This window comes from Labrus bergylta, chromosome 6, assembly GCF_963930695.1.
Source record: "Labrus bergylta chromosome 6, fLabBer1.1, whole genome shotgun sequence".
In the NCBI taxonomy this organism is placed as follows: Eukaryota; Metazoa; Chordata; class Actinopteri; order Labriformes; family Labridae; genus Labrus; species Labrus bergylta.
The window spans coordinates 3,374,846-3,519,024 of record NC_089200.1 but is presented as its reverse complement, the minus strand read 5'-3'; the positions used below and the strand labels follow the sequence as shown (position 1 = coordinate 3,519,024).

Sequence of the window (144,179 nt, the reverse complement as noted above, 5' to 3'; positions counted from 1 at the left end):
GGTTTACTGAACTCTCCTGATCATAATAATTCATCAAACTGAGTCCCAACGGTTTAAATCCAATAAAAGATTTAATCTAAACACATTAGATCCACATTAGGAGCCAAGTGTACCAATCCAACCCTAAAGGTTGGAGCGAGACAAATCGCAGTCCGTTGATTGGTTAAAAGAGCCGCCACTTTCCGTCTGACAGCAGTAATAAAGGACAAACAGAAAACGCGCCATGTTTAAATATCCCGTAGGTTTCGAGAGTTATTTCAATGCTGTTTTGGATTTTTGGCCCCCATGGCCGACCTTGGAGGTGCAGACCACTGACCGGACCACTAGGTGGAAATGAGGCTTTTGACTTGTGAGCCATTCTGTTGTCAGTGTGCAGAATGTGGGTTGACATTATGCTGCTGCAATAAACAAGGCCTTCCCAGAAAAGAGGTTTTCTATTTGGCAGCATATGTTGCTCCAAAACCTTTATGTATGGTTCAGCATTAATGGAGCCTTGACAGATGTGCAGTTTACCCATGCACCCCCATACCATCACAGGTGCTGTTTTTTTATCGGAGCGCTGATAACAAGCCAGATGGTCCCTCTCCTCTTTAGCCCTGGAGGATGCAGCGTCCATTTTTTCTAAAAAGATTTCAAATTGTGAATTGTCAGAACTCAGAACAGTGTTCCACTTCGACTTAGTCCATTTCAAACGACCTCAGGCCCAAGGAAATCCAGCAATGTTTCTGGATCTGGTTTATATACAGCTTGCTCTCTGTATGGTAGAGTTTCAGCTAACGTTGTGAATCCAGAGATGAGCTGTGTTCACAGACTATGTCTCCTGGAGGTGTTCCTGAGCCCATGCAGTGATGTCCACCAAATAATTTAGTCTGTTTTTTATTTATCTGAGAAGTTTACTTGATTATCTGACTATATAATAGGATAATAAAAGTGATTGACAGTTTAGAAGAGTAGAGGAGACACTGCGAGACGAGACATAACAAATAAGAACACAAGAGTCAAAACTAGCTGCTGATGTGTTTAAATGTTTGTTTTTGTATTCTCCATCAGTGCTGCTCAGAGTCAAACCACACTGGAGTCCCTGCAGTGCCACTTCACCTGGAACCTGGTCCACAGCAGGCCAAAACTTTTACGTCTCACGCACAAGATGGAGGACTTCAGCACAGAGGAGGGAAATAGATGGCTGGGCCACAATTACAACCTGTGGGGGTTCATTCAGTATAAACTGGGGTTAAATGAAGAGGCTAACAGTTTGTTCCAGAAGGCTGCAGAGACCCTCAGCAAGCTGAGAAGCGCAGATGAGGGTCCTTGGTTAGTGGTGAACTACGGGAACCTGGCCTGGCTGCACCACCACCTGGGAGATCAAGCAGAGAGTCAGGCTTACCTGTCAAAGGTTGATGCCCTGATGGAAAAATACCCATCTCAAACCCAGAACGACCTCCATCCAGAGATCTGCGCTGAAAAGGCCTGGACCCTGATGTTCTTAGGAAAGGATAAGAAGCTGGTTGTTGATTACTTTGAGAAAGCTGCCAGGATGCAGCCGGACATGGTGGATTGGAACACCAGCTATGTCATATGGTTAAAGAAGGTCCAAAACTTCAGTGACACAAGGCTGGGCCGTGACCTCTTGGAGAAAATGAGACAAGCCAAGGAACGGGATCCAGAGAACTTGTACCTCGCTGCGCTCTACCTTGACGAACGTGCTGATGAAGGAGAAAACATTCGAGATGAAGTCCGTGAGTTGGCTGGAAATGTGAGCACTCTGTGCTGCAGTGACAGTGGCATGTGGGCCTTACTAAACCTTTACATAAAATACATATCTGCTGATGAGGCCGTTGATTTGGCAGAGAAAGTTCTGAAAGAACATCCAGATGTGCGTTATCTGAAGAAATTAGTTGCGCTCTGCTACAGAAGGAGGATCGTTTATAAAAGCAGTAGTTCCCCAGAACAAAGCATGATGGACAGAGCAATCGCTCTCCACGAGGAGCTGCTCTCTCTTTACCCTCACTCTTCACTCAAAAGGGAAATAGACCTCGCAACTATCTATGCAAAGTCACATCACAGCAAGGCCAAAGCTGAGCAGATGTTTCAGAAACTGCTCAAAAATGAACCTGCAGAACCTGAAGACAAACAGATGCTATACAACAAATATGCAATTCATTTATACTTTAATCGAAATGACTCCTGCGGGTCGATACAGTATCACATGAAGGCAGCAGCAATACCAGAAAAATCCTTCAGCCGTGAGAACAGCATCAGAATCCTAGAGGAGAATAAAGACAGAGGCATAATGTGCAGAGAAATAGAGGAGTTTCTCAGAAATCTGCAAGAGCCAAGGCAGTACAGATGGGGAGGCAAATTTAGGGGGTACAATTTTGTCCAAGCAAAAAAAAAATAATAATAATTTCTACAAAGGCGTTTTGCTTTCACACGTGGTAATAAAGAGCAACAGAATCCTGGAGAAGAATGAAAAACAGGAGGGGGCCAATTCTGCCAGGGCGTCCAAAAAATAAGGATAAAAACTAACTAACTTCAGTTCTAAACTGAAGAAGGATGGCGCTAGAAATTTAAGCCTCGTCGGATCATAAGCGTCCTAATTCTGCTAAAGCCTATCACACTAAACGATTTCATCAATACATTTAAAGAGACACACACACTAAAACAGAGTGTTCTGAGAGAGCTGGTTTATACAGGGTCACAAACATGACATGAATAACAATGTTCACATCCAGCACAAAGATTAAATAGAAAACAAACACTCATTTCTAACATAATATATTCCTTTTAATTATTAGAGTAAGTAATTTGGCAGAAATATTCGAGTTCAACGAACATAAATGGAAGAAATGAGCTCTTTAGACAGATTAACAACTTCACATACGCTTTACTGTCTGGGTTTACAACTAGCACATGCGCCATCTGCTGGTGAACTAAGAGTATTACAAGATGGCGCCTATAAACTGATTCATCATGTTGCAGAGTACGATGAATTTATAATCTGCCGCTCTCCTCTCCGAACACACGCACGCTGGCAAACTGATCATGTATGTATGAGTATTTTATTCAGCCATTATAAATCTACAATCATTTTTAAACAATACAGACAGTTCAAACACAGTCAACAGACTCTAGAATTACCACAGTGTGTGTGATGATGTCAGGAATGTGGTCAGAGCCGTTGACAGCTTGGTCGGAGGAAGGTTAATGATGATTCATGCTGATAAACACATTTTAAAGTATTTTTTTAGTTGTTTAGATGAAATCAAACTGTGGTTTTCAGTTACTGATCATATTCGACTCATCCCGTATCAGGTCTGAGGAGTTTTGAATAATATTCATAAAGTTATTCATTAGTCATGAAAGTTAACGGCTAATGTTCTGACTCTGGGTCTCCTAAATAACACATTTTTTTCATTTATCAGGGGAGATGTTTGATCCCGGCTCACAACACAATTCATCGGTTTCTGTTAATTTGTCTGTAAATACAGAGCCAGAACACACGAGCTGTCTCCTGAGTCCTTTCCACAACCCAGAACACACGGGGTTACATCAGCAATGCACAAACAGACCGTTATATAACGTAACTTTCTACATAGGGTTGCAAACTGGTTATACTACTGCCTAACAAGTCTGTAATACGGCAGAATGAACATCCCTGCAGACATCATTTATTACAGATTGAGCTGTGTCATTACCGGTGATGTCATCATTGTCTCACGTTTAGCAGCTTTACTTTTGTCTCCAAAAAGTTTGTAACCTTACAAACCGATCTATGTAGCCATTTATCCACGACCTATAGTTGTCATGGTAACAGTTGAATAAACAAACTAGACAACGGGCTGCAGACACTCAGGCTCCATCAAAATCTGGTAATATTACTGTACTGCCAAAGTGCACCAAAACTGACAATATATTGAGACTTTGAGTTTTAATTCTTAAGAAAGGAAAGGAAAGTCACATAACATCCTGCTGATAAGGAAAGTGTCACGCCTCTGTCACGGACATTTAAAGCTGCTGCTGCACATCACGTCATCCAGACTAGAGAGCTGAAGCTGGAGCGACTGTAACCAGAGAGCACCATCAAGAGGAAACATCTGCTCGACTAAGTCATCTTAAGAAAACGACTGAGAGGAAGAAACAGTAGAAAGATGAGGTGAGTATCTGACTTGCATACGGATGTTTACATGTTTCTAATTTATTAATTCTAAACCATTTCCTTTTCGTCTTTTTCTTCCCCTTTAGCTTCATTATTTTAGTGTTTCATAAGTTTACTTTTTTCACTTTGAGGCTTTTGTGACTTTTTGTTTGTCTGGGGTAAAATAATAATAATACATTTTATTTAAGACAGAGAAATTGAGGAGTTTCTCAGAAACCTGCAAGAGCCGAGGCAGTACAGATAGGGAGGCAAATTTAGGGGGAACAATTTAGTCCAAGCAAAAGAAAACATCTAATTTCTATGAAGGCGTTTTGCTTTCACGTGGTAATAAAGAGCAACAGAATCCTGAAGAAGAATGAAAAACAGGAGGGGGCCAATTCTGCCAGGGCGTCCAAAAAATAAGGATGAAAACTAACTAAAAACGAATTTCTTGCCATTCAAAACTACTTAAAATAAAATAAAGGAAAGTTTAATTTTATTATTTTATTAGTTATTTTTATTTTTGGGCTTTTATTCATTTATTTAGAGATAGGACAGTGGATAGAGTTAGAGACAGAGAGAGAGTTGGGAACGACTTACTAATTCAGGACGGAGGTCCCTTCATGACATCACAAAGGGCAGTAGCCCCTCCCCCAGGTGGGTGACACTCCCACAGCTGGGTGTTTGTTCTGCCCTCTCAGTCTGCCTTCTCACTGTAAACAATAGGACATGGAGCGAGAAAGACTGGAGTACACCCAAGCCCTTCCAGAGAGGGGGCGTGGTCAGACACAGCTCATTTACATATTTAAAGGTACAGACACAGAAACAGCCTGTTCTAAGCAGGGCTGAAATAGAGGGGTTTATAGGCATGATCAAATACAGGATCAGAGTGGATTTAGAACAAGAAACTTCACACAGATGTTTTGAGAAGCTCTGAGACTTATTTAAACTGTTTGAAGAGGAGGAGGATATGTGACCTTTAATTCTTACACCATAGCTCCTGGTAGGTGTGACATCCTTTGTAAATACAAAGTTGTCATGGTGAATACTTAATGAAGAAATGTGTGAATTTTGATTATTATGTATTTTGCTTCTGTTGTGTTTTTTCAATGCTGTATTTTCAGTTTGTAGAATTAATGGATTTTATAAGAATGTGCTTCGCTTTGGATATTTAAAGTCCTCATTGTTCATGTGAAAATGTATTTGCTGTGTGACCTGAAAATTATATATTAAGATGCTCCTGTTTGCTCAAGCTGTGTTTAAGCTTCATACCAATAAATGAACAGTGTGCACACCAAGAAATCGTCTTGAAGTTGTTTGTTTCAGTGGTTTCATCTTCTTCAGTTCTAAACTATCGGGAGGACGGAGCTAGAAATTTAAGCCTCGTCAGATCATAAGCATCTGACAATTATTAGAGTAAGTTATTTAGCAGAAATATTCGAGTTCAATAAACATAATTGAAAGAAATTAGCTCTTTAGACAGATTAACAACTTCACATACACTTTACTGCCTGGGTTTACAACTAGCACAGGCGCCATCTGCTGGTGAACTAAGAGTACTATAAGATGGCGTCCATAAACTGATTCATCATGTTGCAGAGTGCGATGAATTTATAATCTGCCGCTCTCCTCTCCGAACACACGCACGCTGGCAAACTGATCCTGTATGTATGAGTATTTTGTTCAGCCATTATACATCTACAATCATTTTTAAACAATACAGACAGTTCAAACAGAGTCAACAGTCATGTGTTATGTAGCGACTGAAAAGGAAAAGGCAGAAGCAAAAAGCTTGAGATGCCTACATCATCAACACGCAGGAGGAGCGTGAGCAATTAACAGGAAGGCCACCTACTGTCTGAGCCTTTTATACACTTACTGTGTCAGGAAGAATAAGAACATTTCACATATGCACTCTGGATTATATCTAGTGGTTAGTTTCCCATTCGTCTCCCAGTAAGTATGCAAAATGTGTGTACCTTATTGTAAAGTGTTACCCATGTATATTGTGACCAAGGGGCAACCTCCGGTCTCGAAAAATGAAGCCTATGCGGAAGTACAAAAAACTGCAGTTCCTCGAGGTTCCGCTTGAGGCTGGCTGCAGAAGCGCCGGAAGTGCCATAAGCCCACAGCCAAAAAAGCCCGTTTTTACCACAGGAATCAACATGTTTACAGCCTGGTTCAAAAAACGAGATATATCTGAGAAGTTGACGGCCCCTTCTCCTCACACTGTGGGGGGGGTGAATTTTTTTATAACTCATCGGATTTTATTCTATTAAGGAAAACGACTATGCCCATATTTGGTTGTGTCAGATTTGATTGACAGCTGTGCGCGCTGCATCTGTCTGTCAGGTCAGCAGGTCAGGAGGCTAACAGCTTGATCCGTCTGATTTCTCCTCTTTCTTACTTCGTTTGGAGAGTTTTTTAACACATATCTGACAACATACACGGCTTGCTGTGCGGTTAACAGACCATCCAACAAGTTGATGCTTCAGTTTTCTTCGGTAAGTGATATAGTAGTGTTATATTTACTGCTTACTCATGTGTTTATATTTACGGACCTAGCTTGTTTAGCGTTAGCTTGTAAACCAGTCGGCTAACTGTGTAGCTCATTATTTACATTATTTACATTATTTATATTATTTATATTATTTACATTATTTACATTATTTACGGTCAATGGTTTAGAAATGTTTGTTGTTAAGATGTTGTTGTTGAAAATAATGAGTTTGTGTGATGTTAGAAGCTAAAGGTTCACCTCGGTGGTTATCTGATGTTATGATGAATGTTATACTCCACGTAAATGTGGACATTAAAAAACAAACTTTGTGTAGTAATTATCCGTCAGTAACATAAACTGAACTGAACCTAATGTGCTGTCTTAAGATTTGAGCAAACTGTTAACAACTTTAAAAAACTTCACTTTGTAAGAGCATCTGTAACCATTAAGAACTATATTAATAACCATATTAATTTTCAATGAACTCATACACAGAATATAGCAGTAGAAATATAAAATATAAATAACATGGAATGAAAATAAGATTTAAAGCACATAGATATAAAGTATAAGAAATAGTTTGAAGAATACAGCCATGTACTGAGCTCATGTTAATAATAAATGAGTTACTGTATGTTCTGTACTAAAGCACAGAGAGTTGGGACCTGTTACTGATTTAAATAATTCAGGTAATATTTGTTTCATGTTAAGAGTACACAGTACTATCCACAATAAATTGCTTAATTTTTCCTCACAAAATCTGAGACAATTTAATGTGGAATATCATTGTGTGAGTGAGAGATGATGATTACAATAATGTTTATCTTCTTAACTTTGAATAGATGTTGATTACCTGAATACTGGACCTTTGTTGTCTGGGTAGTACACTGTTGAATTTATAAATGTGTTCTTACACACAGATGAATACAGAAAAATAGATGAGAACAAACAAAATGATTTAATGAATAACTGATATTTTCTCTCTTTCTTTGTCATCCTGAAGACCTCGCACTAAAAGTCCATGTTCTCCTGGATCCATGTCACATGCTCGAGCTTCTTCTGAATGACTTTTCAACAGTCAAAGTTTTGCTGAGAGAAGATGGCCAGCAGATAAGACAGCAGTACATGAAGGAGCTCCACAGGCTTCAGGAGGAAGAGGAGGGTTTGCACCTTGGAAGACTGTATTCATGCTGTTCAAATAAAACTAGATCTCCTCCAAACAACTTGCAATCAAACTATTTTCTTCCCATTTTAAAACCCTTTGTCCAGTTTAGATGGGAGAAGTTGATATTATGTGATATTGATCTGGGAAGACTACATTTCTAAATCATTTTTAACTGTGTTTTTATTCACAAGTTATTGATCTTATTTACTCTCCACGTATCTTGATTTAAGAATGGGGCTGTGTTTAAGGGCAAATTTTTGCAATGACTCTGTTCCATCCCACTTTCAGAAATGAACTGCATTAGTATTTATCAAAAGAGTAAGAAGTTGTGTAAAAGTAGACTTCCTTCCCTAAGCTATTGAGTTGAGCATTAATCTGAAATGTATACTCATAAGTAGACATAAAAGAGTGCATTTATATAGAAATATTTATTTAATCTGAAAAACAACATTAAAAAAAGTCTGTTTTTACAGCAGAGATGAACATGTTTACAGCTTGGTACAAAACAAACAAATAGGTGTGATTAGCTCATGTCTCGATGGACACACACTGTACAGGGGGGGGGGGGGGTGAATGTTTTGATGAAGGATAAGAGTTATTCACAATAAGGCGTGTAGCTGACCAGCTTGACAGGTGGGCGCGGTGTAACGGTTTGTCAAAAGGCTTAAAACACGCCTCAGCTCTCAGCCTGTGGGTGACATCACTCAGGCCATCCGGGGGAGACCTCCCTCACAGCGAGCTGTTGAAGAGAAGCAACTGAAGTCCACCCCAGAAGAACCAACAAATGCAGATGTTGTTGAGGCTCAGGTTTCTTCCTCTGTCTCTGCAGCTCTCTGGGCACCTCGACGGACAAGTCACCAATAATCCACACTGTGTCTATAAGAGAAATACAAAGGTGTTCAATTAATGTCTCAGACAACACAAAATGTACAGTTAACTACATGTGACAGCTCAGGCTGTTTTTTTGTTATGAGCAACATCTGCAGGAATAATATTGAACAAGGTAGCTGCAGCTCATCATAATAGATGCCAGTCTTAAACACTATTTTTTCGAATACTTAAAGTTTTTGGTGTGAAGCTGACACTGTCCACAGACTCCATGACTTCACAGGGTTCAATAGAAAACAAATGTCTTATAATAAATACTAAATAATTATTTTTCAATTGTCATGTTCACCTCATCGCTGTTGACATCAGTAAATATAAGACTCAGACATTCCTCTTTTTGTCAGAACAGTAACATGAACTGTATGCTTTGTAATATTGATTTCTTCTGGATGTCTCATATTTATTTACAGTTTATGGATAAAACTTTGTTAATGTATTTCTCTGTTAACACTGACAAAGTCTAACTTCTCTAACAAATAACTCATAAACATAATTGTATATTTAAAAAAGTGTAGTTTTAAGACTTTAATTAAATATTTGTGTTGAATATAATTCGTTTTAACTGTGTTGTAGAAAAGTTAAATGTTAACTTACTGTTTGTAGAGTTTTCTCAGGACGAGCAGGAATAGGGGATGATAGCAGCCTAGCTGTTAGCTATGCTGTCAAGTGGACTGCTAACGTCGAGCTGAATGGGCGGAGTTAAGTCCCGCCGGTCCCGCCTTACTGCTGTCGCTAGGTTGATCCGAAGTTAGGTTGAGACTGCAAATCCAATATGGATGCGGCCGTCGATTGGACTCATTTTCTGCCTATGTCACAGACGGGTCAGGGTTCGTCCAGTAATATTTACAGTCTATGATTGTGACTTGTTGTATCTCTCCTGTTGATTTTCCATAACACACATTGTCTATATGCTGCATTCCTGTACTGACTCCGTCCCACTCCGGGCTCCGGCTCATCATTGATGGTGAATTGAAGTTTTGGGCTGAATCCTGGAATAAAAGGAAAACCGATGTTGAAAAACAAAAACCTCATACTCTGTCAGTGCAACAGGTTGATATTGACAGCATAAGACTTTCCCCAAAACACTTGTTTTTCGTTGTATATCTTCTTTTGAGTTATACATTATTCTCCTGCCTGTTTATTTTGGAGTCTGTGTGTGTGTGCCCCAACTGCTTGGGGCCCCAGACCAGTAGGGGCCCCTCAGGGCTCACTAATGTAAACCAAAGCAGTGCCCCAAAATGACAGTAGGAAACCTCCCTAAGGGGGCCCCATCTGACAGCACTCACTGTTGTTGCCCTGCTAAGTGTCACAAACATTATTGCTTTGAAAACCAAAATTTGTTTCTGAAAGTCAACAAAGTAAAATGAAGAGGAATAATCCCCAAGAGACTCTAGAATTACCACAGTGTGAGTGATGATGGAGGAATGTGGTCAGAGCCATTGACAGCTTGGTCGGAGGAAGGTTAATGATGATTCACGCTCCGTCGATAAACACATTTTAAAGTATTTTTTTAGTTGTTTAGATGAAATCAAACTGTGGTTTTCAGTTACTGATCATATTCGACTCATCCTGTATCAGTTCTGCTGAGTTTTGAATAATATTCATAAAGTTATTCATTAGTCGTGAATGTTAACGGCTAATGTACTGAATGTTAAGCTAGCGTCTCGCGCAATAGGAAACCCCATAGTCACTCCGAGCTGCATCATTACCAGTGACGTCATCATTGTCTCACGTTTAGCAGCTTTACTTTTGTCTCCAAATTGTTTGTAACTTTACAAACCGATCTATGTAGCCATTTATCCACGACCTATAGTTGTCATGGTAACAGTTGAATAAACAAACTAGACAACGGGCTGCAGACACTCAGGCTCCATCAAAATCTGGTAATATTACTGTACCTTTTGAGTCTGCGTGGTTCCTCATCTTCTCACAGCGTCTCTGCCGGCTTCCTCACCCTTTGTTTGTCAACAAATGCACATGGTGTCAGAGGGGGAGGCGTGACCGTTTTTATGACACTGCAGTTGCACTCAGAGACCTCCTGATGGCGCCAAAGCGCATCAAAACTGACAACATTCAATGCTCTAAATGTCACGCATTGGGAGTGAGAGACACACATTTCAACCTGTTCACACGCTCACACGCCACACCTTGTATTTCTCATGCATAAATTACCAGGATAACGCCCACAAAATTGCGCCGCTATTTTTTTAACAGTGAAACAGATATGAATCAAGTGGGTTTCCCATAGAGATCAGAAGGAGCTTGCCACGCACCAGTTAATCAAAAAAAGAATATATATATAGCTACCCCAACAACCAATCAATAAATAGCATTGCTGTATCCGGGTAAGATTTAGATATTCCCGCTACAACAACGCCACATTCTGGTTACAAAGAAGACGCTCGCACTTTGATTCTGACGCTCGCTGAAGTACAGACTGATCGACGTGGGAGAGGACCGTTATATTTACAGTCTATGGAGAAGAGAACCATATGGTATTAATACAGTAAGTCATCTCATCATTTGATTTCTGTATGTTGGGGAATATTGTGTCCAGTCAGCTGGTAATCAGTAATATTAGCTTACAGTTTGACCAGAGTGTGTGAACTAGACAGCCAGTTGAATTCTTGCTAATTTCAGCAGCTATTCTGACACCTGTTTTTTAGTCCTAGATCAGGAGCCGTATTCACAAAGCTTTTCTCTTACCTCTGTAACCGACCTTTCTGGGTTCGTTGGACCGGATACACTTAATAAGAAAACAATAAACGGCACATAGGCGGGGAGCTTCTTTATCCACGGCTTCCACTTTATTACACACACACCTGTGTACCAGTGTAACAGGATAACAACAATAACAACTGCTTTATGGCAGCTACAGTAACTCTCGCGGGACACCTCACTCTAAAAGCGAGTGAGATATACAGTACATATAACAAACACAACAATCTGTCACAATCTGTGACATACGTCCCCCCCTCAACTTGAAACGTCCCCGTTTCACATAAAACATTGGCACAGGCACCCATGAGACAACAGGAAACCTCTCAAAACAGTCCCCTAGCAGAATTTAACCTGAGCATGAAAAAAACCCCTCTGTATCACAGTTGTCACCCAAATGTACTTGAACAGCAAAAATACATGAAAAAGAGGGAAACAAACACCAAGCATCAAACTCAGAACCTCACAAAATCCTGAAGACGTGAAGGTGGTCGCAGGACACGCCCCCTGCGTTCAGGCCCTGAAAACTCCCCATACAGACTGATGTCCACACCCCCAGCCAATTGTTGCTCAACCATTTGCGGCGACAACGGGAGTGGCGAAACCCCCAAAAGAGGAGATACTTTAAGGGTAGAAGGGGAACAGTCCCTGTAGGCACTGGTAAAGTATAACGTTTCAGCCTGTCATGGTGAACCACCTGAGTCCTCTCCAGAGAGTCCAGAGGGTTGCTGATGCGGTAAGTCAGTGCAGCCTCACCTCCAGACGCCAACGCCTCCATGACCCGGTATGGGCCCTTCCAATGTGGTGCCAGCTTCGTGAAGCTCTCAGTGGGATTATTCAACCACACCATCTCTCCCGCCTCATAGGCACGGTGGCAAACATCAGCGTCATAATACAGTTTTTTTCTCTCATGAGCCTCTGCAGCATTGAGCCTGGCGACTGAGAAAGCAGCCTTCAGTCCATCCACCATGGATGACACATACCATGGCAGAGATCCAGCCCCCCGAGAGTCTGAAACAACACCAGGCACAAGCACATCAGCAGGGACACGCGCCTCCCAACCATGCATACCACGGTCTGTTGTCGCCCCAACAGAGCCAAGGAAACGGGCCTGCGGGAAAGAGCGTCCAGCATTTTTATTGCTAGGGCCGTCCTTGTGCATAATGGTCCAGTTGAAAGGGTCCAACTCCAGCACCCAGCGACCCCTCCGTCCTGTGGGGTTATTATCAATGGCCATGTGCCTGAGCCTCAGCAATGGGCGATGATCAGTCACAATTGTAAAGGCAGACAGTCCCACATAATGTCTAAACTCATGCACAGCCCACACCACGGCCCACAGCTCCCACAGCTTCAAAGGTGGACCAGCGCTTCTGTGCATGCGTGAGAGCCTGGCTGGCATAGACAATCACCCTTTCCAAGCCGTCCACATCCTGTGCCAACACCGCCCCAACAGAGTCCTTAGATGCATCCGTATAGACTTTGAACGGGAGTGCAAAGCTGGGCAATGTGACCACTGGAGAAGATGTGAGCACCCGTTTAAGATATGTGAAAGCCGTCTCACACTCAGCAGTCCATTCAAAAGGCAAATTTTTCCCAGCAAAGCGGTTAAGTGGGGCTGCAAATTGTGACAAATTCTTCACAAATCGCCTGTAATATGAACAGAGACCCACAAAAGCTCTAACCTTAGAAGGAGAGCGGGGAGTTGGTCAGGAGTTCACCTTTTCGGTGTTCCAGGGATCAGGTTGGAGGCCCTGTCTGGAGACCACATGGCCCAGGAACACCACGTGATCCCTGGCAAAGTGGCACTTGCCAGGATTTAGCTTCAGGCCCGCAGACTTTATCCTGGTCAAGACCTCCTCCAGGTTGGCGAGGTGGTCCCTGAATGTGCGACTGTATATCAATATATCATCCAGATACACTATGCAGATGTGCCATGGCAGACCTCTGAGGATCAGCTCCATCATGCGCTGGAAGGTGGCTGGTGAATTAGTCGGACCCATCGGCATGGCCCTCCATTGGTACAAGCCACGGCCAGAGGCGGAGAGGGCGTCGAGGCTGTCATCAACATCACTCAATTACAGGGGGGAACAAGTGGTGTCACATCAGTCTCCTGAACTGGGTAGAATTCACCCAAGTGAAGACCCTGTTTAAGCTCAAAAGCTCTACCAGTGGGCTTGAGGACACGAGCCACAGTCACACCATCTTTCACCCTGGTCACTGTGTGAGCTACCACCAGTCCAGTCATCTCAGGAATGTTGGGCTCCAAATAGCCGTCAAGGCCTGCAGTGGGAACGCTGGCCCCCGTGGGGTAACGGACGTTGCCTGGCACCAAGGCTTCGCTCAAGCGGGGAATGGTCACCACATCAGCTCGGGACACATTACAGCAGCCAGGTACAAGCGTATCCAGCATTTGTTCATTTACTGCACGAGAGTCAATGTAATTCTTCCTCAGGGGCGTGCTCCGCAGGGCAGGGACAGACATGCGAATGCTCTCACTGATCAATGACACAGTGGCCCCAGAGTCCACCAGCACAGCCACTTCAGTTCCTTCAACCACCCCCCTTACATAAGAAGTGGGGCGGTCTAAAGTTTGACTGGCATCCCCACTCACCACAGGTGCAGCTGCAGCGTCCCCTTGAAGGTGAGCGGAACAATTGCTCTCGTCTATCATTTTTCCCAGCTCTCAGTCTTTGATTTTCATCACAAATCTCTTTCATTTCCATCCTCATGAAGCACATCTCATCTGTCAATTTATTTACAGCTCGCTGCAGATTATCCGTCACTGACACAGACTGCACAGTTGAAGTTCCTACAGGTAGCTGGGTGACCAGATAGGTACTCACACATTCTCTCTGGCATTTTCCCAACGCTTCGCAATGGTCAAAGCTTCCTCCAAATCCGTAGCACCCTGCTCAAGACACTTGGCTTTCAGCACCGGATCCAGGCCAGCAAGGAAGCGACGAAACTTCTCCTCTCTCCGTGCAACGGCCCCATAATCCGGGAACGCCTCCGCGACGAGCCGGCTCACATCAGCTGCATACAACTCCAAGGTCTCCCCGGGAGCTCATGCTCGAGCAGATAAGTTAGCTCTGAAGCGGTCCATATACTGTCTCTGCCCAAAAGCTATCCCCAATCTCTCTTTAACAGCAGCATAGTCCGACTTAACTGCTTCAGGAAGGCTGTCCCACAGCAGAAACGCCGATTTGCACAGTCGGGTGGGGAGGATGGCCACCAGCTCATCATTATAGTCGCTGCCGCAGCCCAGGGCCGCTCTGACCGCCACCTCCAACTGTCTCACCCAGCCAAGGAAACTCTGGTTTCCATCGCCGGCAAAAGGAGTAGGCAGGTCAACACAAACTTCTCTGCCGGGCGAACTGCCGGTAATTCTCCCCGTGCCGGGTTTCAAAGGGTCGTCATAACCGCACCACATGTGAGATGAGATGAGATGAGATGAGATTCAACTTTATTGTCATTACACATATACAGGTATAGAGTAACGAAATGAGGTTTGGCATCTCACCAGAAGTGCAAATAAGCAGAAAGTGCAAGAGTCTGTGCTATGTACAGTAATTGAGTGCAAGAGTCTGTGCTATGTACAGTAATTCTGTGCTATGTACAGTGATTCTGTGCTATGTACAGTAATTGCAAAATTTACAGATGTAGCCAAAAAAAAGTGAATTATGAGGTATATCTGGATGGCTGGCTTAATGGGATGCAATAAAAATAAATAAATGCTATAAATAAGTAATGCTACAAAATAAGTGTGTTCTTAGGATTATAATATACAGATTAAGATGCAGTGAGCATCTATACTAATAATATACAGATTAAGATGCAGTGAGCATGCTATACTAATAATGTACAGATTAAGATGCAGTGAGCATGCTATACTAATAATATACAGAATAAGATGCAGTGAGCATGCTATACTAATAATTTACAGATTAAGATGCAGTGAGCATGTTATACAGTTTACAGATAATTTACAGAATATGAACGTACTATAATACAATAATACAGATGGATGAGAGATGTGTGTGTGTGACCAGGAGGAGAGGTGGGGGGATGATGGGTGTGAGGTGATATGGAGGGGAAAGGGGGGTCAGCAGGGTGCGGAGAGAGAGAGGGAGAGAGAGAGAGAGAGAGACAGAATACAGAGTTCGAATACAGGGAGAGAGAGAGACAGAATACAGAGTTCGGGGAGTGAGGTGATATGGAGGGGAAAGGGGGGTCAGCAGGGTGCGGAGAGAGAGAGGGAGAGAGAGAGAGAGACAGAGTTCAGAGTTCGGGGGGTAGAGTTCAGTAGAGAAACAGCTCTTGGGAAAAAGCTGTTTCTCAGTCTGTTGGTTCTGGTCCGGAGGCTTCTGAAGCGCCTGCCGGAGGGCAGGAGGGTAAACAGTCTGTGGGCAGGGTGGGAGGAGTCTTTAAGAATGCCGTGAGCTCGCCGCAGACAGCGTGTTCTTTGGACATCCTCAATGGCCGGAAGTGGACACCTTGTGATGCGCTGGGCGGTTTTTACCACCCGCTGTAGCGCCTTACGGTCTGCGACAGAGCAGTTTCCGTACCAGACTGAGACACTGCGGCATGTCCGTTACTTAGTAACGTTACGCTGCTCAACAGGTTAGCGGGCTAGCTATACTGAGGAAGCTAAGCTAATGAACGGCAGCGTGAACGTAGACGGCACGGCAAAACAAAGATTAACCGGTAACCGACAGAAAGAACCACCGCTGCCACCAATGTAACAGAGCTTTCTGGGTTCGTCGGACCGGATACACTTAATGAGAAAACAATAAACGGCACATAGGCGGAGAGCTTCTTTATCTACGGCTTCCACTTTATTACACACAAACCTATGTACCGCAAACAGGATAACAACAACAACAACTGCTTTACAGCAGCTACGATAACTCTCTAGGGACACTTCTACATGCATTCGTACGCTGACACTTTGCATGAAAGTATTTTCATTTAATTATCGAATAGGCTATGCCTTTTCACATATAGGCTATCTAATTGTTGTTGCTGACGTGGGCTATTGAAACAGAAGCACAATTATTCCCTTGCAATTTGGATGTTTTTGTAAGTCACTCATGTGCCTAAAGATTCTTTGTGAATACGGGCCCTGGCCTAGTCATATTTTGAAATAGGCTGGACCATTTTTGTGCAGATACAGAAAATGAAATGTCAAATGCAAAGTCAATTTTAGTCAGTCGGCCACTTTTAATCATAATATTTCATTATATTTTATATCCTGGCCATGCATAGTATTAATAATAACTTTGTCTGTTTCAAAGATGTCAGGGAAGAGGCAAATGAGCATTCTTTCATGCTTCGCTCTGAAGGGTCAGCTCCCTAAAAAGGCAGCCAGGTCAGAGGAGGAGACTGTGGAGAAGGCAATAGTGGAGGCAGTAGATGAGGCAGTGGAGGAGACTGTGGAGGAGGCAGTGGAAGAAATGAAGGAGGAGGCAGTGGAGGAGACAGCTAGGGTGTCAGTAGGGGAAGAGTCAGTGAAAGAGATGGTGGAGGACACCATAGAGTAGACAGTGGAGAAGCCACTGGAAAAAGGGAAAAAGAGAGGAGTATGTGGAGCGACCACCTATAGGTGTTCCTTGAATGGTCAACCCAATGGCCATTCTTCACAATCGGAACTACCAGCTCCTACTACTGGTGCTCTATCTGCAGGCAAGAGAACTCCTGTGCCCATCAAGGCATGAGGGACGTAGGCAGGCATGTAGAAGGCAAGGGACATCGAACCAAAGAAACGGCTCTAAACTCAACTGCTGAGGGAAAATGGCAGTATTTACATACATGGATGCCCCTGCCATATTATTCACAACACTGCCAAACATGCAGGGCAGAGGTTTTTGGAAGTAAGTTCAAACATTTACACTTAATATTACCAATCTGTTAAGTCCAATGCCAAGTAAAAATGTTTGCTGTATAGTGTTGTAATAAATCTTTGATTTCATGTTTTGCAGATATCCGGATTTGATCCAGAGGATCTGACTGTGGATGTTGGGTACTGGTTCAAGGGCAGCACCAACCGTAAAGGTTACCTGGCAGGTTTGTGATTCAACCAGCTCTAGTGTTATAAAACAAAATGCATTGCAACATTTTTTATTTGTTTGCTATTGATGTTATATATATTTTACAGAATTTTGTGACTTCCATGGGAGCGAGTACATGGAAATGCTGCTGCACATTTCAGTGCGATGGTTAAGCCTGGTGGATGCATTTTCCAACCCCCTGACAGAAGTCTATCTCCTATCCTCCTGTCCTGCTGCCCAGTATGTCTGCCTATTTTTTCATTGGCGGATATGTCCTTTTTCGAGTAATACATGGAAATCTTTTATGAACTACAATTTTGCAGATGACGAAGTTCATCTTGAAACTGTGTGCAAGGTTCATGAAGCCGATAGCGCTACAGGGCCGACAAGTCCATGACATCCTCTACAATGACACTAAACCAACTGCCAGGTAATGCTTTCAAGTCTCATAAGGAGATAAACCTGTATGCTCATTGTCCAAAAATACACTTTTTTTGTGAAGATTGTTGTTATGAGTTGAGTGAGATCTCTGATGTGATGGAAAGGGCATAAAATGTACATGTAGTCTATGGGTAAAACCCATAGATATTGTTTGAACTACTTTTACTTAATGTGCTTTATCTCTTTCTTTTCTCTCTCTGATAGGAGAAAAGCTGAATGTTGGCTTCACCACCAGAGCTACCCTCAACAGGCTCCTTGAGGCTGGAGACATCACACCTCAGGAGGTGCAGCTATTGCAGCAGGCAGCACTGGCGTTTCTGATCTAACACCTACAATAAACAACATTAACCATAATCACACAAACACACACATCGCACACACACACACACACACACACACACACACACACACACAGTCACACTTGAGAGCCCTGCAACATATTGAGGCTTTAACTTTTAATTCTTAAGAAATGAAGAAATGAAAGTCACATAACATCCTGCTGATAAGGAAAGTGCCACGCCTCTATCACGGACATTTAAAGCTGCTGCTGCACATCACGTCTTCCACACTAGAAAGCTGAACCTGGAGCGACTGTAACCAGAGAGCAACATCAAGAGGAAACATCTGCTCGACTAAGTCATCTTCAGAAAACGACTGAGAGGAAGAAACAGTAGAAAGATGAGGTGAGTATCTGACTTGCATACGAATGTTTACATGTTTCTAATTTATTAATTCCAAACCCTTTCCTTTTAGTCTTTTTCTTCCCTTTAGCTTCATTATTTTAGTGTTCATAAGTTTACTTTTCTCACTTTGTTGCTTTTGTGACTTTTTGTTTGTCTGGGGTAAAATAATAAAAATACATTTTATTTATAAGTTTCAATTTCAAGACACTGTACATTTGTTAAAAAGACAGAAGGATCAGAACAGTAAGGACAGACTAACAGACATTACAACATTACACACAAATCCTAAATAAAACAACATAAAGGTGCAGCGACAGATATACAGAACACACATCACAATCATAGATTAAAAGCTTATTTGGAGAGGTGAGTTTTGATTAGTGATTTGAATGTAGAAGGGTCAGTGCAGTGTTGAATGTGTGTAGGGAGTGAGTTTCCAGAGGGAGGGGGCAGCTATGGAGAAGGCTCTGTCCCCCCGGGTTCGTCGCTTGGTTCTAAGTGGGGGAGACAGGAGGTTGGCTTTTAAAGAATGGAGGCTGCGTGCAGGAGTGTGAGGGTGAACTGTGAGATAGGAGGGGACCTGGTGGTTAAGGGCTTTATGTGTAAGGAGCAGGATTTTGAATCGGATACGGTACGAGACAGGGACCCAGTGGAGATATATAGGACAGGGGTGAGGGGTTCACTGGATCGGGTGTGGGTGAGACGGGGTGCAGCACAGTTCTGGATGTATTGGAGTTTATTAAGGACTTTGGATGATCATTTTTAGAAACAGAAGGGTATCACGTGTATCACATTAAGCTAATATTAATAAAAACAAGTTAAAGATGGATTTTGATAAACTGTTGTCTGTCGGTGAGGTAGGATTTTAACCAGGAAAGAGCAGTGCCAGTGAATTTGAGTGAGTGTTCTATGCTGGATAGAAGCACCGCATTCAAGCAAGCTCGGTTCACCCCTCTGCTCAAAAAACCAACACTAAACCCAGCCCAGGTTGAAAACTACAGACCGCTTTCTCTTCTGCCCTTTCTGTCAAAAATACTTGAGCGCACAGTCTTTAAGCAAGTCTCTGAGTTCCTGTCCAGAAACGATCTTTTTGACCCAAATCAGTCACGCTTTAAGCGGGGCCACTCTACTGAAACTGCACTACTGTCAGTAACAGAATCATCAGTCCTCAGTTCTATTACTGCTAGACCTGTCTGCTGCCTTTGACACAGTCAACCATCAAATCCTCCTATCCACGCTCTCTGAACTTGGCATCTCAGGATCTGCCCTCTGCTGGTTCGTGTCCTACCTCTCTGGGCGATCCAATAGAGCAGGGGTGTCCAAACTTTTTTTCTTGCGGGCCAAAATTGTCGTGTTAGAAACGCTCGCGGGCCACAGGTTTTTTTTTTTAAATATAGTTGAAAAAATAGTAAGGCTTTGTAGATCAGAATCAAAAGTAACCCTTTCATAAAAGGGAATCAAATATTTTGATTTCTTCGTTCTACTTTATTAGTTTTTTTCTCAGAGCCTGTAACATGGTTCATTTAGCTCAGGTCATTAAATGGTTAAACAACAGTCCGCTTGTTTGCAAAAACTTTGCATATGTTTTTTTTTCAAAGTTTGGACCCTTCAATGGATGAATGAACAGCACCTTCAACTCAATCTTTCAGAGACTGAGCTCCTTATCATCCCAGCCAGTCCCTCTATGCAACCACAGATCAATATCCAGCTTGGAACAACCAAACTCATGCCCACAAAGTCTGCCCGGAACCTGGGTTTCATGATCGATGACCAGCTAACTTTTAAGGTTCATGTAGCTTCGATTGCCCGGTCATGTCGATTTGCCCTGTACAACATCAGGAAGATCAGACCTTACCTGTCAGAACACGCTACACAGCTCCTGGTACAGGCTCTTGTGATATCACGCATCGATTATTGCAACTCTCTACTGGCAGGTCTTCCTACATGCACTATCAAACCTCTGCAAATGATACAAAATGCAGCAGCACGACTGGTCTTCAACCTTCCCAAAAGAGCACATGTCACTCCGCTGTTCATCTCCTTACACTGGCTCCCAGTTACTGCTCGCATCAAATTTAAAACTCTGCTGCTCGCTTACAAAACAGACACAAAAACGTCTCCTCCTTACTTTAACTCTCTGATCCAGGTCTACACTCCCTCCCGCCCACTACACTCTGCCAATGAAAGACGTCTGATCCAACCTTCACAACAGGGTCCTAAGTCTCTGACTAGACTCTTCTCCTCTGTCGCCCCCCGGTGGTGGAATGAACTTCCAAACTCCATTTGATCTGCAGAGTCCCTCTGCACCTTTAAGAAAAAGCTAAAGACCCAGCTCTTTCATGAATACCTACTAACTTAATGATGATGGTTTCGATATCATTGATGATGACGGTTGTGACGATTGTTTTTGTTTGATAACGATGACTTATAAGATGGTTTCTATACTGATTAGAGCTCTCAAGAACTGCCGTCAATGTTGTGCTTTGCCTCTGGTCACTTCCTGTCAGCACCTGTGTGTCCAATCAGACTCAAAGCTGATCGTTTGCTCTTACTGACATTGTTCCCTTTTTTCTAGATCCTTGCTTATGTTGTACTTACTCTCTGATGTACGTCGCTTTGGATAAAAGCGTCTGTTAAGTGAATTGTAGAATTTTAGAATTGTAGAATACTGTGGCTGATGGTGTCAGGGGCTGCAGTGAAGAGGTGGATTGTGTAATGGAAAATGTATTTTGCTGATGTGTTAAAATAAAACTGTGACAGTTGCTGAAATATCGCTGTTCAGATTGCACCATGCCCATATCCTGTTTACCCTCTGAGTCCTCTGCGTAAACCTGCAGCCATGCTTTGAAGGAGGGGGATTGTGAAGATTTCCATGAGAGAAGGATCTTCCTGCGGGCAATCAAAGAGGCAAAAGCAATAACATTGTCCTGAGTGGTCGAGGTGACAAGGTCGTCAGGAGACCTCCCGAAAATAGCTATATGCAGGGATGGATTGATGTTTAGACCTAAAATGTCGGAGATGGGTTTAAAGAAGGATTGCCAATAATTAACTAATTTAGAACAGGACCAAAACATGTGAGTCAGGTTGCAAGGAGCCTGGGAGCATCTACCACAAGTTTCATCGATTGTATCTGGAAATATTCTGGAGAGTTTATATTTGCTGTGATGAAGTCTGTGGAGCACTTTAAACTGGACGAGAGACAGCCTAGCGCAGCTAGAAGATGAATTAACAGCCCCAAGAGCCTTTTTCCAGAAATCCTTAGAAAGGTTGATTTGTAGTTCGATTTCCCAAACTTCCTTGATCTTATTTACCGCGGACTCGTTAGTTGTGAACAGGAGGTCATAAAGGTAGGAAACCTGACTTTTGGGCAAGACTCTTGCCTTGAGTGCCAGATCAATGCCACTGGGGTTTGGGACTTGAGGGAATGCTGATGAGTGGGTCCTAGCAAAATTACGGAGCTGAAAATACCGAAAAAGGTCGGAGCTATTTAAATTGAATGCAGAACGTAATTGTTCGAAACTGGCAAAAACATCATTAACGTATAAGTCACCCAGACAGCGCAGGCCATTCCAATCCTAGCTGGTATAAAAAGATGATTATTACAGATGGGCGTTGCTTTAGGGAGGGAAGGAGAGCAGGAGTCAGCCTCTAATCAGCACCAGCTGCACTGGGGTGAGATAAACCAAAGTATAATTTTGTGAACATTGGCTGCCAAATAGTAGCTGATAAAATTGGGTAGCCCAAGCCCTCCCACTGACCTGCTCCTCTGGAGTAAAGTTTTACCTGTTCTCGCAAATAAAAGAAGAAATAATGTTGTTTATAGATTTAATAAAGGATATATTCCTTATAATTATATCTCCCCCCCCCCCCCCTTTTGATCCCTTTGAACCCTCAGACCAACTTTAAAGCAACTGATAACGGCTCAATGCGAACAACAGTGAGGAGAGCGGACAGCCTTGCCTAGTGCTGCGAAAAAGAGGAAATGGTTCTGAACACTGTGTGTTTGTACACACAGATGCGTAGGGGGAGGAGCAGAGTAGCTTAATCCAGGAGATGAAGCTGGCACTAAAACCGAACTGTTGCAAAGTGAAAAAGAGATAAGCCCACTCCACCCTGTTAAAGGCCTTCTCTGCTTCGAGAGATATTACAGCTTCAGGTTCCGTAGAAGAGGACGGGGTGTGAATGATACCGAGAAGCCTTCTGACATTAGAAAAAGAGTGCCTCCCCTTTATGAATCCTGTCTGATCTTCTGAGATTACTGTGGGCATAATAGACTCCAGGCGACGGGCTAGGACCTTAGCTAGAATTTTAACGTCAACAGAAAGGAGTGAAATTGGGCGATAGGATGCACAGCTTGCTGTGTCCTTGTCTTTCTTGTGAATGAGAGATATAGAAGCTTGCATGAGTGTGGGTGGCAAGGTGGCATGATTGGTTAAACATTTCAAGTAGGAGTGGAGCAAGCAGGTCAGAAAACCGTTTGAAAAACTCTACAGGATACCCGTCTGGGCCCGTTGAATTGCCGATGTGCATTGAGCAAATGGCCTCTTTGATTTCAGGAAGTGTGTCTGACTGTCATTAGGCAAAACTTTCGGTAACATTAATTTATCAAAGAAATTACATAATAGACTTTCATCGTTAGGGGACTTGGAGGTATACAGTTTAGAATAAAATGACCTAAATAAGTCGTTTATCTTATCTGGGTCAGAGGTTAGACAGCCTGACTCGTCTCGTGTCTGGGTGATCTGGTTGGAAGCCAATCTGGCCTTTAGTTGGTGGGCCAGAAGGCGACCCGCCTTGTCAGCATGTTCGTACATAGACCCACGAGAGCGGAGGAGGAGACATTCAGCTTCTGTAGTGAGAAGAAGGTCAAGCTCTGTATGGAGTCCTAGCCTTTCTTTGTACAAGTCAGGTGTTTGGGAAGTCGACAGTAAAACATCAAGGTTAGCTATAGATTTTTCTAATTCCCTCTGATCGTTGGAATAACAATTTATTCTATGATGATTTATCTAATTGTTTCTCTAACTTAGGCAAAACAATGGACACCCACCTCTCCCACAGGGAATCGTACAAAGGGGCAGAGGGGAGGCGGAAAAACGGATACATAATACGAACCAAAGAAGAAGAAAACACAGGAAGAAGGGGCTGCAGACTAAAAAATAAGACAAAACAGACAATTGCCAGTTACTTTTGGGTAATTATAAAAACATAAACGGTCATCCACCAGCATATTTGACCCTGTTACTCAGACGGCCCAGTGTGTGCAGGTCAGACCACCACAGCAGTCACAATCTACCCACCTGTCAGACCACTGACAAACAAACAACGTCTTTTAACCGTTTAAAGGTTTACTGAACTCTCCTGATCATAATAATTCATCAAACTGAGTCCCAACGGTTTAAATCCAATAAAAGATTTAATCCAAACACATTAGATCCACATTAGAACATTTACAACCTGTGGGGGTTCATTCAGTATAAGCTGGGGTTAAATGAAGAGGCGAGGAGCTTGTTCCAGAAGGCTGCAGAGACCCTCAACAAGCTGAGAGACGCAGATGAGGGTGCTTGGTTAGTGGTGAACTACGGGAACCTGGCCTGGCTGCACCACCACCTGGGAGATCTAGAGGAGAGTCAGGCTTACCTGTCAAAGGTTGATGCCCTGATGGAAAAATACTCATCTCCATCCCAGGACGACCTCCATCCAGAGATATACGCTGAAAAGGCCTGGACCCTGATGTTCTTCGGAGAGGATAAGAAGCTGGTTGTTGATTACTACGAGAAAGCTGCCAGGATGCAGCCGGACATGGTGGATTGGAACACCAGCTATGTCATATGGTTAAAGAACGCCCAAAACTTCAGTGACCCAATGCTGGACCCTGACCTCTTGGAGAAAATGAGACAAGCCAAGGAACGGGATCCAGAGAACTTGTACCTCGCTGCACTCTACCTTGACCAACGTGCTGATGAAGGAGAAAACATTCGAGATGAAGTCCGTGAGTTGGCTGGAAATGTGAGCACTCTGTGCTGCAGTGGCAGTGGCATGTGGGCCTTACTAAACCTTTACATAAAATACATATCAGTTGATGAGGCCGTTGATTTGGCAGAGGAAGTTCTGAAAGAACATCCAGATGTGCGTTATCTGAAGAGATGTGTTGCGTTCTGCTACAGATGGAGGATCGTTTATAAAAGGAGAGATTACCCTGATCCAGAACAAAGCATGATGGACAGAGCAATCGCTCTCCACGAGGAGCTGCTCTCTCTTTACCCTCACACTCCACTCAAAAAGGAAATTGACCTCGCAATTATCTATGCAATGTCATGTCACAGCAAGGCCAAAGCTGAGCAGATATTTCAGAAACTGCTCGAAAATGAACCTGCAGAACCTTCAGACAAACAGATGCTTTACAACAGATATGCACATAATTTATTCTTTCATCAAAATGACTCCCACAGGTCGATACAGTATCACATGAAGGCAGCAGCAATACCAGAAAAATCTTCCTTCCGTGAGAACAGCATCAGAATCTTGGAGAGGAATAAACAAAGACGCATAATGTGCAGAGAAATTGAGGAGTTTTTCGGAAACCTGCAAGAGCCAAGGCAGTAAAGATAGGGAGGCAAATTTAGGGGGTACAATTTTGTCCAAGCAAAAGAAAACAACAACTAATTTAAAAGAATCCTGGAGAAGAATGAAAAACAGGAGGGGGCCAATTCTGCCAGGGCGTCCAAAAAATAAGGATAAAAACTAACTAAAAACTAATTTCTTGTCATTCAAAACTATTTGAATTAAACTAAAGGAAGGTTTATTTTTATTATTGTAACAGCCGACCTGCGGGGGTACTCAGACTTTGGAAGGTCCCCTCACAGGGGTCAAATAAATGACCAGTTAAAAATGAAACACAGAAACACATTTAAAGAGAAAAGGTGCCCAGGTTTATTAAATTAACTAACATAAAATTCATGAGTCACCATAAGATAATTGGCGCATATTTCAATGTCTTACAGGCGGAAGTATGGCTTTGAGTATTTTGATGCTTTACTGAGGAGGAATTCAGTGTCACACTTCTACAGCAAGGGAGTAAAAAGACTCCTTGTCACACAATATCACTGCAACTTAATCACACTATGTATAAGCATGCAATATCACTGCAACTTCAACTATAATCACACTATGTATGAGCATGCAATATCACTGCAACTTCAGCTATAATCACACTATGTATGAGCATGAAATATCACTGCAACTTCAACTATAATCACACTATGTATGAGCATGCAATATCACTGCAACTTCAACTATAATCACACTATGTATGAGCATGCAATATCACTGCAACTTCAACTATAATCACATTATGTATGAGCATGCAATATCACTGCAACTTCAACTATAATCACACTATGTATAAGCATGCAATATCACTGCAACTGCCCTCGCAACCAAAATTACCTTGACCCTCCCTGATGGTCCGCCCTGACGCTGTGCTGGGGAAATGGTGATAATTAAAACAAACAAGACGAAAAACAAAAAATAAACTAGTCAGCCTACTGAGGCAACCCCATAGATCTGTTGCCTCAAATACTGGCTCATAATGCCAGGCGGACTAGAAACAAAATACCGAAACAAAAATCAACACCGAAGAAAACAAACAAAACCCACACAGTAAGAGCAGCAGAGGAAATCTGCCAGGCTCCCTGAAACAAAGAAAATAGAAGCATTAGTTGGTCACATTAATACATTTCCCTAATCCCAAAATAAACATAATACAAAAACATATCCTCAACATCAATTACACAGTGGCCATAGCTTTATTAGACAAAAAAATACATATCGCTGTGCGTACCTGGTGTGCTGGGCCCAAACCTTCCCAGCAACCCCCTGCCAAGTACAACGCCCGGCAACTTTGCTAAAAATGGAGGACAGGGCATAAGTACACGACTTTAGAACCATTTAAGTAAAACTAAATTAAAACCACATTCAAAACTTGTCTCACCGATCGCCAGCTCCGCTACACACCAGAGACACTCACTTGGCGATCAGCCCCTGAAGTCACACCTGATGTGTCCGAACGTTCTGACCAAATGACAACTGGAAACATTATAGTTCTGGTATTAATACCTTCTCTTTATAAAACTTGAAACACAAAACAAAACAAAGCATGTTTCCTTACCAGTTTTCCCAGACGCAAACAAACAAAACAGCCGGCATGGATGAGGGTGTACACCGTCCCTCTCCTTCCGGGTGGGAACAAAAACACTGCCTCTCTGTTCCTACCCCCCCTTTATACCCTCATGGAGAATAGCAGCGTCTCAGGTGCCACCAGTTACAATCATTTTCTTAATTATTAGTATTTTTGGGCTTTTATGCATTTATTTAGAGATAGGACAGTGGATAGAGTTAGAAACAGGGGATAGAAAGAGAGAGAATTGGGAACGACTTACTAATCAGTGTTTCCCCTAGGTTTACAGCGTTGGGGGGGTGAGGACAAGCAGAAATGCCGACACGGCGACACAACGACACAAACACTTGAAGGAATCTTGGTGTTCATGTGTTACTTTTAATGACAGCTGTCCTTTTCTGTCGGAAAGGTATCCTTAAATGACTTCTTTCCCTGATTTCCAACTCTATCCACTATCCTATCCCTACAATAAAGGCCCAAAAAGCCCAAAAATAAATCTTAAAAAAAAATTATATATATATATATATATATATATATATATATTTTTTTTTTTTTACTTGACCTTCAGGGGGGGCGGGAGGGGCCGTAATATAATGGTAGGGTAAACACTGCTAATTCAGGACGGAGTTCCCTTCATGACATCACAAAGGGCAGTAACTCCTCCCCCAGGTGGGTGACACTCCCACAGCTAGGTGTTTGTTCTGCCCTCTGAGTCTGCCTTCTCACTGTAAACAATAGGACATGGAGCGAGAAAGACCGCTTCCCCAAAGAGTCAACAATAAAGAGCCTATAATCTTTATTCTAGGAGTACACCCAAGCCCTTCCAGAGAGGGGGCGTGGTCAGACACAGCTCATTTACATATTTAAAGGTACAGACACAGAAACAGCCTGTTCTGAGCAGGGCTGAAATAGAGGGGTTTATAGGCATGATCAAATACAGGATCAGAGTGGATTTAGAACAAGAAACTTCACACACATGTTTTGAGGAGCTCTGAGAATTATTTAAACTGGTTGAAGAGGAGGAGGATATGTGACCTTTAATTCTTACACCCTAGCTCCTGGTAGGTGTGACGTCCTTTGTAAATACACAGTTGTCATGGTGAATACTTAATGAAGAAATGTGTGAATTGTGATTATCATGTATTTTGCTTCTGTTGTGTTTTTTCAATGCTGTATTTTCAGTTTTTAGAATTAATGGATTTTATAAGAATGTGCTTCGCTTTGTATATTTAAAGTCCTCATTGTTCATGTGAAAATGTATTTGCTGTGTGACCTGAAAATTATATATTAAGATGCTCCTGTTTGCTCAAGCTGTGTTTAAGCTTTATACCAATAAATGAACAGTGTGGACACCAAGAAATTGTCTTGAAGTTGTTTGTTTCAGTGGTTTCACCTTCTTCAGTTCTAAACTATCGGGAGGATGGAGCTAGAAATGTAAGCCTCATCAGATCATAAGCGTCCTAATTCTGCTAAAGCCTATCACACTAAACGATTTTATCATTACATTTAAAGAGACACACACACCAAAACGGAGCATTCTGAGAGAGCTGGTTTATACAGGATCACAAACATGACATGAATAACAATGTTCACATCCAGCACAAAGATTACATAGAAAACAAACACTAATTTCTAACATCAAATTCAAAGTCAAAGTCAACTTTATTGTCAATTTCAAAATATGCCAGACATACAGTGGAATCGAAACTTCGTTTGTCTCCGTCCCGCGGTGCAATACAACCAAAATAAGGTAAAATAGATAAAATAAAATGAGGTAATCTTAAGATAAATAATATTTACAGTAATACATTCTAAATTGTGCAAAAGGTACAAAATGGTAAATAAAATAAATAAAAGAAAAGAAAATTGAAAGAAAAAGTAAACTTGTGCAATATGTGCAATGTGCAGTAAACTGAGTGTACTTTTGAATAGTTAGCTTCAGAGTTATTAGTCCAGAGTTCTTGGTGGCAAACGGGAGGGGGTTTCAACGTCCAGTGTTCGTGGGGGCAGAGGGGAGAGAAGGAAGAGAAGGGAGAGAGTTAAGCTTCCTGACAGCTTGGTGGAAGAAGCTGTTTCTCAGTCTGGTGGAGCCGGCCCGCAGGCTGCGGTACCGTCTCCCCGATGGCAGGAGGCTGAAGAGGCTGTGTGAGGGGTGGGTGGGGTCACGCACAATGCTGGTTGCTTTGTGGGTGAGGCGGGTACCGTAGAGGTCCAGAAGAGAGGGGAGTGGGACACCGATAATCCGTTCAGCAGCCTTCACTGTGCGCTGCAGGGTCTTGCGGTTGGCAGCAGTGCAGCTCCCAAGCCACACAGTGATGCAGCTGGTCAGGATGCTCTCGATGGTGCCTCTGTAGAAGGAGCACATGATGGATGGGGGGGCTCGTGCTCTCTTCAGCTTGCGGAGGAAGTAGAGGCGCTGCTGGGACTTCTTGGCCAGTTATGTGGTGTTGGTTGTCCAGGAGAGATCCTCACTGATGTGAACCCCCAGGAACTTGGTGCTGCTCACTCTCTCCACAGCAGCACCGTCGATGGTCAGTGGGGGTTTAGGAGTGGGGACTCTCCGGAAGTCGACAACAACCTCCTTGGTCTTGTTGACGTTCAGGAAGAGGTTGTTGTCTCTGCACCACGTGGCCAGTTGGCTGACCTCCATCCAGTAGTGTGTCTCATTGTTGTTGAAGATGAGACCAACCACTGTTGTGTCAACGGCGAACTTCACAATGTGGTTTCTGCTGAAGGATGGAGCGCAGTCGTGGGTCAGCAGCGTGAAGAGCAGGGGGCTGAGCACACAACCCTGGGGGGCCCCAGTGCTCATGACGGTGGTTTTTGATGTGTTGCCGCCGACCCGCACTGTCTGAGGCCTCTCGCTGAGGAAGTCCAGCAGCCAGTCGCACAGGGAAGTGCTGAGCCCCAGCTGGTCCAGTTTGCTGATCAGCTGCTGAGGGATGATGGTGTTGAATGCTGAACTGAAGTCTATGAACAGCATTCTGACGTATAAGTTTTTGGTGTCCAGGTGGGTGAGGGCTGGGTGAAGAGCAGAACAGATGGCATCCTCGGTGGATCTGTTACCTTGGTATGCAGACTGGCTAACTTTTCAATGACTAACCTTTCAAAGCACTTCATGACGATAGGGGTCAGTGCAACATAATATAATATAATCCTTTTAATTATTAGAGTAAGTAATTTGGCAGAAATATTTGAGTTCAACAAACATAACTGGAAGAAATTAGCTCTTTAGACAGATTAACAACTTCACATACACTTTACTGCCTGGCTTTACAAGTAGCACAGGCGCCATCTGCGGGTAAACTAAGAGTATTACAAGATGGCGTCCATAAACTGATTCATCATCATGTTGCAGAGTACGGTGAATTTATAATCTGCCGCTCTCCTCTCCGAACACACGCACGCTGGCAAACTGATCATGTATGTATGAGTATTTTATTCAGCCATTATACATCTACAATCATTTTTAAACAATACAGACAGTTCAAACAGAGTCAACAGTCATGTGTTATGTAGCGACTGAAAAGGAAAAGGCAGAAGCAAAAAGCTTGAGATGCTTACGTCATCAACACGCAGGAGGAGCGTGAGCAATTAACAGGAAGGCCACCTACTGTCTGAGCCTTTTATTCACTTACTGTGTCAGGAAGAACATTTCACAGCAGCACATGTTCTGATCATGTGTGTCTTGGCACAGTGAAAGACTAACCATCAATCATGGCATGGATGAACCACTTGTTGCTCCAAACGAGCAACAGCAGAAGAGCAGTTCAAGTTATGTTGGTAGGAAATTTGTGTAATGTAGCACCAAACCCAAACTTTTATTTTGTATGCTCATGCTGAAATGCAAAAATAACGTGATTAAAGTTTCAAGTAACCATTAGAAAACCACTCAGTACTGGGTAGATATTGAGTACTTCTTCATCACATGTTGTAGAGTAGTGAATTATTATTTAACGGATAATGAAAGCTGGATAAACCACACAAATCTACCTGTTAACTAATGGTTACCTAGAGCCCTTTTCACATATACACTCTGGATTATATCTAGTGGTTAGTTTCCCATTCGTCTCCCAGTAAGTATGCAAAATGTGTGTACCTTATTGTAAAGTGTTACCCATGTATATTGTGACTTGTTGTATCTCTCCTGTTGATTCTCCATAACACACATTGTCTATATGCTGCATTCCTGTACTGACTCCGTCCCACTCCGGGCTCCGGCTCATCATTGATGGTGAATTGAAGTTTTGGGCTGAATCCTGGAATAAAAGGAAAACCGATGTTGAAAAACAAAAACCTCATACTCTGTCAGTGTAACAGGTTGATATTGACAGCATAAGACTTTCCCCAAAACACTTGTTTTTAATTTGATATCTTCTTTTGAGTTATACATTATTCTCCTGCCTGTTTATTTTGGAGTCTGTGTGTGTGTGCCCCAACTGCTTGGGGCCCCAGACCAGTAGGGGCCCCTCAGGGCTCACAAATGTAAACCAAAGCAGTGCCCCAAAATGACAGTAGGAAACCTCCCTAAGGGGGCCCCATCTGACAGCACTCACTGTTGTTGCCCTGCTAAGTGTCACATCCACTATTGCTTTGAAAACCAAAATTTGTTTCTGAAAGTCAACAAAGTAAAATGAAGAGGAATAATCCCCAAGAGACTCTAGAATTACCACAGTGTGTGTGATGATGGAGGAATGTGGTCAGAGCCGTTGACAGCTTGGTCGGAGGAAGGTTAATGATGATTCACACTCCGTCGATAAACACATTTTAAAGTATTTTTTTAGTTGTTTAGATGTAATCAAACTGTGGTTTTCAGTTACTGATCATATTCGATTCATCCCGTATCAGTTCTGCGGAGTTTTGAATAATATTCATAAAGTTATTCATTAGTCGTGAATGTTAACGTCTAATGTACTGAATGTTAAGCTAGCATCTCGCGCAATAGGAAACCCCATAGTCACTCCGAGCTGCATCATTACCGGTGACGTCATCATTGTCTCACGTTTAGCAGCTTTACTTTTGTCTCCAAATTGTTTGTAACCTTACAAACCGATCTATGTAGCCATTTATCCACGACCTATAGTTGTCATGGTAACAGTTGAATAAACAAACTAGACAACGGGCTGCAGACACTCAGGCTCCATCAAAATCTGGTAATATTACTGTACCTTTTGAGTCTGCGCGGTTCCTCATCTTCTCACAGCGTCTCTGCCGGCTTCCTCACCCTTTGTTTGTCAACAAATGCACGTGGTGTCAGAGGGGGAGGCGTGACCGTTTTTATGACACTGCAGTTGCACTCAGAGACCTCCTGATGGCGCCAAAGCGCATCAAAACTGACAACATTCAATGCTCTAAATGTCACGCATTGGGAGTGAGAGACACACATTTCAACCTGTTCACACGCTCACACGCCACACCTTGTATTTCTCATGCATAAATTACCAGGATAACGCCCACAAAATTGCGCCGCTATTTTTTTAACAGTGAAACAGATATGAATCAAGTGGGTTTCCCATAGAGATCAGAAGGAGCTTGCCACGCACCAGTTAATCAAATAAAGAATATATATATAGCTACCCCAACAACCAATCAATAAATAGCATTGCTGTATCCGGGTAAGATTTAGATATTCCCGCTACAACAACGCTACATTCTGGTTACAAAGAAGACGCTCGCACTTTGATTCAGACGCTCGCTGAAGTACAGACTGATCGACGTGGGAGAGGACCGTTATATTTACAGTCTATGGAGAAGAGGACCATATGGTATTAATACAGTAAGTCATCTCATCATTTGATTTCTGTATGTTGGGGAATATTGTGTCCAGTCAGCTGGTAATCAGTAATATTAGCTTACAGTTTGACCAGAGTGTGTGAACTAGACAGCCAGTTGAATTCTTGCTAATTTCAGCAGCTATTCTGACACCTGTTTTTTAGTCCTAGATCAGGACCCGTATTCACAAAGCTTTTCTCTTACCTCTGTAACCAAGCTTTCTGGGTTCGTTGGACCGGATACACTTAATAAGAAAACAATAAACGGCACATAGGCGGGGAGCTTCTTTATCCACGGCTTCCACTTTATTACACACACACCTGTGTACCAGTGTAACAGGATAACAACAATAACAACTGCTTTATGGCAGCTACGTTAACTCTCTCGGGACACCTCACCTCATATACAGTACATATAACAAACACAACAATCTGTCACAATCTGTGACATACGTCCCCCCCTAAACTTGAAATGTCCCCGTTTCACATAAAACATTGGCACAGGCACCCATGAGACAACAGGAAACCTCTCAAAACAGTCCCCTAGCAGAATTTAACCTGAGCATGAAAAAAAAACCTCTGTATCACAGTTGTCACCCAAATGTACTTGAACAGCAAAAATACATTAAAAAAAAAAGATCCCAGAAAGAGGGAAACAAACACCAAGCATCAAACTCGGAACCTCACAAAATCCTGAAGACGTGAAGGTGGTCGCAGGACACGCCCCCTGCGTTCAGGCCCTGAAAACTCCCCATACAGACTGATGTCCACACCCCCAGCCAATTGTTGCTCAACCATTTGTGGCGACAACGGGAGTGGCGAAACCCCCAAAAGAGGAGATACTTTAAGGGTAGGAGGGGAACAGTCCCTGTAGGCACTGGTAAAGTATAACGTTTCAGCCTGTCATGGTGAACCACCTGAGTCCTCTCCAGAGAGTCCAGAGGGTTGCTGATGTGGTAAGTCAGTGCAGCCTCACCTCCAGACGCCAACGCCTCCATGACCCGGTATGGGCCCTTCCAATGTGGTGCCAGCTTCGTGAAGCTCTCAGTGGGATTATTCAACCACACCATCTCTCCCGCCTCATAGGCACGGTGGCAAACATCAGCGTCATAATACAGTTTTTTTCTCTCATGAGCCTCTGCAGCATTGAGCCTGGCGACTGAGAAAGCAGCCTTCAGTCCATCCACCATGGATGACACATACCATGGCAGAGATCCAGCCCCCCGAGAGTCTGAAACAACAACAGGCACAAGCACATCAGCAGGGACACGCGCCTCCCAACCATGCATACCATGTATGCAAAAGCGACCTGTTTTACATAACTGTCCCATTTGCCCCCACGAGAGAGCAACATCTTAGCAAGCTGGTCAATCAGAGTACGATTATGGCGTTCCACCATTCCGTCCGACTTCGGATTGTATGCCATGGTGCATGTTTTCTTGATCCCCAACATCTGACAGAGACCCTGAATCACGTCCGCCTCAAACTGGCGGCCGTGGTTGATGTGCAGGACCTCAGGGACTCCATGCACCAAAACATAATCCTCAAAAAGACAGTGAGCAACCGTGTGAGCAGTCTGGTTTGGAAGGGCGTACACATTAACAAACTTAGTAAAATAATCCTCCACAACCAGCACGTACCTATTCCCCCGAGATGTCACAGACAGTTCCAGAATATCTGCTGCCACCCGTTGCAGAGGGCGGTCAACCAGAGATCCCCCCCATGGGATGTCTTGACATGAACCTGCAGTTCGGAGTTAGTGCAGCAGAGAGAATAAGCAGTCTGTAGGTCAGATCATGTTCCTGGTGAGACCGGAGAGCAGTCCACTGAGCCCACAACGTGGTCTGTTGTCGCCCCAACAGAGCCAGGGGAAACGGGCCTGCGGGAAAGAGCGTCCGCATTTTTATGGCTAGGGCCGTTCTTGTGCATAATGGTCCAGTTGAAAGGGTCCAACTCCAGCACCCAGCGACCCCTCCGTCCTGTGGGGTTATTATCAATGGCCATGTGCCTGAGCCCCAGCAATGGGCGATGATCAGTCACAATTGTAAAGGCAGACAGTCCCACATAATGTCTAAACTCATGCCCACACCACACACACACACACACACACACACACACACACACACACACACACACACACACACACACACACACACACACACACACACACACACACACACACACACACACACACACACACTTGAGAGCCCTGCAACTTGAGGCTTTCAGTTTCAATTCTTAAGAAATTAAACTCACATAACATCATGCTGGTAAGGAAAGTGCCACGCCTCTATCACAGACATTTAAAGCTGCTGCTGCACATCATCACGCCATCCACACTAGAGAGCTGAAGCTGGAGCGACTGTAACCACAGAGCAACATCAAGACATCTGCTCGACTAAGTCATCTTCAGAAAACGACTGAGAGGAAGAAACAGCAGAAAGATGAGGTGAGTATCTGACTTGCATACGAATGTTTAGACTTTGCTTTTCTAACAACTTGTCTATTCCAGATTTCTGACAATGAAAGCTGCTGAGCGCCGATTATTTTACTGGCTGTATTGACAATACTGGAAAGACGATTTTTGTTCTGAACAGAAAGGTTACCGTACCATGAGATAAAACAAAAGGTTAAAATTGACTCTATAAAAGATCAGTAGAATAAAACCATCAGTGTCTTGTCCACATTAAAAGTGTTCATTCTGCGCAGAAAGTAGAGTCTCTGGAGGCCCTTTTTGCAGATTGCAGGGCTTTTCCTAATGTTACATTTTTTAAACATGGATCTGACAGAATGAACACTTATACTAGCGTTAGAAGGGGCAGTGAAGGATGCACTGCACAGGAAACATGACACGTTTCTGCATGGTGGGGTTGTTGAGATAGCAGAAGCGAAGAAAGAGGCCAGACATGAAATCAAGAGGGCTAAGCTCCAATATAAGAATAGGGTGGAGGATAGATTTTATAGTAATGACCTAAAGGCAGTGTGGGATGGCATGAAAACCATGACTGGCCAGGACAACAAGAAAAATGGGTGGATTAACATGGACGGTTTTAAATCACAAACAGAGCTTGCATATGCACTGAATGATTTTTATCTACGTTTTAATGATGAATAGCACTTTCAGTCCACAGCTCCACTGTCCTTGTGACTACTTTACTCTTTTAAGGAGAGGTTTGTAGATGGGGGTAAGAAGGATGGTGTTGTGATCAGAAGAGCCAAGAGAGGGCAGGGAAACCGACTTATATGCACCTTTGACTAAACCATAACACAGGTCAATAGTTTTGTTCAGTCTGGTGGGGCAAGAAATATACTGGTGAAAGTTGCTCATTGATTTCAAGTTACAGTGATTGAAATAACCTGTGACGTTAACGTTTCTGTCAAGCCTCACCGATGTCCCAAAACCGCAGAGCGTTAGATCCGTGTCCAAGTCCGAAGAAGTAAGCCAGGTCTCGGTGAAAGCCATGATGCACGAGTCTCTGAATTTCTCCAGATGAATGACGTTGGCCTGGATCTCGTCGATCTTGTTTCTGATGGATTGGGCATTACAGAGCAGCATCGAGGAGAGGGGTATACGGTGGAGATTCAGACGCTTGAGCCTCTCTTGGACACCACCCCGTCTCCCTCGTTTCCGTACTTTCCCTTTGTTGTTCTTTTTGTTAAAATCATCACGATGACCGGAGATATCCACTGTTAAACAGTCTTCGGTAATTAGGTGCAACAGTGGCTGCTGTCGATACTTTAGATCCAGTAAAAATCCCAGAGAATACTGAATCCGGCCCGTGTGCGAGTGGCAGGGATCAAACAAACACTGAGCCACAGTCAACAAAGTCCATGTGATGATTAAGAATAAAAACTCCATACCCAGAAGTGTGCGACGAGCAGTGAGCTATAAATCAGGTTGTTTCTGGTCGATTATACACTGACGACATTAGAAAACAGACGAATAAAGACAGACCACTACTGCTAGTCGCAACTCGCCATAGACTAAATGATCAGTCTGCTGGTTCTGGTCCGGAGGCTTTTGAAGCGCCTACCGGAGGGCAGGAGGGTAAACAGTCTGTGGGCAGGGTGGGAGGAGTCTTTAAGGATGCTGTGAGCTCGCCGCAGACAGCGTTTTCTTTGGACGTCCTCAATGGCAGGAAGTGGACACCTTGTGATACGCTGGGCGGTTTTTACCACCCGCTGTGGCGCCTTACGGTCTGTGACAGAGCAGTTTCCGTACCAGACTGAGACACTGCTGGTCAGGATGCTCTCGATCACACAGCGGTAGAAGTTCACCAGCACAGCTGAAGACAGGTGGTGTCTCTTCAGTGTCCTCAGGAAAAAGAGGCATTGATGAGCCTTCTTAACCAGACTGGAGGTGTTAGTGTTAGATGAATTAACAGCCCCAAGAGTCTTTTTCCAGAAATCCTCAGAAAGGTTGGTTTGTAATTCGATTTCCCAATCAGCCTTGATCTTATTTACCGCAGACTCGTTAGTTGTGAACAGGAGGTCATAAGGTTGGAAACCTGACCTTTGGGCAAGACTCTTGCCTTGAGTGCCAGATCAATGCCACTGGAGTTTGGAACTTGAGGGAATGCCGGTGAGTGGGTCCTAGCAAAATCACGAAGCTGAAAGTATCGAAAAAGGTCGGAGCTATTTAAATTGAATGCAGAACGTAATTGTTCGAAACTGGCAAAAACATCATTAATGTATAAGTCACCCAGACAGCGCAGGCCATTCCTCTCCAAAGATGTAAATCGTGGGTCAATCCTAGCTGGTATAAAAAGATGATTATTACAGATGGGCGTTGCTTTAGGGAGGGAAGGAGAGCAGGAGTCAGCCTCTAATCAGCACCAGCTGCACTGGGGTGAGATAAACCAAAGTATAATTTTGTGAACATTGGCTGCCAAATAGTAGCTGATAAAATTGGGTAGCCCAAGCCCTCCCACTGACCTGCTCCTCTGGAGTAAAGTTTTACCTGTTCTCGCAAATAAAAGAAGAAATAATGTTGTTTATAGATTTAATAAAGGATATATTCCTTATAATTATATCTCCCCCCCCCCCCCCTTTTGATCCCTTTGAACCCTCAGACCAACTTTAAAGCAACTGATAACGGCTCAATGCGAACAACAGTGAGGAGAGCGGACAGCCTTGCCTAGTGCTGCGAAAAAGAGGAAATGGTTCTGAACGCTGTGTGTTTGTACACACAGATGCGTAGGGGGAGGAGCAGAGTAGCTTAATCCAGGAGATGAAGCTGGCACTAAAACCGAACTGTTGCAAAGTGAAAAAGAGATAAGCCCACTCCACCCTGTTAAAGGCCTTCTCTGCTTCGAGAGATATTACAGCTTCAGGTTCCGTAGAAGAGGACGGGGTGTGAATGATACCGAGAAGCCTTCTGACATTAGAAAAAGAGTGCCTCCCCTTTATGAATCCTGTCTGATCTTCTGAGATTACTGTGGGCATAATAGACTCCAGGCGACGGGCTAGGACCTTAGCTAGAATTTTAACGTCAACAGAAAGGAGTGAAATTGGGCGATAGGATGCACAGCTTGCTGTGTCCTTGTCTTTCTTGTGAATGAGAGATATAGAAGCTTGCATGAGTGTGGGTGGCAAGGTGGCATGATTGGTTAAACATTTCAAGTAGGAGTGGAGCAAGCAGGTCAGAAAACCGTTTGAAAAACTCGACAGGATACCCGTCTGGGCCCGTTGAATTGCCAATGCGCATTGAGCAAATGGCCTCTTTGATTTCAGGAAGTGTGTCTGACTGTCATTAGGCAAAACTTTCGGTAACATTAATTTATCAAAGAAATTACATAATAGACTTTCATCGTTAGGGGACTTGGAGGTATACAGTTTAGAATAAAATGACCTAAATAAGTCGTTTATCTTATCTGGGTCAGAGGTTAGACAGCCTGACTCGTCTCGTGTCTGGGTGATCTAGTTGGAAGCCAATCTGGCCTTTAGTTGGTGGGCCAGAAGGCGACCCGCCTTGTCAGCATGTTCGTACATAGACCCACGAGAGCGGAGGAGGAGACATTCAGCTTCTGTAGTGAGAAGAAGGTCAAGCTCTGTATGGAGTCCTAGCCTTTCTTTGTACAAGTCAGGTGTTTGGGAAGTCGACAGTAAAACATCAAGGTTAGCTATAGATTTTTCTAATTCCCTCTGATCGTTGGAATAACAATTTATTCTATGATGATTTATCTAATTGTTTCTCTAACTTAGGCAAAACAATGGACACCCACCTCTCCCACAGGGAATCGTACAAAGGGGCAGAGGGGAGGCGGAAAAACGGATACATAATACTAACCAAAGAAGAAGAAAACACAGGAAGAAGGGGCTGCAGACTACAAAATAAGACAAAACAGACAATTGCCAGTTACTTTTGGGTAATTATAAAAACATAAACGGTCATCCACCAGCATATTTGACCCTGTTACTCAGACGGCCCAGTGTGTGCAGGTCAGACCACCACAGCAGTCACAATCTACCCATCTGTCAGACCACCGACAAACAAACAACATCTTTTAACCGTTTAAAGGTTTACTGAACTCTCCTGATCATAATAATTCATCAAACTGAGTCCCAACGGTTTAAATCCAATAAAAGATTTAATCTAAACACATTAGATCCACATTAGGAGCCAAGTGTACCAATCCAACCCTAAAGGTTGGAGCGAGACAAACCGCAGTCCGTTGATTGGTTAAAAGAGCCGCCACTTTCCGTCTGACAGCAGTAATAAAGGACAAACAGAAAACGCGCCATGTTTAAATATCCCGTAGGTTTCGAGAGTTATTTCAATGCTGTTTTGGATTTTTGGCCCCCATGGCCGACCTTGGAGGTGCAGACCACTGACCGGACCGCGAGGTGGAAATGAGGCTTTTGACTTGTGAGCCATTCTGTTGTCACTGCGCAGAATGTGGTTTGACATTATGCTGCTGCAATAAACAAGGCCTTCCCAGAAAAGAGGTTTTCTATTTGGCAGCATATGTTGCTCCAAAACCTTTATGTATGGTTCAGCATTCATGGAGCCTTGACAGATGTGCAGTTTACCCATGCACCCCCATACCATCACAGGTGCTGTTTTTTTATCTGAGCGCTGATAACAAGCCAGATGGTCCCTCTCCTCTTTAGCCCTGGAGGATGCAGCGTCCATTTTTTCTAAAAAGATTTCAAATTGTGAATTGTCAGAACTCAGGACAGTGTTCCAATTCGACTTAGTCCATTTTAAACGACCTCAGGCCCAAGGAAAGCCAGCAATGTTTATATACAGCTTGCTCTCTGTATGGTAGAGTTTCAGCTAATGTTGTGAATCTAGAGATGAGCTGTGTTCACAGACTATGTCTCCTGGAAGTGTTCCTGAGCCCATGCAGTGATGTCCACCAAATTTAGTCTGTTTTTTATTTATCTGAGAAATTTACTTAATTATCTGACTATATAATAGGGTAATAAAAGTGATTGGCAGCTCAGGTTTAGAAGAGTAGAGGAGAAATTGCGAGACAAGACATAACAAACAAGAACACAAGAGTCAAAAACTAGCTGCTGATGTGTTCAAATGCTGTTTTTTTTATTCTCCACCAGTGCTGCTCAGAGTCAAACCACACTGGAGTCCCTGCAGTGCCACTTCACCTGGGACCTGGACCGCAGCAGGCCGAAACTTTTACTTCTGAAAGACAAAATGGAGGACTTCAGCACAGAGAAGGGAAATAGATGGCTGGGCCACATTTACAACCTGTGGGGGTTCATTCAGTATAAGCTGGGGTTAAATGAAGAGGCTAACAGTTTGTTCCAGAAGGCTGCAGAGACCCTCAACAAGCTGAGAGACGCAGATGAGGGTCCTTGGTTAGTGGTGAACTACGGGAACCTGGCCTGGCTGCACCACCACCTGGGAGATCTAGAGGAGAGTCAGGCTTACCTGTCAAAGGTTGATGCCCTGATGGAAAAATACTCATCTCCATCCCAGGACGACCTCCATCCAGAGATCTACGCTGAAAAGGCCTGGACCCTGATGTTCTTCGGAGAGGATAGGAAGCTGTTTGTTGATTACTACGAGAAAGCTGCCAGGATGCAGCCGGACATGGTGGATTGGAACACCAGCTATGTCATATGGTTAAAGAACGCCCAAAACTTCAGTGACCCAATGCTGGACCCTGACCTCTTGGAGAAAATGAGACAAGCCAAGGAACGGGATCCAGAGAACTTGTACCTCGCTGCACTCTACCTTGACCAACGTGCTGATGAAGGAGAAAACATTCGAGATGAAGTCCGTGAGTTGGCTGGAAATGTGAGCACTCTGTACTGCAGTAACAGTGGCATGTGGGCCTTACTAAACCTTTACATAAAATACATATCAGTTGATGAGGCCGTTGATTTGGCAGAGGAAGTTCTGAAAGAACATCCAGATGTGCGTTATCTGAAGAGATGTGTTGCGTTCTGCTACAGATGGAGGATCGTTTATAAAAGGAGAGATTACCCTGATCCAGAACAAAGCATGATGGACAGAGCAATCGCTCTCCACGAGGAGCTGCTCTCTCTTTACCCTCACACTCCACTCAAAAAGGAAATTGACCTCGCAATTATCTATGCAAAGTCACGTCACAGCAAGGCCAAAGCTGAGCAGATATTTCAGAAACTGCTCGAAAATGAACCTGCAGAACCTTCAGACAAACAGATGCTTTACAACAAATATGCAAATTACTTAGCCTGTGATCGAAAAGCCTTCCACAGGTCGACACAGTATCACATGAAGGCAGCAGCAATACCAGAAAAATCTTCCTTCCGTGAGAACAGCATCAGAATCCTGGAGAGGAATAAACAAAGACGCAGAGAAATTGAGGAGTTTTTCGGAAACCTGCAAGAGCCAAGGCAGTAAAGATAGGGAGGCAAATTTAGGGGGAACAATTTTGTCCAAGCAAAAGAAAACAACAACTAATTTAAAAGAATCCTGGAGAAGAATGAAAAACAGGAGGGGGCCAATTCTGCCAGGGCGTCCAAAAAATAAGGATAAAAACTAACTAAAAACTAATTTCTTGTCATTCAAAACTATTTGAAATAAATTAAAGGAAGGTTTATTTTTATTATTGTAACAGCCGACCTGCGCGGGTACTCAGACTTTGGAAGGTCCCCTCACAGGGGTCAAATAAATGACCAGTTAAAAATGAAACACAGAAACACATTTAAAGAGAAAAGGTGCCAAGGTTTATTAAATTAACTAACATAAAATTCATGAGTCACCATAAGATAATTGGCGCATATTTCAATGTCTTACAGGCGGAAGTATGGCTTTGAGTATTTTGATGCTTTACTGAGGAGGAATTCAGTGTCACACTTCTACAGCAAGGGAGTAAAAAGACTCCTTGTCACACAATATCACTGCAACTTAATCACACTATGTATAAGCATGCAATATCACTGCAACTTCAACTATAATCACACTATGTATGAGCATGCAATATCACTGCAACTTCAACTATAATCACACTATGTATGAGCATGCAATATCACTGCAACTTCAACTATAATCACACTATGTATAAGCATGCAATATCACTGCAACTGCCCTCGCAACCAAAATTACCTTGACCCTCCCTGATGGTCCGCCCTGACGCTGTGCTGGGGAAATGGTGATAATTAAAACAAACAAGACGAAAAACAAAAAATAAACTAGTCAGCCTACTGAGGCAACCCCATAGATCTGTTGCCTCAAATACTGGCTCATAATGCCAGGCGGACTAGAAACAAAATACCGAAACAAAAATCAACACAGAAGAAAACAAACAAAACCCACACAGTAAGAGCAGCAGAGGAAATCTGCCAGGCTCCCTAAAACAAAGAAAATAGAAGCATTAGTTGGTCACATTAATACATTTCCCTAATCCCAAAATAAACATAATACAAAAACATATCCTCAACATCAATTACACAGTGGCCATAGCTTTATTAGACAAAAAAATACATAACGCTGTGCGTACCTGGTGTGCTGGGCCCAAACCTTCCCAGCAACCCCCTGCCAAGTACAACGCCCGGCAACTTTGCTAAAAATGGAAGACAGGGCATAAGTACACGACTTTATAACCATTTAAGTAAAACTAAATTAAAACAACATTCAAAACTTGCCTCACCGATCGCCAGCTCCGCTACACACCAGAGACACTCACTTGGCGATCAGCCCCTGAAGTCACACCTGATGTGTCCGAACGTTCTGACCAAATGACAACTGGAAACATTATAGTTCTGGTATTAATACCTTCTCTTTATAAAACTTGAAACACAAAACAAAACAAAACATGTTTCCTTACCAGTTTTCCCAGACGCAAACAAACAAAACAGCCGGCATGGATGAGGGTGTACACCGTCCCTCTCCTTCCGGGTGGGAACAAAAACACCGCCTCTCTGTTCCTACCCCCCCCTTTATACCCTCATGGAGAATAGCAGCGTCTCAGGTGCCACCAGTTACAATCATTTTCTTAATTATTAGTATTTTTGGGCTTTTATGCATTTATTTAGAGATAGGACAGTGGATAGAGTTAGAAACAGGGGATAGAAAGAGAGAGAATTGGGAACGACTTACTAATCAGTGTTTCCCCTAGGTTTACAGCGTTGGGGGGGTGAGGACAAGCAGAAATGCCGACACGGCGACACAACGACACAAACGCTTGAAGGAATCTTGGTGTTCATGTGTTACTTTTAATGACAGCTGTCCTTTTCTGTCGGAAAGGTATCCTTAAATGACTTCTTTCCCTGATTTCCAACTCTATCCACTATCCTATGCCTACAATAAAGGCCCAAAAAGCCCAAAAATAAATCTTAAAAAAAAAAAAAAAAAAAAAAAAAATATATATATATATATATATATATATATATATATATATTTTTTTTTACTTGACCTTCAGGGGGGGCGGGAGGGGCCGTAATATAATGGTAGGGTAAACACTGCTAATTCAGGACGGAGTTCCCTTCATGACATCACAAAGGGCAGTAACTCCTCCCCCAGGTGGGTGACACTCCCACAGCTAGGTGTTTGTTCTGCCCTCTGAGTCTGCCTTCTCACTGTAAACAATAGGACATGGAGCGAGAAAGACCGCTTCCCCAAAGAGTCAAACAATAAAGAGCCTATAATCTTTATTCTAGGAGTACACCCAAGCCCTTTCAGAGAGGGGGCGTGGTCAGACACAGCTCATTTACATATTTAAAGGTACAGACACAGAAACAGCCTGTTCTGAGCAGGGCTGAAATAGAGGGGTTTATAGGCATGATCAAATACAGGATCAGAGTGGATTTAGAACAAGAAACTTCACACATGTTTTGAGGAGCTCTGAGACTTATTTAAACTGGTTGAAGAGGAGGAGGATATGTGACCTTTAATTCTTACACCCTAGCTCCTGGTAGGTGTGACGTCCTTTGTAAATACACAGTTGTCATGGTGAATACTTAATGAAGAAATGTGTGAATTGTGATTATCATGTATTTTGCTTCTGTTGTGTTTTTTCAATGCTGTATTTTCAGTTTTTAGAATTAATGGATTTCATAAGAATGTGCTTCGCTTTGGATATTTAAAGTCCTCATTGTTCATATGAAAATGTATTTGCTGTGTGACCTGAAAATTATATATTAAGATGCTCCTGTTTGCTCAAGCTGTGTTTCAGCTTTATACCAATAAATGAACAGTGTGCACACCAAGAAATTGTCTTGAAGTTGTTTGTTTCAGTGGTTTCACCTTCTTCAGTTCTAAACTATCGGGAGGACGGCGCTAGAAATGTAAGCCTCGTCAGATCATAAGCGTCCTAATTCTGCTAAAGCCTATCACACTAAACGATTTTATCATTACATTTAAAGAGACACACACACCAAAACGGAGCATTCTGAGAGAGCTGGTTTATACAGGATCACAAACATGACATGAATAACAATGTTCACATCCAGCACAAAGATTACATAGAAAACAAACACTAATTTCTAACATCAAATTCAAAGTCAAAGTCAACTTTATTGTCAATTTCAAAATATGCCAGACATACAGTGGAATCGAAACTTTGTTTGTCTCCGTCCCGCGGTGCAATACAACCAAAATAAGGTAAAATAGATCAAATAAAATGAGGTAATCTTAAGATAAATAATATTTACAGTAATAAATTCTAAATTGTGCAAAAGGTACAAAATGGTAAATAAAATAAAATAAAATTGAAAGAAAAAGTAAACTTGAGCAATATGTGCAATGTGCAGTAAACTGAGTGTACTTTTGAATAGTTAGCTTCAGAGTTATTAGTCCAGAGTTCTTGGTGGCAAACGGGAGGGGGTTTCAACGTCCAGTGTTCGTGGGGGCAGAGGGGAGAGAAGGAAGAGAAGGGAGAGAGTTAAGCTTCCTGACAGCTTGGTGGAAGAAGCTGTTTCTCAGTCTGGTGGAGCCGGCCCGCAGGCTGCGGTACCGTCTCCCCGATGGCAGGAGGCTGAAGAGGCTGTGTGAGGGGTGGGTGGGGTCACGCACAATGCTGGTTGCTTTGTGGGTGAGGCGGGTACCGTAGAGGTCCAGAAGAGAGGGGAGTGGGACACCGATAATCCGTTCAGCAGCCTTCACTGTGCACTGCAGGGTCTTGCGGTTGGCAGCAGTGCAGCTCCCAAGCCACACAGTGATGCAGCTGGTCAGGATGCTCTCGATGGTGCCTCTGTAGAAGGAGCACATGATGGATGGGGGGGCTCGTGCTCTCTTCAGCTTGCGGAGGAAGTAGAGGCGCTGCTGGGACTTCTTGGCCAGTGATGTGGTGTTGGTTGTCCAGGAGAGATCCTCACTGATGTGAACCCCCAGGAACTTGGTGCTGCTCACTCTCTCCACAGCAGCACCGTCGATGGTCAGTGGGGGTTTAGGAGTGGGGACTCTCCGGAAGTCGACAACAACCTCCTTGGTCTTGTCGACGTTCAGGAAGAGGTTGTTGACTCTGCACTACGTGGCCAGTTGGCTGACCTCCATCCAGTAGTGTGTCTCATTGTTGTTGGAGATGAGACCAACCACTGTTGTGTCAACGGCGAACTTCACAATGTGGTTTCTGCTGAAGGATGGAGCGCAGTCGTGGGTCAGCAGTGTGAAGAGCAGGGGGCTGAGCACACAACCCTGGGGGGCCCCAGTGCTCATCACGGTGGTTTTTGATGTGTTGCCGCCGACCCGCACTGTCTAAGGCCTCTCGCTGAGGAAGTCCAGCAGCCAGTCGCACAGGGAAGTGCTGAGCCCCAGCTGGTCCAGTTTGCTGATCAGCTGCTGAGGAATGATGGTGTTGAATGCTGAACTGAATGAGGTGAGGGCTGGGTGAAGAGCAGAACAGATGGCATCCTCGGTGGATCTGTTACCTTGGTATGCAGATTGGCCATGACTAACCTTTCAAAGCACTTCATGACGATAGGGGTCAGTGCAACATAATATAATATATTCCTTTTAATTATTAGAGTAAGTAATTTGGCAGAAATATTTGAGTTCAACAAACATAACTGGAAGAAATTAGCTCTTTAGACAGATTAACAACTTCACATACACTTTACTGCCTGGCTTTACAAGTAGCACAGGCGCCATCTGCGGGTAAACTAAGAGTATTACAAGATGGCGTCCATAAACTGATTCATCATCATGTTGCAGAGTACGGTGAATTTATAATCTGCCGCTCTCCTCTCCGAACACACGCACGCTGGCAAACTGATCATGTATGTATGAGTATTTTATTCAGCCATTATACACATACAATCATTTTGAAACAATACAGACAGTTCAAACAGAGTCAACAGTCATGTGTTATGTAGCGACTGAAAAGGAAAAGGCAGAAGCAAAAAGCTTGAGATGCTTACGTCATCAACACGCAGGAGGAGCGTGAGCAATTAACAGGAAGGCCACCTACTGTCTGAGCCTTTTATACACTTATTGTGTCAGGAAGAATAAGAACATTTCACAGCAGCACATGTTCTGATCATGTGTGTCTTGGCACAGTGAAAGACTAACCATCAATCATGGCATGGATGAACCACTTGTCGCTCCAAACGAGCAACAGCAGAAGAGCAGTTCAAGTTATGTTGGTAGAAAATTTGTGTAATGTAGCACCAAACCCAAACTTTTTTTTGTATGCTCATGCTGAAATGCAAAAATAACGTGATTAAAGTTTCAAGTAACCATTAGAAAACCACTCAGTACTGGGTAGATATTGAGTACTTCTTCATCACATGTTGTAGAGTAGTGAATTATTATTTAACGGATAATGAAAGCTGGATAAACCACACAAATCTACCTATTAACTAATGGTTACCTAGAGCCCTTTTCACATATACACTCTGGATTATATCTAGTGGTTAGTTTCCCATTCGTCTCCCAGTAAGTATGCAAAATGTGTGTACCTTATTGTAAAGTGTTACCCATGTATATTGTGACTTGTTGTATCTCTCCTGTTGATTTTCCATAACACACATTGTCTATATGCTGCATTCCTGTACTGACTCCGCCCCACTCCGGGCTCCGGCTCATCATTGATGGTGAATTGAAGTTTTGGGCTGAAACTTGGAATAAAAGGAAAACCGATGTTGAAAAACAAAAACCTCATACTCTGTCAGTGTAACAGGTTGATATTGACAGCATAAGACTTTCCCCAAAACACTTGTTTTTCGTTGTATATCTTCTTTTGAGTTATACATTATTCTCCTGCCTGTTTATTTTGGAGTCTGTGTGTGTGTGCCCCAACTGCTTGGGGCCCCAGACCAGTAGGGGCCCCTCAGGGCTCACAAATGTAAACCAAAGCAGTGCCCCAAAATGACAGTAGGAAACCTCCCTAAGGGGGCCCCATCTGACAGCACTCACTGTTGTTGCCCTGCTAAGTGTCACATACATTATTGCTTTGAAAACCAAAATTTGTTTCTGAAAGTCAACAAAGTAAAATGAAGAGGAATAATCCCCAAGAGACTCTAGAATTACCACAGTGTGAGTGATGACGTCAGGAATGTGGTCAGAGCCGTTGACAGCTTGGTCGGAGGTAAGTTAATGATGATTCACACTCCGTCGATAAACACATTTTAAAGTATTTTTTTAGTTGTTTAGATGAAATCAAACTGTGGTTTTCAGTTACTGATCATATTCGATTCATCCCGTATCAGTTCTGAGGAGTTTTGAATAATATTCATAAAGTTATTCATTAGTCATGAAAGTTAACGGCTAATGTTCTGACTCTGGCTCTCCTAAATAACACGTTTTTTTTATTTATCAGGGGAGATGTTTGATCCCGGCTCACAACACAATTCATCGGTTTCTGTTAATTTGTCTGTAAATACAGAGCCAGAACACACGAGCTGTCTCCTGAGTCCTTTCCACAACCCAGAACACACGGGGTTACATCAGCAATGCACAAACAGACCGTTATATAACGTAACTTTCTACATAGGGTTGCAAACTGGTTATACTACTGCCTAACAAGTCTGTAATACGGCAGAATGAACATCCCTGCAGACATCATTTATTACAGATTGAGCTGTGTCATTACCAGTGATGTCATCATTGTCTCACGTTTAGCAGCTTTACTTTTGTCTCCAAAAAGTTTGTAACCTTACAAACTGATCTATGTAGCCATTTATCCACGACCTATAGTTGTCATGGTAACAGTTGAATAAACAAACTAGACAACGGGCTGCAGACACTCAGGCTCCATCAAAATCTGGTAATATTACAGTACCTTTTGAGTCTGCGTGGTTCCTCATCTTCTCACAGTGTCTCTGCCGGCTTCCTCACCCTTTGTTTGTCAACAAATGCACGTGGTGTCAGAGGGGGAGGCGTGACCGTTTTTATGACACTGCAGTTGCACTCAGTGACCTCCTGATGGCGCCAAAGTGCACCAAAACTGACAACATATTGAGGCTTTGAGTTTTAATTTTTAAGAAAGGAAAGGAAAGTCACATAACATCCTGCTGATAAGGAAAGTGCCACGCCTCTATCACGGACATTTAAAGCTGCTGCTACTGCATCGTCACGTCATCCAGACTAGAGAGCTGAAGCTGGAGCGACTGTAACCAGAGAGCAACATCAAGAGGAAACATCTGCTCGACTAAGTCATCTTCAGAAAACGACTCAGAGGAAGAAACAGTAGAAAGATGAGGTGAGTATCTGACTTGCATACGAATGTTTACATGTTTTTAATTTATTAATTCCAAACCCTTTCCTTTTAGTCTTTTTCTTCCCCTTTAGCTTCATTATTTTAGTGTTTCATAAATTTACTTTTCTCACTTTGTTGCTTTTGTGACTTTTTGTTTGTCTGGGGTAAAATAATAATAATACATTTTATTTATAAGTTTCAATTTCAAGACACTGTACATTTGTTAAAAAGACAGAAGGATCAGAACAGTAAGGACAGACTAACAGACACTGCAACATTACACACAAATCATAAATAAAACAACATGAAGGTGCAGCGACAGATTAACAGATCACACATCACAATCATAGATTAAAAGCTTATTTGGAGAGGTGAGTTTTGATTAGTGATTTGACAGGGGTGAGGGGTTCACTGGATCGGGTGTGGGTGAGACGGGGTGCAGCACAGTTCTGGATGTATTGGAGTTTATTAAGGACTTTGGATGATCATTTTTAGAAACAGAAGGGTATCAAGTGTATCACATTAAGCTAATATTAATAAAAACAAGTTAAAGATGGATTTTGATAAACTGTTGTCTGTCGGTGAGGTAGGATTTTAACCAGGAAAGAGCAGTGCCAGTGAATTTGAGTGAGTGTTCTATGCTGGATAGAAGCACCGCATTCAAGCAAGCTCAGTTCACCCCTCTGCTCAAAAAACCCACACTAAACCCAGCCCAGGTTGAAAACTACAGACCGCTTTCTCTTCTGCCCTTTCTGTCAAAAATACTTGAGCGCACAGTCTTTAAGCAAGTCTCTGAGTTCCTGTCCAGAAACGATCTTTTTGACCCAAATCAGTCACGCTTTAAGCGGGACCACTCTACTGAAACTGCACTACTGTCAGTAACAGAATCGTCAGTCCTCAGTTCTATTACTGCTAGACCTGTCTGCTGCCTTTGACACAGTCAACCATCAAATCCTCCTATCCACGCTCTCTGAACTTGGCATCTCAGGATCTGCCCTCTGCTGGTTCGTGTCCTACCTCTCTGGGCGATCCTATAGAGCAGGGGTGTCCAAACTTTTTTTCTTGCAGGCCAAAATTGTCGTGTTAGAAACGCTCACGGGCCACAGGTTTTTTTTTTTAAATATAGTTGAAAAAATAGTAAGGCTTTGTAGATCAGAATCAAAAGAAACCCTTTCATAAAAGGGAATCAAATATTTTGATTTCTTCGTTCTACTTTATTAGTTTTTTTCTCAGAGCCTGTAACATGGTTCATTTAGCTCAGGTCATTAAATGGTTAAACAACAGTCCGCTTGTTTGCAAAAACTTTGCATATGTTTTTTTTTCATAGTTTACAAAAAAATGTGGAAAATAGTAAAATCTGTAGATTTAAAACAACAACATACATGTTACTGAACATTTTCTGTTTTAGGAATATTGTTCAGCGCTTGTTAACATGAAAAATAAGATAACGTGCCAATCTTAATCAATAAAATCTTCTGATTCTTCATTTGAAGTCACGGGTCAAATGGCCCTCGGGCCGCACTTTGGACACCCCTGCTATAGAGTGTCGTGGAAGGGAGAAGTGTCCAAAGCGCACAGCTTATCCACAGGGGTACCTCAAGGGTCAGTGCTTGGTCCCCTTCTCTTCTCCATATACACAAGCTCAATTGGTTCAATAATCCGCTCTCATGGCTTCTCATACCACTGCTATGCTGACGATACCCAGCTCTTCCTGTCATTCCCACCAGACGATGTTACAGTCTCTGCAAGAATCTCATCATGCCTTGCTGATATCTCTAAATGGATGAATGAACAGCACCTTCAACTCAATCTTTCAGAGACTGAGCTCCTTATCATCCCAGCCAGTCCCTCTATGCAACCACAGATCAATATCCAGCTTGGAACCACCAAACTCATGCCCACAAAGTCTGCCCGGAACCTGGGTTTCATGATCGATGACCAGCTAACTTTTAAGGTTCATGTAGCTTCGATTGCCCGGTCATGTCGATTTGCCCTGTACAACATCAGGAAGATCAGACCTTACCTGTCAGAACACGCTACACAGCTCCTGGTACAGGTTCTTGTGATATCACGCATCGATTATTGCAACTCTCTACGGGCAGGTCTTCCTACATGCACTATCAAACCTCTGCAAATGATACAAAATGCAGCAGCACGACTGGTCTTCAACCTTCCCAAAAGAGCACATGTCACTCCGCTGTTCATCTCCTTACACTGGCTCCCAGTTACTGCTCGCATCAAATTTAAAACTCTGCTGCTCGCTTACAAAACAGTGACAAAAACGGCTCCTCCTTACTTTAACTCTCTCATCCAGGTCTACACTCCCTCCCCCCCACTACACTCTGCCAATAAAAGGCGTCTGATCCAACCTTCACAACAGGGTCCTAAGTCTCTGACTAGACTCTTCTCCTCTGTCGCCCCCCGGTGGTGGAATAAACTTCCAAACTCCATTTGATCTGCAGAGTCCCTCTGCACCTTTAAGAAAAAGCTAAAGACCCAGCTCTTTCATGAATACCTACTAACTTAATGATGATGGTTTCGATATCATTGATGATGACGGTTGTGACGATTGTTTTTGTTTGATAACGATGACTTATAAGATGGTTTCTATACTGATTAGAGCTCCCAAGAACTGCCGTCAATGTTGTGCTTTGCCTCTGGTCACTTCCTGTCAGCACCTGTGTGTCCAATCAGACTCAAAGCTGATCGTTTGCTCTTACTGACATTGTTCCCTTTTTTCTAGATCCTTGCTTATGTTGTACTTACTCTCTGATGTACGTCGCTTTGGATAAAAGCGTCTGTTAAGTGAATTGTAGAATTTTAGAATTGTAGAATACTGTGGCTGATGGTGTCAGGGGCTGCAGTGAAGAGGTGGATTGTGTAATGGAAAATGGATTTTGCTGATGTGTTAAAATAAAACTGTGACAGTTGCTGAAATATCGCTGCTCAGATTGCACCATGCCCATATCCTGTTTACCCTCTGAGGCCTCTGCGTAAACCTGCAGCCATGCTTTGAAGGAGGGGGATTGTGAAGATTTCCATGAGAGAAGGATCTTCCTGCGGGCAATCAAAGAGGCAAAAGCAATAACATTGTCCTGAGTGGTCGAGGTGACAAGGTCGTCAGGAGACCTCCCGAAAATAGTTATATGCAGGGATGGATTGATGTTTAGACCTAAAATGTCGGAGATGGGTTTAAGGAAGGATTGCCAATAATTAACTAATTTAGAACAGGACCAAAACATGTGAGTCAGGTTGCAAGGAGCCTGGGAGCATCTACCACAAGTTTCATCGATTGTATCTGGAAATATTCTGGAGAGTTTATATTTGCTGTAATGAAGTCTGTGGAGCACTTTAAACTGGATGAGAGACAGCCTAGCGCAGCTAGAAGATGAATTAACATTAAGAGCCTTTTTCCAGAAATCCTTAGAAAGGTTGATTTGTAGTTTGTTTTCCCAATCAGCCTTGATCTTATTTACCGCGGACTCGTTAGTTGTGAACAGGAGGTCATAAAGGTAGGAAACCTGACTTTTGGGCAAGACTCTTGCCTTGAGTGCCAGATCAATGCCACTGGGGTTTGGGACTTGAGGGAATGCCGGTGAGTGGGTCCTAGCAAAATTACGGAGCTGAAAATACCGAAAAAGGTCGGAGCTATTTAAATTGAATGCAAATTGTTCGAAACTGGCAAAAACATCATTAACGTATAAGTCACCCAGACAGCGCAGGCCATTCCAATCCTAGCTGGTATAAAAAGATGATTATTACAGATGGGCGTTGCTTTAGGGAGGGAAGGAGAGCAGGAGTCAGCCTCTAATCAGCACCAGCTGCACTGGGGTGAGATAAACCAAAGTATAATTTTGTGAACATTGGCTGCCAAATAGTAGCTGATAAAATTGGGTAGCCCAAGCCCTCCCACTGACCTGCTCCTCTGGAGTAAAGTTTTACCTGTTCTCGCAAATAAAAGAAGAAATAATGTTGTTTATAGATTTAATAAAGGATATATTCCTTATAATTATATCCCCCCCCCCCCCCTTTTGATCCCTTTGAACCCTCAGACCAACTTTAAAGCAACTGATAACGGCTCAATGCGAACAACAGTGAGGAGAGCGGACAGCCTTGCCTAGTGCTGCGAAAAAGAGGAAATGGTTCTGAACGCTGTGTGTTTGTACACACAGATGCATAGGGGGAGGAGCAGAGTAGCTTAATCCAGGAGATGAAGCTGGCACTAAAACCGAACTGTTGCAAAGTGAAAAAGAGATAAGCCCACTCCACCCTGTTAAAGGCCTTCTCTGCTTCGAGAGATATTACAGCTTCAGGTTCCATAGAAGAGGACGGGGTGTGAATGATACCGAGAAGCCTTCTGACATTAGAAAAAGAGTGCCTCCCCTTTATGAATCCTGTCTGATCTTCTGAGATTACTGTGGGCATAATAGACTCCAGGCGACGGGCTAGGACCTTAGCTAGAATTTTAACGTCAACAGAAAGGAGTGAAATTGGGCGATAGGATGCACAGCTTGCTGTGTCCTTGTCTTTCTTGTGAATGAGAGATATAGAAGCTTGCATGAGTGTGGGTGGCAAGGTGGCATGATTGGTTAAACATTTCAAGTAGGAGTGGAGCAAGCAGGTCAGAAAACCGTTTGAAAAACTCTACAGGATACCCGTCTGGGCCCGTTGAATTGCCAATGCGCATTGAGCAAATGGCCTCTTTGATTTCAGGAAGTGACTGTCATTAGGCAAAACTTTCGGTAACATTAATTTATCAAAGAAATTACATAATAGACTTTCATCGTTAGGGGACTTGGAGGTATACAGTTTAGAATAAAATGACCTAAATAAGTCGTTTATCTTATCTGGGTCAGAGGTTAGACAGCCTGACTCGTCTCGTGTCTGGGTGATCTGGTTGGAAGCCAATCTGGCCTTTAGTTGGTGGGCCAGAAGGCGACCCGCCTTGTCAGCATGTTCGTACATAGACCCACGAGAGCGGAGGAGGAGACATTCAGCTTCTGTAGTGAGAAGAAGGTCAAGCTCTGTATGGAGTCCTAGCCTTTCTTTGTACAAGTCAGGTGTTTGGGAAGTCGACAGTAAAACATCAAGGTTAGCTATAGATTTTTCTAATTCGCTCTGATCGTTGGAATAACAATTTATTCTATGATGATTTATCTAATTGTTTCTCTAACTTAGGCAAAACAATGGACACCCAACTCTCCCACAGGGAATCGTACAAAGGGGCAGAGGGGAGGCGGAAAAACGGATACATAATACTAACCAAAGAAGAAGAAAACACAGGAAGAAGGGGCTGCAGACTAAAAAATAAGACAAAACAGACAATTGCCAGTTACTTTTGAGTAATTATAAAAACATAAACGGTCATCCACCAGCATATTTGACCCTGTTACTCAGACGGCCCAGTGTGTGCAGGTCAGACCACCACAGCAGTCACAATCTACCCACCTGTCAGACCACCGACAAACAAACAACGTCTTTTAACCGTTTAAAGGTTTACTGAACTCTCCTGATCATAATAATTCATCAAACTGAGTCCCAACGGTTTAAATCCAATAAAAGATTTAATCCAAACACATTAGATCCACATTAGGAGCCAAGTGTACCAATCCAACCCTAAAGGTTGGAGCGAGACAAATCGCAGTCCGTTGATTGGTTAAAAGAACCGCCACTTTCCGTCTGACAGCAGTAATAAAGGACAAACAGAAAACGCGCCATGTTTAAATATCCCGTAGATTTCGAGAGTAATTTCAATGCTGTTTTGGATTTTTGGCCCCCATGGGCGACCTTGGAGGTGCAGACCACTGACCGGACCGCTAGGTGGAAATGAGGCTTTTGACTTGTGAGCCATTCTGTTGTCAGTGTCAGGATGTGGTTTGACATTATGCTGCTGCAATAAACAAGGCCTTCCCAGAAAAGAGGTTTTCTATTTGGCAGCATATGTTGCTCCAAAACCTTTATGTATGGTTCAGCATTCATGGAGCCTTGACAGATGTGCAGTTTACCCATGCACCCCCATACCATCACAGGTGCTGTTTTTTTTATCTGAGCGCTGATAACAAGCCAGATGGTCCCTCTCCTCTTTAGCCCCGGAGGATGCAGCGTCCATTTTTTCTAAAAAGATTTCAAATTGTGAATTGTCAGACCTCAGGACAGTGTTCCACTTCGACTTAGTCCATTTTAAACGACCTCAGGCCCAAGGAAATCCAGCAATGTTTCTGGATCTGGTTTATATACAGCTTGCTCTCTGTATGGTAGAGTTTCAGCTAACGTTGTGAATCCAGAGATGAGCTGTGTTCACAGACTATGTCTCCTGGAAGTGTTCCTGAGCCCATGCAGTGATGTCCACCAAATAATTTAGTCTGTTTTTTATTTATCTGAGAAGTTTACTTGATTGTCTGACTATATAATAGGGTAATAAAAGCGATTGACAGTTTAGAAGAGTAGAGGAGACACTGCGAGACGAGACATAACAAATAAGAACACAAGAGTCAAAACTAGCTGCTGATGTGTTTAAATGTTTGTTTTTGTATTCTCCATCAGTGCTGCTCAGAGTCAAACCACACTGGAGTCCCTGCAGTGCCACTTCACCTGGGACCTGGACCGCAGCAGGCCGAAACTTTTACTTCTGAAAGACAAAATGGAGGACTTCAGCACAGAGAAGGGAAATAGATGGCTGGGCCACAGTTACAACCTGTGGGGGTTCATTCAGTATAAGCTGGGGTTAAATGAAGAGGCGAGGAGCTTGTTCCAGAAGGCTGCAGAGACCCTCAACAAGCTGAGAGATGCAGATGAGGGTCCTTGGTTAGTGGTGAACTACGGGAACCTGGCCTGGCTGCACCACCACCTGGGAGATCTAGAGGAGAGTCAGGCTTACCTGTCAAAGGTTGATGCCCTGATGGAAAAATACCCATTTCCAACCCAGGACGACCTCCATCCAGAGATATACGCTGAAAAGGCCTGGACCCTGATGTTCTTTGGAGAGCATAAGAAGCTGGTTGTTGATTACTTTGAGAAAGCTGCCAGGATGCAGCCGGACATGGTGGATTGGAACACCAGCTATGTCATATGGTTAAAGAACGCCCAAAACTTCAGTGACCCAATGCTGGACCCTGACCTCTTGGAGAAAATGAGAAAAGCCAAGGAACGGGATCCAGAGAACTTGTACCTTGCTGTGCTCTACCTTGAACAACGTGCTGATGAAGGAGAAAACATTCAAGATGAAGTCCGTGAGTTGGCTGGAAATGTGAGCACTCTGTGCTGCAGTGACAGTGGCATGTGGGCCTTACTAAACCTTTACATAAAATACATATCTGCTGATGAGGCCGTTGATTTGGCAGAGGAAGTTCTGAAAGAACATCCAGATGTGCGTTATCTGAAGAGATGTGTTGCGTTCTGCTACAGATGGAGGATCGTTTATAAAAGGAGAGATTACCCTGATCCAGAACAAAGCATGATGGACAGAGCAATCGCTCTCCACGAGGAGCTGCTCTCTCTTTACCCTCACACTCCACTCAAAAAGGAAATTGACCTCGCAATTATCTATGCAATGTCACATCACAGCAAGGCCAAAGCTGAGCAGATATTTCAGAAACTGCTCGAAAATGAACCTGCAGAACCTGAAGACAAACAGATGCTTTACAACAGATATGCACATCATTTATTCTTTCATCAAAATGACTCCCACAGGTCGATACAGTATCACATGAAGGCAGCAGCAATATCAGAAAAATCTTCCTTCCGTGAGAACAGCATCAGAATCCTGGAGAGGAATAAAGACAGAGGCATAATGTGCAGAGAAATTGAGGAGTTTTTCGGAAACCTGCAAGAGCCAAGGCAGTAAAGATAGGGAGGCAAATTTAGGGGGAACAATTTTGTCCAAGCAAAAGAAAACAACAACTAATTTAAAAGAATCCTGGAGAAGAATGAAAAACAGGAGGGGGCCAATTCTGCCAGGGCGTCCAAAAAATAAGGATAAAAACTAACTAAAAACTAATTTCTTGTCATTCAAAACTATTTGAAATAAATTAAAGGAAGGTTTATTTTTATTATTGTAACACCCGACCTGCGGGGGTACTCAGACTTTGGAAGGTCCCCTCACAGGGGTCAAATAAATGACCAGTTAAAAATGAAACACAGAAACACATTTAAAGAGAAAAGGTGCCAAGGTTTATTAAATGAACTAACATAAAATTCATGAGTCACCATAAGATAATTGGCGCATATTTCAATGTCTTACAGGCGGAAGTATGGCTTTGAGTATTTTGATGCTTTACTGAGGAGGAATTCAGTGTCACACTTCTACAGCAAGGGAGTAAAAAGACTCCTTGTCACACAATATCACTGCAACTTAATCACACTATGTATAAGCATGCAATATCACTGCAACTTCAACTATAATCACACTATGTATAAGCATGCAATATCACTGCAACTGCCCTCGCAACCAAAATTACCTTGACCCTCCCTGATGGTCCGCCCTGACGCTGTGCTGGGGAAATGGTGATAATTAAAACAAACAAGACGAAAAACAAAAAATAAACTAGTCAGCCTACTGAGGCAACCCCATAGATCTGTTGCCTCAAATACTGGCTCATAATGCCAGGCGGACTAGAAACAAAATACCGAAACAAAAATCAACACCGAAGAAAACAAACAAAACCCACACAGTAAGAGCAGCAGAGGAAATCTGCCAGGCTCCCTAAAACAAAGAAAATAGAAGCATTAGTTGGTCACATTAATACATTTCCCTAATCCCAAAATAAACATAATACAAAAACATATCCTCAACATCAATTACACAGTGGCCATAGCTTTATTAGACAAAATAATACATATCGCTGTGCGTACCTGGTGTGCTGGGCCCAAACCTTCCCAGCAACCCCCTGCCAAGTACAACGCCCGGCGACTTTGCTAAAAATGGAGGACAGGGCATAAGTACACGACTTTATAACCATTTAAGTAAAACTAAATTAAAACCACATTCAAAACTTGTCTCACCGATCGCCAGCTCCGCTACACACCAGAGACACTCACTTGGCGATCAGCCCCTGAAGTCACACCTGATGTGTCCGAACGTTCTGACCAAATGACAACTGGAAACATTATAGTTCTGGTATTAATACCTTCTCTTTATAAAACTTGAAACACAAAACAAAACAAAGCATGTTTCCTTACCAGTTTTCCCAGACGCAAACAAATAAAACAGCCAGCATGGATGAGGGTGTACACCGTCCCTCTCCTTCCGGGTGGGAACAAAAACACTGCCTCTCTGTTCCTACCCCCCCTTTATACCCTCATGGAGAATAGCAGCGTCTCAGGTGCCACCAGTTACAATCATTTTCTTAATTATTAGTATTTTGGGGCTTTTATGCATTTATTTAGAGATAGGACAGTGGATAGAGTTAGAAACAGGGGATAGAAAGAGAGAGAATTGGGAACGACTTACTAATCAGTGTTTCCCCTAGGTTTACAGCGTTGGGGGGGTGAGGACAAGCAGAAATGCCGACACGGCGACACAACGACACAACGACACAAACACTTGAAGGAATCTTGGTGTTCATGTGTTACTTTTAATGACAGCTGTCCTTTTCTGTCGGAAAGGTATCCTTAAATGACTTCTTTCCCTGATTTCCAACTCTATCCACTATCCTATGCCTACAATAAAGGCCCAAAAAGCCCAAAAATAAATCTTAAAAAAAATTAAAAAAAATAAAATATATATATATATATATATATTTTTTTTTTTTTTACTTGACCTTCAGGGGGGGCGGGAGGGGCCGTAATATAATGGTAGGGTAAACACTGCTAATTCAGGACGGAGTTCCCTTCATGACATCACAAAGGGCAGTAACTCCTCCCCCAGGTGGGTGACACTCCCACAGCTAGGTGTTTGTTCTGCCCTCTGAGTCTGCCTTCTCACTGTAAACAATAGGACATGGAGCGAGAAAGACCGCTTCCCCAAAGAGTCAAACAATAAAGAGCCTATAATCTTTATTCTAGGAGTACACCCAAGCCCTTCCAGAGAGGGGGCGTGGTCAGACACAGCTCATTTACATATTTAAAGGTACAGACACAGAAACAGCCTGTTCTGAGCAGGGCTGAAATAGAGGGGTTTATAGGCATGATCAAATACAGGATCAGAGTGGATTTAGAACAAGAAACTTCACACATGTTTTGAGGAGCTCTGAGACTTATTTAAACTGGTTGAAGAGGAGGAGGATATGTGACCTTTAATTCTTACACCCTAGCTCCTGGTAGGTGTGACGTCCTTTGTAAATACACAGTTGTCATGGTGAATACTTAATGAAGAAATGTGTGAATTGTGATTATCATGTATTTTGCTTCTGTTGTGTTTTTTCAATGCTGTATTTTCAGTTTTTAGAATTAATGGATTTTATAAGAATGTGCTTCGCTTTGGATATTTAAAGTCCTCATTGTTCATATGAAAATGTATTTGCTGTGTGACCTGAAAATTATATATTAAGATGCTCCTGTTTGCTCAAGCTGTGTTTCAGCTTTATACCAATAAATGAACAGTGTGCACACCAAGAAATCGTCTTGAAGTTGTTTGTTTCAGTGGTTTCACCTTCTTCAGTTCTAAACTATCGGGAGGACGGAGCTAGAAATGTAAGCCTCGTCAGATCATAAGCGTCCTAATTCTGCTAAAGCCTATCACACTAAACGATTTTATCATTACATTTAAAGAGACACACACACCAAAACGGAGCATTCTGAGAGAGCTGGTTTATACAGGATCACAAACATGACATGAATAACAATGTTCACATCCAGCACAAAGATTACATAGAAAACAAACACTAATTTCTAACATCAAATTCAAAGTCAAAGTCAACTTTATTGTCAATTTCAAAATATGCCAGACATACAGTGGAATCGAAACTTCGTTTGTCTCCGTCCCGCGGTGCAATACAACCAAAATAAGGTAAAATAGATCAAATAAAATGAGGTAATCTTAAGATAAATAATATTTACAGTAATAAATTCTAAATTGTGCAAAAGGTACAAAATGGTAAATAAAATAAAATAAAATTGAAAGAAAAAGTAAACTTGTGCAATATGTGCAATGTGCAGTAAACTGAGTGTACTTTTGAATAGTTAGCTTCAGAGTTATTAGTCCAGAGTTCTTGGTGGCAAACGGGAGGGGGTTTCAACGTCCAGTGTTCGTGGGGACAGAGGGGAGAGAAGGAAGAGAAGGGAGAGAGTTAAGCTTCCTGACAGCTTGGTGGAAGAAGCTGTTTCTCAGTCTGGTGGAGCCGGCCCGCAGGCTGCGGTACCGTCTCCCCGATGGCAGGAGGCTGAAGAGGCTGTGTGAGGGGTGGGTGGGGTCACGCACAATGCTGGTTGCTTTGTGGGTGAGGCGGGTACCGTAGAGGTCCAGAAGAGAGGGGAGTGGGACACCGATAATCCGTTCAGCAGCCTTCACTGTGCGCTGCAGGGTCTTGCGGTTGGCAGCAGTGCAGCTCCCAAGCCACACAGTGATGCAGCTGGTCAGGATGCTCTCGATGGTGCCTCTGTAGAAGGAGCACATGATGGATGGGGGGGGCTCGTGCTCTCTTCAGCTTGCGGAGGAAGTAGAGGCGCTGCTGGGACTTCTTGGCCAGTTATGTGGTGTTGGTTGTCCAGGAGAGATCCTCACTGATGTGAACCCCCAGGAACTTGGTGCTGCTCACTCTCTCCACAGCAGCACCGTCGATGGTCAGTGGGGGTTTAGGAGTGGGGACTCTCCGGAAGTCGACAACAACCTCCTTGGTCTTGTTGACGTTCAGGAAGAGGTTGTTGTCTCTGCACCACGTGGCCAGTTGGCTGACCTCCATCCAGTAGTGTGTCTCATTGTTGTTGAAGATGAGACCAACCACTGTTGTGTCAACGGCGAACTTCACAATGTGGTTTCTGCTGAAGGATGGAGCGCAGTCGTGGGTCAGCAGCGTGAAGAGCAGGGGGCTGAGCACACAACCCTGGGGGGCCCCAGTGCTCATGACGGTGGTTTTTGATGTGTTGCCGCCGACCCGCACTGTCTGAGGCCTCTCGCTGAGGAAGTCCAGCAGCCAGTCGCACAGGGAAGTGCTGAGCCCCAGCTGGTCCAGTTTGCTGATCAGCTGCTGAGGGATGATGGTGTTGAATGCTGAACTGAAGTCTATGAACAGCATTCTGACGTATAAGTTTTTGGTGTCCAGGTGGGTGAGGGCTGGGTGAAGAGCAGAACAGATGGCATCCTCGGTGGATCTGTTACCTTGGTTACCTTTCAAAGCACTTCATGACGATAGGGGTCAGTGCAACATAATATAATATATTCCTTTTAATTATTAGAGTAAGTAATTTGGCAGAAATATTTGAGTTCAACAAACATAACTGGAAGAAATTAGCTCTTTAGAGAGATTAACAACTTCACATACACTTTACTGCCTGGCTTTACAAGTAGCACAGGCGCCATCTGCGGGTAAACTAAGAGTATTACAAGATGGCGTCCATAAACTGATTCATCATCATGATCGAGGGTGTGGTTAAAACGATGAGTAGGTTTGTTTACACCCTGGGTGAAACCAATAGAGTCTAATAATGACATGAAAGCTGTGTTAAGGCTATCATTTTCAACATCCACATGGATATTGAAGTCACCTACAACAATTATTCCATCACTGCTAAGGAGTAAATTTGATAAAAATTCTGCAAATTCAGATAGAAACTCAGAATATGGGCCAGGAGGGCGGTAAACTACAACAACTAGAACTGGCTGAAAAGTTCTTGAGACTGGATGTGAAAGACTAAGAACAAGGCTTTCAAAAGAAGAAAAATTCAGCTTTGGTTGAGGGTGAACTAGAAGACTAGAATTAAAAATAGCTGCTCCTCCACCACCTCGTCCGGTGTCTCGAGGTATATGAGTATTAAAATGACTGGGAGGAGTGGATTCATTTAAACTAACATATTCATCTCGACACAGCCAGGTTTCAGTCAAACAAAGTAAATCAATATGCTGATCTGATATAATTATGAAAACATAAACGGTGCACCAGTATATTTGACCCTGTTACTCAGACGGCCCAATGTGTGCAGGTCAGACCACCACAGCAGTCACAATCTACCCACCTGTCAGACCACCGACAAACAAACAACGTCTTTTAACCGTTTAAAGGTTTACTGAACTCTCCTTATCATAATAATTCATCAAACTGAGTCCCAACGGTTTAAATCCAATAAAAGATTTAATCCAAACACATTAGATCCACATTATGTGTCAAGTGTACCAATCCAACCCTAAAGGTTGGAGCGAGACAAACCGCAGTCCGTTGACTGGTTAAAAGAACCGCCACTTTCCGTCTGACAGCAGTAATAAAGGACAAACAGAAAACACGCCAAGTTTAAATATCCCGTAGGTTTTGAGAGTTATTTCAATGCTGTTTTGGATTTTTGGCCCCCATGGGCGACCTTGGAGGTGCAGACCACTGACCAGACCGCTAGGTGGAAATGAGGCTTTTGACTTGTGAGCCATTCTGTTGTCAGTGTGCAGGATGTGGTTTGACATTATGCTGCTGCAATAAACAAGGCCTTCCCAGAAAAGAGGTTTTCTATTTGGCAGCATATGTTGCTCCAAAACCTTTATGTATGGTTCAGCATTAACGGAGCCTTGACAGATGTGCAGTTTACCCATGCACCCCCATACCATCACAGGTGCTGTTTTTTTATCGGAGCGCTGATAACAAGCCAGATGGTCCCTCTCCTATTTAGCTCCGGAGGATGCAGCGTCCATTTTTTCTAAAAAGATTTCAAATTGTGAATTGTCAGACCTCAGGACAGTGTTCCACTTCGACTTAGTCCATTTTAATTGACCTCAGGCCCAAGGAAAGCCAGCAATGTTTCTGGATCTGGTTTATATACAGCTTGCTCTTTGCATGGTGTCACAATTGGAAAACAAGGAGGTGTGGACCCAAGTGCAGAATTAACTAAACTATTTATTTTAACAAAAAGCCAAACAAAAACTTACTTCAACAAGTTCAACAAAAACACAGGGCTCAAAAACAGGGAGCCACCGGGACACTGACATAACATACGCACCGACAAACACATACAATGAACTGCCACAGAAGGGACGAAACACAGAGACTAAATAGACATGGGGTAATCAGACACAGGTGAGACTAACGACACAGGTGAAGACAATCAGGGCAAACACACTGGGAAACACACAGAGGCAGGAATACAAGAAATACTGAGGACAACTACAAACTAAATCATGAAACACTAAAGACACACAGAACTCAAGAATCTAACAAAACACACTAGAACACAGAGATACACGAGGATAATAAATGACAAAATAAAACAGAAAACACTGAAGACAAAACTAGGAAACACACAAGGGAAACAAGCAACACTGGGATAAAACAGGGAAACTCAAATACAAAACCAAATCATGACACATGGTTAGGTTTGCCACCCGTCCCGTAAAATACGGAATCGTCCCGTATTTTACACTTTGATATTGCGTCCCGTTTTGAATCAATACGGGACGCGGTTTGTCCCGTATTTCCAAGATGCTTTGAACTCAGCATCATTCAGCCGGCTAGTTCCCGCCTCCTCGGAGTGTCCGTTGGTTTGTTTGGTTCTTTTTTGGCATGAGCAATGAGAGCTTGTCAGTGATTGGGTGAGAGAAAGTCATAGGAGTCAGAAGGAAACATGTCTGCAGGTGTCTCTGATTCCCGCACCGTGCACCATTGAAACGTAAACGGATGCAGAAATACAGACGTGAGTAGAAAGTAATGCCTGGCTTGACAGTGTCAGTGAAAATGAATATAATGTAAAGGAAACTATTGTAGGCCTACTTAATATATTTTCTCCCATGTTTATAAATAGGTTATTCCAGTATAGTTTGGATAGTGTGAATATTTTTCGGTACGTATTTATTTTAGCCAAATCTGTATTCACAGTTTGTCCTGGGTGAGATATCATCAATACAACATCGATATATCGACAGTAGACACTTAATTAATACAATAAGAAAATAGTTCAAAACCATATTAATAGTATCATTCATGATTTCATAAGAAAACAACAAAAACGAAAGACAGGAGGACAGAATAAATGAATGAAAATACTATTAAATTCGTACTGTTTATTTAATAAAACATTTGTTATCTTACTGCTCCCCTCTATGTTACAGCAGTGTCAAAAGCACTTCAATAATACTCTGTTAATGAATTAATGTTAAGTTAATAACTTTATTTGAAGTTTAAGTTAAGTTGTAAATTAGATAGCTAATAGTAATCATCTGCTGAAGTCGTGTTAGGTGCATTTCATTGTGCATACATTACTGTATCTGCCTTTACACTGAAGTTTTGCATTTTTGTAAATTATTTCAGAAAAAAATGTGTTCATAAAGCACTTAAAACTTTAAGTATGACTCTTATTAGTTCATTAAAACCTTGTTTTAAATCATGATTCACCACAACTGGTGCCCCACCCCACCGTTGGGCCAGTGAGGCCCCTACTGAGTTGCAACCCGCTGCGGGGTGTCCCTTGTTTTTCTGCTTGGAAGGTGGCAACCCTACACATGGTAGAGTTTCAGCTAACGTGTTCACAGACTATGTCTCCTGGAAGTGTTCCTGAGCCCATGCAGTGATGTCCACCAAATAATTTAGTCTGTTTTTTATTTATCTGAAAAGTTTACTTGATTGTCTGACTATATAATAGGGTAATAAAAGTGATTGACAGTTTAGAAGAGTAAAGGAGACACTGCAAGACGAGACATAACAAATAAGAACACAAGAGTCAAAACTAGCTGCTGATGTGTTTAAATGTTTGTTTTTGTATTCTCCATCAGTGCTGCTCAGAGTCAAACCACACTGGAGTCCCTGCAGTGCCACTTCACCTGGGACCTGGACCGCAGCAGGCCGAAACTTTTACGTCTCACGCACAAGATGGAGGACTTCAGCAAAGAGAAGGGAAATAGATGGCTGGGCCACATTTACAACCTGTGGGGGTTCATTCAGTATAAACTGGGGTTAAATGAAGAGGCTAACAGTTTGTTCCAGAAGGCTACGGAGGCACTCAACAAGCTGAGAGTAGCAGATGAGGGTCCTTGGTTAGTGGTGAACTACGGGAACCTGGCCTGGCTGCACCACCACCTGGGAGATCAAGCAGAGAGTCAGGCTTACCTGTCAAAGGTTGATGCCCTGATGGAAAAAGACCCATCTCCATCCCAGGACGACCTCCATCCAGAGATCTGCGCTGAAAAGGCCTGGACCCTGATGTTCTTCGGAGAGGATAAGAAGCTGGTTGTTGATTACTACGAGAAAGCTGCCAGGATGCAGCCGAAAATGGTGGATTGGAACACCAGCTATGTCATATGGTTAAAGAAGGTCAAAAACTTCAGTGACACAAGGCTGGACCCTGACCTCTTGGAGAAAATGAGACAAGCCAAGGAACGGGATCCAGAGAACTTGTACCTCGCTGCGCTCTACCTTGAACAACTTGCTGATAAAGGAGAAAACATTCGAGATGAAGTCCGTGAGTTGGCTAAAAATGTGAGCAGTAACTGCAGTAACAGTTGCATGTGGGCCTTACTAAACCTTTACATAGAACACATATCTGTTGATGAGGCCGTTGATTTGGCAGAGAAAGTTCTGAAAAAACATCCAGATGTGCGTTATCTGAAGAAATTTGTTGCAGTCTGCTACAGATGGAGGATCATTTATAAAAGCAATAGTTCCCCAGAACAAAGCATGATGGACAGAGCAATCGCTCTCCACGAGGAGCTGATCTCTCTTTACCCTCACTCTTCACTCAAAAGGGAAATAGAGCTCGCAACTATCTATGCAAAGTCACATCACAGCAAGGCCAAAGCTGAGCAGATATTTCAGAAACTGCTCAAAAATGAACCTGCAGAACCTGAAGACAAACAGATGCTTTACAACATATATGCAAATCATTTATACTTTCATCAAAATGACTCCCACAGGTCGATACAGTATCACATGAACGCAGCAGCAATACCAGAAATATCCTTCAGCCGTGAGAACAGCATCAGAATCCTGGAGAAGACTAAATACCGAGGCATAATGTGCAGAGAAATTTCTCAGAAATCTGCAAGAGCCAAGGCAGTAAAGATAGGGAGGCAAATTTAGGGGGGACAATTTTGTCCAAGCAAAAAATAATAATATAATAATAATAATTTCTACAAAGGCGTATTGCTTTCACACGTGGTAATAAAGAGCAACAGAATCCTGGAGAAGAATGAATAACAGGAGGGGGCCAATTCTGCCAGGGCGTCCAAAAAATAAGGATAAAAACTAACTAAAAACAAATTTCTTGCCATACAAAACTATTTGAAATAAATTAAAGGAAGGTTTACTTTTATTATTTTCTCTTCTAAGTCTCACATTCAACAACAGGTTAAAAAAAACTCAAGTTAAAATTAGGATTTTATTTTAGAATTAAGTCTTGCTTTTCATTTAAGGCCAAAAAAACACTTGTTGCTGCCACTTTTATGTCAGTGCTAGACTATGGCGATGCTCTTTACGTGCACGCATCCTGGCAAAGCCTACATGCGTTGGATACTGTCTACCATGGGGCACTGAGGGTTATCACCAATCTAAAAGCCCTTACTCACCACTGCTCCTTGTATGCTCGGGTTGGTTGGACTGCCTTGTCTGCACGTAGACTAAATCACTGGCATATTTTTATTTATAAGGGTATTCTCGGTCTGCTTCCATCCTACCTACAGAGCTACATATAAAGTAATGGAAGTTACCATCTTCACCTTCTTACCATCCCTAAAGCCCGTACGGAATTAGGAAAAAGGGCGTTCAAGTATGCTGCTCCCTCTTGGAATCGGTTGCAAGATACTTTAAGTCTTCGGGAGCTGGTTTCCTTGAATGTTTTTAAAGGTCTACTTAATGATCTGGAGGCAGAAATATCTGACTGTAGATTTTTTAGCTAACTCGTATTGTCCTTTTTGATCGCTTTGTTGCTCATGACTTATGACAGATTCTGGTGAACTGGTTCTTTTTGTGATTCCTGTATTTATGTTCATTGTTGTTAAGTGTTTTATGTCTGAAACCCTGTAATTGTGCTGCTGCCTGTCTTGGTCAGGATGCTCTTGTAAAAGAGATTTTTAATCTCAATGAGACTTTTTCCTGGTTAAAAAAAAAATATATATATATTTTCTTAATTATTTTTATTTTTGGGCTTTTATGCGTTTATTTAGAGATAGGACAGTAAATAGAGTTAGAAACAGGGGAGAGAGAGAGCGCGAGAGAGTTGGGAACGACTTACTAATTCAGGACGGAGTTCCCTTCTTGACATCACAAAGGGCAGTAGCCCCTCCCCCAGGTGGGTGACACTCCCACAGCTAGGTGTTTGTTCTGCCCTCTGAGTCTGCCTTCTCACCGTAAACAATAGGACATGGAGCGAGAAAGACCAAGTACACCCAAGCCCTTCCAGAGACAGGGCGTGGTCAGACACAGCTCATTTACATATTTAAAGGTACAGACACAGAAACAGTCTGTTCTGAGCAGGGCTGAAATAGAGGGGTTTATAGGCATGATCAAATACAGGATCAGAGTGGATTTAGAACAAGAAACTTCACACATGTTTTTGGAAGTTCTGAGAATTTTTTAAACTGGTTGAAGAGGAGGAGACTATGTGACCTTTAAATCTTACACCCTAGCTCCTGGTAGGTGTGACGTCCTCTGTAAAACACGGTCGTCATGGTGAATACTTAATGAAGAAATGTGTGAATTGTGATTATCATGTATTTTGCTTCTGTTGTGTTTTTTCAATGCTGTATTTTCAGTTTTTAGAATTAATGGATTTTATAAGAATGTGCTTCACTTTGGAAATTTAAAGTCCTCATTGTTCATGTGAAAATGTATTTTCTGTGACCTGAAAATTATATATTAAGATGCTCCTGTTTGCTCAAGCTGTGTTTAAGCTTCATACCAATAAATGAACAGTGTGCACACCAAGAAATCGTCTTGAAGTTTTTTGTTTCAGTAGTTTCACCTTCTTCAGTTCTAAACTATCGGGAGGACGGAGCTAGAAATTTAAGCCTCGTCAGATCATAAGCGTCTGACAATTATTAGAGTAAGTTATTTGGCAGAAATATTTGAGTTCAATGAACATAAATGAAAGAAATTAGCTCTTTAGACAGATTAACAACTTCACATACACTTTACTGCCTGGGTTTACAACTAGCACAGGCGGCATCTGCTGGTGAACTAAGAGTATTACAAGATGGCGTCCATAAACTGATTCATCATCATGTTGCAGAGTACGGTGAATTTATAATCTGCCGCTCTCCTCTCCGAACACACGCACGCTGGCAAACTGATCATGTATGTATGAGTATTTTATTCAGCCATTATACACATACAATCATTTTGAAACAATACAGACAGTTCAAACAGAGTCAACAGTCATGTGTTATGTAGCGACTGAAAAGGAAAAGGCAGAAGCAAAAAGCTAGAGATGCTTACGTCATCAACACGCAGGAGGAGCGTGAGCAATTAACAGGAAGGCCACCTACTGTCTGAGCCTTTTATACACTTATTGTGTCAGGAAGAATAAGAACATTTCACAGCAGCACATGTTCTGATCATGTGTGTCTTGGCACAGTGAAAGACTAACCATCAATCATGGCATGGATGAACCACTTGTTGCTCCAAACGAGCAACAGCAGAAGAGCAGTTCAAGTTATGTTGGTAGGAAATTTGTGTAATGTAGCACCAAACCCAAACTTTTATTTTGTATGCTCATGCTGAAATGCAAAAATAACGTGATTAAAGTTTCAAGTAACCATTAGAAAACCACTCAGTACTGGGTAGATATTGAGTACTTCTTCATCACATGTTGTAGAGTAGTGAATTATTATTTAACGGATAATGAAAGCTGGATAAACCACACAAATCTACCTGTTAACTAATGGTTACCTAGAGCCTTTTTCACATATACACTCTGGATTATATCTAGTGGTTAGTTTCCCATTCGTCTCCCAGTAAGTATGCAAAATGTGTGTACCTTATTGTAAAGTGTTACCCATGTATATTGTGATTTGTTGTATCTCTCCTGTTGATTTTCCATAACACACATTGTCTATATGCTGCATTCCTGTACTGACTCCATCCCACTCCGGGCTCCGGCTCATCATTGATGGTGAATTGAAGTTTTGGGCTGAATCCTGGAATAAAAGGAAAACCGATGTTGAAAAACAAAAACCTCATACTCTGTCAGTGTAACAGGTTGATATTGACAGCATAAGACTTTCCCCAAAACACTTGTTTTTCATTGTATATCTTCTTTTGAGTTATACATTATTCTCCTGCCTGTTTATTTTGGAGTCTGTGTGTGTGTGCCCCAACTGCTTGGGGCCCCAGACCAGTAGGGGCCCCTCAGGGCTCACAAATGTAAACCAAAGCAGTGCCCCAAAATGACAGTAGGAAACCTCCCTAAGGGGGCCCCATCTGACAGCACTCACTGTTGTTGCCCTGCTAAGTGTCACATTATTGCTTTGAAAACCAAAATTTGTTTCTGAAAGTCAACAAAGTAAAATGAAGAGGAATAATCCCCAAGAGACTCTAGAATTACCACAGTGTGAGTGATGATGGAGGAATGTGGTCAGAGCCGTTGACAGCTTGGTCGGAGGTAAGTTAATGATGATTCACACTCCGTCGATAAACACATTTTAAAGTATTTTTTTAGTTGTTTAGTTGTAATCAAACCGTGGTTTTTAGTTACTGATCATATTCGATTCATCCCGTATCAGTTCTGTGGAGTTTTGAATAATATTCATAAAGTTATTCATTAGTCGTGAATGTTAACGGCTAATGTACTGAATGTTAAGCTAGCGTCTCGCGCAATAGGAAACCCCATAGTCACTCCGAGCTGCATCATTACCAGTGACGTCATCATTGTCTCACGTTTAGCAGCTTTACTTTTGTCTCCAAATTGTTTGTAACCTTACAAACCGATCTATGTAGCCATTTATCCACGACCTATAGTTGTCATGGTAACAGTTGAATAAACAAACTAGACAACGGGCTGCAGACACTCAGGCTCCATCAAAATCTGGTAATATTACTGTACCTTTTGAGTCTGCGTGGTTCCTCATCTTCTCACAGCGTCTCTGCCGGCTTCCTCACCCTTTGTTTGTCAACAAATGCACGTGGTGTCAGAGGGGGAGGCGTGACCGTTTTTATGACACTGCAGTTGCACTCAGAGACCTCCTGATGGCGCCAAAGCGCATCAAAACTGACAACATTCAATGCTCTAAATCTCACGCATTGGGAGTGAGAGACACACATTTCAACCTGTTCACACGCTCACACGCCACACCTTGTATTTCTCACGCATAAATTACCAGGATAACGCCCACAAAATTGCGCCGCTATTTTTTTAACAGTGAAACAGATATGAATCAAGTGGGTTTCCCATAGAGATCAGAAGGAGCTTGCCACGCACCAGTTAATAAAAAAAAATATATATATATATAGCTACCCCAACAACCAATCAATAAATAGAATTGCTGTATCCGGGTAAGATTTAGATATTCCCGCTACAACAACGCTACATTCTGGTTACAAAGAAGACGCTCGCACTTTGATTCAGACGCTGAAGTACAGACTGATAGACGTGGGAGAGGACCGTTATATTTACAGTCTATGGAGAAGAGGACCATATGGTATTAATACAGTAAGTCATCTCATCATTTGATTTCTGTATGTTGGGGAATATTGTGTCCAGTCAGCTGGTAATCAGTAATATTAGCTAACAGTTTGACCAGAGTGTGTGAACTAGACAGCCAGTTGAATTCTTGCTAATTTCAGCAGCTATTCTGACACCTGTTTTTTAGTCCTAGATCAGGACCCGTATTCACAAAGCTTTTCTCTTACCTCTGTAACCGAGCTTTCTGGGTTCGTTGGACCGGATACACTTAATAAGAAAACAATAAACGGCACATAGGCGGGGAGCTTCTTTATCCACGGCTTCCACTTTATTACACACACACCTGTGTACCAGTGTAACAGGATAACAACAATAACAACTGCTTTATGGCAGCTACAGTAACTCTCTCGGGACACCTCACTCTAAAAGCGAGTGAGATATACAGTACATATAACAAACACAACAATCTGTCACAATCTGTGACATACGTCCCCCCCTAAACTTGAAACGTCCCCGTTTCACATAAAACATTGGCACAGGCACCCATGAGACAACAGGAAACCTCTCAATACAGTCCCCTAGCAGAATTTAACCTGAGCATGAAAAAACCCCCTCTGTATCACAGTTGTCACCCAAATGTACTTGAACAGCAAAAATACATGAAAAAAAAAAGATCCCAGAAAGAGGGAAACAAACACCAAGCATCAAACTCGGAACCTCACAAAATCCTGAAGACGTGAAGGTGGTCGCAGGACACGCCCCCTGCGTTCAGGCCCTGAAAACTCCCCATACAGACTGATGTCCACACCCCCAGCCAATTGTTGCTCAACCATTTGTGGCGACAACGGGAGTGGCGAAACCCCCAAAAGAGGAGATACTTTAAGGGTAGGAGGGGAACAGTCCCTGTAGGCACTGGTAAAGTATAATGTTTCAGCCTGTCATGGTGAACCACCTGAGTCCTCTCCAGAGAGTCCAGAGGGTTGCTGATGCGGTAAGTCAGTGCAGCCTCACCTCCAGACGCCAACGCCTCCATGACCCGGTATGGGCCCTTCCAATGTGGTGCCAGCTTCGTGAACTTCTCAGTGGGATTATTCAACCACACCATCTCGCCCGCCTCATAGGCACGGTGGCAAACATCAGCGTCATAATACAGTTTTTTTCTCTCATGAGCCTCTGCAGCATTGAGCCTGGCGACTGAGAAAGCAGCCTTCAGTCCATCCACCATGGATGACACATACCATGGCAGAGATCCAGCCCCCCGAGAGTCTGAAACAACACCAGGCACAAGCACATCAGCAGGGACACGCGCCTCCCAACCATGCATACCACGTATGCAAAAGCGACCTGTTTTACATAACTGTCCCATTTGCCCCCACGAGAGAGCAACATCTTAGCATGCTGGTCAATCAGAGCACAAATTATGGCGTTCCACCATTCCTTCCGACTTCGGATTGTATGCCATGGTGCATGTTTTCTTGATCCCCAACATCTGACAGAGACCCTGAATCACGTCCGCCTCAAACTGGCGGCCTTGGTTGGTGTGCAGGACCTCAGGGACTCCATGCACCAAAACATAATCCTCAAAAAGACAGTGAGCAACCGTGTGAGCAGTCTGGTTTGGAAGGGCGTACACATTAACAAATTTAGTAAAATAATCCTCCACAACCAGCACGTACCTATTCCCCCGAGATGTCACAGGCAGTTCCAGAATATCTGCTGCCACCCGTTGCAGAGGGCAGTCAACCAGAGATCCCCCCATGGGATGTCTTGACATGAACCTGCAGTTCGGAGTTAGTGCAGCAGAGAGAATAAGCAGTCTGTAGGTCAGATTATGTTCCTGGTGAGACCGGAGAGCAGTCCACTGAGCCCACAACGTGGTCTGTTGTCGCCCCAACAGAGCCAGAGGAAACGGGCCTGCGAGAAAGAGCGTCCGCATTTTTATGGCTAGGGCCGTTCTTGTGCATAATGGTCCAGTTGAAAGGGTCCAACTCCAGCACCCAGCGACCCCTCCGTCCTGTGGGGTTATTATCAATGGCCATGTGCCTGAGCCCCAGCAATGGGCGATGATCAGTCACAATTGTAAAGGCAGACAGTCCCACATAATGTCTAAACTCATGCACAGCCCACACCACGGCCCACAGCTCCCACAGCTTCAAAGGTGGACCAGCGCTTCTGTGCATGCGTGAGAGCCTGGCTGGCATAGACAATGACCCTTTCCAAGCCGTCCACATCCTGTGCCAACACCGCCCCCAACAGAGTCCTTAGATGCATCCGTATAGACTTTGAACGGGAGTGCAAAGCTGGGCAATGTGACCACTGGAGAAGAATTTTTCCCAGCGAAGCGGTTAAGTGGGGCTGCAAATTGTGAAAAATTCTTCACAAATTGCCTGTAATATAAACAGAGACCCACAAAAGCTCTAACCTCAGAAGGAGAGCGGCTTTAACACCACGTGATCCCTGGCAAAGTGGCACTTGCCAGGATTTAGCTTCAGGCCCGCGGACTTTATCCTGGTCAAGACCTCCTCCAGGTTGGCGAGGTGGTCCCTGAATGTGCGACTGTATATCAATATATCATCCAGATACACTATGCAGATGTGCCATGGCAGACCTCTGAGGATCAGCTCCATCATGCGCTGGAAGGTGGCTGGTGAATTAGTCGGACCCATTGGCATGGCCCTCCATTGGTACAAGCCACGGCCAGTTGTGAAGGCGGTCTTTTCACGGTCCTCAACCACCTCCACCTGCCAGTAGCCGTTAGAGAAGTCGAGGGTGCTGAACCAGGAAGAGCCGGAGAGGGCATCAAGGCTGTCATCAACATCACTCAGTTACAGGGGGGAACAAGTGGTGTCACGTCAGTCTCCTGAACTGGGTAGAATTCACCCAAGTGAAGACCCTGTTTAAGCTCAAAAGCTCTACCAGTGGGCTTGAGGACACGAGCCACAGTCACACCATCTTTCACCCTGGTCACTGTGTGAGCTACCACCAGTCCAGTCATCTCAGGAATGTTGGGCTCCAAATAGCCGTCAAGGCCTGCAGTGGGAACGCTGGCCCCCGTGGGGTAACGGACGTTGCCTGGCACCAAGGCTTCGCTCAAGCGGGGAATGGTCACCACATCAGCTCGGGACACATTACAGCAGCCAGGTACAAGCGTATCCAGCATTTGTTCATTTACTGCACGAGAGTCAATGTAATTCTTCCTCAGGGGCGTGCTCCGCAGGGCAGGGACAGACATGCGAATGCTCTCACTGATCAATGACACAGTGGCCCCAGGGTCCACCAGCACAGCCACTTCAGTTCCTTCAACCACCCCCCTTACATAAGAAGTGGGGCGGTCTAAAGTTTGACTGGCATCCCCACTCACCACAGGTGCAGCTGCAGCGTCCCCTTGAAGGTGAGCGGAACAATTGCTCTCGTCTATCATTTTTCCCAGCTCTCAGTCTTTGATTTTCATCACAAATCTCTTTCATTTCCATCCTCATGAAGCACATCTCATCTGTCAATTTATTTACAGCTCGCTGCAGATTATCCGTCACTGACACAGACTGCACAGTTGAAGTTCCTACAGGTAGCTGGGTGACCAGATAGGTACTCACACATTCTCTCTGGCATTTTCCCAACACTTCGCAATGGTCAAAGCTTCCTCCAAATCCGTAGCACCCTGCTCAAGACACTTGGCTTTCAGCACCGGATCCAGGCCAGCAAGGAAGCGACGAAACTTCTCCTCTCTCCGTGCAACGGCCCCATAATCCGGGAACGCCTCCGCGACGAGCCGGCTCACATCAGCTGCATACAACTCCAAGGTCTCCCCGGGAGCTCATGCTCGAGCAGATAAGTTAGCTCTGAAGCGGTCCATATACTGTCTCTGCCCAAAAGCTATCCCCAATCTCTCTTTAACAGCAGCATAGTCCGACTTAACTGCTTCAGGAAGGCTGTCCCACAGCAGAAACGCCGATTTGCACAGTCGGGTGGGGAGGATGGCCACCAGCTCATCATTATAGTCGCTGCCGCAGCCCAGGGCCGCTCTGACCGCCACCTCCAACTGTCTCACCCAGCCAAGGAAACTCTGGTTTCCATCGTCGGCAAAAGGAGTAGGCAGGTCAACACAAACATCTCTGCCGGGCGAACTGCCGGTAATTCTCCACGTGCCGGGTTTCAAAGGGTCGTCATAACCGCACCACATGTCCGTTACTTAGTAACGTTACGCTGCTCAACAGGTTAGCGGGCTAGCTATACTGAGGAAGCTAAGCTAATGAACGGCAGCGTGAACGTAGACGGCACGGCAAAACAAAGATTAACCGGTAACCGACAGAAAGAACCACCGCTGCCACCAATGTAACAGAGCTTTCTGGGTTCGTCGGACCGGATACACTTAATGAGAAAACAATAAACGGCACATAGGCGGAGAGCTTCTTTATCTACGGCTTCCACTTTATTACACACAAACCTGTGTACCGCAAACAGGATAACAACAACAACAACTGCTTTACAGCAGCTACGATAACTCTCTAGGGACACTTCTACATGCATTCGTACGCTGACACTTTGCATGAAAGTATTTTCATTTAATTATCGAATAGGCTATGCCTTTTCACATATAGGCTATCTAATTGTTGTTGCTGACGTGGGCTATTGAAACAGAAGCACAATTATTCCCTTGCAATTTGGATGTTTTTTTTAAGTCACTCATGTGCCTAAAGATTCTTTGTGAATACGGGCCCTGGCCTAGTCATATTTTGAAATAGGCTGGACCATTTTTGTGCAGATACAGAAAATGAAATGTCAAATGCAAAGTCAATTTTAGTCAGTCGGCCACTTTTAATCATAATATTTCATTATATTTTATATCCTGGCCATGCATAGTATTAATAATAACTTTGTCTGTTTCAAAGATGTCAGGGAAGAGGCAAATGAGCATTCTTTCATGCTTCGCTCTGAAGGGTCAGCTCCCTAAAAAGGCAGCCAGGTCAGAGGAGGAGACTGTGGAGAAGGCAATAGTGGAGGCAGTAGATGAGGCAGTGGAGGAGACTGTGGAGGAGGCAGTGGAAGAAATGAAGGAGGAGGCAGTGGAGGAGACAGCTAGGGTGTCAGTAGGGGAAGAGTCAGTGAAAGAGATGGTGGAGGACACCATAGAGTAGACAGTGGAGAAGCCACTGGAAAAAGGGAAAAAGAGAGGAGTATGTGGAGCGGCCACCTATAGGTGTTCCTTGAATGGTCAACCCAATGGCCATTCTTCACAATCGGAACTACCAGCTCCTACTACTGGTGCTCTATCTGCAGGCAAGAGAACTCCTGTGCCCATCAAGGCATGAGGGACGTAGGCAGGCATGTAGAAGGCAAGGGACATCGAACCAAAGAAACGGCTCTAAACTCAACTGCTGAGGGAAAATGGCAGTATTTACATACATGGATGCCCCTGCCATATTATTCACAACACTGCCAAACATGCAGGGCAGAGGTTTTTGGAAGTAAGTTCAAACATTTACACTTAATATTACCAATCTGTTAAGTCCAATGCCAAGTAAAAATGTTTGCTGTATAGTGTTGTAATAAATCTTTGATTTCATGTTTTGCAGATATCCGGATTTGATCCAGAGGATCTGACTGTGGATGTTGGGTACTGGTTTAAGGGCAGCACCAACCGTAAAGGTTACCTGGCAGGTTTGTGATTCAACCAGCTCTAGTGTTATAAAACAAAATGCATTGCAACATTTTTTATTTGTTTGCTATTGATGTTATATATATTTTACAGAATTTTGTGACTTCCATGGGAGCGAGTACATGGAAATGCTGCTGCACATTTCAGTGCGATGGTTAAGCCTGGTGGATGCATTTTCCAACCCCCTGACAGAAGTCTATCTCCTCTTCTTTCAAGCAACGCTGCCAATTTTCTCCACACTGAACCTTCTACTCCAGAGAGAAAAGTCCTCCATCTTCCTGCTCCATGGAGAGGTAAAATGGAAAGGTTGGGCTATCCTGCTGCCCAGTATGTCTGCCTATTTTTTCATTGGCTGATATGTCCTTTTTCGAGTAATACATGGAAATCTTTTATGAACTACAATTTTGCAGATGACGAAGTTCATCTTGAAACTGTGTGCAAGGTTCATGAAGCCGATAGCACTACAGGGCCGACAAGTCCATGACATCCTCTACAATGACACTAAACCAACTGCCAGGTAATGCTTTCAAGTCTCATAAGGAGATAAACCTGTATGCTCATTGTCCAAAAATACACTTTTTTTGTGAAGATTGTTGTTATGAGTTGAGTGAGATCTCTGATGTGATGGAAAGGGCATAAAATGTACATGTAGTCTATGGGTAAAACCCATAGATATTGTTTGAACTACTTTTACTTTTACTTTTTACTTTCTTTTCTCTCTCTGATAGGAGAAAAGCTGAATGTTGGCTTCACCACCAGAGCTACCCTCAACAGGCTCCTTGAGGCTGGAGACATCACACCTCAGGAGGTGCAGCTATTGCAGCAGGCAGCACTGGCGTTTCTGATCAAACACCTACAATAAACAACACTAACCATAATCACACACACACCGCACACACACACACACACACACACACACACACACACACACACACACACACACACACACACACACACACACACACACACACACACACACACACACACACACACACACACACACACACACACACACACACACAGTCACACTTGAGAGCCCTGCAACATATTGAGGCTTTAACTTTTAATTCTTAAGAAATGAAGAAATGAAAGTCACATAACATCCTGCTGATAAGGAAAGTGTCACGCCTCTATCACGGACATTTAAAGCTGCTGCTACTGCATCATCACATCATCCACACTAGAGAGCTAAACCTGGAGTGACTGTAACCAGAGAGCAACATCAAGAGGAAACATCTGCTCGACTAAGTCATCTTCAGAAAACGACTGAGAGGAAGAAACAGTAGAAAGATGAGGTGAGTATCTGACTTGCATACGAATGTTTACATGTTTTTAATTTATTAATTCCAAACCCTTTCCTTTTAGTCTTTTTCTTCCCCTTTAGCTTCATTATTTTAGTGTTTCATACGTTTACTTTTCTCACTTTGTTGCTTTTGTGACATTTTGTTTGTCTGGGGTAAAATAATAATAATACATTTTATTTATAAGTTTCAATTTCAAGACACTGTACATTTGTTAAAAAGACAGAAGGATCAGAACAGTAAGGACAGACTAACAGACATTACAACATTACACACAAATCATAAATAAAACAACATGAAGGTGCAGCGACAGATAAACAGATCACACATCACAATCATAGATTAAAAGCTTATTTGGAGAGGTGAGTTTTGATTAGTGATTTGAATGTAGAAGGGTCAGTGCAGTGTTGAATGTGTGTAGGGAGTGAGTTTCCAGAGGGAGGGGGCAGCTATGGAGAAGGCTCTGTCCCCCCAGGTTCGTTGCTTGGTTCTAAGTGGGGGAGACAGGAGGTCGGCTTTTAAAGAATGGAGGCTGCGTGCAGGAGTGTGAGGGTGAACTGTGAGATAGGAGGGGACCTGGTGGTTAAGGGCTTTATGTGTAAGGAGCAGGATTTTGAATTGGATACGGTACGAGACAGGTACCCAGTGGAGATATGTAGGACAGGGGTGAGGGGTTCACTGGATCGGGTGTGGGTGAGACGGGGTGCAGCACAGTTCTGGATGTATTGGAGTTTATTAAGGACTTTGGATGATCATTTTTAGAAACAGAAGGGTATCAAGTGTATCACATTAAGCTAATATTAATAAAAACAAGTTAAAGATGGATTTTGATAAACTGTTGTCTGTCGGTGAGGTAGGATTTTAACCAGGAAAGAGCAGTGCCAGTGAAGTTGAGTGAGTGTTCTAAGCTGGATAGAAGAATACTGTGGCTGATGGTGTCAGGGGCTGCAGTGAAGAGGTGCATTGTGTAATGGAAAATGTATTTTGCTGATGTGTTAAAATAAAACTGTGACAGTTGCTGAAATATCGCTGTTCAGATTGCACCAAGCCCATATCCTGTTAATCCTCTGAGGCCTTTGCGTAAACCTCTGCACAGGAAGTACATGTTAAGAACAAACAACCCCACTGGTTCAATAGAAATCAGGACGTTGTGTAAAATGAAAAGATAAAGCACGAGAGGGAAGGATCGGTATCGGCAGGCGATGGTGTACTACTATAATACCTCGTCAGGTGAAAGTTTCTCTAAATTTTGAAGCAGAGGTCTCCAGTGAGTGTAAAACCTATCAGAGCACCCTCTAAGAGTGAATTTAATTTTCTCTAACTTAAGGAGAAATAAGACATCGTGCAGCCATGCTTTGAAGGAGGGGGGTTGTGAAGATTTCCATGAGAGAAGGATCTTCCTGCGGGCAATCAAAGAGGCAAAAGCAATAACATTGTCCTGAGTGGTCGAGGTGACAAGGTCGTCAGGAGACCTCCCGAAAATAGCTATATGCAGGGATGGATTGATGTTTAGACCTAAAATGTCGGAGATGGGCTTAAAGAAGGATTGCCAATAATTAACTAATTTAGAACAGGACCAAAACATGTGAGTCAGGTTGCAAGGAGCCTGGGAGCATCTACCACAAGTTTCATCGATTGTATCTGGAAATATTCTGGAGAGTTTATATTTGCTGTAATGAAGTCTGTGGAGCACTTTAAACTGGATGAGAGACAGCCTAGCACAGCTAGAAGATGAGATGATGAGATGAGATCCAACTTTATTGTCATTACACATATACAAGTATAGAGTAACGAAATGAGGTTTGGCATCTCACCAGAAGTGCAACAAGCAGAAAGTGCAAGAATCTGTGTTATGTACAGTAATTACAAAATTTACAGAAAAAGTGAATTATTGGGTATATATGGCTGGATTAATGGGATGCTATGAATATAAATAAATACTATAAATATAAGGATATTTTTAGGATTATAATATACAGATTAAGGTGCAGTGAGCATGCTATACTAGATTACAGATAATATACAGAATATGGACATATTGTACAGGTCGATAACTTATTGAGGTGATATGAACATACTATATAATAATACAGGTGGATGAGAGATGTGTGTGTATGACCAGGAGGAGTGGTGGGGGGACGATGGGTGTGAGGTGATGTGCAGGGGAAAGGGGGGCGGAGTTCAGTAGAGAGACAGCTCTGGGGAAAAAGCTGTTCTTCAGTTCAGTTCAGATCTTTATTGTCCCTGGAAGGGAAATTTGATTTGCAACAGTGGACACAAAAACACGACAGATAAACAGACATAAGTTGAGCAACACAACGTGATGAAATACAACCAAGAAATATAAAATATAAAAACTCACTGTTCGTTGAGAAGTTTCACTCAAATGGTATAAATAAATACATGTGCTTGCTCTGCTTGAAAGTGCAGTCAAGGATTTAAAGAAGATTAAGAGCATTAATTGCAAGAGGAACATATGAAAATTTAGATCTGTTTGCCTTAGCCCTGGGCAGCCTGTACCTCCGACCTGAGGGGAGAAGAACAAATTCCTCTAAGAGAGGATGGTCAGAGCTGGACAAGATAGACTTTGCTTTTCTAACAACTTATCTGTTCCAGATTTCTGACAATGAAAGCTGCTGAGCGCCGATTATTTTACTGGCTGTATTGACAATATTGGAAAGACGATTTTTGTTCTGAACAGAAAGGTTACCATACCATGAGATAAAACAAAAGGTTAAAATTGACTCTATAAAAGAGCGGTAGAATAAAACCATCAGTGTCTTGTCCACATTAAAAGTGTTCATTCTGCGCAGAAAGTAGAGTCTCTGAAAGCCCTTTTTGCAGATTGCATCTGTGTTCTTGTCAATCACAGTGCCCAGGTACTTGTAACACTCAACATTCTCCACAGGTGTACCTTTGATCATAGGCGGGAAGGTTGAGTGGGAGATTTTCCGAAAATCAATGACCATCTCTTTTGTTTTTTTGACATTGATCTTTAAGAAGTGGCGGTCGCACCACTCCACAAAGTCCTTCACAACAGGCCCGTGATCGACGTCTCCATCCTGGAGCAGACTGATTAGAACAGTATCGTCTGCAAACTTCAGGAGATGCCTGTTGTCATAGGTGCTCCTACAGTCATTTGTATATAAAATATACAATAAAGGGGACAGGACACACCCCTGTGGTGAGCCTGTGGATGACAGCCACTTCTCGGATAGGGCACCATTTGCCCTGACTGCCTGAGGCCTGCAAGTTAAAAAGTTCAAGATCCATTTCACCAACCCAGCATCAAGGTTAAAATGGGACAGCAGTTTCTTTTCTAAAATGTGGGGTTGGATTGTATTAAAAGCTGAGGAGAAATCTACAAATAAAAGCCTTGCATGTGTTTTTATACCCTCGAGATGTTTATATGAATAGTTAAATAGAGTAATAGTGGCATCAGCCACACCTCTGTTTGACTGATATGCAAAGTGCATCGGGTCAAGCAGGCCCTGAACATGATTGGTCAGAACTCTTTTGACCAATTGTTCAAAAGTCTACATTACTACTGAAGTCAGAGCCACATCCCTCAGGTCATTTAGCTCTTTGGGAGATTTGTTCTTAGCCACAGGTACAACAATAGAATCCTTCCACAGCTTGGGGACCTTGTGCACAGTAAATGACAAGTTGAAAAGATCTGTAAAAACATCACATAACTGATCTGCACATACTTTAAGAAATTTGCCAGTGATCATATCTGGTCCGGGACGAGCAGTGAGCTATAAATCAGGTTGTTTCTGGTCGATTATACACTGACGACATTAGAAAACAGACGAATAAAGACAGACCACTACTGCTAGTCGCAACTCGCGCAGCGCCATAGACTAAATGATCAGTCTGCTGGTTCTGGTCCGGAGGCTTCTGAAGCGCCTACCGGAGGGCAGGAGGGTAAACAGTCTGTGGGCAGGGTGTCCGCGGCGACCTCACAGCATCCTGTGAGGTCGCCGCGGACAGCGTTTTTTTTGGACGTCCTCAATGACAGGAAGTGGACACCTTGTGATACGCTGGGCGGTTTTTACCACCCGCTGTAGCGCCTTACGGTCTGTGACAGAGCAGTTTCCGTACCAGACTGTGACACTGCTGGTCAGGATGCTCTCGATCACACAGCGGTAGAAGTTCATCGGTACAGCTGAAGACTGGTGGTGTCTATTCAGTGTCCTCAGGAAAAAGAGGCGTTGAAGAGCCTTCTTAACCAGACTGGAGGTGTTAGTGTTAGATGAATTAACAGACCCAAGAGATTTTTCCAGAAATCCTCAGAAAGGTTGGTTTGTAATTCGATTTCCCAATCAGCCTTGATCTTATTTACCGCAGACTCGTTAGTTGTGAACAGGAGGTCATAAAGGTAGGAAACCTGACCTTTGGGCAAGACTCTTGCCTTGAGTGCCAGATCAATGCCACTGGAGTTTGGAACTTGAGGGAATGCCGGTGAGTGGGTCCTAGCAACATCACGGAGCTGAAAATATAAAAAAAAAAGTCGGAGCTATTTAAATTGAATGCAGAACGTAATTGTTCGAAACTGGCAAAAACATCATTAATGTATAAGTCACCCAGACAGCGCAGGCCATTCCTCTCCAAAGATGTAAATCGTGGGTCAATCCTAGCTGGTATAAAAAGGTGATTATTACGTATGGGCGTTGCTTTAGGGAGGGAAAGCCACCCAAAGTGTCGTCTAATTTGTGACCATACAATGTTTAGAATTTTAACTGCAGTACTCATTTAAATACTAGGTGTCTGAGTTACATATTGCTCCTTTAAAACATCTTATTTTCTTCATGGGAGATGAACAGTAAACATCCAAACATAGCACACTTCAAAGCAAAAAACTAGCTGCTGATGTGTTTAAATGTTTGTTTTTGTATTCTCCATCAGTGCTGCTCAGAGTCAAACCACACTGGAGTCCCTGCAGTGCCATTTCACCTGGGACCTGGACCGCAGCAGGCCGAAACTTTTACGTCTCACAGACAAGATGGAGGACTTCAGCACAGAGGAGGGAAATAGATGGCTGGGCCACATTTACAACCTGTGGGGGTTCATTCAGTATAAGATGGGGTTAAATGAAGAGGCTAACAGTTTGTTCCATAAAGCTGCAGAGACCCTCAACAAGCTGAGAGATGCAGATGAGGGTGCTTGGTTAGTGGTGAACTACGGGAACCTGGCCTGGCTGCACCACCACCTGGGAGATCAAGCAGAGAGTCAGGCTTACCTGTCAAAGGTTGATGCCCTGATGGAAAAATACCCATCTCCATCACAGGACGACCTCCATCCAGAGATCTGCGCTGAAAAGGCCTGGACCCTGACGTTCTTCGGAGAGGATAAGAAGCTGGTTGTTGATTACTACGAGAAAGCTGCCAGGATGCAGCCGGACATGGTGGATTGGAACACCAGCTATGTCATATGGTTAAAGAACGCCCAAAACTTCAGTGACCCAAGGCTGGACCCTGACCTCTTGGAGAAAATGAGACAAGCCAAGGAACGGGATCCAGAGAACTTGTACCTCGCTGCGCTCTACCTTGACCAACGTGCTGATGAAGGAGAAAACATTCGAGATGAAGTCCGTGAGTTGGCTGGAAATGTGAGCACTCTGTGCTGCAGTGGCAGTGGCATGTGGGCCTTACTAAACCTTTACATAAAATACATATCAGTTGATGAGGCCGTTGATTTGGCAGAGAAAGTTCTGAAAGAACATCCAGATGTGTGTTATCTGAAGAAATTAGTTGCGCTCTGCTACAGATGGAGGATCATTTATAAAAGCAGTAGTTCCCCAGAACAAAGCATGATGGACAGAGCAATCACTCTCCACGAGGAGCTGCTCTCTCTTTACCCTCACTCTTCACTCAGAAACGAAACAGACCTCGCAACTATCTATGCAAAGTCACATCACAGCAAGGCCAAAGCTGAGCAGATATTTCAGAAACTGCTCAAAAATGAACCTGCAGAACCTGAAGACAAACAGATGCTATACAACAAATATGCAAATCATTTATACTTTAATCTAAATGACTCCCACAGATCGACACAGTATCACATGAAGGCAGCAGCAATACCAGAAATATCCTTCAGCCGTGAGAACAGCATCAGAATCCTGGAGGAGACTAAAGACAGAGGCATAATGTGCAGAGAAATAGAGGAGTTTCTCAGAAATCTGCAAGAGCCAAGGAAGTCCAGATGGGGAGGCAAATTTAGGGGGGACAATTTTGTCCAAGCAAAAAAAAAAAAATAATAATTCTACAAAGGCGTATTGCTTTCACACGTGGTAATAAAGAGCAACAGAATCCTGGAGAAGAATGAAAAACAGGAGGGGGCCAATTCTGCCAGGGCGTCCAAAAAATAAGGATAAAAACTAACTAAAAACAAATGTCTTGCCATACAAAACTATTTGAAATAAATTAAAGGAAGGTTTACTTTTATTATTTTCTCTTTTAAGTCTCACATTTAACAATAGGTTAAAAAAAACTCAAGTTAAAATTAGGATTTTATTTTAGAATTAAGTCTTGCTTTTCATTTAAGGCCAAAAAAACACTTGTTGCTGCCACTTTTATGTCAGTGCTAAACTATGGCGATGCTCTTTACGTGCACGCATCCTGGCAAAGCCTACATGCGTTGGATACTGTCTACCATGGGGCACTGAGGTTTATCACCAATCTAAAAGCCCTTACTCACCACTGCTCCTTGTATGCTCGGGTTGGTTGGACTGCCTTGTCTGCACGTAGACTAAATCACTGGCATTTTTATTTATAAGGGTATTCTCGGTCTGCTTCCATCCTACCTACAGAGCTACATATAAAGTAATGGAAGTTACCATCTTCACCTTCTTACCATCCCTAAAGCCCGTACGGAATTAGGAAAAAGGGCGTTCAAGTATGCTGCTCCCTCTTCTTGGAATCGGTTGCAAGATACTCTAAGTCTTCGGGAGCTGGTTTCCTTGAATGTTTTTAAAGGTGGTCTTAATGATCTGGAGGCAGAAATATCTAACTGTAGATTTTTTAGCTAACTCGTATTGTCCTTTTTGATCGCTTTGTTGCTCATGACTTATGACAGATTCTGGTGAACTGGTTCTTTTTGTGATTCCTGTATTTATGTCCATTGTTGTTAAGTGTTTTATGTCTGAAACCCTGTAATTGTGCTGCTGCCTGTCTTGGCCAGGATGCTCTTGTAAAAGAGATTTTTAATCTCAATGAGACTTTTTCCTGGTTAAAAAAAATATATATATATATTTTCTTAATTATTTTTATTTTTGGGCTTTATGCGTTTATTTAGAGATAGGACAGTAAATAGAGTTAGAAACAGGGGAGAGAGAGAGAGCGAGAGAGTTGGGAATGTCTTACTAATTCAGGACGGAGTTCCCTTCATGACATCACAAAGGGCAGTAGCCCCTCCCCCAGGTGGGTGACACTCCCACAGCTAGGTGTTTGTTCTGCCCTCTGAGTCTGCCTTCTTACCGTAAACAATAGGACATGGAGCGAGAAAGACCAAGTACACCCAAGCCCTTCCAGAGACAGGGCGTGGTCAGACACAGCTCATTTACATATTTAAAGGTACAGACACAGAAACAGCCTGTTCTGAGCAGGGCTGAAATAGAGGGGTTTATAGGCATGATCAAATACAGGATCAGAGTGGATTTAGAACAAGAAACTTCACACATGTTTTTGGAAGTTCTGAGAATTTTTTTAACTGGTTGAAGAGGAGGAGACTATGTGACCTTTAAATCTTACACCCTAGCTCCTGGTAGGTGTGACGTCCTTTGTAAAACACGGTCGTCATGGTGAATATTTAATGAAGAAATGTGTGAATTGTGATTATCATGTATTTTGCTTCTGTTGTGTTTTTTCAATGCTGTATTTTCAGATTTTAGAATTAATGGATTTTATATGAATGTGCTTCGCTTCAGAAATTTAAAGTCCTCATTGTTCATGTGAAAATGTATTTTCTGTTACCTGAAAATTATATATTAAGATGCTCCTGTTTGCTCAAGCTGTGTTTAAGCTTTATACCAATAAATGAACAGTGTGCACACCAAGAAATCGTCTTGAAGTTTTTTGTTTCAGTGGTTTCACCTTCTTCAGTTCTAAACTATCGGGAGGACGGAGCTAGAAATTTAAGCCTCGTCAGATCATAAGCGTCTGACAATTATTAGAGTAAGTTATTTGGCAGAAATATTCGAGTTCAATGAACATAAATGAAAGAAATTAGCTCTTTAGACAGATTAACAACTTCACATACACTTTACTGCCTGGGTTTACAACTAGCACAGGCGGCATCTGCTGGTGAACTAAGAGTATTACAAGATGGCGTCCATAAACTGATTCATCATCATGTTGCAGAGTACGGTGAATTTATAATCTGCCGCTCTCCTCTCCGAACACACGCACGCTGGCAAACTGATCATGTATGTGTGAGTATTTTATTCAGCCATTATACATATACAATCATTTTTAAACAATACAGACAGTTCAAACAGAGTCAACAGTCATGTGTTATGTAGCGACTGAAAAGGAAAAGGCAGAAGCAAAAAGCTTGAGATGCTTACGTCATCAACATGCAGGAGGAGCGTGAGCAATTAACAGGAAGGCCACCTACTGTCTGAGCCTTTTATACACTTATTGTGTCAGGAAGAATAAGAACATTTCACAGCAGCACATGTTCTGATCATGTGTGTCTTGGCACAGTGAAAGACTAACCATCAATCATGGCATGGATGAACCACTTGTCGCTCCAAACGAGCAACAGCAGAAGAGCAGTTCAAGTTATGTTGGTAGAAAATTTGTGTAATGTAGAACCAAACCCAAACTTTATTTTGTATGCTCATGCTGGAATGCAAAAATAACGTGATTAAAGTTTCAAGTAACCATTAGAAAACCACTCAGTACTGGGTAGATATTGAGTACTTCTTCATCACATGTTGTAGAGTAGTGAATTATTATTTAACGGATAATGAAAGCTGGATAAACCACATAAATCTACCTGTTAACTAATGGTTACCTAGAGCCCTTTTCACATATGCACTCTGGATTATATCTAGTGGTTAGTTTCCCATTCGTCTCCCAGTAAGTATGCAAAATGTATGTACCTTATTGTAAAGTGTTACCCATGTATATTGTGACTTGTTGTATCTCTCCTGTTGATTTTCCATAACACACATTGTCTATATGCTGCATTCCTGTACTGACTCCGTCCCACTCCGGGCTCCGGCTCATCATTGATGGTGAATTGAAGTTTTGGGCTGAATCCTGGAATAAAAGGAAAACCGATGTTGAAAAACAAAAACCTCATACTCTGTCAGTGTAACAGGTTGATATTGACAGCATAAGACTTTCCCCAAAACACTTGTTTTTCATTTTATATCTTCTTTTGAGTTTTACATTATTCTCCTGCCTGTTTATTTTGGAGTCTGTGTGTGTGTGCCCCAACTGCTTGGGGCCCCAGACCAGTAGGGGCCCCTCAGGGCTCACAAATGTAAACCAAAGCAGTGCCCCAAAATGACAGTAGGAAACCTCCCTAAGGGGGCCCCATCTGACAGCACTCACTGTTGTTGCCCTGCTAAGTGTCACATACATTATTGCTTTGAAAACCAAAATTTGTTTCTGAAAGTCAACAAAGTAAAATGAAGAGGAATAATCCCCAACAGACTCTAGAATTACCACAGTGTGAGTGATGACGTCAGGAATGTGGTCAGAGCCGTTGACAGCTTGGTCGGAGGTAAGTTAATGATGATTCACACTCCGTCGATAAACACATTTTATAGTATTTTTTTAGTTGTTTAGATGTAATCAAACTGTGGTTTTCAGTTACTGATCATATTCGATTCATCCCGTATCAGTTCTGTGGAGTTTTGAATAATATTCATAAAGTTATTCATTAGTCGTGAATGTTAACGGCTAATGTACTGAATGTTAAGCTAGCGTCTCGCGCAATAGGAAACCCCATAGTCACTCCGAGCTGCATCATTACCGGTGACGTCATCATTGTCTTACGTTTAGCAGCTTTACTTTTGTCTCCAAAAAGTTTGTAACCTTACAAACCGATCTATGTAGCCATTTATCCACGACCTATAGTTGTCATGGTAACAGTTGAATAAACAAACTAGACAACGGGCTGCAGACACTCAGGCTCCATCAAAATCTGGTAATATTACTGTACCTTTTGAGTCTGCGTGGTTCCTCATCTTCTCACAGCGTCTCTGCCGGCTTCCTCACCCTTTGTTTGTCAACAAATGCACATGGTGTCAGAGGGGGAGGCGTGACCGTTTTTATGACACTGCAGTTGCACTCAGAGACCTCCTGATGGCGCCAAAGTGCACCAAAACTGACAACATATTGAGACTTTAAGTTTTAATTCTTAAGAAAGGAAAGGAAAGTCACATAACATCCTGCTGATAAGGAAAGTGTCACGCCTCTATCACAGACAATTAAAGCTGCTGCTGCACATCACGTCATCCAGACTAGAGAGCTGAAGCTGGAGCGACTGTAACCAGAGAGCACCATCAAGAGGAAACATCTGCTCGACTAAGTCATCTTCAGAAAACGACTGAGAGGAAGAAACAGTAGAAAGATGAGGTGAGTATCTGACTTGCATACGAATGTTTACATGTTTTTAATTTATTAATTCCAAACCCTTTCCTTTTAGTCTTTTTCTTCCCCTTTAGCTTCATTATTTTAGTGTTTCATAAATTTACTTTTCTCACTTTGTTGCTTTTGTGACTTTTTGTTTGTCTGGGGTAAAATAATAATAATACATTTTATTTATAAGTTTCAATTTCAAGACACTGTACATTTGTTAAAAAGACAGAAGGATCAGAACAGTAAGGACAGACTAACAGACACTGCAACATTACACACAAATCATAAATAAAACAACATAAAGGTGCAGCGACAGATATACAGAACACACATCACAATCATAGATTAAAAGATTATTTGGAGAGGTGAATTTTGATTAGTGATTTGAATGTAGAAGGGTCAGTGCAGTGTTGAATGTGTGTAGGGAGTGAGTTTCCAGAGGGAGGGGGCAGCTATGGAGAAGGCTCTGTCCCCCCGGGTTCGTCGCTTGGTTCCAAGTGGGGGAGACAGGAGGTTGGCTTTTAAAGAATGGAGGCTGCGTGCAGGAGTGTGAGGGTGAACTGTGAGATAGGAGGGGACCTGGTGGTTAAGGGCTTTATGTGTAAGGAGCAGGATTTTGAATCGGATACGGTACGAGACAGGGACCCAGTGGAGATATATAGGACAGGGGTGAGGGGTTCACTGGATCGGGTGTGGGTGAGACGGGGTGCAGCACAGTTCTGGATGTATTGGAGTTTATTAAGGACTTTGGATGATCATTTTTAGAAACAGAAGGGTATCAAGTGTATCACTTTAAGCTAATATTAATAAAAACAAGTTAAAGATGGATTTTGATAAACTGTTGTCTGTCGGTGAGGTAGGATTTTAACCAGGAAAGAGCAGTGCCAGTGAAGTTGAGTGAGTGTTCTATGCTGGATAGAAGCACCGCATTCAAGCAAGGTCAGTTCACCCCTCTGCTCAAAAAACCCACACTAAACCCAGCCCAGGTTGAAAACTACAGACCGGTTTCTCTTCTGCCCTTTCTGTCAAAAATACTTGAGCGCACAGTCTTTAAGCAAGTCTCTGAGTTCCTGTCCAGAAACGATCTTTTTGACCCAAATCAGTCACGCTTTAAGCGGGGCCACTCTACTGAAACTGCACTACTGTCAGTAACAGAATCGTCAGTCCTCAGTTCTATTACTGCTAGACCTGTCTGCTGCCTTTGACACAGTCAACCATCAAATCCTCCTATCCACGCTCTCTGAACTTGGCATCTCAGGATCTGCCCTCTGCTGGTTCGTGTCCTACCTCTCTGGGCGATCCTATAGAGCAGGGGTGTCCAAACTTTTTTTCTTGCAGGCCAAAATTGTCGTGTTAGAAACGCTCGCGGGCCACAGGTTTTTTTCTTACCCTTTTAAATATAGTTGAAAAAATAGTAAGGCTTTGTAGATCAGAATCAAAAGAAACCCTTTCATAAAAGGGAATCAAATATTTTGATTTCTTCGTTCTACTTTATTAGTTTTTTTCTCAGAGCCTGTAACATGGTTCATTTAGCTCAGGTCATTAAATGGTTAAACAACAGTCCGCTTGTTTGCAAAAACTTTGCATATGTTTTTTTTTCATAGTTTACAAAAAAATGTGGAAAATAGTCAAATCTGTAGATTTAAAACAACAACATACATGTTACTGAACATTTTCTGTTTTAGGAATATTGTTCAGCACTTGTTAACATGAAAAATAAGATAACGTGCCAATCTTAATCAATAAAATCTTCTGATTCTTCATTTGAAGTCACGGGTCAAATGGCCCTCGGGCCGCACTTTGGACACCCCTGCTATAGAGTGTCGTGGAAGGGAGAAGTGTCCAAAGCGCACAGCTTATCCACAGGGGTACCTCAAGGGTCAGTGCTTGGTCCCCTTCTCTTCTCCATATACACAAGCTCAATTGGTTCAATAATCCGCTCTCATGGCTTCTCATACCACTGCTATGCTGACGATACCCAGCTCTTCCTGTCATTCCCACCAGACGATGTTACAGTCTCTGCAAGAATCTCATCATGCCTTGCTGATATCTCTAAATGGATGAATGAACAGCACCTTCAACTCAATCTTTCAGAGACTGAGCTCCTTATCATCCCAGCCAGTCCCTCTATGCAACCACAGATCAATATCCAGCTTGGAACAACCAAACTCATGCCCACAAAGTCTGCCCGGAACCTGGGTTTCATGATCGATGACCAGCTAACTTTTAAGGTTCATGTAGCTTCGATTGCCCGGTCATGTCGATTTGCCCTGTACAACATCAGGAAGATCAGACCTTACCTGTCAGAACACGCTACACAGCTCCTGGTACAGGTTCTTGTGATATCACACATCGATTATTGCAACTCTCTACTGGCAGGTCTTCCTACATGCACTATCAAACCTCTGCAAATGATACAAAATGCAGCAGCACGACTGGTCTTCAACCTTCCCAAAAGAGCACATGTCACTCCGCTGTTCATCTCCTTACACTGGCTCCCAGTTACTGCTCGCATCAAATTTAAAACTCTGCTGCTCGCTTACAAAACAGCCACAAAAACGTCTCCTCCTTACTTTAACTCTCTCATCCAGGTCTACGCTCCCTCCCGCCCACTACGCTCTGCCAATAAAAGGCGTCTGATCCAACCTTCACAACAGGGTCCTAAGTCTCTGACTAGACTCTTCTCCTCTGTCGCCCCCCGGTGGTGGAATAAACTTCCAAACTCCATTTGATCTGCAGAGTCCCTCTGCACCTTTAAGAAAAAGCTAAAGACCCAGCTCTTTCATGAATACCTACTAACTTAATGATGATGGTTTCGATATCATTGATGATGACGGTTGTGACGATTGTTTTTGTTTGATAACGATGACTTATAAGATGGTTTCTATACTGATTAGAGCTCCCAAGAACTGCCGTCAATGTTGTGCTTTGCCTCTGGTCACTTCCTGTCAGCACCTGTGTGTCCAATCAGACTCAAAGCTGATTGTTTGCTCTTACTGACATTGTTCCCTTTTTTCTAGATCCTTGCTTATGTTGTACTTACTCTCTGATGTACGTCGCTTTGGATAAAAGCGTCTGTTAAGTGAATTGTAGAATTTTAGAATTGTAGAATACTGTGGCTGATGGTGTCAGGGGCTGCAGTGAAGAGGTGGATTGTGTAATGGAAAATGGATTTTGCTGATGTGTTAAAATAAAACTGTGACAGTTGCTGAAATATCGCTGTTCAGATTGCACCATGCCCATATCTGAAGGAGGGGGGTTGTGAAGATTTCCATGAGAGAAGGATCTTCCTGCGGGCAATCAAAGAGGCAAAAGCAATAACATTGTCCTGAGTGGTCGAGGTGACAAGGTCGTCAGGAGACCTCCCGAAAATAGCTATATGCAGGGATGGATTGATGTTTAGACCTAAAATGTCGGAGATGGGTTTAAAGAAGGATTGCCAATAATTAACTAATTTATTATTCCTTTTTCCAGAAATCCTTAGAAAGGTTGATTTGTAGTTCGTTTTCCCAATCAGCCTTGATCTTATTTACCGCGGACTCGTTAGTTGTGAACAGGAGGTCATAAAGGTAGGAAACCTGACTTTTGGGCAAGACTCTTGCCTTGAGTGCCAGATCAATGCCACTGGGGTTTGGGACTTGAGGGAATGCCGGTGAGTGGGTCCTAGCAAAATTACGGAGCTGAAAATACCGAAAAAGGTCGGAGCTATTTAAATTGAATGCAGAACGTAATTGTTCGAAACTGGCAAAAACATCATTAACGTATAAGTCACCCAGACAGCGCAGGCCATTCCAATCCTAGCTGGTATAAAAAGATGATTATTACAGATGGGCGTTGCTTTAGGGAGGGAAGGAGAGCAGGAGTCAGCCTCTAATCAGCACCAGCTGCACTGGGGTGAGATAAACCAAAGTATAATTTTGTGAACATTGGCTGCCAAATAGTAGCTGATAAAATTGGGTAGCCCAAGCCCTCCCACTGACCTGCTCCTCTGGAGTAAAGTTTTACCTGTTCTCGCAAATAAAAGAAGAAATAATGTTGTTTATAGATTTAATAAAGGATATATTCCTTATAATTATATCCCCCCCCCCCCCCCCCCTTTGATCCCTTTGAACCCTCAGACCAACTTTAAAACTGATAACGGCTCAATGCGAACAACAGTGAGGAGAGCGGACAGCCTTGCCTAGTGCTGCGAAAAAGAGGAAATGGTTCTGAACACTGTGTGTTTGTACACACAGATGCGTAGGGGGAGGAGCAGAGTAGCTTAATCCAGGAGATGAAGCTGGCACTAAAACCGAACTGTTGCAAAGTGAAAAAGAGATAAGCCCACTCCACCCTGTTAAAGGCCTTCTCTGCTTCGAGAGATATTACAGCTTCAGGTTCCGTAGAAGAGGACGGGGTGTGAATGATACCGAGAAGCCTTCTGACATTAGAAAAAGAGTGCCTCCCCTTTATGAATCCTGTCTGATCTTCTGAGATTACTGTGGGCATAATAGACTCCAGGCGACGGGCTAGGACCTTAGCTAGAATTTTAACGTCAACAGAAAGGAGTGAAATTGGGCGATAGGATGCACAGCTTGCTGTGTCCTTGTCTTTCTTGTGAATGAGAGATATAGAAGCTTGCATGAGTGTGGGTGGCAAGGTGGCATGATTGGTTAAACATTTCAAGTAGGAGTGGAGCAAGCAGGTCAGAAAACCGTTTGAAAAACTCTACAGGATACCCGTCTGGGCCCGTTGAATTGCCAATGGGCATTGAGCAAATGGCCTCTTTGATTTCAGGAAGTGTGTCTGACTGTCATTAGGCAAAACTTTCGGTAACATTAATTTATCAAAGGAATTACATAATAGACTTTCATCGTTAGGGGACTTGGAGGTATACAGTTTAGAATAAAATGACCTAATTAAGTCGTTTATCTTATCTGGGTCAGAGGTTAGACAGCCTGACTCGTCTCGTGTCTGGGTGATCTGGTTGGAAGCCAATCTGGCCTTTAGTTGGTGGGCCAGAAGGCGACCCGCCTTGTCAGCATGTTCGTACATAGACCCACGAGAGCGGAGGAGGAGACATTCAGCTTCTGTAGTGAGAAGAAGGTCAAGCTCTGTATGGAGTCCTAGCCTTTCTTTGTACAAGTCAGGTGTTTGGGAAGTCGACAGTAAAACATCAAGGTTAGCTATAGATTTTTCTAATTCCCTCTGATCGTTGGAATAACAATTTATTCTATGATGATTTATCTAATTGTTTCTCTAACTTAGGCAAAACAATGGACACCCAACTCTCCCACAGGGAATCGTACAAAGGGGCAGAGGGGAGGCGGAAAAACGGATACATAATACTAACCAAAGAAGAAGAAAACACAGGAAGAAGGGGCTGCAGACTACAAAATAAGACAAAACAGACAATTGCCAGTTACTTTTGGGTAATTATAAAAACATAAACGGTCATCCACCAGCATATTTGACCCTGTTACTCAGACGGCCCAGTGTGTGCAGGTCAGACCACCACAGCAGTCACAATCTACCCATCTGTCAGACCACCGACAAACAAACAACATCTTTTAACCGTTTAAAGGTTTACTGAACTCTCCTGATCATAATAATTCATCAAACTGAGTCCCAACAGTTTAAATCCAATAAAAGATTTAATCCAAACACATTAGATCCATATTAGGAGCCAAGTGTACCAATCCAACCCTAAAGGTTGGAGCGAGACAAATCGCAGTCCGTTGATTGGTTAAAAGAACCGCCACTTTCCGTCTGACAGCAGTAATAAAGGACAAACAGAAAACGTGCCATGTTTAAATATCCTTGGAGGTGCAGACCACTGACCGGACCGCTAGGTGGAAATGAGGTTTTTGACTTGTGAGCCATTCTGTTGTCACTGTGCAGAATGTGGTTTGACATTATGCTGCTGCAATAAACAAGGCCTTCCCAGAAAAGAGGTTTTCTATTTGGCAGCATATGTTGCTCCAAAACCTTTATGTATGGTTCAGCATTCATGGAGCCTTGACAGATGTGCAGTTTACCCATGCACCCCTATACCATCACAGGTGCTGTTTTTTTTATCTGAGCGCTGATAACAAGCCAGATGGTCCCTCTCCTCTAGCCCCGGAGGATGCAGCGTCCATTTTTTCTAAAAAGATTTCAAATTGTGAATTGTCAGAACTCAGGACAGTGTTCCACTTCGACTTAGTCCATTTTAAATGACCTCAGGCCCAAGGAAAGCCAGCAATGTTTCTGGATCTGGTTTATATACAGCTTGCTCTCTGTATGGTAGAGTTTCAGCTAACGTTGTGAATCCAGAGATGAGCTGTGTTCACAGACTATGTCTCCTGGAGGTGTTCCTGAGCCCATGCAGTGATGTCCACCAAATAATTTAGTCTGTTTTTTATTTATCTGAGAAGTTTACTTAATTATCTGACTATATAATAGGGTAATAAAAGTGATTGACAGCTCAGGTTTAGAAGAGTAGAGGAGAAATTGCGAGACAAGACATAACAAACAAGAACACAAGAGTCAAAACTAGCTGCTGATGTGTTTAAATGTTTGTTTTTTTATTCTCCATCAGTGCTGCTCAGAGTCAAACCACACTGGAGTCCCTGCAGTGCCACTTCACCTGGGACCTGGACCGCAGCAGGCCGAAACTTTTACTTCTGAAAGACAAAATGGAGGACTTCAGCACAGAGAAGGGAAATAGATGGCTGGGCCACATTTACAACCTGTGGGGGTTCATTCAGTATAAACTGGGGTTAAATGAAGAGGCTAACAGTTTGTTCCAGAAGGCTGCAGAGACCCTCAACAAGCTGAGAGACGCAGATGAGGGTCCTTGGTTAGTGGTGAACTACGGGAACCTGGCCTGGCTGCACCACCACCTGGGAGATCTAGAGGAGAGTCAGGCTTGCCTGTCAAAGGTTGATGCCCTGATGGAAAAATACCCATCTCCATCCCAGGACGACCTCCATCCAGAGATCTGCGCTGAAAAGGCCTGGACCCTGATGTTCTTCGGAGAGGACATGATTCTGGTTGTTGATTACTACGAGAAAGCTGCCAGGATGCAGGCGGACATGGTGGATTGGAACACCAGCTATGTCATATGGTTAAAGAACGCCCAAAACTTCAGTGACACAAGGCTGGACCCTGACCTCTTGGAGAAAATGAGACAAGCCAAGGAACGGGATCCAGAGAACTTGTACCTCGCTGCACTCTACCTTGACCAACGTGCTGATGAAGGAGAAAACATTCGAGATGAAGTCCGTGAGTTGGCTGGAAATGTGAGCACTCTGTGCTGCAGTAGCAGTGGCATGTGGGCCTTACTAAACCTTTACATAAAATACATATCAGTTGATGAGGCCGTTGATTTGGCAGAGGAAGTTCTGAAAGAACATCCAGATGTGCATTATCTGAAGAGATTAGTTGCGTTCTGCTACAGATGGAGGATCGTTTATAAAAGGAGAGATTACCCTGATCCAGAACAAAGCATGATGGACAGAGCAATCGCTCTCCACGAGGAGCTGCTCTCTCTTTACCCTCACACTCCACTCAAAAAGGAAATTGACCTCGCAATTATCTATGCAATGTCACGTCACAGCAAGGCCAAAGCTGAGCAGATATTTCAGAAACTGCTCGAAAATGAACCTGCAGAACCTGAAGACAAACAGATGCTTTACAACAAATATGCACATCATTTATTCTTTCATCAAAATGACTCCCACAGGTCGATACAGTATCACATGAAGGCAGCAGCAATACCAGAAAAATCTTCCTTCCGTGAGAACAGCATCAGAATCTTGGAGAGGAATAAACAAAGACGCATAATGTGCAGAGAAATTGAGGAGTTTTTCGGAAACCTGCAAGAGCCAAGGCAGTAAAGATAGGGAGGCAAATTTGGGGGGAACAATTTTGTCCAAGCAAAAGAAAACAACAACTAATTTAAAAGAATCCTGGAGAAGAATGAAAAACAGGAGGGGGCCAATTCTGCCAGGGCGTCCAAAAAATAAGGATAAAAACTAACTAAAAACTAATTTCTTGTCATTCAAAACTATTTGAAATAAATTAAAGGAAGGTTTATTTTTATTATTGTAACAGCCGACCTGCGGGGGTACTCAGACTTTGGAAGGTCCCCTCACAGGGGTCAAATAAATGACCAGTTAAAAATGAAACACAGAAACACATTTAAAGAGAAAAGGTGCCAAGGTTTATTAAATTAACTAACATAAAATTCATGAGTCACCATAAGATAATTGGCGCATATTTCAATGTCTTACAGGCGGAAGTATGGCTTTGAGTATTTTGATGCTTTACTGAGGAGGAATTCAGTGTCACACTTCTACAGCAAGGGAGTAAAAAGACTCCTAGTCACACAATATCACTGCAACTTAATCACACTATGTATAAGCATGCAATATCACTGCAACTTCAACTATAATCACACTATGTATGAGCATGCAATATCACTGCAACTTCAACTATAATCACACTATGTATGAGCATGCAATATCACTGCAACTTCAACTATAATCACATTATGTATGAGCATGCAATATCACTGCAACTTCAACTATAATCACATTATGTATGAGCATGCAATATCACTGCAACTTCAACTATAATCACACTATGTGTAAGCATGCAATATCACTGCAACTGCCCTCGCAACCAAAATTACCTTGACCCTCCCTGATGGTCCGCCCTGACGCTGTGCTGGGGAAATGGTGATAATTAAAACAAACAAGACGAAAAAAAAAAATAAACTAGTCAGCCTACTGAGGCAACCCCATAGATCTGTTGCCTCAAATACTGGCTCATAATGCCAGGCGGACTAGAAACAAAATACCGAAACAAAAATCAACACCGAAGAAAACAAACAAAACCCACACAGTAAGAGCAGCAGAGGAAATCTGCAGGGCTCCCTGAAACAAAGAAAATAGAAGCATTAGTTGGTCACATTAATACATTTCCCTAATCCCAAAATAAACATAATACAAAAACATATCCTCAACATCAATTACACAGTGGCCATAGCTTTATTAGACAAAAAAATACATATCGCTGTGCGTACCTGGTGTGCTGGGCCCAAACCTTCCCAGCAACCCCCTGCCAAGTACAACGCCCGGCAACTTTGCTAAAAATGGAGGACAGGGCATAAGTACACGACTTTATAACCATTTAAGTAAAACTAAATTAAAACCACATTCAAAACTTGTCTCACCGATCGCCAGCTCCGCTACACACCAGAGACACTCACTTGGCGATCAGCCCCTGAAGTCACACCTGATGTGTCCGAACGTTCTGACCAAATGACAACTGGAAACATTATAGTTCTGGTATTAATACCTTCTCTTTATAAAACTTGAAACACAAAACAAAACAAAGCATGTTTCCTTACCAGTTTTCCCAGACGCAAACAAACAAAACAGGCGGCATGGATGAGGGTGTACACCGTCCCTCTCCTTCCGGGTGGGAACAAAAACACTGCCTCTCTGTTCCTACCCCCCCTTTATACCCTCATGGAGAATAGCAGCGTCTCAGGTGCCACCAGTTACAATCATTTTCTTAATTATTAGTATTTTTGGGATTTTATGCATTTATTTAGAGATAGGACAGTGGATAGAGTTAGAAACAGGGGATAGAAAGAGAGAGAATTGGGAACGACTTACTAATCAGTGTTTCCCCTAGGTTTACAGCGTTGGGGGGGTGAGGACAAGCAGAAATGCCGACACGGCGACACAACGACACAAACACTTGAAGGAATCTTGGTGTTCATGTGTTACTTTTAATGACAGCTGTCCTTTTCTGTCGGAAAGGTATCCTTAAATGACTTCTTTCCCTGATTTCCAACTCTATCCACTATCCTATCCCTACAATAAAGGCCCAAAAAGCCCAAAAATAAATCTTAAAAAAATAATATATATATATATATATTTTTTTTTACTTGACCTTCAGGGGGGGCGGGAGGGGCCGTAATATAAACACTGCTAATTCAGGACGGAGTTCCCTTCATGACATCACAAAGGGCAGTAACTCCTCCCCCAGGTGGGTGACACTCCCACAGCTAGGTGTTTGTTCTGCCCTCTGAGTCTGCCTTCTCACTGTAAACAATAGGACATGGAGCGAGAAAGACCGCTTCCCCAAAGAGTCAACAATAAAGAGCCTATAATCTTTATTCTAGGAGTACACCCAAGCCCTTCCAGAGAGGGGGCGTGGTCAGACACAGCTCATTTACATATTTAAAGGTACAGACACAGAAACAGCCTATTCTGAGCAGGGCTGAAATAGAGGGGTTTATAGGCATGATCAAATACAGGATCAGAGTGGATTTAGAACAAGAAACTTCACACACATGTTTTGAGGAGCTCTGAGAATTATTTAAACTGGTTGAAGAGGAGGAGGATATGTGACCTTTAATTCTTACACCCTAGCTCCTGGTAGGTGTGACGTCCTTTGTAAATACACAGTTGTCATGGTGAATACTTAATGAAGAAATGTGTGAGTTGTGATTATCATGTATTTTGCTTCTGTTGTGTTTTTTCAATGCTGTATTTTCAGTTTTTAGAATTAATGGATTTTATAAGAATGTGCTTCGCTTTGGATATTTAAAGTCCTCATTGTTCATGTGAAAATGTATTTGCTGTGTGACCTGAAAATTATATATTAAGATGCTCCTGTTTGCTCAAGCTGTGTTTAAGCTTTATACCAATAAATGAACAGTGTGCACACCAAGAAATTGTCTTGAAGTTGTTTGTTTCAGTGGTTTCACCTTCTTCAGTTCTAAACTATCGGGAGGACGGAGCTAGAAATGTAAGCCTCGTCAGATCATAAGCGTCCTAATTCTGCTAAAGCCTATCACACTAAACGATTTTATCATTACATTTAAAGAGACACACACACCAAAACGGAGCATTCTGAGAGAGTTGGTTTATACAGGATCACAAACATGACATGAATAACAATGTTCACATCCAGCACAAAGATTACATAGAAAACAAACACTAATTTCTAACATCAAATTCAAAGTCAAAGTCAACTTTATTGTCAATTTCAAAATATGCCAGACATACAGTGGAATCGAAACTTTGTTTGTCTCCGTCCCGCGGTGCAATACAACCAAAATAAGGTAAAATAGATAAAATAAAATGAGGTAATCTTAAGATAAATAATATTTACAGTAATACATTCTAAATTGTGCAAAAGGTACAAAATGGTAAATAAAATAAATAAAATAAAATAAAATTGAAAGAAAAAGTAAACTTGTGCAATATGTGCAATGTGCAGTAAACTGAGTGTACTTTTGAATAGTTAGCTTCAGAGTTATTAGTCCAGAGTTCTTGGTGGCAAACGGGAGGGGGTTTCAACGTCTAGTGTTCGTGGGGGCAGAGGGGAGAGAAGGAAGAGAAGGGAGAGAGTTAAGCTTCCTGACAGCTTGGTGGAAGAAGCTGTTTCTCAGTCTGGTGGAGCCGGCCCGCAGGCTGCGGTACCGTCTCCCCGATGGCAGGAGGCTGAAGAGGCTGTGTGAGGGGTGGGTGGGGTCACGCACAATGCTGGTTGCTTTGTGGGTGAGGCGGGTACCGTAGAGGTCCAGAAGAGAGGGGAGTGGGACACCGATAATCCGTTCAGCAGCCTTCACTGTGCGCTGCAGGGTCTTGCGGTTGGCAGCAGTGCAGCTCCCAAGCCACACAGTGATGCAGCTGGTCAGGATGCTCTCGATGGTGCCTCTGTAGAAGGAGCACATGATGGATGGGGGGGCTCGTGCTCTCTTCAGCTTGCGGAGGAAGTAGAGGCGCTGCTGGGACTTCTTGGCCAGTTATGTGGTGTTGGTTGTCCAGGAGAGATCCTCACTGATGTGAACCCCCAGGAACTTGGTGCTGCTCACTCTCTCCACAGCAGCACCGTCGATGGTCAGTGGGGGTTTAGGAGTGGGGACTCTCCGGAAGTCGACAACAACCTCCTTGGTCTTGTTGACGTTCAGGAAGAGGTTGTTGTCTCTGCACCACGTGGCCAGTTGGCTGACCTCCATCCAGTAGTGTGTCTCATTGTTGTTGAAGATGAGACCAACCACTGTTGTGTCAACGGCGAACTTCACAATGTGGTTTCTGCTGAAGGATGGAGCGCAGTCGTGGGTCAGCAGCGTGAAGAGCAGGGGGCTGAGCACACAACCCTGGGGGGCCCCAGTGCTCATGACGGTGGTTTTTGATGTGTTGCCGCCGACCCGCACTGTCTGAGGCCTCTCGCTGAGGAAGTCCAGCAGCCAGTCGCACAGGGAAGTGCTGAGCCCCAGCTGGTCCAGTTTGCTGATCAGCTGCTGAGGGATGATGGTGTTGAATGCTGAACTGAAGTCTATGAACAGCATTCTGACATATAAGTTTTTGGTGTCCAGGTGGGTGAGGGCTGGGTGAAGAGCAGAACAGATGGCATCCTCGGTGGATCTGTTACCTTGGTATGCAGACTGGCTAACTTTTCAATGACTAACCTTTCAAAGCACTTCATGACGATAGGGGTCAGTGCAACATAATATAATATAATCCTTTTAATTATTAGAGTAAGTAATTTGGCAGAAATATTTGAGTTCAACAAACATAACTGGAAGAAATTAGCTCTTTAGACAGATTAACAACTTCACATACACTTTACTGCCTGGCTTTACAAGTAGCACAGGCGCCATCTGCGGGTAAACTAAGAGTATTACAAGATGGCGTCCATAAACTGATTCATCATCATGTTGCAGAGTACGGTGAATTTATAATCTGCCGCTCTCCTCTCCGAACACACGCACGCTGGCAAACTGATCATGTATGTATGAGTATTTTATTCAGCCATTATACATCTACAATCATTTTTAAACAATACAGACAGTTCAAACAGAGTCAACAGTCATGTGTTATGTAGCGACTGAAAAGGAAAAGGCAGAAGCAAAAAGCTTGAGATGCTTACGTCATCAACACGCAGGAGGAGCGTGAGCAATTAACAGGAAGGCCACCTACTGTCTGAGCCTTTTATTCACTTACTGTGTCAGGAAGAACATTTCACAGCAGCACATGTTCTGATCATGTGTGTCTTGGCACAGTGAAAGACTAACCATCAATCATGGCATGGATGAACCACTTGTTGCTCCAAACGAGCAACAGCAGAAGAGCAGTTCAAGTTATGTTGGTAGGAAATTTGTGTAATGTAGCACCAAACCCAAACTTTTATTTTGTATGCTCATGCTGAAATGCAAAAATAACGTGATTAAAGTTTCAAGTAACCATTAGAAAACCACTCAGTACTGGGTAGATATTGAGTACTTCTTCATCACATGTTGTAGAGTAGTGAATTATTATTTAACGGATAATGAAAGCTGGATAAACCACGCAAATCTACCTGTTAACTAATGGTTACCTAGAGCCCTTTTCACATATGCACTCTGGATTATATCTAGTGGTTAGTTTCCCATTCGTCTCCCAGTAAGTATGCAAAATGTATGTACCTTATTGTAAAGTGTTACCCATGTATATTGTGACTTGTTGTATCTCTCCTGTTGATTCTCCATAACACACATTGTCTATATGCTGCATTCCTGTACTGACTCCATCCCACTCCGGGCTCCGGCTCATCATTGATGGTGAATTGAAGTTTTGGGCTGAATCCTGGAATAAAAGGAAAACCGATGTTGAAAAATAAAAACCTCATACTCTGTCAGTGTAACAGGTTGATATTGACAGCATAAGACTTTCCCCAAAACACTTGTTTTTAATTTTATATCTTCTTTTGAGTTATACATTATTCTCCTGCCTGTTTATTTTGGAGTCTGTGTGTGTGTGCCCCAACTGCTTGGGGCCCCAGACCAGTAGGGGCCCCTCAGGGCTCACAAATGTAAACCAAAGCAGTGCCCCAAAATGACAGTAGGAAACCTCCCTAAGGGGGCCCCATCTGACAGCACTCACTGTTGTTGCCCTGCTAAGTGTCACATACATTATTGCTTTGAAAACCAAAATTTGTTTCTGAAAGTCAACAAAGTAAAATGAAGAGGAATAATCCCCAAGAGACTCTAGAATTACCACAGTGTGAGTGATGACGTCAGGAATGTGGTCAGAGCCGTTGACAGAATGGTCAGAGGAAGGTTAATGATGATTCACGCTCCGTCGATAAACACATTTTAAAGTATTTTTTTAGTTGTTTAGATGAAATCAAACTGTGGTTTTCAGTTACTGATCATATTCGATTCATCCCGTATCAGTTCTGTGGAGTTTTGAATAATATTCATAAAGTTATTCATTAGTCGTGAATGTTAACGGCTAATGTACTGAATGTTAAGCTAGCGTCTCGCGCAATAGGAAACCCCATAGTCACTCCGAGCTGCATCATTACCGGTGACGTCATCATTGTCTCACGTTTAGCAGCTTCACTTTTGTCTCCAAATTGTTTGTAACTTTACAAACCGATCTATGTAGCCATTTATCCACGACCTATAGTTGTCATGGCAACAGTTGAATAAACAAACTAGACAACGGGCTGCAGACACTCAGGCTCCATCAAAATCTGGTAATATTACTGTACCTTTTGAGTCTGCGTGGTTCCTCATCTTCTCACAGCGTCTCTGCCGGCTTCCTCACCCTTTGTTTGTCAACAAATGCACGTGGTGTCAGAGGGGGAGGCGTGACCGTTTTTATGACACTGCAGTTGCACTCAGAGACCTCCTGATGGCGCCAAAGCGCATCAAAACTGACAACATTCAATGCTCTAAATCTCACGCATTGGGAGTGAGAGACACACATTTCAACCTGTTCACACGCTCACACGCTCACACGCCACACCTTGTATTTCTCACGCATAAATTACCAGGATAACGCCCACAAAATTGCGCCGCTATTTTTTTAACAGTGAAACAGATATGAATCAAGTGGGTTTCCCATAGAGATCAGAAGGAGCTTGCCACGCACCAGTTAATAAAAAAAAATATATATATATATAGCTACCCCAACAACCAATCAATAAATAGCATTGCTGTATCCGGGTAAGATTTAGATATTCCCGCTACAACAACGCTACATTCTGGTTACAAAGAAGACGCTCGCACTTTGATTCAGACGCTCGCTGAAGTACAGACTGATCGACGTGGGAGAGGACCGTTATATTTACAGTCTATGGAGAAGAGGACCATATGGTATTAATACAGTAAGTCATCTCATCATTTGATTTCTGTATGTTGGGGAATATTGTGTCCAGTCAGCTGGTAATCAGTAATATTAGCTAACAGTTTGACCAGAGTGTGTGAACTAGACAGCCAGTTGAATTCTTGCTAATTTCAGCAGCTATTCTGACACCTGTTTTTTAGTCCTAGATCAGGACCCGTATTCACAAAGCTTTTCTCTTACCTCTGTAACCGAGCTTTCTGGGTTCGTTGGACCGGATACACTTAATAAGAAAACAATAAACGGCACATAGGCGGGGAGCTTCTTTATCCACGGCTTCCACTTTATTACACACACACCTGTGTACCAGTGTAACAGGATAACAACAATAACAACTGCTTTATGGCAGCTACAGTAACTCTCTCGGGACACCTCACTCTAAAAGCGAGTGAGATATACAGTACATATAACAAACACAACAATCTGTCACAATCTGTGACATACGTCCCCCCCTAAACTTGAAACGTCCCCGTTTCACATAAAACATTGGCACAGGCACCCATGAGACAACAGGAAACCTCTCAATACAGTCCCCTAGCAGAATTTAACCTGAGCATGAAAAAACCCCCTCTGTATCACAGTTGTCACCCAAATGTACTTGAACAGCAAAAATACATGAAAAAAAAAAGATCCCAGAAAGAGGGAAACAAACACCAAGCATCAAACTCGGAACCTCACAAAATCCTGAAGACGTGAAGGTGGTCGCAGGACACGCCCCCTGCGTTCAGGCCCTGAAAACTCCCCATACAGACTGATGTCCACACCCCCAGCCAATTGTTGCTCAACCATTTGTGGCGACAACGGGAGTGGCGAAACCCCCAAAAGAGGAGATACTTTAAGGGTAGGAGGGGAACAGTCCCTGTAGGCACTGGTAAAGTATAATGTTTCAGCCTGTCATGGTGAACCACCTGAGTCCTCTCCAGAGAGTCCAGAGGGTTGCTGATGCGGTAAGTCAGTGCAGCCTCACCTCCAGACGCCAACGCCTCCATGACCCGGTATGGGCCCTTCCAATGTGGTGCCAGCTTCGTGAACTTCTCAGTGGGATTATTCAACCACACCATCTCGCCCGCCTCATAGGCACGGTGGCAAACATCAGCGTCATAATACAGTTTTTTTCTCTCATGAGCCTCTGCAGCATTGAGCCTGGCGACTGAGAAAGCAGCCTTCAGTCCATCCACCATGGATGACACATACCATGGCAGAGATCCAGCCCCCCGAGAGTCTGAAACAACACCAGGCACAAGCACATCAGCAGGGACACGCGCCTCCCAACCATGCATACCACGTATGCAAAAGCGACCTGTTTTACATAACTGTCCCATTTGCCCCCACGAGAGAGCAACATCTTAGCATGCTGGTCAATCAGAGCACAAATTATGGCGTTCCACCATTCCGTCCGACTTCGGATTGTATGCCATGGTGCATGTTTTCTTGATCCCCAACATCTGACAGAGACCCTGAATCACGTCCGCCTCAAACTGGCGGCCTTGGTTGGTGTGCAGGACCTCAGGGACTCCATGCACCAAAACATAATCCTTAAAAAGACAGTGAGCAACCGTGTGAGCAGTCTGGTTTGGAAGGGCGTACACATTAACAAATTTAGTAAAATAATCCTCCACAACCAGCACGTACCTATTCCCCCGAGATGTCACAGGCAGTTCCAGAATATCTGCTGCCACCCGTTGCAGAGGGCAGTCAACCAGAGATCCCCCCATGGGATGTCTTGACATGAACCTGCAGTTCGGAGTTAGTGCAGCAGAGAGAATAAGCAGTCTGTAGGTCAGATTATGTTCCTGGTGAGACCGGAGAGCAGTCCACTGAGCCCACAACGTGGTCTGTTGTCGCCCCAACAGAGCCAGGGGAAACGGGCCTGCGAGAAAGAGCGTCCGCATTTTTATGGCTAGGGCCGTTCTTGTGCATAATGGTCCAGTTGAAAGGGTCCAACTCCAGCACCCAGCGACCCCTCCGTCCTGTGGGGTTATTATCAATGGCCATGTGCCTGAGCCCCAGCAATGGGCGATGATCAGTCACAATTGTAAAGGCAGACAGTCCCACATAATGTCTAAACTCATGCACAGCCCACACCACGGCCCACAGCTCCCACAGCTTCAAAGGTGGACCAGCGCTTCTGTGCATGCGTGAGAGCCTGGCTGGCATAGACAATGACCCTTTCCAAGCCGTCCACATCCTGTGCCAACACCGCCCCCAACAGAGTCCTTAGATGCATCCGTATAGACTTTGAACGGGAGTGCAAAGCTGGGCAATGTGACCACTGGAGAAGAATTTTTCCCAGCGAAGCGGTTAAGTGGGGCTGCAAATTGTGAAAAATTCTTCACAAATTGCCTGTAATATAAACAGAGACCCACAAAAGCTCTAACCTCAGAAGGAGAGCGGCTTTAACACCACGTGATCCCTGGCAAAGTGGCACTTGCCAGGATTTAGCTTCAGGCCCGCGGACTTTATCCTGGTCAAGACCTCCTCCAGGTTGGCGAGGTGGTCCCTGAATGTGCGACTGTATATCAATATATCATCCAGATACACTATGCAGATGTGCCATGGCAGACCTCTGAGGATCAGCTCCATCATGCGCTGGAAGGTGGCTGGTGAATTAGTCGGACCCATCGGCATGGCCCTCCATTGGTACAAGCCACGGCCAGTTGTGAAGGCGGTCTTTTCACGGTCCTCAACCACCTCCACCTGCCAGTAGCCGTTAGAGAAGTCGAGGGTGCTGAACCAGGAAGAGCCGGAGAGGGCATCAAGGCTGTCATCAACATCACTCAGTTACAGGGGGGAACAAGTGGTGTCACGTCAGTCTCCTGAACTGGGTAGAATTCACCCAAGTGAAGACCCTGTTTAAGCTCAAAAGCTCTACCAGTGGGCTTGAGGACACGAGCCACAGTCACACCATCTTTCACCCTGGTCACTGTGTGAGCTACCACCAGTCCAGTCATCTCAGGAATGTTGGGCTCCAAATAGCCGTCAAGGCCTGCAGTGGGAACGCTGGCCCCCGTGGGGTAACGGACGTTGCCTGGCACCAAGGCTTCGCTCAAGCGGGGAATGGTCACCACATCAGCTCGGGACACATTACAGCAGCCAGGTACAAGCGTATCCAGCATTTGTTCATTTACTGCACGAGAGTCAATGTAATTCTTCCTCAGGGGCGTGCTCCGCAGGGCAGGGACAGACATGCGAATGCTCTCACTGATCAATGACACAGTGGCCCCAGGGTCCACCAGCACAGCCACTTCAGTTCCTTCAACCACCCCCCTTACATAAGAAGTGGGGCGGTCTAAAGTTTGACTGGCATCCCCACTCACCACAGGTGCAGCTGCAGCGTCCCCTTGAAGGTGAGCGGAACAATTGCTCTCGTCTATCATTTTTCCCAGCTCTCAGTCTTTGATTTTCATCACAAATCTCTTTCATTTCCATCCTCATGAAGCACATCTCATCTGTCAATTTATTTACAGCTCGCTGCAGATTATCCGTCACTGACACAGACTGCACAGTTGAAGTTCCTACAGGTAGCTGGGTGACCAGATAGGTACTCACACATTCTCTCTGGCATTTTCCCAACACTTCGCAATGGTCAAAGCTTCCTCCAAATCCGTAGCACCCTGCTCAAGACACTTGGCTTTCAGCACCGGATCCAGGCCAGCAAGGAAGCGACGAAACTTCTCCTCTCTCCGTGCAACGGCCCCATAATCCGGGAACGCCTCCGCGACGAGCCGGCTCACATCAGCTGCATACAACTCCAAGGTCTCCCCGGGAGCTCATGCTCGAGCAGATAAGTTAGCTCTGAAGCGGTCCATATACTGTCTCTGCCCAAAAGCTATCCCCAATCTCTCTTTAACAGCAGCATAGTCCGACTTAACTGCTTCAGGAAGGCTGTCCCACAGCAGAAACGCCGATTTGCACAGTCGGGTGGGGAGGATGGCCACCAGCTCATCATTATAGTCGCTGCCGCAGCCCAGGGCCGCTCTGACCGCCACCTCCAACTGTCTCACCCAGCCAAGGAAACTCTGGTTTCCATCGTCGGCAAAAGGAGTAGGCAGGTCAACACAAACATCTCTGCCGGGCGAACTGCCGGTAATTCTCCACGTGCCGGGTTTCAAAGGGTCGTCATAACCGCACCACATGTCCGTTACTTAGTAACGTTACGCTGCTCAACAGGTTAGCGGGCTAGCTATACTGAGGAAGCTAAGCTAATGAACGGCAGCGTGAACGTAGACGGCACGGCAAAACAAAGATTAACCGGTAACCGACAGAAAGAACCACCGCTGCCACCAATGTAACAGAGCTTTCTGGGTTCGTCGGACCGGATACACTTAATGAGAAAACAATAAACGGCACATAGGCGGAGAGCTTCTTTATCTACGGCTTCCACTTTATTACACACAAACCTGTGTACCGCAAACAGGATAACAACAACAACAACTGCTTTACAGCAGCTACGATAACTCTCTAGGGACACTTCTACATGCATTCGTACGCTGACACTTTGCATGAAAGTATTTTCATTTAATTATCGAATAGGCTATGCCTTTTCACATATAGGCTATCTAATTGTTGTTGCTGACGTGGGCTATTGAAACAGAAGCACAATTATTCCCTTGCAATTTGGATGTTTTTTTTAAGTCACTCATGTGCCTAAAGATTCTTTGTGAATACGGGCCCTGGCCTAGTCATATTTTGAAATAGGCTGGACCATTTTTGTGCAGATACAGAAAATGAAATGTCAAATGCAAAGTCAATTTTAGTCAGTCGGCCACTTTTAATCATAATATTTCATTATATTTTATATCCTGGCCATGCATAGTATTAATAATAACTTTGTCTGTTTCAAAGATGTCAGGGAAGAGGCAAATGAGCATTCTTTCATGCTTCGCTCTGAAGGGTCAGCTCCCTAAAAAGGCAGCCAGGTCAGAGGAGGAGACTGTGGAGAAGGCAATAGTGGAGGCAGTAGATGAGGCAGTGGAGGAGACTGTGGAGGAGGCAGTGGAAGAAATGAAGGAGGAGGCAGTGGAGGAGACAGCTAGGGTGTCAGTAGGGGAAGAGTCAGTGAAAGAGATGGTGGAGGACAACATAGAGTAGACAGTGGAGAAGCCACTGGAAAAAGGGAAAAAGAGAGGAGTATGTGGAGCGGCCACCTATAGGTGTTCCTTGAATGGTCAACCCAATGGCCATTCTTCACAATCGGAACTACCAGCTCCTACTACTGGTGCTCTATCTGCAGGCAAGAGAACTCCTGTGCCCATCAAGGCATGAGGGACGTAGGCAGGCATGTAGAAGGCAAGGGACATCGAACCAAAGAAACGGCTCTAAACTCAACTGCTGAGGGAAAATGGTTGTAATAAATCTTTGATTTCATGTTTTGCAGATATCCGGATTTGATCCAGAGGATCTGACTGTGGATGTTGGGTACTGGTTTAAGGGCAGCACCAACCGTAAAGGTTACCTGGCAGGTTTGTGATTCAACCAGCTCTAGTGTTATACAACAAAATGCAGACATTTTCTATTTGTTTGCTATTGATGTTATATATATTTTACAGAATTTTGTGACTTCCATGGGAGCGAGTACATGGAAATGCTGCTGCACATTTCAGTGCGATGGTTAAGCCTGGTGGATGCATTTTCCAACCCCCTGACAGAAGTCTATCTCCTCTTCTTTCAAGCAACGCTGCCAATGTTCTCCACACTGAACCTTCTACTCCAGAGAGAAAAGTCCTCCATCTTCCTGCTCCATGGAGAGGTAAAATGGAAAGGTTGGGCTATCCTGCTGCCCAGTATGTCTGCCTATTTTTTCATTGGCTGATATGTCCTTTTTCGAGTAATACATGGAAATCTTTTATGAACTACAATTTTGCAGATGACGAAGTTCATCTTGAAACTGTGTGCAAGGTTCATGAAGCCGATAGCACTACAGGGCCGACAAGTCCATGACATCCTCTACAATGACACTAAACCAACTGCCAGGTAATGCTTTCAAGTCTCATAAGGAGATAAACCTGTATGCTCATTGTCCAAAAATACACTTTTTTTGTGAAGATTGTTGTTATGAGTTGAGTGAGATCTCTGATGTGATGGAAAGGGCATAAAATGTACATGTAGTCTATGGGTAAAACCCATAGATATTGTTTGAACTACTTTTACTTTTACTTTTTACTTTCTTTTCTCTCTCTGATAGGAGAAAAGCTGAATGTTGGCTTCACCACCAGAGCTACCCTCAACAGGCTCCTTGAGGCTGGAGACATCACACCTCAGGAGGTGCAGCTATTGCAGCAGGCAGCACTGGCGTTTCTGATCAAACACCTACAATAAACAACACTAACCATAATCACACACACACCGCACACACACACACACACACACACACACACACACACACACACACACACACACACACACACACACACACACAGTCACACTTGAGAGCCCTGCAACATATTGAGGCTTTAACTTTTAATTCTTAAGAAATGAAGAAATGAAAGTCACATAACATCCTGCTGATAAGGAAAGTGTCACGCCTCTATCACAGACATTTAAAGCTGCTGCTACTGCATCATCACATCATCCACACTAGAGAGCTAAACCTGGAGTGACTGTAACCAGAGAGCAACATCAAGAGGAAACATCTGCTCGACTAAGTCATCTTCAGAAAACGACTGAGAGGAAGAAACAGTAGAAAGATGAGGTGAGTATCTGACTTGCATACGAATGTTTACATGTTTTTAATTTATTAATTCCAAACCCTTTCCTTTTAGTCTTTTTCTTCCCCTTTAGCTTCATTATTTTAGTGTTTCATACGTTTACTTTTCTCACTTTGTTGCTTTTGTGACATTTTGTTTGTCTGGGGTAAAATAATAATAATACATTTTATTTATAAGTTTCAATTTCAAGACACTGTACATTTGTTAAAAAGACAGAAGGATCAGAACAGTAAGGACAGACTAACAGACATTACAACATTACACACAAATCATAAATAAAACAACATGAAGGTGCAGCGACAGATAAACAGATCACACATCACAATCATAGATTAAAAGCTTATTTGGAGAGGTGAGTTTTGATTAGTGATTTGAATGTAGAAGGGTCAGTGCAGTGTTGAATGTGTGTAGGGAGTGAGTTTCCAGAGGGAGGGGGCAGCTATGGAGAAGGTTCTGTCCCCCCAGGTTCGTTGCTTGGTTCTAAGTGGGGGAGACAGGAGGTCGGCTTTTAAAGAATGGAGGCTGCGTGCAGGAGTGTGAGGGTGAACTGTGAGATAGGAGGGGACCTGGTGGTTAAGGGCTTTATGTGTAAGGAGCAGGATTTTGAATTGGATACGGTACGAGACAGGTACCCAGTGGAGATATGTAGGACAGGGGTGAGGGGTTCACTGGATCGGGTGTGGGTGAGACGGGGTGCAGCACAGTTCTGGATGTATTGGAGTTTATTAAGGACTTTGGATGATCATTTTTAGAAACAGAAGGGTATCAAGTGTATCACATTAAGCTAATATTAATAAAAACAAGTTAAAGATGGATTTTGATAAACTGTTGTCTGTCGGTGAGGTAGGATTTTAACCAGGAAAGAGCAGTGCCAGTGAAGTTGAGTGAGTGTTCTAAGCTGGATAGAAGAATACTGTGGCTGATGGTGTCAGGGGCTGCAGTGAAGAGGTGCATTGTGTAATGGAAAATGTATTTTGCTGATGTGTTAAAATAAAACTGTGACAGTTGCTGAAATATCGCTGTTCAGATTGCACCAAGCCCATATCCTGTTAATCCTCTGAGGCCTTTGCGTAAACCTCTGCACAGGAAGTACATGTTAAGAACAAACAACCCCACTGGTTCAATAGAAATCAGGACGTTGTGTAAAATGAAAAGATAAAGCACGAGAGGGAAGGATCGGTATCGGCAGGCGATGGTGTACTACTATAATACCTCGTCAGGTGAAAGTTTCTCTAAATTTTGAAGCAGAGGTCTCCAGTGAGTGTAAAACCTATCAGAGCACCCTCTAAGAGTGAATTTAATTTTCTCTAACTTAAGGAGAAATAAGACATCGTGCAGCCATGCTTTGAAGGAGGGGGGTTGTGAAGATTTCCATGAGAGAAGGATCTTCCTGCGGGCAATCAAAGAGGCAAAAGCAATAACATTGTCCTGAGTGGTCGAGGTGACAAGATTGTCAGGAGACCTCCCGAAAATAGCTATATGCAGGGATGGATTGATGTTTAGACCTAAAATGTCGGAGATGGGCTTAAAGAAGGATTGCCAATAATTAACTAATTTAGAACAGGACCAAAACATGTGAGTCAGGTTGCAAGGAGCCTGGGAGCATCTACCACAAGTTTCATCGATTGTATCTGGAAATATTCTGGAGAGTTTATATTTGCTGTAATGAAGTCTGTGGAGCACTTTAAACTGGATGAGAGACAGCCTAGCACAGCTAGAAGATGAGATGATGAGATGAGATTCAACTTTATTGTCATTACACATATACAAGTATAGAGTAACGAAATGAGGTTTGGCATCTCACCAGAAGTGCAACAAGCAGAAAGTGCAAGAATCTGTGTTATGTACAGTAATTACAAAATTTACAGAAAAAGTGAATTATTGGGTATATATGGCTGGATTAATGGGATGCTATGAATATAAATAAATACTATAAATATAAGGATATTTTTAGGATTATAATATACAGATTAAGGTGCAGTGAGCATGCTATACTAGATTACAGATAATATACAGAATATGGACATATTGTACAGGTCGATAACTTATTGAGGTGATATGAACATACTATATAATAATACAGGTGGATGAGAGATGTGTGTGTATGACCAGGAGGAGTGGTGGGGGGACGATGGGTGTGAGGTGATGTGCAGGGGAAAGGGGGCGGAGTTCGGAAGGTGAGATAAAGTTCAGAGTTTGGGGGGCAGAGTTCAGTAGAGAGACAGCTCTGGGGAAAAAGCTGTTCTTCAGTTCAGTTCAGATCTTTATTGTCCCTGGAAGGGAAATTTGATTTGCAACAGTGGACACAAAAACACGACAGATAAACAGACATAAGTTGAGCAACACAACGTGATGAAATACAACCAAGAAATATAAAATATAAAAACTCACTGTTCGTTGAGAAGTTTCACTCAAATGGTATAAATAAATACATGTGCTTGCTCTGCTTGAAAGTGCAGTCAAGGATTTAAAGAAGATTAAGAGCATTAATTGCAAGAGGAACATATGAAAATTTAGATCTGTTTGCCTTAGCCCTGGGCAGCCTGTACCTCCGACCTGAGGGGAGAAGAACAAATTCCTCTAAGAGAGGATGGTCAGAGCTGGACAAGATAGACTTTGCTTTTCTAACAACTTATCTGTTCCAGATTTCTGACAATGAAAGCTGCTGAGCTTTGCTGATTATTTTACTGGCTGTATTGACAATATTGGAAAGACGATTTTTGTTCTGAACAGAAAGGTTACCATACCATGAGATAAAACAAAAGGTTAAAATTGACTCTATAAAAGAGCGGTAGAATAAAACCATCAGTGTCTTGTCCACATTAAAAGTGTTCATTCTGCGCAGAAAGTAGAGTCTCTGAAAGCCCTTTTTGCAGATTGCATCTGTGTTCTTGTCAATCACAGTGCCCAGGTACTTGTAACACTCAACATTCTCCACAGGTGTACCTTTGATCATAGGCGGGAAGGTTGAGTGGGAGATTTTCCGAAAATCAATGACCATCTCTTTTGTTTTTTTGACATTGATCTTTAAGAAGTGGCGGTCGCACCACTCCACAAAGTCCTTCACAACAGGCCCGTGATCGACGTCTCCATCCTGGAGCAGACTGATTAGAACAGTATCGTCTGCAAACTTCAGGAGATGCCTGTTGTCATAGGTGCTCCTACAGTCATTTGTATATAAAATATACAATAAAGGGGACAGGACACACCCCTGTGGTGAGCCTGTGGATGACAGCCACTTCTCGGATAGGGCACCATTTGCCCTGACTGCCTGAGGCCTGCAAGTTAAAAAGTTCAAGATCCATTTCACCAACCCAGCATCAAGGTTAAAATGGGACAGCAGTTTCTTTTCTAAAATGTGGGGTTGGATTGTATTAAAAGCTGAGGAGAAATCTACAAATAAAAGCCTTGCATGTGTTTTTATACCCTCGAGATGTTTATATGAATAGTTAAATAGAGTAATAGTGGCATCAGCCACACCTCTGTTTGACTGATATGCAAAGTGCATCGGGTCAAGCAGGCCCTGAACATGATTGGTCAGAACTCTTTTGACCAATTGTTCAAAAGTCTACATTACTACTGAAGTCAGAGCCACATCCCTCAGGTCATTTAGCTCTTTGGGAGATTTGTTCTTAGCCACAGGTACAACAATAGAATCCTTCCACAGCTTGGGGACCTTGTGCACAGTAAATGACAAGTTGAAAAGATCTGTAAAAACATCACATAACTGATCTGCACATACTTTAAGAAATTTGCCAGTGATCATATCTGGTCCGGGACGAGCAGTGAGCTATAAATCAGGTTGTTTCTGGTCGATTATACACTGACGACATTAGAAAACAGACGAATAAAGACAGACCACTACTGCTAGTCGCAACTCGCGCAGCGCCATAGACTAAATGATCAGTCTGCTGGTTCTGGTCCGGAGGCTTCTGAAGCGCCTACCGGAGGGCAGGAGGGTAAACAGTCTGTGGGCAGGGTGGGAGGAGTCTTTAAGGATGCTGTGAGGTCGCCGCGGACAGCGTTTTTTTTGGACGTCCTCAATGACAGGAAGTGGACACCTTGTGATACGCTGGGCGGTTTTTACCACCCGCTGTAGCGCCTTACGGTCTGTGACAGAGCAGTTTCCGTACCAGACTGTGACACTGCTGGTCAGGATGCTCTCGATCACACAGCGGTAGAAGTTCATCGGTACAGCTGAAGACTGGTGGTGTCTCTTCAGTGTCCTCAGGAAAAAGAGGCGTTGAAGAGCCTTCTTAACCAGACTGGAGGTGTTAGTGTTAGATGAATTAACAGACCCAAGAGATTTTTCCAGAAATCCTCAGAAAGGTTGGTTTGTAATTCGATTTCCCAATCAGCCTTGATCTTATTTACCGCAGACTCGTTAGTTGTGAACAGGAGGTCATAAAGGTAGGAAACCTGACCTTTGGGCAAGACTCTTGCCTTGAGTGCCAGATCAATGCCACTGGAGTTTGGAACTTGAGGGAATGCCGGTGAGTGGGTCCTAGCAACATCACGGAGCTGAAAATATAAAAAAAAAAGTCGGAGCTATTTAAATTGAATGCAGAACGTAATTGTTCGAAACTGGCAAAAACATCATTAATGTATAAGTCACCCAGACAGCGCAGGCCATTCCTCTCCAAAGATGTAAATCGTGGGTCAATCCTAGCTGGTATAAAAAGGTGATTATTACGTATGGGCGTTGCTTTAGGGAGGGAAAGCCACCCAAAGTGTCGTCTAATTTGTGACCATACAATGTTTAGAATTTTAACTGCAGTACTCATTTAAATACTAGGTGTCTGAGTTACATATTGCTCCTTTAAAACATCTTATTTTCTTCATGGGAGATGAACAGTAAACATCCAAACATAGCACACTTCAAAGCAAAAAACTAGCTGCTGATGTGTTTAAATGTTTGTTTTTGTATTCTCCATCAGTGCTGCTCAGAGTCAAACCACACTGGAGTCCCTGCAGTGCCATTTCACCTGGGACCTGGACCGCAGCAGGCCGAAACTTTTACGTCTCACAGACAAGATGGAGGACTTCAGCACAGAGGAGGGAAATAGATGGCTGGGCCACATTTACAACCTGTGGGGGTTCATTCAGTATAAGATGGGGTTAAATGAAGAGGCTAACAGTTTGTTCCATAAAGCTGCAGAGACCCTCAACAAGCTGAGAGATGCAGATGAGGGTGCTTGGTTAGTGGTGAACTACGGGAACCTGGCCTGGCTGCACCACCACCTGGGAGATCAAGCAGAGAGTCAGGCTTACCTGTCAAAGGTTGATGCCCTGATGGAAAAATACCCATCTCCATCACAGGACGACCTCCATCCAGAGATCTGCGCTGAAAAGGCCTGGACCCTGACGTTCTTCGGAGAGGATAAGAAGCTGGTTGTTGATTACTACGAGAAAGCTGCCAGGATGCAGCCGGACATGGTGGATTGGAACACCAGCTATGTCATATGGTTAAAGAACGCCCAAAACTTCAGTGACCCAAGGCTGGACCCTGACCTCTTGGAGAAAATGAGACAAGCCAAGGAACGGGATCCAGAGAACTTGTACCTCGCTGCGCTCTACCTTGACCAACGTGCTGATGAAGGAGAAAACATTCGAGATGAAGTCCGTGAGTTGGCTGGAAATGTGAGCACTCTGTGCTGCAGTGGCAGTGGCATGTGGGCCTTACTAAACCTTTACATAAAATACATATCAGTTGATGAGGCCGTTGATTTGGCAGAGAAAGTTCTGAAAGAACATCCAGATGTGTGTTATCTGAAGAAATTAGTTGCGCTCTGCTACAGATGGAGGATCATTTATAAAAGCAGTAGTTCCCCAGAACAAAGCATGATGGACAGAGCAATCACTCTCCACGAGGAGCTGCTCTCTCTTTACCCTCACTCTTCACTCAGAAACGAAACAGACCTCGCAACTATCTATGCAAAGTCACATCACAGCAAGGCCAAAGCTGAGCAGATATTTCAGAAACTGCTCAAAAATGAACCTGCAGAACCTGAAGACAAACAGATGCTATACAACAAATATGCAAATCATTTATACTTTAATCTAAATGACTCCCACAGATCGACACAGTATCACATGAAGGCAGCAGCAATACCAGAAATATCCTTCAGCCGTGAGAACAGCATCAGAATCCTGGAGGAGACTAAAGACAGAGGCATAATGTGCAGAGAAATAGAGGAGTTTCTCAGAAATCTGCAAGAGCCAAGGAAGTCCAGATGGGGAGGCAAATTTAGGGGGGACAATTTTGTCCAAGCAAAAAAAAAAAATAATAATTCTACAAAGGCGTTTTGCTTTCACACGTGGTAATAAAGAGCAACAGAATCCTGGAGAAGAATGAAAAACAGGAGGGGGCCAATTCTGCCAGGGCGTCCAAAAAATAAGGATAAAAACTAACTAAAAACAAATGTCTTGCCATACAAAACTATTTGAAATAAATTAAAGGAAGGTTTACTTTTATTATTTTCTCTTTTAAGTCTCACATTTAACAATAGGTTAAAAAAAACTCAAGTTAAAATTAGGATTTTATTTTAGAATTAAGTCTTGCTTTTCATTTAAGGCCAAAAAAACACTTGTTGCTGCCACTTTTATGTCAGTGCTAAACTATGGCGATGCTCTTTACGTGCACGCATCCTGGCAAAGCCTACATGCGTTGGATACTGTCTACCATGGGGCACTGAGGTTTATCACCAATCTAAAAGCCCTTACTCACCACTGCTCCTTGTATGCTCGGGTTGGTTGGACTGCCTTGTCTGCACGTAGACTAAATCACTGGCATTTTTATTTATAAGGGTATTCTCGATCTGCTTCCATCCTACCTACAGAGCTACATATAAAGTAATGGAAGTTACCATCTTCACCTTCTTACCATCCCTAAAGCCCGTACGGAATTAGGAAAAAGGGCGTTCAAGTATGCTGCTCCCTCTTCTTGGAATCGGTTGCAAGATACTCTAAGTCTTCGGGAGCTGGTTTCCTTGAATGTTTTTAAAGGTGGTCTTAATGATCTGGAGGCAGAAATATCTAACTGTAGATTTTTTAGCTAACTCGTATTGTCCTTTTTGATCGCTTTGTTGCTCATGACTTATGACAGATTCTGGTGAACTGGTTCTTTTTGTGATTCCTGTATTTATGTCCATTGTTGTTAAGTGTTTTATGTCTGAAACCCTGTAATTGTGCTGCTGCCTGTCTTGGCCAGGATGCTCTTGTAAAAGAGATTTTTAATCTCAATGAGACTTTTTCCTGGTTAAAAAAAATATATATATATATTTTCTTAATTATTTTTATTTTTGGGCTTTTATGCGTTTATTTAGAGATAGGACAGTAAATAGAGTTAGAAACAGGGGAGAGAGAGAGAGCGAGAGAGTTGGGAATGTCTTACTAATTCAGGACGGAGTTCCCTTCATGACATCACAAAGGGCAGTAGCCCCTCCCCCAGGTGGGTGACACTCCCACAGCTAGGTGTTTGTTCTGCCCTCTGAGTCTGCCTTCTTACCGTAAACAATAGGACATGGAGCGAGAAAGACCAAGTACACCCAAGCCCTTCCAGAGACAGGGCGTGGTCAGACACAGCTCATTTACATATTTAAAGGTACAGACACAGAAACAGCCTGTTCTGAGCAGGGCTGAAATAGAGGGGTTTATAGGCATGATCAAATACAGGATCAGAGTGGATTTAGAACAAGAAACTTCACACATGTTTTTGGAAGTTCTGAGAATTTTTTTAACTGGTTGAAGAGGAGGAGACTATGTGACCTTTAAATCTTACACCCTAGCTCCTGGTAGGTGTGACGTCCTTTGTAAAACACGGTCGTCATGGTGAATATTTAATGAAGAAATGTGTGAATTGTGATTATCATGTATTTTGCTTCTGTTGTGTTTTTTCAATGCTGTATTTTCAGATTTTAGAATTAATGGATTTTATATGAATGTGCTTCGCTTCAGAAATTTAAAGTCCTCATTGTTCATGTGAAAATGTATTTTCTGTTACCTGAAAATTATATATTAAGATGCTCCTGTTTGCTCAAGCTGTGTTTAAGCTTTATACCAATAAATGAACAGTGTGCACACCAAGAAATCGTCTTGAAGTTTTTTGTTTCAGTGGTTTCACCTTCTTCAGTTCTAAACTATCGGGAGGACGGAGCTAGAAATTTAAGCCTCGTCAGATCATAAGCGTCTGACAATTATTAGAGTAAGTTATTTGGCAGAAATATTCGAGTTCAATGAACATAAATGAAAGAAATTAGCTCTTTAGACAGATTAACAACTTCACATACACTTTACTGCCTGGGTTTACAACTAGCACAGGCGGCATCTGCTGGTGAACTAAGAGTATTACAAGATGGCGTCCATAAACTGATTCATCATCATGTTGCAGAGTACGGTGAATTTATAATCTGCCGCTCTCCTCTCCGAACACACGCACGCTGGCAAACTGATCATGTATGTGTGAGTATTTTATTCAGCCATTATACATATACAATCATTTTTAAACAATACAGACAGTTCAAACAGAGTCAACAGTCATGTGTTATGTAGCGACTGAAAAGGAAAAGGCAGAAGCAAAAAGCTTGAGATGCTTACATCATCAACATGCAGGAGGAGCGTGAGCAATTAACAGGAAGGCCACCTACTGTCTGAGCCTTTTATACACTTATTGTGTCAGGAAGAATAAGAACATTTCACAGCAGCACATGTTCTGATCATGTGTGTCTTGGCACAGTGAAAGACTAACCATCAATCATGGCATGGATGAACCACTTGTCGCTCCAAACGAGCAACAGCAGAAGAGCAGTTCAAGTTATGTTGGTAGAAAATTTGTGTAATGTAGAACCAAACCCAAACTTTATTTTGTATGCTCATGCTGGAATGCAAAAATAACGTGATTAAAGTTTCAAGTAACCATTAGAAAACCACTCAGTACTGGGTAGATATTGAGTACTTCTTCATCACATGTTGTAGAGTAGTGAATTATTATTTAACGGATAATGAAAGCTGGATAAACCACATAAATCTACCTGTTAACTAATGGTTACCTAGAGCCCTTTTCACATATGCACTCTGGATTATATCTAGTGGTTAGTTTCCCATTCGTCTCCCAGTAAGTATGCAAAATGTGTGTACCTTATTGTAAAATGTTACCCATGTATATTGTGACTTGTTGTATCTCTCCTGTTGATTTTCCATAACACACATTGTCTATATGCTGCATTCCTGTACTGACTCCGTCCCACTCCGGGCTCCGGCTCATCATTGATGGTGAATTGAAGTTTTGGGCTGAATCCTGGAATAAAAGGAAAACCGATGTTGAAAAACAAAAACCTCATACTCTGTCAGTGTAACAGGTTGATATTGACAGCATAAGACTTTCCCCAAAACACTTGTTTTTCATTTTATATCTTCTTTTGAGTTTTACATTATTCTCCTGCCTGTTTATTTTGGAGTCTGTGTGTGTGTGCCCCAACTGCTTGGGGCCCCAGACCAGTAGGGGCCCCTCAGGGCTCACAAATGTAAACCAAAGCAGTGCCCCAAAATGACAGTAGGAAACCTCCCTAAGGGGGCCCCATCTGACAGCACTCACTGTTGTTGCCCTGCTAAGTGTCACATACATTATTGCTTTGAAAACCAAAATTTGTTTCTGAAAGTCAACAAAGTAAAATGAAGAGGAATAATCCCCAAGAGACTCTAGAATTACCACAGTGTGAGTGATGACGTCAGGAATGTGGTCAGAGCCGTTGACAGCTTGGTCGGAGGTAAGTTAATGATGATTCACACTCCGTCGATAAACACATTTTATAGTATTTTTTTAGTTGTTTAGATGTAATCAAACTGTGGTTTTCAGTTACTGATCATATTCGATTCATCCCGTATCAGTTCTGTGGAGTTTTGAATAATATTCATAAAGTTATTCATTAGTCGTGAATGTTAACGGCTAATGTACTGAATGTTAAGCTAGCGTCTCGCGCAATAGGAAACCCCATAGTCACTCCGAGCTGCATCATTACCGGTGACGTCATCATTGTCTTACGTTTAGCAGCTTTACTTTTGTCTCCAAAAAGTTTGTAACCTTACAAACCGATCTATGTAGCCATTTATCCACGACCTATAGTTGTCATGGTAACAGTTGAATAAACAAACTAGACAACGGGCTGCAGACACTCAGGCTCCATCAAAATCTGGTAATATTACTGTACCTTTTGAGTCTGCGTGGTTCCTCATCTTCTCACAGCGTCTCTGCCGGCTTCCTCACCCTTTGTTTGTCAACAAATGCACATGGTGTCAGAGGGGGAGGCGTGACCGTTTTTATGACACTGCAGTTGCACTCAGAGACCTCCTGATGGCGCCAAAGTGCACCAAAACTGACAACATATTGAGACTTTAAGTTTTAATTCTTAAGAAAGGAAAGGAAAGTCACATAACATCCTGCTGATAAGGAAAGTGTCACGCCTCTATCACAGACAATTAAAGCTGCTGCTGCACATCACGTCATCCAGACTAGAGAGCTGAAGCTGGAGCGACTGTAACCAGAGAGCACCATCAAGAGGAAACATCTGCTCGACTAAGTCATCTTCAGAAAACGACTGAGAGGAAGAAACAGTAGAAAGATGAGGTGAGTATCTGACTTGCATACGAATGTTTACATGTTTTTAATTTATTAATTCCAAACCCTTTCCTTTTAGTCTTTTTCTTCCCCTTTAGCTTCATTATTTTAGTGTTTCATAAATTTACTTTTCTCACTTTGTTGCTTTTGTGACTTTTTGTTTGTCTGGGGTAAAATAATAATAATACATTTTATTTATAAGTTTCAATTTCAAGACACTGTACATTTGTTAAAAAGACAGAAGGATCAGAACAGTAAGGACAGACTAACAGACACTGCAACATTACACACAAATCATAAATAAAACAACATAAAGGTGCAGCGACAGATATACAGAACACACATCACAATCATAGATTAAAAGATTATTTGGAGAGGTGAATTTTGATTAGTGATTTGAATGTAGAAGGGTCAGTGCAGTGTTGAATGTGTGTAGGGAGTGAGTTTCCAGAGGGAGGGGGCAGCTATGGAGAAGGCTCTGTCCCCCCGGGTTCGTCGCTTGGTTCCAAGTGGGGGAGACAGGAGGTTGGCTTTTAAAGAATGGAGGCTGCGTGCAGGAGTGTGAGGGTGAACTGTGAGATAGGAGGGGACCTGGTGGTTAAGGGCTTTATGTGTAAGGAGCAGGATTTTGAATCGGATACGGTACGAGACAGGGACCCAGTGGAGATATATAGGACAGGGGTGAGGGGTTCACTGGATCGGGTGTGGGTGAGACGGGGTGCAGCACAGTTCTGGATGTATTGGAGTTTATTAAGGACTTTGGATGATCATTTTTAGAAACAGAAGGGTATCAAGTGTATCACTTTAAGCTAATATTAATAAAAACAAGTTAAAGATGGATTTTGATAAACTGTTGTCTGTCGGTGAGGTAGGATTTTAACCAGGAAAGAGCAGTGCCAGTGAAGTTGAGTGAGTGTTCTATGCTGGATAGAAGCACCGCATTCAAGCAAGGTCAGTTCACCCCTCTGCTCAAAAAACCCACACTAAACCCAGCCCAGGTTGAAAACTACAGACCGGTTTCTCTTCTGCCCTTTCTGTCAAAAATACTTGAGCGCACAGTCTTTAAGCAAGTCTCTGAGTTCCTGTCCAGAAACGATCTTTTTGACCCAAATCAGTCACGCTTTAAGCGGGGCCACTCTACTGAAACTGCACTACTGTCAGTAACAGAATCGTCAGTCCTCAGTTCTATTACTGCTAGACCTGTCTGCTGCCTTTGACACAGTCAACCATCAAATCCTCCTATCCACGCTCTCTGAACTTGGCATCTCAGGATCTGCCCTCTGCTGGTTCGTGTCCTACCTCTCTGGGCGATCCTATAGAGCAGGGGTGTCCAAACTTTTTTTCTTGCAGGCCAAAATTGTCGTGTTAGAAACGCTCGCGGGCCACAGGTTTTTTTCTTACCCTTTTAAATATAGTTGAAAAAATAGTAAGGCTTTGTAGATCAGAATCAAAAGAAACCCTTTCATAAAAGGGAATCAAATATTTTGATTTCTTCGTTCTACTTTATTAGTTTTTTTCTCAGAGCCTGTAACATGGTTCATTTAGCTCAGGTCATTAAATGGTTAAACAACAGTCCGCTTGTTTGCAAAAACTTTGCATATGTTTTTTTTTCATAGTTTACAAAAAAATGTGGAAAATAGTCAAATCTGTAGATTTAAAACAACAACATACATGTTACTGAACATTTTCTGTTTTAGGAATATTGTTCAGCACTTGTTAACATGAAAAATAAGATAACGTGCCAATCTTAATCAATAAAATCTTCTGATTCTTCATTTGAAGTCACGGGTCAAATGGCCCTCGGGCCGCACTTTGGACACCCCTGCTATAGAGTGTCGTGGAAGGGAGAAGTGTCCAAAGCGCACAGCTTATCCACAGGGGTACCTCAAGGGTCAGTGCTTGGTCCCCTTCTCTTCTCCATATACACAAGCTCAATTGGTTCAATAATCCGCTCTCATGGCTTCTCATACCACTGCTATGCTGACGATACCCAGCTCTTCCTGTCATTCCCACCAGACGATGTTACAGTCTCTGCAAGAATCTCATCATGCCTTGCTGATATCTCTAAATGGATGAATGAACAGCACCTTCAACTCAATCTTTCAGAGACTGAGCTCCTTATCATCCCAGCCAGTCCCTCTATGCAACCACAGATCAATATCCAGCTTGGAACAACCAAACTCATGCCCACAAAGTCTGCCCGGAACCTGGGTTTCATGATCGATGACCAGCTAACTTTTAAGGTTCATGTAGCTTCGATTGCCCGGTCATGTCGATTTGCCCTGTACAACATCAGGAAGATCAGACCTTACCTGTCAGAACACGCTACACAGCTCCTGGTACAGGTTCTTGTGATATCACGCATCGATTATTGCAACTCTCTACTGGCAGGTCTTCCTACATGCACTATCAAACCTCTGCAAATGATACAAAATGCAGCAGCACGACTGGTCTTCAACCTTCCCAAAAGAGCACATGTCACTCCGCTGTTCATCTCCTTACACTGGCTCCCAGTTACTGCTCGCATCAAATTTAAAACTCTGCTGCTCGCTTACAAAACAGCCACAAAAACGTCTCCTCCTTACTTTAACTCTCTCATCCAGGTCTACGCTCCCTCCCGCCCACTACGCTCTGCCAATAAAAGGCGTCTGATCCAACCTTCACAACAGGGTCCTAAGTCTCTGACTAGACTCTTCTCCTCTGTCGCCCCCCGGTGGTGGAATAAACTTCCAAACTCCATTTGATCTGCAGAGTCCCTCTGCACCTTTAAGAAAAAGCTAAAGACCCAGCTCTTTCATGAATACCTACTAACTTAATGATGATGGTTTCGATATCATTGATGATGACGGTTGTGACGATTGTTTTTGTTTGATAACGATGACTTATAAGATGGTTTCTATACTGATTAGAGCTCCCAAGAACTGCCGTCAATGTTGTGCTTTGCCTCTGGTCACTTCCTGTCAGCACCTGTGTGTCCAATCAGACTCAAAGCTGATTGTTTGCTCTTACTGACATTGTTCCCTTTTTTCTAGATCCTTGCTTATGTTGTACTTACTCTCTGATGTACGTCGCTTTGGATAAAAGCGTCTGTTAAGTGAATTGTAGAATTTTAGAATTGTAGAATACTGTGGCTGATGGTGTCAGGGGCTGCAGTGAAGAGGTGGATTGTGTAATGGAAAATGGATTTTGCTGATGTGTTAAAATAAAACTGTGACAGTTGCTGAAATATCGCTGTTCAGATTGCACCATGCCCATATCTGAAGGAGGGGGGTTGTGAAGATTTCCATGAGAGAAGGATCTTCCTGCGGGCAATCAAAGAGGCAAAAGCAATAACATTGTCCTGAGTGGTCGAGGTGACAAGGTCGTCAGGAGACCTCCCGAAAATAGCTATATGCAGGGATGGATTGATGTTTAGACCTAAAATGTCGGAGATGGGTTTAAAGAAGGATTGCCAATAATTAACTAATTTATTATTCCTTTTTCCAGAAATCCTTAGAAAGGTTGATTTGTAGTTCGTTTTCCCAATCAGCCTTGATCTTATTTACCGCGGACTCGTTAGTTGTGAACAGGAGGTCATAAAGGTAGGAAACCTGACTTTTGGGCAAGACTCTTGCCTTGAGTGCCAGATCAATGCCACTGGGGTTTGGGACTTGAGGGAATGCCGGTGAGTGGGTCCTAGCAAAATTACGGAGCTGAAAATACCGAAAAAGGTCGGAGCTATTTAAATTGAATGCAGAACGTAATTGTTCGAAACTGGCAAAAACATCATTAACGTATAAGTCACCCAGACAGCGCAGGCCATTCCAATCCTAGCTGGTATAAAAAGATGATTATTACAGATGGGCGTTGCTTTAGGGAGGGAAGGAGAGCAGGAGTCAGCCTCTAATCAGCACCAGCTGCACTGGGGTGAGATAAACCAAAGTATAATTTTGTGAACATTGGCTGCCAAATAGTAGCTGATAAAATTGGGTAGCCCAAGCCCTCCCACTGACCTGCTCCTCTGGAGTAAAGTTTTACCTGTTCTCGCAAATAAAAGAAGAAATAATGTTGTTTATAGATTTAATAAAGGATATATTCCTTATAATTATATCCCCCCCCCCCCCCCCTTTTGATCCCTTTGAACCCTCAGACCAACTTTAAAACTGATAACGGCTCAATGCGAACAACAGTGAGGAGAGCGGACAGCCTTGCCTAGTGCTGCGAAAAAGAGGAAATGGTTCTGAACACTGTGTGTTTGTACACACAGATGCGTAGGGGGAGGAGCAGAGTAGCTTAATCCAGGAGATGAAGCTGGCACTAAAACCGAACTGTTGCAAAGTGAAAAAGAGATAAGCCCACTCCACCCTGTTAAAGGCCTTCTCTGCTTCGAGAGATATTACAGCTTCAGGTTCCGTAGAAGAGGACGGGGTGTGAATGATACCGAGAAGCCTTCTGACATTAGAAAAAGAGTGCCTCCCCTTTATGAATCCTGTCTGATCTTCTGAGATTACTGTGGGCATAATAGACTCCAGGCGACGGGCTAGGACCTTAGCTAGAATTTTAACGTCAACAGAAAGGAGTGAAATTGGGCGATAGGATGCACAGCTTGCTGTGTCCTTGTCTTTCTTGTGAATGAGAGATATAGAAGCTTGCATGAGTGTGGGTGGCAAGGTGGCATGATTGGTTAAACATTTCAAGTAGGAGTGGAGCAAGCAGGTCAGAAAACCGTTTGAAAAACTCTACAGGATACCCGTCTGGGCCCGTTGAATTGCCAATGGGCATTGAGCAAATGGCCTCTTTGATTTCAGGAAGTGTGTCTGACTGTCATTAGGCAAAACTTTCGGTAACATTAATTTATCAAAGGAATTACATAATAGACTTTCATCGTTAGGGGACTTGGAGGTATACAGTTTAGAATAAAATGACCTAATTAAGTCGTTTATCTTATCTGGGTCAGAGGTTAGACAGCCTGACTCGTCTCGTGTCTGGGTGATCTGGTTGGAAGCCAATCTGGCCTTTAGTTGGTGGGCCAGAAGGCGACCCGCCTTGTCAGCATGTTCGTACATAGACCCACGAGAGCGGAGGAGGAGACATTCAGCTTCTGTAGTGAGAAGAAGGTCAAGCTCTGTATGGAGTCCTAGCCTTTCTTTGTACAAGTCAGGTGTTTGGGAAGTCGACAGTAAAACATCAAGGTTAGCTATAGATTTTTCTAATTCCCTCTGATCGTTGGAATAACAATTTATTCTATGATGATTTATCTAATTGTTTCTCTAACTTAGGCAAAACAATGGACACCCAACTCTCCCACAGGGAATCGTACAAAGGGGCAGAGGGGAGGCGGAAAAACGGATACATAATACTAACCAAAGAAGAAGAAAACACAGGAAGAAGGGGCTGCAGACTACAAAATAAGACAAAACAGACAATTGCCAGTTACTTTTGGGTAATTATAAAAACATAAACGGTCATCCACCAGCATATTTGACCCTGTTACTCAGACGGCCCAGTGTGTGCAGGTCAGACCACCACAGCAGTCACAATCTACCCATCTGTCAGACCACCGACAAACAAACAACGTCTTTTAACCGTTTAAAGGTTTACTGAACTCTCCTGATCATAATAATTCATCAAACTGAGTCCCAACGGTTTAAATCCAATAAAAGATTTAATCCAAACACATTAGCTCCACATTAGGAGCAAAGTGTACCAATCCAACCCTAAAGGTTGGAGCGAGACAAATCGCAGTCCGTTGATTGGTTAAAAGAACCGCCACTTTCCGTCTGACAGCAGTAATAAAGGACAAACAGAAAACGTGCCATGTTTAAATATCCTTGGAGGTGCAGACCACTGACCGGACCGCTAGGTGGAAATGAGGTTTTTGACTTGTGAGCCATTCTGTTGTCAGTGTGCAGAATGTGGTTTGACATTATGCTGCTGCAATAAACAAGGCCTTCCCAGAAAAGAGGTTTTCTATTTGGCAGCATATGTTGCTCCAAAACCTTTATGTATGGTTCAGCATTCATGGAGCCTTGACAGATGTGCAGTTTACCCATGCACCCCTATACCATCACAGGTGCTGTTTTTTTTATCTGAGCGCTGATAACAAGCCAGATGGTCCCTCTCCTCTTTAGCCCCGGAGGATGCAGCGTCCATTTTTTCTAAAAAGATTTCAAATTGTGAATTGTCAGAACTCAGGACAGTGTTCCACTTCGACTTAGTCCATTTTAAATGACCTCAGGCCCAAGGAAATCCAGCAATGTTTCTGGATCTGGTTTATATACAGCTTGCTCTCTGTATGGTAGAGTTTCAGCTAACGTTGTGAATCCAGAGATGAGCTGTGTTCACAGACTATGTCTCCTGGAGGTGTTCCTGAGCCCATGCAGTGATGTCCACCAAATAATTTAGTCGGTTTTTTATTTATCTGAGAAGTTTACTTAATTATCTGACTATATAATAGGGTAATAAAAGTGATTGACAGCTCAGGTTTAGAAGAGTAGAGGAGAAATTGCGAGACAAGACATAACAAACAAGAACACAAGAATCAAAAATAGCTGCTGATGTGTTTAAATGTTTGTTTTTTATTCTCCATCAGTGCTGCTCAGAGTCAAACCACACTGGAGTCCCTGCAGTGCCACTTCACCTGGGACCTGGACCGCAGCAGGCCGAAACTTTTACTTCTGAAAGACAAAATGGAGGACTTCAGCACAGAGAAGGGAAATAGATGGCTGGGCCACATTTACAACCTGTGGGGGTTCATTCAGTATAAACTGGGGTTAAATGAAGAGGCTAACAGTTTGTTCCAGAAGGCTGCAGAGACCCTCAACAAGCTGAGAGACGCAGATGAGGGTCCTTGGTTAGTGGTGAACTACGGGAACCTGGCCTGGCTGCACCACCACCTGGGAGATCTAGAGGAGAGTCAGGCTTACCTGTCAAAGGTTGATGCCCTGATGGAAAAATACCCATCTCCATCCCAGGACGACCTCCATCCAGAGATCTGCGCTGAAAAGGCCTGGACCCTGATGTTCTTCGGAGAGGACATGATTCTGGTTGTTGATTACTACGAGAAAGCTGCCAGGATGCAGGCGGACATGGTGGATTGGAACACCAGCTATGTCATATGGTTAAAGAACGCCCAAAACTTCAGTGACCCAATGCTGGACCCTGACCTCTTGGAGAAAATGAGACAAGCCAAGGAACGGGATCCAGAGAACTTGTACCTCGCTGCACTCTACCTTGACCAACGTGCTGATGAAGGAGAAAACATTCGAGATGAAGTCCGTGAGTTGGCTGGAAATGTGAGCACTCTGTGCTGCAGTAGCAGTGGCATGTGGGCCTTACTAAACCTTTACATAAAATACATATCAGTTGATGAGGCCGTTGATTTGGCAGAGGAAGTTCTGAAAGAACATCCAGATGTGCATTATCTGAAGAGATTAGTTGCGTTCTGCTACAGATGGAGGATCGTTTATAAAAGGAGAGATTACCCTGATCCAGAACAAAGCATGATGGACAGAGCAATCGCTCTCCACGAGGAGCTGCTCTCTCTTTACCCTCACTCTTCACTCAAAAAGGAAATTGACCTCGCAATTATCTATGCAATGTCACGTCACAGCAAGGCCAAAGCTGAGCAGATATTTCAGAAACTGCTCGAAAATGAACCTGCAGAACCTTCAGACAAACAGATGCTTTACAACAGATATGCACATCATTTATTCTTTCATCAAAATGACTCCCACAGGTCGATACAGTATCACATGAAGGCAGCAGCAATACCAGAAAAATCTTCCTTCCGTGAGAACAGCATCAGAATCTTGGAGAGGAATAAACAAAGACGCATAATGTGCAGAGAAATTGAAGAGTTTTTCGGAAACCTGCAAGAGCCAAGGCAGTAAAGATAGGGAGGCAAATTTAGGGGGAACAATTTTGTCCAAGCAAAAGAAAACAACAACTAATTTAAAAGAATCCTGGAGAAGAATGAAAAACAGGAGGGGGCCAATTCTGCCAGGGTGTCCAAAAAATAAGGATAAAAACTAACTAAAAACTAATTTCTTGTCATTCAAAACTGTTTGAATTAAATTAAAGGAAGGTTTATTTTTATTATTGTAACAGCCGACCTGCGGGGGTACTCAGACTTTGGAAGGTCCCCTCACAGGGGTCAAATAAATGACCAGTTAAAAATGAAACACAGAAACACATTTAAAGAGAAAAGGTGCCAAGGTTTATTAAATTAACTAACATAAAATTCATGAGTCACCATAAGATAATTGGCGCATATTTCAATGTCTTACAGGCGGAAGTATGGCTTTGAGTATTTTGATGCTTTACTGAGGAGGAATTCAGTGTCACACTTCTACAGCAAGGGAGTAAAAAGACTCCTTGTCACACAATATCACTGCAACTTAATCACACTATGTATAAGCATGCAATATCACTGCAACTTCAACTATAATCACACTATGTATGAGCATGCAATATCACTGCAACTTCAACTATAATCACACTATGTATGAGCATGCAATATCACTGCAACTTCAGCTATAATCACACTATGTATGAGCATGCAATATCACTGCAACTTCAACTATAATCACACTATGTATAAGCATGCAATATCACTGCAACTTCAACTATAATCACACTATGTATGAGCATGCAATATCACTGCAACTTCAACTATAATCACATTATGTATGAGCATGCAATATCACTGCAACTTCAACTATAATCACACTATGTATAAGCATGCAATATCACTGCAACTGCCCTCGCAACCAAAATTACCTTGACCCTCCCTGATGGTCCGCCCTGACGCTGTGCTGGGGAAATGGTGATAATTAAAACAAACAAGACGAAAAACAAAAAATAAACTAGTCAGCCTACTGAGGCAACCCCATAGATCTGTTGCCTCAAATACTGGCTCATAATGCCAGGCGGACTAGAAACAAAATACCGAAACAAAAATCAACACCGAAGAAAACAAACAAAACCCACACAGTAAGAGCAGCAGAGGAAATCTGCCAGGCTCCCTGAAACAAAGAAAATAGAAGCATTAGTTGGTCACATTAATACATTTCCCTAATCCCAAAATAAACATAATACAAAAACATATCCTCAACATCAATTACACAGTGGCCATAGCTTTATTAGACAAAAAAATACATATCGCTGTGCGTACCTGGTGTGCTGGGCCCAAACCTTCCCAGCAACCCCCTGCCAAGTACAACGCCCGGCAACTTTGCTAAAAATGGAGGACAGGGCATAAGTACACGACTTTATAACCATTTAAGTAAAACTAAATTAAAACCACATTCAAAACTTGTCTCACCGATCGCCAGCTCCGCTACACACCAGAGACACTCACTTGGCGATCAGCCCCTGAAGTCACACCTGATGTGTCCGAACGTTCTGACCAAATGACAACTGGAAACATTATAGTTCTGGTATTAATACCTTCTCTTTATAAAACTTGAAACACAAAACAAAACAAAGCATGTTTCCTTACCAGTTTTCCCAGACGCAAACAAACAAAACAGCCGGCATGGATGAGGGTGTACACCGTCCCTCTCCTTCCGGGTGGGAACAAAAACACTGCCTCTCTGTTCCTACCCCCCCTTTATACCCTCATGGAGAATAGCAGCGTCTCAGGTGCCACCAGTTACAATCATTTTCTTAATTATTAGTATTTTTGGGATTTTATGCATTTATTTAGAGATAGGACAGTGGATAGAGTTAGAAACAAGGGATAGAAAGAGAGAGAATTGGGAACGACTTACTAATCAGTGTTTCCCCTAGGTTTACAGCGTTGGGGGGGTGAGGACAAGCAGAAATGCCGACACGGCGACACAACGACACAAACACTTGAAGGAATCTTGGTGTTCATGTGTTACTTTTAATGACAGCTGTCCTTTTCTGTCGGAAAGGTATCCTTAAATGACTTCTTTCCCTGATTTCCAACTCTATCCACTATCCTATCCCTACAATAAAGGCCCAAAAAGCCCAAAAATAAATCTTAAAAAAATAATATATATATATATATATTTTTTTTTACTTGACCTTCAGGGGGGGCGGGAGGGGCCGTAATATAAACACTGCTAATTCAGGACGGAGTTCCCTTCATGACATCACAAAGGGCAGTAACTCCTACCCCAGGTGGGTGACACTCCCACAGCTAGGTGTTTGTTCTGCCCTCTGAGTCTGCCTTCTCACTGTAAACAATAGGACATGGAGCGAGAAAGACCGCTTCCCCAAAGAGTCAACAATAAAGAGCCTATAATCTTTATTCTAGGAGTACACCCAAGCCCTTCCAGAGAGGGGGCGTGGTCAGACACAGCTCATTTACATATTTAAAGGTACAGACACAGAAACAGCCTATTCTGAGCAGGGCTGAAATAGAGGGGTTTATAGGCATGATCAAATACAGGATCAGAGTGGATTTAGAACAAGAAACTTCACACACATGTTTTGAGGAGCTCTGAGAATTATTTAAACTGGTTGAAGAGGAGGAGGATATGTGACCTTTAATTCTTACACCCTAGCTCCTGGTAGGTGTGACGTCCTTTGTAAATACACAGTTGTCATGGTGAATACTTAATGAAGAAATGTGTGAGTTGTGATTATCATGTATTTTGCTTCTGTTGTGTTTTTTCAATGCTGTATTTTCAGTTTTTAGAATTAATGGATTTTATAAGAATGTGCTTCGCTTTGGATATTTAAAGTCCTCATTGTTCATGTGAAAATGTATTTGCTGTGTGACCTGAAAATTATATATTAAGATGCTCCTGTTTGCTCAAGCTGTGTTTAAGCTTTATACCAATAAATGAACAGTGTGCACACCAAGAAATTGTCTTGAAGTTGTTTGTTTCAGTGGTTTCACCTTCTTCAGTTCTAAACTATCGGGAGGACGGAGCTAGAAATGTAAGCCTCGTCAGATCATAAGCGTCCTAATTCTGCTAAAGCCTATCACACTAAACGATTTTATCATTACATTTAAAGAGACACACACACCAAAACGGAGCATTCTGAGAGAGTTGGTTTATACAGGATCACAAACATGACATGAATAACAATGTTCACATCCAGCACAAAGATTACATAGAAAACAAACACTAATTTCTAACATCAAATTCAAAGTCAAAGTCAACTTTATTGTCAATTTCAAAATATGCCAGACATACAGTGGAATCGAAACTTTGTTTGTCTCCGTCCCGCGGTGCAATACAACCAAAATAAGGTAAAATAGATAAAATAAAATGAGGTAATCTTAAGATAAATAATATTTACAGTAATACATTCTAAATTGTGCAAAAGGTACAAAATGGTAAATAAAATAAATAAAATAAAATAAAATTGAAAGAAAAAGTAAACTTGTGCAATATGTGCAATGTGCAGTAAACTGAGTGTACTTTTGAATAGTTAGCTTCAGAGTTATTAGTCCAGAGTTCTTGGTGGCAAACGGGAGGGGGTTTCAACGTCTAGTGTTCGTGGGGGCAGAGGGGAGAGAAGGAAGAGAAGGGAGAGAGTTAAGCTTCCTGACAGCTTGGTGGAAGAAGCTGTTTCTCAGTCTGGTGGAGCCGGCCCGCAGGCTGCGGTACCGTCTCCCCGATGGCAGGAGGCTGAAGAGGCTGTGTGAGGGGTGGGTGGGGTCACGCACAATGCTGGTTGCTTTGTGGGTGAGGCGGGTACCGTAGAGGTCCAGAAGAGAGGGGAGTGGGACACCGATAATCCGTTCAGCAGCCTTCACTGTGCGCTGCAGGGTCTTGCGGTTGGCAGCAGTGCAGCTCCCAAGCCACACAGTGATGCAGCTGGTCAGGATGCTCTCGATGGTGCCTCTGTAGAAGGAGCACATGATGGATGGGGGGGCTCGTGCTCTCTTCAGCTTGCGGAGGAAGTAGAGGCGCTGCTGGGACTTCTTGGCCAGTGATGTGGTGTTGGTTGTCCAGGAGAGATCCTCACTGATGTGAACCCCCAGGAACTTGGTGCTGCTCACTCTCTCCACAGCAGCACCGTCGATGGTCAGTGGGGGTTTAGGAGTGGGGACTCTCCGGAAGTCGACAACAACCTCCTTGGTCTTGTTGACGTTCAGGAAGAGGTTGTTGTCTCTGCACCACGTGGCCAGTTGGCTGACCTCCATCCAGTAGTGTGTCTCATTGTTGTTGAAGATGAGACCAACCACTGTTGTGTCAACGGCGAACTTCACAATGTGGTTTCTGCTGAAGGATGGAGCGCAGTCGTGGGTCAGCAGCGTGAAGAGCAGGGGGCTGAGCACACAACCCTGGGGGGCCCCAGTGCTCATGACGGTGGTTTTTGATGTGTTGCCGCCGACCCGCACTGTCTGAGGCCTCTCGCTGAGGAAGTCCAGCAGCCAGTCGCACAGGGAAGTGCTGAGCCCCAGCTGGTCCAGTTTGCTGATCAGCTGCTGAGGGATGATGGTGTTGAATGCTGAACTGAAGTCTATGAACAGCATTCTGACATATAAGTTTTTGGTGTCCAGGTGGGTGAGGGCTGGGTGAAGAGCAGAACAGATGGCATCCTCGGTGGATCTGTTACCTTGGTATGCAGACTGGCTAACTTTTCAATGACTAACCTTTCAAAGCACTTCATGACGATAGGGGTCAGTGCAACATAATATAATATAATCCTTTTAATTATTAGAGTAAGTAATTTGGCAGAAATATTTGAGTTCAACAAACATAACTGGAAGAAATTAGCTCTTTAGACAGATTAACAACTTCACATACACTTTACTGCCTGGCTTTACAAGTAGCACAGGCGCCATCTGCGGGTAAACTAAGAGTATTACAAGATGGCGTCCATAAACTGATTCATCATCATGTTGCAGAGTACGGTGAATTTATAATCTGACGCTCTCCTCTCCGAACACACGCACGCTGGCAAACTGATCATGTATGTATGAGTATTTTATTCAGCCATTATACATCTACAATCATTTTTAAACAATACAGACAGTTCAAACAGAGTCAACAGTCATGTGTTATGTAGCGACTGAAAAGGAAAAGGCAGAAGCAAAAAGCTTGAGATGCTTACGTCATCAACACGCAGGAGGAGCGTGAGCAATTAACAGGAAGGCCACCTACTGTCTGAGCCTTTTATTCACTTACTGTGTCAGGAAGAACATTTCACAGCAGCACATGTTCTGATCATGTGTGTCTTGGCACAGTGAAAGACTAACCATCAATCATGGCATGGATGAACCACTTGTTGCTCCAAACGAGCAACAGCAGAAGAGCAGTTCAAGTTATGTTGGTAGGAAATTTGTGTAATGTAGCACCAAACCCAAACTTTTATTTTGTATGCTCATGCTGAAATGCAAAAATAACGTGATTAAAGTTTCAAGTAACCATTAGAAAACCACTCAGTACTGGGTAGATATTGAGTACTTCTTCATCACATGTTGTAGAGTAGTGAATTATTATTTAACGGATAATGAAAGCTGGATAAACCACGCAAATCTACCTGTTAACTAATGGTTACCTAGAGCCCTTTTCACATATGCACTCTGGATTATATCTAGTGGTTAGTTTCCCATTCGTCTCCCAGTAAGTATGCAAAATGTATGTACCTTATTGTAAAGTGTTACCCATGTATATTGTGACTTGTTGTATCTCTCCTGTTGATTCTCCATAACACACATTGTCTATATGCTGCATTCCTGTACTGACTCCGTCCCACTCCGGGCTCCGGCTCATCATTGATGGTGAATTGAAGTTTTGGGCTGAATCCTGGAATAAAAGGAAAACCGATGTTGAAAAATAAAAACCTCATACTCTGTCAGTGTAACAGGTTGATATTGACAGCATAAGACTTTCCCCAAAACACTTGTTTTTCATTTTATATCTTCTTTTGAGTTATACATTATTCTCCTGCCTGTTTATTTTGGAGTCTGTGTGTGTGTGCCCCAACTGCTTGGGGCCCCAGACCAGTAGGGGCCCCTCAGGGCTCACAAATGTAAACCAAAGCAGTGCCCCAAAATGACAGTAGGAAACCTCCCTAAGGGGGCCCCATCTGACAGCACTCACTGTTGTTGCCCTGCTAAGTGTCACATACATTATTGCTTTGAAAACCAAAATTTGTTTCTGAAAGTCAACAAAGTAAAATGAAGAGGAATAATCCCCAAGAGACTCTAGAATTACCACAGTGTGAGTGATGACGTCAGGAATGTGGTCAGAGCCGTTGACAGAATGGTCGGAGGAAGGTTAATGATGATTCACGCTCCGTCGATAAACACATTTTAAAGTATTTTTTTAGTTGTTTAGATAAAATCAAACTGTGGTTTTCAGTTACTGATCATATTCGATTCATCCCGTATCAGTTCTGTGGAGTTTTGAATAATATTCATAAAGTTATTCATTAGTCGTGAATGTTAACGGCTAATGTACTGAATGTTAAGCTAGCGTCTCGCGCAATAGGAAACCCCATAGTCACTCCGAGCTGCATCATTACCGGTGACGTCATCATTGTCTCACGTTTAGCAGCTTCACTTTTGTCTCCAAATTGTTTGTAACTTTACAAACCGATCTATGTAGCCATTTATCCACGACCTATAGTTGTCATGGTAACAGTTGAATAAACAAACTAGACAACGGGCTGCAGACACTCAGGCTCCATCAAAATCTGGTAATATTACTGTACCTTTTGAGTCTGCGTGGTTCCTCATCTTCTCACAGCGTCTCTGCCGGCTTCCTCACCCTTTGTTTGTCAACAAATGCACGTGGTGTCAGAGGGGGAGGCGTGACCGTTTTTATGACACTGCAGTTGCACTCAGAGACCTCCTGATGGCGCCAAAGCGCATCAAAACTGACAACATTCAATGCTCTAAATCTCACGCATTGGGAGTGAGAGACACACATTTCAACCTGTTCACACGCTCACACGCTCACACGCCACACCTTGTATTTCTCACGCATAAATTACCAGGATAACGCCCACAAAATTGCGCCGCTATTTTTTTAACAGTGAAACAGATATGAATCAAGTGGGTTTCCCATAGAGATCAGAAGGAGCTTGCCACGCACCAGTTAATAAAAAAATATATATATATATATAGCTACCCCAACAACCAATCAATAAATAGCATTGCTGTATCCGGGTAAGATTTAGATATTCCCGCTACAACAACGCTACATTCTGGTTACAAAGAAGACGCTCGCACTTTGATTCAGACGCTCGCTGAAGTACAGACTGATCGACGTGGGAGAGGACCGTTATATTTACAGTCTATGGAGAAGAGGACCATATGGTATTAATACAGTAAGTCATCTCATCATTTGATTTCTGTATGTTGGGGAATATTGTGTCCAGTCAGCTGGTAATCAGTAATATTAGCTAACAGTTTGACCAGAGTGTGTGAACTAGACAGCCAGTTGAATTCTTGCTAATTTCAGCAGCTATTCTGACACATGTTTTTTAGTCCTAGATCAGGACCCGTATTCACAAAGCTTTTCTCTTACCTCTGTAACCGAGCTTTCTGGGTTCGTTGGACCGGATACACTTAATAAGAAAACAATAAACGGCACATAGGCGGGGAGCTTCTTTATCCACGGCTTCCACTTTATTACACACACACCTGTGTACCAGTGTAACAGGATAACAACAATAACAACTGCTTTATGGCAGCTACAGTAACTCTCTCGGGACACCTCACTCTAAAAGCGAGTGAGATATACAGTACATATAACAAACACAACAATCTGTCACAATCTGTGACATACGTCCCCCCCTAAACTTGAAACGTCCCCGTTTCACATAAAACATTGGCACAGGCACCCATGAGACAACAGGAAACCTCTCAATACAGTCCCCTAGCAGAATTTAACCTGAGCATGAAAAAACCCCCTCTGTATCACAGTTGTCACCCAAATGTACTTGAACAGCAAAAATACATGAAAAAAAAAAGATCCCAGAAAGAGGGAAACAAACACCAAGCATCAAACTCGGAACCTCACAAAATCCTGAAGACGTGAAGGTGGTCGCAGGACACGCCCCCTGCGTTCAGGCCCTGAAAACTCCCCATACAGACTGATGTCCACACCCCCAGCCAATTGTTGCTCAACCATTTGTGGCGACAACGGGAGTGGCGAAACCCCCAAAAGAGGAGATACTTTAAGGGTAGGAGGGGAACAGTCCCTGTAGGCACTGGTAAAGTATAATGTTTCAGCCTGTCATGGTGAACCACCTGAGTCCTCTCCAGAGAGTCCAGAGGGTTGCTGATGCGGTAAGTCAGTGCAGCCTCACCTCCAGACGCCAACGCCTCCATGACCCGGTATGGGCCCTTCCAATGTGGTGCCAGCTTCGTGAACTTCTCAGTGGGATTATTCAACCACACCATCTCGCCCGCCTCATAGGCACGGTGGCAAACATCAGCGTCATAATACAGTTTTTTTCTCTCATGAGCCTCTGCAGCATTGAGCCTGGCGACTGAGAAAGCAGCCTTCAGTCCATCCACCATGGATGACACATACCATGGCAGAGATCCAGCCCCCCGAGAGTCTGAAACAACACCAGGCACAAGCACATCAGCAGGGACACGCGCCTCCCAACCATGCATACCACGTATGCAAAAGCGACCTGTTTTACATAACTGTCCCATTTGCCCCCACGAGAGAGCAACATCTTAGCATGCTGGTCAATCAGAGCACAAATTATGGCGTTCCACCATTCCGTCCGACTTCGGATTGTATGCCATGGTGCATGTTTTCTTGATCCCCAACATCTGACAGAGACCCTGAATCACGTCCGCCTCAAACTGGCGGCCTTGGTTGGTGTGCAGGACCTCAGGGACTCCATGCACCAAAACATAATCCTTAAAAAGACAGTGAGCAACCGTGTGAGCAGTCTGGTTTGGAAGGGCGTACACATTAACAAATTTAGTAAAATAATCCTCCACAACCAGCACGTACCTATTCCCCCGAGATGTCACAGGCAGTTCCAGAATATCTGCTGCCACCCGTTGCAGAGGGCAGTCAACCAGAGATCCCCCCATGGGATGTCTTGACATGAACCTGCAGTTCGGAGTTAGTGCAGCAGAGAGAATAAGCAGTCTGTAGGTCAGATTATGTTCCTGGTGAGACCGGAGAGCAGTCCACTGAGCCCACAACGTGGTCTGTTGTCGCCCCAACAGAGCCAGGGGAAACGGGCCTGCGAGAAAGAGCGTCCGCATTTTTATGGCTAGGGCCGTTCTTGTGCATAATGGTCCAGTTGAAAGGGTCCAACTCCAGCACCCAGCGACCCCTCCGTCCTGTGGGGTTATTATCAATGGCCATGTGCCTGAGCCCCAGCAATGGGCGATGATCAGTCACAATTGTAAAGGCAGACAGTCCCACATAATGTCTAAACTCATGCACAGCCCACACCACGGCCCACAGCTCCCACAGCTTCAAAGGTGGACCAGCGCTTCTGTGCATGCGTGAGAGCCTGGCTGGCATAGACAATGACCCTTTCCAAGCCGTCCACATCCTGTGCCAACACCGCCCCCAACAGAGTCCTTAGATGCATCCGTATAGACTTTGAACGGGAGTGCAAAGCTGGGCAATGTGACCACTGGAGAAGAATTTTTCCCAGCGAAGCGGTTAAGTGGGGCTGCAAATTGTGAAAAATTCTTCACAAATTGCCTGTAATATAAACAGAGACCCACAAAAGCTCTAACCTCAGAAGGAGAGCGGCTTTAACACCACGTGATCCCTGGCAAAGTGGCACTTGCCAGGATTTAGCTTCAGGCCCGCGGACTTTATCCTGGTCAAGACCTCCTCCAGGTTGGCGAGGTGGTCCCTGAATGTGCGACTGTATATCAATATATCATCCAGATACACTATGCAGATGTGCCATGGCAGACCTCTGAGGATCAGCTCCATCATGCGCTGGAAGGTGGCTGGTGAATTAGTCGGACCCATCGGCATGGCCCTCCATTGGTACAAGCCACGGCCAGTTGTGAAGGCGGTCTTTTCACGGTCCTCAACCACCTCCACCTGCCAGTAGCCGTTAGAGAAGTCGAGGGTGCTGAACCAGGAAGAGCCGGAGAGGGCATCAAGGCTGTCATCAACATCACTCAGTTACAGGGGGGAACAAGTGGTGTCACGTCAGTCTCCTGAACTGGGTAGAATTCACCCAAGTGAAGACCCTGTTTAAGCTCAAAAGCTCTACCAGTGGGCTTGAGGACACGAGCCACAGTCACACCATCTTTCACCCTGGTCACTGTGTGAGCTACCACCAGTCCAGTCATCTCAGGAATGTTGGGCTCCAAATAGCCGTCAAGGCCTGCAGTGGGAACGCTGGCCCCCGTGGGGTAACGGACGTTGCCTGGCACCAAGGCTTCGCTCAAGCGGGGAATGGTCACCACATCAGCTCGGGACACATTACAGCAGCCAGGTACAAGCGTATCCAGCATTTGTTCATTTACTGCACGAGAGTCAATGTAATTCTTCCTCAGGGGCGTGCTCCGCAGGGCAGGGACAGACATGCGAATGCTCTCACTGATCAATGACACAGTGGCCCCAGGGTCCACCAGCACAGCCACTTCAGTTCCTTCAACCACCCCCCTTACATAAGAAGTGGGGCGGTCTAAAGTTTGACTGGCATCCCCACTCACCACAGGTGCAGCTGCAGCGTCCCCTTGAAGGTGAGCGGAACAATTGCTCTCGTCTATCATTTTTCCCAGCTCTCAGTCTTTGATTTTCATCACAAATCTCTTTCATTTCCATCCTCATGAAGCACATCTCATCTGTCAATTTATTTACAGCTCGCTGCAGATTATCCGTCACTGACACAGACTGCACAGTTGAAGTTCCTACAGGTAGCTGGGTGACCAGATAGGTACTCACACATTCTCTCTGGCATTTTCCCAACACTTCGCAATGGTCAAAGCTTCCTCCAAATCCGTAGCACCCTGCTCAAGACACTTGGCTTTCAGCACCGGATCCAGGCCAGCAAGGAAGCGACGAAACTTCTCCTCTCTCCGTGCAACGGCCCCATAATCCGGGAACGCCTCCGCGACGAGCCGGCTCACATCAGCTGCATACAACTCCAAGGTCTCCCCGGGAGCTCATGCTCGAGCAGATAAGTTAGCTCTGAAGCGGTCCATATACTGTCTCTGCCCAAAAGCTATCCCCAATCTCTCTTTAACAGCAGCATAGTCCGACTTAACTGCTTCAGGAAGGCTGTCCCACAGCAGAAACGCCGATTTGCACAGTCGGGTGGGGAGGATGGCCACCAGCTCATCATTATAGTCGCTGCCGCAGCCCAGGGCCGCTCTGACCGCCACCTCCAACTGTCTCACCCAGCCAAGGAAACTCTGGTTTCCATCGTCGGCAAAAGGAGTAGGCAGGTCAACACAAACATCTCTGCCGGGCGAACTGCCGGTAATTCTCCACGTGCCGGGTTTCAAAGGGTCGTCATAACCGCACCACATGTCCGTTACTTAGTAACGTTACGCTGCTCAACAGGTTAGCGGGCTAGCTATACTGAGGAAGCTAAGCTAATGAACGGCAGCGTGAACGTAGACGGCACGGCAAAACAAAGATTAACCGGTAACCGACAGAAAGAACCACCGCTGCCACCAATGTAACAGAGCTTTCTGGGTTCGTCGGACCGGATACACTTAATGAGAAAACAATAAACGGCACATAGGCGGAGAGCTTCTTTATCTACGGCTTCCACTTTATTACACACAAACCTGTGTACCGCAAACAGGATAACAACAACAACAACTGCTTTACAGCAGCTACGATAACTCTCTAGGGACACTTCTACATGCATTCGTACGCTGACACTTTGCATGAAAGTATTTTCATTTAATTATCGAATAGGCTATGCCTTTTCACATATAGGCTATCTAATTGTTGTTGCTGACGTGGGCTATTGAAACAGAAGCACAATTATTCCCTTGCAATTTGGATGTTTTTTTTAAGTCACTCATGTGCCTAAAGATTCTTTGTGAATACGGGCCCTGGCCTAGTCATATTTTGAAATAGGCTGGACCATTTTTGTGCAGATACAGAAAATGAAATGTCAAATGCAAAGTCAATTTTAGTCAGTCGGCCACTTTTAATCATAATATTTCATTATATTTTATATCCTGGCCATGCATAGTATTAATAATAACTTTGTCTGTTTCAAAGATGTCAGGGAAGAGGCAAATGAGCATTCTTTCATGCTTCGCTCTGAAGGGTCAGCTCCCTAAAAAGGCAGCCAGGTCAGAGGAGGAGACTGTGGAGAAGGCAATAGTGGAGGCAGTAGATGAGGCAGTGGAGGAGACTGTGGAGGAGGCAGTGGAAGAAATGAAGGAGGAGGCAGTGGAGGAGACAGCTAGGGTGTCAGTAGGGGAAGAGTCAGTGAAAGAGATGGTGGAGGACAACATAGAGTAGACAGTGGAGAAGCCACTGGAAAAAGGGAAAAAGAGAGGAGTATGTGGAGCGGCCACCTATAGGTGTTCCTTGAATGGTCAACCCAATGGCCATTCTTCACAATCGGAACTACCAGCTCCTACTACTGGTGCTCTATCTGCAGGCAAGAGAACTCCTGTGCCCATCAAGGCATGAGGGACGTAGGCAGGCATGTAGAAGGCAAGGGACATCGAACCAAAGAAACGGCTCTAAACTCAACTGCTGAGGGAAAATGGTTGTAATAAATCTTTGATTTCATGTTTTGCAGATATCCGGATTTGATCCAGAGGATCTGACTGTGGATGTTGGGTACTGGTTTAAGGGCAGCACCAACCGTAAAGGTTACCTGGCAGGTTTGTGATTCAACCAGCTCTAGTGTTATACAACAAAATGCAGACATTTTCTATTTGTTTGCTATTGATGTTATATATATTTTACAGAATTTTGTGACTTCCATGGGAGCGAGTACATGGAAATGCTGCTGCACATTTCAGTGCGATGGTTAAGCCTGGTGGATGCATTTTCCAACCCCCTGACAGAAGTCTATCTCCTCTTCTTTCAAGCAACGCTGCCAATGTTCTCCACACTGAACCTTCTACTCCAGAGAGAAAAGTCCTCCATCTTCCTGCTCCATGGAGAGGTAAAATGGAAAGGTTGGGCTATCCTGCTGCCCAGTATGTCTGCCTATTTTTTCATTGGCTGATATGTCCTTTTTCGAGTAATACATGGAAATCTTTTATGAACTACAATTTTGCAGATGACGAAGTTCATCTTGAAACTGTGTGCAAGGTTCATGAAGCCGATAGCACTACAGGGCCGACAAGTCCATGACATCCTCTACAATGACACTAAACCAACTGCCAGGTAATGCTTTCAAGTCTCATAAGGAGATAAACCTGTATGCTCATTGTCCAAAAATACACTTTTTTTGTGAAGATTGTTGTTATGAGTTGAGTGAGATCTCTGATGTGATGGAAAGGGCATAAAATGTACATGTAGTCTATGGGTAAAACCCATAGATATTGTTTGAACTACTTTTACTTTTACTTTTTACTTTCTTTTCTCTCTCTGATAGGAGAAAAGCTGAATGTTGGCTTCACCACCAGAGCTACCCTCAACAGGCTCCTTGAGGCTGGAGACATCACACCTCAGGAGGTGCAGCTATTGCAGCAGGCAGCACTGGCGTTTCTGATCAAACACCTACAATAAACAACACTAACCATAATCACACACACACCGCACACACACACACACACACACACACACACACACACACACACACACACACACACACACACACACACACACACACACACAGTCACACTTGAGAGCCCTGCAACATATTGAGGCTTTAACTTTTAATTCTTAAGAAATGAAGAAATGAAAGTCACATAACATCCTGCTGATAAGGAAAGTGCCACGCCTCTATCACAGACATTTAAAGCTGCTGCTACTGCATCATCACATCATCCACACTAGAGAGCTAAACCTGGAGTGACTGTAACCAGAGAGCAACATCAAGAGGAAACATCTGCTCGACTAAGTCATCTTCAGAAAACGACTGAGAGGAAGAAACAGTAGAAAGATGAGGTGAGTATCTGACTTGCATACGAATGTTTACATGTTTTTAATTTATTAATTCCAAACCCTTTCCTTTTAGTCTTTTTCTTCCCCTTTAGCTTCATTATTTTAGTGTTTCATACGTTTACTTTTCTCACTTTGTTGCTTTTGTGACATTTTGTTTGTCTGGGGTAAAATAATAATAATACATTTTATTTATAAGTTTCAATTTCAAGACACTGTACATTTGTTAAAAAGACAGAAGGATCAGAACAGTAAGGACAGACTAACAGACATTACAACATTACACACAAATCATAAATAAAACAACATGAAGGTGCAGCGACAGATAAACAGATCACACATCACAATCATAGATTAAAAGCTTATTTGGAGAGGTGAGTTTTGATTAGTGATTTGAATGTAGAAGGGTCAGTGCAGTGTTGAATGTGTGTAGGGAGTGAGTTTCCAGAGGGAGGGGGCAGCTATGGAGAAGGTTCTGTCCCCCCAGGTTCGTTGCTTGGTTCTAAGTGGGGGAGACAGGAGGTCGGCTTTTAAAGAATGGAGGCTGCGTGCAGGAGTGTGAGGGTGAACTGTGAGATAGGAGGGGACCTGGTGGTTAAGGGCTTTATGTGTAAGGAGCAGGATTTTGAATTGGATACGGTACGAGACAGGTACCCAGTGGAGATATGTAGGACAGGGGTGAGGGGTTCACTGGATCGGGTGTGGGTGAGACGGGGTGCAGCACAGTTCTGGATGTATTGGAGTTTATTAAGGACTTTGGATGATCATTTTTAGAAACAGAAGGGTATCAAGTGTATCACATTAAGCTAATATTAATAAAAACAAGTTAAAGATGGATTTTGATAAACTGTTGTCTGTCGGTGAGGTAGGATTTTAACCAGGAAAGAGCAGTGCCAGTGAAGTTGAGTGAGTGTTCTAAGCTGGATAGAAGAATACTGTGGCTGATGGTGTCAGGGGCTGCAGTGAAGAGGTGCATTGTGTAATGGAAAATGTATTTTGCTGATGTGTTAAAATAAAACTGTGACAGTTGCTGAAATATCGCTGTTCAGATTGCACCAAGCCCATATCCTGTTAATCCTCTGAGGCCTTTGCGTAAACCTCTGCACAGGAAGTACATGTTAAGAACAAACAACCCCACTGGTTCAATAGAAATCAGGACGTTGTGTAAAATGAAAAGATAAAGCACGAGAGGGAAGGATCGGTATCGGCAGGCGATGGTGTACTACTATAATACCTCGTCAGGTGAAAGTTTCTCTAAATTTTGAAGCAGAGGTCTCCAGTGAGTGTAAAACCTATCAGAGCACCCTCTAAGAGTGAATTTAATTTTCTCTAACTTAAGGAGAAATAAGACATCGTGCAGCCATGCTTTGAAGGAGGGGGGTTGTGAAGATTTCCATGAGAGAAGGATCTTCCTGCGGGCAATCAAAGAGGCAAAAGCAATAACATTGTCCTGAGTGGTCGAGGTGACAAGATTGTCAGGAGACCTCCCGAAAATAGCTATATGCAGGGATGGATTGATGTTTAGACCTAAAATGTCGGAGATGGGCTTAAAGAAGGATTGCCAATAATTAACTAATTTAGAACAGGACCAAAACATGTGAGTCAGGTTGCAAGGAGCCTGGGAGCATCTACCACAAGTTTCATCGATTGTATCTGGAAATATTCTGGAGAGTTTATATTTGCTGTAATGAAGTCTGTGGAGCACTTTAAACTGGATGAGAGACAGCCTAGCACAGCTAGAAGATGAGATGATGAGATGAGATTCAACTTTATTGTCATTACACATATACAAGTATAGAGTAACGAAATGAGGTTTGGCATCTCACCAGAAGTGCAACAAGCAGAAAGTGCAAGAATCTGTGTTATGTACAGTAATTACAAAATTTACAGAAAAAGTGAATTATTGG

General features: G+C 43.3%; 7 protein-coding genes across 7 annotated transcripts; all 7 read left to right on the top strand.

Annotated features, from left to right (window-relative positions):
• Nucleotides 1-40,088: 40,088 nt before the first annotated feature.
• Nucleotides 40,089-41,447, top strand: LOC136179439 (interferon-induced protein with tetratricopeptide repeats 1-like; the record flags this gene model as incomplete). The annotated part of the gene is made up of 1 exon (XM_065956259.1): nt 40,089-41,447. A coding segment is annotated over one exon (1,287 nt), but the record flags the coding sequence as incomplete, so codon positions are not given.
• Nucleotides 41,448-42,837: 1,390 nt separating this feature from the next.
• Nucleotides 42,838-56,452, top strand: LOC136179473 (interferon-induced protein with tetratricopeptide repeats 1-like). The gene is made up of 2 exons (XM_065956306.1): nt 42,838-42,872; nt 55,153-56,452. Exons 1-2 carry the CDS (start codon nt 42,838-42,840, stop codon nt 56,450-56,452), a joined length of 1,335 nt encoding a protein of 444 aa, XP_065812378.1.
• A 6,288-nt stretch (nt 56,453-62,740) lies between these two features.
• On the top strand, nt 62,741-65,750 carry LOC136179472 (interferon-induced protein with tetratricopeptide repeats 1B-like). The gene is made up of 2 exons (XM_065956305.1): nt 62,741-62,745; nt 64,448-65,750. The coding sequence occupies exons 1-2, from the start codon at nt 62,741-62,743 to the stop codon at nt 65,748-65,750; spliced, it is 1,308 nt and encodes a 435-aa protein (XP_065812377.1).
• Nucleotides 65,751-77,769: 12,019 nt separating this feature from the next.
• On the top strand, nt 77,770-85,295 carry LOC136179471 (interferon-induced protein with tetratricopeptide repeats 1-like). Its single transcript, XM_065956304.1, has 2 exons — nt 77,770-77,882; nt 82,153-85,295. Exons 1-2 carry the CDS (start codon nt 77,770-77,772, stop codon nt 83,501-83,503), a joined length of 1,464 nt encoding a protein of 487 aa, XP_065812376.1. The 3' UTR covers nt 83,504-85,295.
• Nucleotides 85,296-88,293: 2,998 nt separating this feature from the next.
• Nucleotides 88,294-95,698, top strand: LOC110005326 (interferon-induced protein with tetratricopeptide repeats 1-like). Its single transcript, XM_065956303.1, has 2 exons — nt 88,294-88,352; nt 94,399-95,698. The coding sequence occupies exons 1-2, from the start codon at nt 88,294-88,296 to the stop codon at nt 95,696-95,698; spliced, it is 1,359 nt and encodes a 452-aa protein (XP_065812375.1).
• A 16,100-nt stretch (nt 95,699-111,798) lies between these two features.
• LOC136179470 (interferon-induced protein with tetratricopeptide repeats 1-like) lies at nt 111,799-117,784 on the top strand. The gene is made up of 2 exons (XM_065956302.1): nt 111,799-111,881; nt 114,642-117,784. Exons 1-2 carry the CDS (start codon nt 111,799-111,801, stop codon nt 116,026-116,028), a joined length of 1,470 nt encoding a protein of 489 aa, XP_065812374.1. The 3' UTR covers nt 116,029-117,784.
• A 2,998-nt stretch (nt 117,785-120,782) lies between these two features.
• LOC136179469 (interferon-induced protein with tetratricopeptide repeats 1-like) lies at nt 120,783-128,187 on the top strand. The gene is made up of 2 exons (XM_065956301.1): nt 120,783-120,841; nt 126,888-128,187. Exons 1-2 carry the CDS (start codon nt 120,783-120,785, stop codon nt 128,185-128,187), a joined length of 1,359 nt encoding a protein of 452 aa, XP_065812373.1.
• The last annotated feature ends 15,992 nt before the right edge of the window (nt 128,188-144,179 follow it).

Coding starts and splice junctions, on each gene's coding strand:
- LOC136179473 (XM_065956306.1), top strand. CDS start 42,838: ATGGATGAGGGTGTACACCGTCCCTCTCCTTCCGG. Junction 42,873..55,152: donor CACCGTCCCTCTCCTTCCGG/GTGGGAACAAAA, acceptor ATTCTCCATCAG/TGCTGCTCAGAGTCAAACCA.
- LOC136179471 (XM_065956304.1), top strand. CDS start 77,770: ATGGAGGCTGCGTGCAGGAGTGTGAGGGTGAACTGTGAGATAGGAGGG. Junction 77,883..82,152: donor TTGGATACGGTACGAGACAG/GTACCCAGTGGA, acceptor ATTCTCCATCAG/TGCTGCTCAGAGTCAAACCA.
- LOC110005326 (XM_065956303.1), top strand. CDS start 88,294: ATGGAGAAGGCTCTGTCCCCCCGGGTTCGTCGCTTGGTTCCAAGTGGG. Junction 88,353..94,398: donor CCAAGTGGGGGAGACAGGAG/GTTGGCTTTTAA, acceptor ATTCTCCATCAG/TGCTGCTCAGAGTCAAACCA.
- LOC136179470 (XM_065956302.1), top strand. CDS start 111,799: ATGTGTGTGTATGACCAGGAGGAGTGGTGGGGGGACGATGGGTGTGAG. Junction 111,882..114,641: donor AAGGGGGCGGAGTTCGGAAG/GTGAGATAAAGT, acceptor ATTCTCCATCAG/TGCTGCTCAGAGTCAAACCA.
- LOC136179469 (XM_065956301.1), top strand. CDS start 120,783: ATGGAGAAGGCTCTGTCCCCCCGGGTTCGTCGCTTGGTTCCAAGTGGG. Junction 120,842..126,887: donor CCAAGTGGGGGAGACAGGAG/GTTGGCTTTTAA, acceptor ATTCTCCATCAG/TGCTGCTCAGAGTCAAACCA.